The sequence below is a fragment of the Dasypus novemcinctus genome, chromosome 14 (assembly GCF_030445035.2).
Source record: "Dasypus novemcinctus isolate mDasNov1 chromosome 14, mDasNov1.1.hap2, whole genome shotgun sequence".
NCBI lineage: Eukaryota > Metazoa > Chordata > Mammalia > Cingulata > Dasypodidae > Dasypus > Dasypus novemcinctus.
The window spans coordinates 21,130,850-21,258,192 of NC_080686.1; the positions used below are offsets into that span (position 1 = coordinate 21,130,850).

Genomic DNA, 127,343 nt, shown 5'->3' on the forward strand with positions numbered 1-127,343 from the left:
CTCTAGAGAATTTTTATCTCCGTAACTGTGGTCTTCATCTATTTAGGTTCCTTTATATGATTTCTCTCTTTTTACTGAAATTCTAACTTTATTCTTCTATTGTTTACCTGATATTCTTTTACTTTTTAAAAACAATTAAAAACATTTTTTTTCTTTACCTGATATTCTTTAATTCTTTTGTCTATGTTTTCCTTTAATTCCTTGAACATATTTATGACAATTTTTAAAAATTCTTTCAAACTACTCCTGATTGCTCCAATGGGCTTGGTGGGGTGAATTTTATGCTTGGGAAACCTAATCCCAGACCTGAAGGGAAGAGACTTGGGTGCCTTCACATGGAACAAGCTGTTTGGAGAAGTCGGCAGAGCGGCAACGGAGGCTCTGGAGAGCCAACTAGGGGCCTGCTTGTTCCTGGGATGCCAGATCCTTGATGCCAAGGAGCCCAGCCTGATCCACAGGAGAGATTACAGTCCCTCCCCAGGAGTAGGGTCTGCTGCCCAGTCCTTAAATGCTTTTGAAATTTTGGATACGGAAATATTTTTTCGAACCTGAAAATGCAACTGGCAGAATTTCAATGGACGCATAATTCATGTAAAATATACTTTAGTTGATATTTTGTAAAATGAACATTTTGTATGTCGACCCTGGTTTCCCAGATCTGTGTTTCAGAGTTTATGAGGGAGGGAGAATCTTCCCTTACCTTCTGTTTTACAGAGATTACAAGTACTTCTTTAAGAAATAAATAAATTTGAAAAATGGTATTGATTTAGAAAAGGAAAAAAAAGTCTTTGTCCAAAATATGCCCTTCCAATGCTTTATCTGAATTCTTTGCATAGGGCATCATTTTCTTTTTCTTTGTTTGCCTTGTACACTGGAAATTCTGTTATTTGCCTGCCTTGTACACTGGAAATTTGTCACTGAATTCTTAGTTCTTTAAGCTTTTATCCAGTTAGTGTTTTGACAGAGATTTTCTTGAATGTCACAAGCTCAGCGTGTGTACTGACCTGGGCATGTGTGGCAGTCTGAGATTATTTTATGAATCCCCTAAAGACAAGGATTATGTTTGTAAACTAATCTATTCCTCTGGGTATGATACCCTTTGACTGTGTTAAATTCAGGTGAGGTGTCTTTGATTAAATTACCTGGTAAGATTAGGGCTTTTGTGACTCAGGTTGAGTCCCCGCCCCTTTGGCAGGTCTGACATAAATGGACACTCACATGGACAAACAGACACAGGAAGACACACAGAGGACAGAACTTTGTCATTTTTGATCCTGCCATGTGACAGAAAGGAGAAAGCTCAAACAGCTAATGGCCCATTTGTCTCATAGCTTACAGCCAACCAGAAGAGAGCTGAGGCTGATCTAGGAAACCCTGAGAGACAAGCCGTATGCCAGCCTACAGCTGAGATCAGGAAGAGGCCGGGTCTACGAAGCCTCAGAGGGAGCCCATAGGGGAGGCTGAAACCTGGCAGAGATCACCCGCCATCTTGCTTCAACACGTGGCAGCTGACTTTGGTAAGCAAGTACCTCTTATGGTACCTTGAGTTGGACTTTCCATGGCCTTAGTTAGGATTGTAAGCTTTTACCCCAAATAAATACCCTGTGTAAAAGCCAACAGATTTATGATACTTTGCACTGGCACCCTTTTGGTGGACTAGTACTGTATGCTAGCATGGTCTTCAGATTTCTCTCATTTACATGGATTTGAAAGTCCCTAAAAAACAGTCTTTCCTCCCAATTCTGGGTGCAATATTTTTTGTCTTAAAACCCTTAATCTTTTGCCCAAGGGAGCTGAGATTTGATTGTTTTCTTACAAGCCACTTTTACATGCAGGACAAGTTCTGTAATGGTAACAAGTTTACTGGTTCACTCCATCATGCTGTCACCAGACAGACTGAAACTAACATACACGCACCCTGCTATGTACATAAGGTCACTCTGCTCCGTCTAGAGCTGGGACCAGGGACTCGTACTGGGAGCATGGGCCAGCCCCATGCCAAGCCAGGCAGGAGGTGGGGAGAGGACTGGCAAATGTGCCGTGAGATTTGCCAACCTTTTTTTAAGTTGCCTTTTCTTGATTTGGTACTCATCCAATTACTGAAACTCTTTAACCATTTTCCAGAGCTCTGAAATATTAGTTCTGCTAGTTTTTGCTTATTGTTTAAAACTCCTGTCAGAGGACAGGACCCCAGAACATCTCAGTCTGCTGTCATGGTGATGTAACTCCCTGTATAACCTTTCTAAAGATATTTTCAGTGACCATTAGAAATTCAAACTTAAGTTAAAATTTAACTGTATTGAGTGCTATGATACCTTTCGAACATGGTCAAGGGTCACACATGAGCAGGCAAAGAGAATAGTTTCAACTTACTCCTTGGCCAGGCAGCTGAATTCTTTTCATTTTTCTTTTTTTTTTTTTTGGTACTGGGCTGGGGAGTCAACCTGGGACCTCTTATGTAGGAAGCAAGTATTCAACTACTGAGCCACATCATGTCCACTGAGTTGGTTTTTTTGCTTGTTTTTTGTTTGTTTACTTGTTTTGTTTTGTATTTAGGAGGTATCAGGGACCAAACCTAGGACCTCCCATGTGGGAAGCAGGCACTCAATGGTTTGAGCCACATCTGCTCCCCTGAAGTTTTCTTTTGACATGGATTTCTAGAGACATCTTAAGTTCCAAATTGCTAAAGTGTAAAAATGTGGATCTTATAAACAAGAAAATATGGTAATTCTAGAATCAAATTTCTTTTATTCCTTAGGCTTTATACTAGACACCAAAGGTCATTTAAACTACAGCCCCAGTCCTCAGAAATTTTCCAGTCAGAAAAAATAATTAATTCACAAGACACAGTGGGAAGAAAAGTGAAGCAAAGACTACTTTTGAGTACACATAAAATTATATGGTAAGAATTATAACAAGAGCTGAAGGATGAAGATGAGATCCAAAGATCAAATTGATAGTTAATTACTCTGCTATTCACACATAAGAAACTGAGTGAAGGAAAGAAACTGTAATAATTTTCCATATGGATACAGTTCAGAAACTTTGCATTCTCCTGGCTGAATAAATATAACCAGTATGGTTGATTCTGAACATCTGGATCACTTTTGGCCGTGTGCAACTTGGATTAGAGCATTTGGCATCCTTGTTAAGGGTGTGTGCATTCAAAACTTAGGGAGCAATCCCAAACTGAATTCCACAGTTAAAAGCAAAAATAACATTTTAATATACTGAAAAAGTGTCTGTCCTGTATGGTAGAGAAAGCTCGTCCAATAAAGTTACTCAGGGCAGCTGAATTGCTGCTTTGACACATCCCCTGGGATGATGGATATATTCAGAAACTTTGAGGATTTTGGTATCTTAGAACCCAGATGCTCTAAAATATTTCCAATCTTATCAAAAATTAAACTGAATAATACAGATCAAAACTACAATGACACACTGGAGGTTCCCAGGATCGAATCTCGGTGAATCCTAGAAGAGAAAATGAGAAAGGACAAAAACAGAAACAGACACAGAAGATCACACAGCGATGGACACAGACAGCAAAACCAGCGGGGGGGGGGGGGGGGGGGGAGGGGAATAGAAAAAATACTAAAATAAGATACCTTTTTACACTTTATAGAATGGCCATTATAAAAAAAAAATAGAGAACTGCAAGTGCTAGAGAGGATGTGGAGAAATAGGAACACTCCACTGTTCACTGTTGGTAAATGTAGAATGGCGCAGCCTCTGTGGAAGACAGTTTGACAGTACCTCAAATAGCTGAATACAGAACTGCCATATGATCCAGCAATCCTGTTGCTAGGAATATATTCAAAAGAACTGAAAGCAAGGACGTGAATTTACATTTGCACACCAATGTTCATAGTAGCATTATTCACAATTGTTAAGATATGGAACCAGCCCAAGTGTCCATCAACCAGTGAATGGATGAATGGATAAACAAAATATGGCGTATATATATGTATACACACACATATATATAATGAATACTATTTAGCTGTAAGAAGAAATGAAATATGGCATATAAACAAAATATGGTATATAAACAAAATATAGTATATATATAATGAATGCTATTTAGCTGTAAGAAGAAATGAAATCAGAATGCATATGGCAATATGGATGAAAGTTGAGGACATTTATGTTGAGTGACATAAGCCAGACACAACAGGACAAATATGATATGGTCTCACTGATATGAACTGAATACAACGAGTAAACTCATAGAGGTAAACTCAAGAGTACAGGTTATTAGGAGATAGAATGTGGGTTGAGAATGGGAGCTGATGCTCAATGCATGTAGAAATTTTAATAAGCTTTATTTTAAGAGTGTGGAAATGATTTGATGATAACACATTATAGTGAGTATAACTAATAACTCTGCTGATTTGTAAATGAGATTGTGGCTGAAAGGGGTAGTCTGTGGATGTAAATGTCAATTGAAAAGAACCTAGAGAATAATCTAGGGAATGCATAACAGTCATTTCAGTAGTGGATGAAGATTGTGGTTAATGTATAAATAAAAGAATGTTCTTTTAGAGTGTCAAGAATATGGTAATGCATGGGAAAATTACAACTAATGTAACTTATGGATGATTGTTAATAGTAACATGATATTTTTGCAGCAATGGCAAAGAAGATTTATCAATTCTAAGGGACAAGAATAAGGAGGTATAAGGGGGTAGGGGATTTTCCTTTTGAAGAAATGATAATATTCTAAAATTGATTGAGGTGATGACAGCACAACTCTACGATGAACATGAGAGCCACTGAGTGTACACATTGAATGGGTTGCACAAAGCATGGGATTGTATCACACAGGGAATCCTGTGGTGGAAGGTAAACTGTGGTTAACAGAACAAATATTAGAACATTCTCTTATGAGCTTAAAAAAATGTATAATACAGGTATTAATAATTGGGTGTCTTGGGGGAAAATACACCAAATGTAAGATATGGGCTATAGTTAGTAGTAATATTTGGACAATGCTCTTTTATAGTTTGTAAGAAATGTTTCACAAAAATGCAAAGCGTTGGTGGTGGTGGAGTGATGTGTGGGAGCCCTGTATGATAATATGCATGTTTGTTTTGTAAGTTCACAAATTTTACTGTACACTTATTGTTTATGTATGTTCATGTATGAATGATAGACCTCAATAAATTTTTATTTAAAAAATTAAATATAAGTGACCATAAAATGTTTTACTTAATATTCCTATAAAATGATTTTGGACATTAATGTTGAAAGAGGTGAATCCTTTCATTAATATGGTTATTTCAAACCTACTATAATAGTTCTTTCAAAATATCGACAACCTCTTTGTATTTTTCTCTTGAAGAAATCCTGCATCAAGTGGGCTAAAGAATCTTTACATTTCTTACTATATAAGTATTACTCATGATGGCACATCCAAGAATGTAGAAAGAACTCTGAGACAAAGAAAATGACCCACCTGATAAATGAAATTTCTTTTTTTCAGTAACACATCATTTTTCTTTTAAAAATTTTTGGTAGCTACACAATATGTGTTTTTCTGTATGCTAGAGAGGAATTTCTAAATGTATTAATATTTGCTTTATTTTTCAGGAAAGCAAAATTAAACACACATCTTTGAAAAGAGAGCCAAATGCTTTACTATAATTCAATTTAACTTATACTATTAAATTATATTTAGCTTATTTATGTGCCAATCAACATTTGTACCACCTAGAAAAGATGTGTCTCCTAAATGTCAAGAAATCTTTAGTACAGATGATCATTTCACTACAGCAAACTAATCTATGGCAGACAAACTTTAAAAATAGCCTTGTAAAGGGAGGCAGATGTGGCTCAAATGATAGAGCTTCTGCCTACCATATGAGAGGACCCGGGTTCGATCCCTGGGGCTTCCTGGTGAAAAAGAAGAGAAGAAAGCATGCGCACACGGTGAGCCAGTGCCTGCGCAAGTGAGTCGTGCAGCAAGATGATGACACATCAAAAAGAGAGACGAAGAGGAGAGTCAAGGTGAAGCACAACAGAGACCAGGAACTGAGGCGGTACAATTGACAGGGAACCTCTCTCCACATCAGGGGGCTCCAGGACTGAATTCCAGTGAATCTAGAGGAGAGAAAATGAGAAAAGAAGACAACACAGACAGCAAAAACAGTAGGGTGGGAGGAGGGGAAGGGGGAAAATAAATAAATAAAAATCTTAAGAAAAGAAAACAGGTATTTAAAAAAACAGTCTTGTAAAATTATAAATGTCTGGGAAAATGCTTAATTTAGCAACAGAGACTATTTTCATTTGCACAGGAATATTCTATTACACACTAAGCAGCTATACTAAATACAAACTTTAAAGAGGCAATGAATATTTATTCACCATTCACAAGAGTCTAATACTTTACAAAAGAAAATATTTCAGTATTCTTTATAAATCGGGAGCACCCCTTGTGTATTTAAAGGTGAATTGACAAAAATATGATTTACATATTTTTTCAGAAAACTTATCTTTTAAGTGAGATTCACCAGAATGTACATAAACACATTTGTTCCCTGAAAGTCAGATGAGGAGTGTTTCAGGCAAAGGTTTCACTGTTCAACAAAATGGTGTTCATAATCTTGCTGATATAATATAAAACCCCAAGGAAGAAATGTGTTCTGAAAGAAAGACTGACATTGTAAGCAGTGTAGGGAAAGCTGGTTTGTCATGTGGCTGAGATTACAAAAAAGAAGAGGAAGTTACATAATTCAGCAAAGCAAATGACTTGCAAATCATTGACTCTTTTTAGTGCTTTGTGGTGAAAATAAAATCTCTACAAATGATGACAATGCTAAATGATAGTTTTATAATATTAATATTTTGGGTACCTTAAAATATGAAATTCATGATTTTGAAAATTAAATAAAAATTTGTGGTGATCATTCCCATCTTTACTCCTATGCATAAGTAACATTTTAAACCTGGAAGGGATATAATAGGTATCCTTTGAAATGAAAGACCAGAGTACTTCAGACATAGCATGGAATATTAAAGAGAGTTTTATAGGCTGTGATACTTTGGTCCATTTTATCTTGCCATGATAATTGTAAGATAGGATATATATTCATATTTGTGGGTCTATATTTGCATCAGACCACCGTAAGTCTTGAAAAAGTAACACGTTCTAAAAATAATGACATCAATGTCTTATAGCTGACCTATGGTCATAGGTTGGGATTTAATTAATATTATGTTTATCTTATTGTGTCTACGTGAATATATTTCAAAGATGAACCATTTAGAGTGTTATGGTTATAGTCTACTTTGGTTTCCTCCACTGCTTTGTGCTCTAAGTTCTTATCATTAATTCAATCTTTACTCTTTATCAGGGCATATATATCACTCAGTACGTTCAAACCTATTACTTTTCTTGGAGTCATTCCTATGAACACCCTCCACCACCCAAAGCCAACTGTTGCTTTCCAGGCCCCTGGCACAATTGTTGTCTCCCAGTCTCCCTTCATCTTCATCCTAGAATTCTTTTTGCTTCTCTCTTATGCTGAAGCTCTTGTGTTCTGGGAATTCCCCACCTGCGTTTTCTCTTTTCTCCTTGCATTATTTTGGTGGAGCAAATGCTCCATTTGTAAGAAATAAATCTTCTAGAAGAAAATAAGGCTCACCCGACTGTGTAGAAGAAAATAATTTATTCTCAATCTTGCAAGAAGGGGCGCACAACCAGAAAACATGGCTGGTGCCCTGAACAAAGAAAAATGACACAGTTTATACCCCTACGCCTAGCACGCAAGCCCTTCCTCTGTTTCTCCATAGATTGGATACTTCAGAGGTTACAGCCTATCCGAGAAGATCTAACTTTCCTGCGCAAAAGTTTGTGATTAACCGCTTCCCCCATCACATTCCAACCATTTTAGTTTTTACCTGCTCCCCTTTGCCAAATAAGGAATGGAATTTAGTCCTGAATTGGTATTGATGTAGCTCTTTCCTGGGCATCTTTTTTACTGCCTATAGGACTGGCTTAAGCTGGTTTCCTTTGTTCTTGCTTAACCCGGGAGTAGGAAACTGAGGCAGTAGGCTGTCAGGTTACATTAATTAATATTTTCTTCCTTTATGCGAAAACTAATCTTTGTTTCTTACACATTAGACTCCTGAGAAAGGATGCATAAGAAGTCAGTGTATGAGAAGGTCTTCCTTCTGTCTTCAGTTCGGTATAGTTTGGCTCAGTATATATTTCTAGCTTAGAAGGCATCTCTCCACTGTCTTCCAGCATCAAGATTTTCTCAATGGTAAGTAACTTGTTTCTCTATCTAGAAACTTTCAGGTTCCTCATCTGTCATGTTCCAAAATTCACAATGATGTGCTTTGGTGTTAGGTTGTTTGTTTTTATTATTTTATTTTATTAGTTCTTCCGGGCACTCAATGGATTCTCTCAGTCCGGAGACACCAGTTCTCCAATTCCGGAATGTTCTTGCATTATTCATTTGATAATTTCCTCCTCTTAGTTTTTTCTTTCTGGAGCTTCTATTTTTTTGGATGCTAGACCTCCTAGATTGATCCTTGATCTTACTATTTCTCTTCTATTTACCATTTCTTTGATTTTGGCTCTCCTTTCAAGAGGATTTCATTGACTTTATCTTCCAAACTAAATACAGATATTTTAAATTTTGTATAAAATATAAACATGCATAAACGTAATATTTTTAGGTTCCTTAAAAAACTATTCTGTTCCTCTTTGATGAATACAATACAATACTTTATCTCTCTGGAAAAACTTAACATTGGTTTTTTTATATTGATTTTTGCCTCTGTTTCTTCTTTCTTTTTTCTTTTCTTTCTTTTCTGTTTTATTTATTTATTTATTTTTTCATGCTGGAGGCTTCCATTAATTCCTGGGCATCTTTGGACATCTGCTCATTTTTAAGAGGACTAAAGGCAAGGATGGGGCTTGTTAACTGGGCAACTTCATTATAGGGTAAGCCAGTTGTCAGAAGGTTGAAATCTTTTCTCTTTAGTTACTCGGTTTCTCTAGAGAACTGTCTTTCAATCTCCTGCCTGGATGGGGCCAGGGGATGGCTGTATGCCTGATTGCTAGCATTCCTTAAAGCCAATGGATGGATGCATGGGAAAAAAGGAGTCAGGGACTTCACTATTCAATATACAGATTTTCACTTAATCTTCCTCATACACTATGGAGTATAACTTCAGTTTTCTGCAGACACAAGGGTAAGTAGGTTGTCCAGATGTGTTGGGTGAGAAGGAGATGGGGCAAGGTTCTACCCATGTCTTATAGAGACTTTCAGCCCCACTTTCAGAGACATCACGTGCTTCTAGCTCCTGAGTTTTGGGGTGATTCGGGGATGAAAATGGTCTTGCTTTTTGAGCTTCTCTTTTACTGAATTGGGTTTCAGCTTTCTCAAGTCTGCCAGTTCATGTAATTATCACTTGCCAATCTATTTTCCAGTTTCCAAAATTTTTGTTGCTGTTATTATCTCTTCTTGGGGTCTGTTTTTCCCTCCCCCTCTATTACTTTTACAGTCATTTGGTGTTAAATACAAGTGTGCAGTTTGACAGATTAAATTGAAATTTGAACACGGTTATTGAAATAAACATACGTAGCACTGGTGCATTCATTTTCTATTGCTGCTATAACAAATTACCTAACGCAGAACAAATTTATTCTTTTACAGTTCTGGAGGTTGAAGTTCAAAATGAATTTTACAAGGCTTAAGTCAAGTTGTCAAGAGGGCTGGTTTCTTTTGGCGACTCCAGGAGATAATCTGTTCTGTGCCTCTTCCAACTTCTATGGCAGGGGTTCTTAACATTTTTTGTTCCACGGACCCCCTTGCCATTCAGGTGAAAACCATGGACCCCTTATTAAGTCCACACTATACTGTGTATTATTTAATATCACACCCACACTGACATGACCCCACAGGGTCATGTTTTATTTTTATTTCATTTCAAGCTCACAGACCCCTTGTTAAGAACCCCTGTTCTAGAGGCTGTTGGCATCCCTTGGCTCATGGCCACATCACTCCAATCTCTGTTTCCATCCTTACACCTTCTACTACCAACTTTGAGTTGCCTCCTCCCCTCTTGTAAGGGCCAAGTGATTATATTTGGCTCATCTGGATAATCCAGAATAATTTTCCTAGCTCAAGGTGCTTCACTTAATCATGCCTGCAAATGCCATTTATCATGTAAGATAATATATTTACAAGTTATGGGGATTAAGACATGGACATCTTGGGTGGGTAGGTCGGGGCACATAATTTACTGTGGTAAATATGAACTGGTAGCTCATATTTAATAAATTCAAATTCAGTAAATCTAAAACCAGTCTTCTAATCTTCCCTCCTTCTATATCTTCTCCTCTTAGTGTACCTCATCTAACGTGCCACTGTCTGTTGATATGTTCATGCCATAAATCTGGTACTTGTTTTACATACCTCCCTCTATTTAACCCACATTCCATCAAAGACCAAGACTTATTAATCCTTTATTCTAATACTTCCTGAATTCCTCCAATTTTCTCCAATGCCACACTGTCATATCTGGACTACCACGACAATCTCCCAGTGGGACTCCCTATATCCAGATGTCCTCACATCCAATCCATCCTCCAAAAAGTGGCCAGAGTAATCTTTTAAAAATGCAAACCTAATTATGTTATTCTTTTAGTAGCTTCTGTATGGCTCTACTTCTCCAGTTTCATCTTAAGCCTAGTCTCTCCCTTATCCTTATGCTCTGGCCTCAATGGTCTTTTAGCTTCTGGAAGGCTCCAAACTTCATTTCAACCCTGATGCCTTTGCAGGTGCTATTTCCTTTGCCTGAAGCACTTTTTCCCTCCATTTGTCACTTGGCTAATTCTTATTCATCTCCTAAAAAGCCTTATATTGGGAAGTGGACTTGGCCCAATTGATAGAGCATCCGCCTACCACATGGGAGGTCCGTGGTTCAGACCCCGGGCATCCTGACCCTTGAGGAGCTGGCCCATGCGCAGTTCTGATGCACGGGAGTGCCGTGCCACGCAGGGGTGTCCCCACACAGGGGAGCCCCATGCGCAAGAAGCGCGCCCGGTAAGGAGAGCTGTCCTGCGCGAAAGAAAGTGCAGCCTGCCCAGGAATGGCGCCGCACACAGGGAGAGCTGACACAACAAGATGACACAACAAAAAGAAACAGATTCCCAGTGCCGCTGACAAGAATACAGGCAGACGTGGAAGAACACACAGCGAGTGGACACGTAGAACAGACAACTGGGGGGGGGGGGGGGGGTGAAGGGAAGGGGAGAGAAACAAATAAAAATCTTAAAAAAAAAAAGCCATATATTCAAGCCTTCTTTGAACTCCTAGACAAATTTTGGTTTCCTTGTAATCTTTCCACAGTCCCCTGAATTTTTTCCTCAAACACCCCTCTTAACTGTTTGCACACACATTTTTAATGTCCATTACATCAGCTTGATAGTAAGCTCTGTGAGGACAATTCTTTTGGTTTTATTGTAAGCTATTTTAGCCTCAGACTTGTATCACTTTATTGCAGAAGGCAATTCCGGCATTAAATAATTTAAATGGGGGGTAAAAACCCCTGCTTTTAAGTTAAAGCTATTCTGCCAAGTATTCTATTGGATTCTCTCCTAACTATGGTTAGATATGGTTAGATATGGTTAGATGACCTGTGCCTCAGTTTCCTTGCCTATAAAATGGGCTTACATGTTAATATGACTATATACATCAAGTTCTTAGAGCAGTGCCTGACACACCAGCACTCAAGAGGTGACAGTTATGTTTTTGTATTAGGAACCGGCTATTACTTTAATGCAACATACGACGCGTCCTCAACAGCCAACGAACCTTAGCTCTAGTGTTGTCCAGAGTAATAAAGGAGAAAAAAGTAGTAACAGAAAAACAGGGCAGGAGTTTGGGAAGGGCTGTGGGCGGAAGCACGGAGATAACGATGGAAGGCAAGGGGGAGGTCGTGGGCTGAGGGAGGAGGCCGGGGTCCTCCAGACCCTCTTCCTATTGGAGACCACGGGAGGGGGGCGGGAGCACAGCTGCGGGGCCGCCAGAGCCGCCCCCGTTCCCGCCCTCTCCCCAGGCCCGTTGCCAAGCGACCGGGTCTGCTGAGCGCGGCGGCGCGCACGCGCGGGCGGAAGGCGGGGGCGGCGCTATGACGCGCCCGGCGGGCGGCTCCCCCAGCGCCTACGGCTTTCCTGCCCTCAGGCTTTCGAAGTCTGTGCCGGGAGGAGGAGAAGGTGGCGGTCAGCGGTCTCGCGGCCTAGGTGAGCGGCTCTGGGTGAGGAGGACGTCCGTGTCACGTCCCGCGCGCGGAAACGAGGGGACGCCGGGCCGCTTGGCGGGAGCGTCCGGGTCCAGGGGAGTTCGGGGGGCTCTGCGCCCTCCTTGCGCCCCGCGGGGCCCGGGGCGGAAGTTTACGGCGGGTGCCCTCGGCCCTTCGGGTCCTCGCGAGTTCGGGTCTTCGCCCCGCTGGGCGCCTGGTCTGCTGTGGGGCTCTGGGACCGCCACTCCGCTCTTTTTTGTTCCCTCGGGTTGCTCTCCGGAGAGCGAGGCGGAAAGCGCTGGTTGCGGCTGGTCACGGGTTCGCCTTCCCTGGGCTGCGCCTGATCATCTTCCTCCGTGGCGGATGAGCGCGGGCGTCCGGGATTTGGAAGGAGGAAGGAGAGGTGTTTGTTCAGTGGGTGAGGCTTCGACTTGCTGGCTGGGGGCGGGGAAGAGGCCGCTCACTTTGTGCTTCTTTCTGGAGAAGTTGGGGGAAAGGGAAAAACGTCTCCAGCAGGGTGTGTTCAGGAGGAAATATCCCTTGAGAGCTGGTGAGTCAGAGCTTTCGTTTCAGGATTTCATTGGAAAAATGGGAAAATGAAAGTATACGGACGTGGAAAGTTTTCATTTGCATCCAAGTGAGATTATTGAATCATGGAGTATTGTACTGTACCATTTTTTAAAAAAGGAATTTTAGATTTATCTATTCTGTATGTATTAGATGCATGCACATTTACTGTTATTTACTTGTCTTTGCATTATGTAAGTACATTATTTAGAAAGAAAGTACCCCTGGTTTATCAAACTTGCCATCATTCACTTGTTCCAAAGAGAAAACAATTGATTAAAAAGGGAAATTACATGGAAATGCAACCGTGTACATTTGATTTCCTTGAAATATTGGGCTGAGACTTAAATTTGTCCCATTTTAAAATTTCAGGTTCAGGCAAACAGTTTTAAAAAAAAGTCAAATTTTTCTATTACCCTGTTAGTTTTGTGAACGTTTGTGCTGCAAATGTTACATAAATATTATAGATCAAGTGGTTTGTGTCACAAAAATTAAGGAAGTGAATAAAACTAAGGAAATAGTCACCCCATTGTAATCCAAATTTAACTTTGGCAGTGCTAATTTTTACTTACGTGTTGGACATTATGAGAAAGGAAATAAAAATCATGCCCCAAAAGGGAAGAATTACTAATATTTGGCAGTTAAACGTACTGTTTAGTAAAAAACAATTCCTTACAATGAGCGTGAATGACTCAACGTTATTTCCGTCTTTGAGAGACTGAGGTACTCTTTTTGAGTAGTAAATGTCTAGAATTTCTAAAAAGTAAGCAACTCTCCCAAACAACTTGAAAGCATTTTCTTACATCTAGTAATAGTTATATTAGCATTTATTAATTTCTTTCCAAGTCCTAACAATTTTTTGTAACCTTATTTCATTTTTGGTGAGATAATGCATTCAGGTTCAAAATGTAATAAAAAAGTGTACAGTATAAAGTCACGCTCAGTATATGCCTCCAACTGTAGGCAACCATTTGTTAAAAGTGTCTTAGTATTGATTCAGGGATATTTTATACGTATACAAGAAACATAACTATACTTCCTCTTAACACAAATGTTAGCTTATTGCATATACTGCTTTAAATAGTGCTTTTGTTTTTCCAGTTAATGATGATATTTTGGAGCTCTGTCAGTGTCAGTACAGAGAACGTCCTTATTCATTTCCATAGTTTTACTGTTAGTCAATACTGCAGTAAATAAGCTTCCTTATACAGGCACAAGTATATTTATAGACTAACAACCTGAAGAGGTATTGCTGGGTTGGAGGGTATCTGCATTTATAATTTTAGTGGATATTGCAAACTCATGGAGGTTGTACTAGTTTACACTCCCACTTACATGAGAGTGTGTCTCAAGGCCAGACTGTAGAATGTATTGTCAAACTTTGAACTTTTGACAGTTCAGTTTGTGAAAAATGGAATCTTATGGATAAGAAGAAATATTCTACTCAGAATAGATTTATGGCCCTACTTCTCAGTAGCTCATCAGACTTTCCCCATATGTATTAAAAAGACAGATTCCTAAGTCCTCCCATTATTTCTTCATTCAGTAAATCTGTGTTAACCAGGAAACTATCTTTAAGCAGTGCCGCAGGTGATTGTGAGGATTAGCCAAGTTTGAGAAGCATTTTTCTGGGAGACTATTCAGAACTTTTTCAAAAAAATGTTCTTTGGGCAGGGCATATGAACCATCCTGGATGCTTACTATCTCTGTACTTGGAAACGTCATCACCGTTTACCTTCTGGGTCCAGAAGCCATATGTATATGTTATTTTGTGAATAATTTGTGGAAGTGAAAATAAAGGGATAGTGAAAATTGTACTAGAAATTTTAACAAGAATTCGAACATACCCCAGTTTTTATTCCATATTTTCCTAGCTGAAATGGGCAATAGCCTTTGAAATGCAACTAACTGCTTATTAACCTGGAGCATACCCATCTTATAAATACTTACTCCAGATTTCTGGGTTCTAATTTATTACTTATGGTTTTTGTTCTTGTGTAATCAAAACACAACCCTGACTCCAGATTTCAAATATATCTCTAATAGAGCCAGTCACTACTGTCTTAAAATTCCTGCCCTTGTATCATCAAAATGCAGTAATTTTGAGAACTTAAATGGCTCATAATTTTGTTGAAGGGATGACCATCTTTGCTCCATGATTTCAAAAAAAATCATATATGTATATATAAACACCAATTAGAACCAGTGCAATATACTTTTTTCATTTCTCTTGCACTTTTTTCCCCCCTTAAACTTTTTTATTTTGAAATAGTTTCACACTATAGCAGAGTTGCAAAAATAATACAAACCCCCTCCAGAGAATTCTGATTTACCCCACCGCTATACCTAGATCCACCAATTTTAACATTTTGGCACATTTGCTTTATCATTCTATCCATCTCTTTAACTGCCTATTTTTCTATATTTTATCAGATTTCTAAACATTTGGGAGTAGATTGTATAAATCATGCTCCTTGAACACAATACTGCCATGTACATTTCCTAAGAACAAGGATATTCACTTACATCATCATCTTAAGTACAGTTATTAAGTTTAGAATCTTTAACATTTATATAAAGCTTTCTGTATATATTCCAATTTTTTTCACATTCCTCAATAATGTTCTTTTAGGCCTCTTCTCCTCCGTTATTAGAGCCAGCCCAAGATCATGTATTTAATTGTCATTGTGTCTCCTTAGTTCTTTTTTTTTCCGCCTAAATTGTGAGAACATATATACAACATAAATTTTCCTCTTTCAACCACTCCCATGTGTACCATTTAATAGGATTAATCATGTTTATCATGTTGTACTGTCCTCACCACCATCCAATATCAGAACTTTCTTATCATCCCATATAGAAATACTATACCCATTATGCAGTAATTCCCATTCATACCTCTCCACCCCCTAACCTGTACTCTATTTTCTGTCGTTATATGTTTTCATATTCTTGATATGTCACGTAAGTGGAATCATACACTGTAGCTTGGCATCTGACTTCTTTCACTCTACATGATGTCTTCAGGGTTCATCCATGTAGTGGATATATCAGGACTTCATTCCTTTTTGAGGCTAAATAATACTCCATTTTATGTATATAATACATTTTATCCATATGCTACTTTGAATACAGATCTGTCTTCATTAGGCCACTTGCAAACTGTATTGAGTACATTTTGGTGTGCAGATGCAGAAGGCGGTAATGTCCTTTTACTAAAAACAGGATGACTGATAAGGTCCTTCCTGCTGAATGACATAACTGGATGAAAAGGCCATATTTCTTTTCTTTTTACTAGAGATAATATTCTTTACTACTTTCTTAAGTTTGAGAGCTTTCAGTTTGAATATTTTCATTCAGAACTCGTAGTCTGAGATTTTGCTATGATTACTCTTCCCATGATCAGAAGTATCTGGAGTACAGTTGTCTTCTGATTTGTTTAATAAACATCTTCCTTTCTCACATTTTCTGCTATCATGGGTGGAAAATTAAAAATTTCAAAATTTCTACTGCGCTCAGTGAAAGCTAAAAAAAAAAGCTACAAAGATGGTGTCTCCAAACTTCTTTTATATCTTCTTGAAAGTGGATGCATTACTTTGGGCCATGCAGACTTAAGGATAATGTGATGGTGACCTATTTATTTCACTATTGCATCATTACTCTAGATGCTTCTATGTTTTTTTTTGTTTTAGTCTTTTTAATCAGGAATAATATGAATATTGATTAATTTCTAGATTGGTAAAATAGCAAAAAGTTCTAAGAAGTAGGATAAATAAGTTAACTAAGATCCCATTTATATACTTAGGTTTAAAAAGGGTCCATGGGAGAGGGGATGTAGCTTAAGCAGTTGAGCCTCTGGTTTTGGTTGTCTGTGCCTCCTAAAGGAAAAAGCAGATTACAAAGAGACAATGAGCAAAACAGACTGGGAAGCCATCTAAAGGGGGTGGGATGAGGGGGAGGGGTCCAGTGAAGCCTTGTGGTATTTGTAAAATAGGATGAATTTTGTTATATTTTTGAAAAAAAATTCTCTCCTTTTTGAAAGATCTTTAAATAAAAGTCATTAAATAGAGCTACTTAAAAAAGAAACAAAAATTTAAAGTTTGGTCCATTGGTCCCTGGTGGTGTGAAAAGATTAGAGTTCAGATTCCTGGATTCAACTGAGGCTTGTTTTTATAGTTTCTAGGACTAGGATTTGGTAATCTATTTGATTAACAGATTTCCAGATTATTATGAACTTTAAAGTTGAAGAACCACTGGTTTGGAATCGTAAACTGGTTTCTACTTTGTTACTGTATGGCAGTTCTTTAGGCTCTTGCCCTGTTGTGCCTTTCAGCCATTTTGTAACAATAGTTAAAGCTAATTGACTTATGTTTAGATAAGGGAATAGTTTGATACGCTGCATATATATGGAAATGATTATGGGACTATAGTATTTAAGTCCTTTGCTTTTGAATTACGGGAATTTAGCTTGTAGTAGTAGATACCTGAAGAACAAATGTATCAGTATTAGGGTTCTCTAGGAAAACAAAACTGAGAGGATGTATATGTTTGTATGTATATGTATATAAATGTTATGAGATTTATTATAGGATTTGATTTATGCATCTTTGGGAATTGACAAGTCCAGATTCTGTAGGGCAGGTAGCTAGTTGGCACCTCTGATGAAGGTTTTAGTGAGTTCCTCAGGAGAAGCTGTTTGGCTGAAGTAGAGATAAAAATTGTTTCTGACTGCTGAAATTATCAGCCTTTTAGGGCTTTAGCTGATTGGATGAGATTTTAGTCATTGTTTTAGTCTTCTTTGTTGATTGTAGATGTAATCAGCCAGAGATTCCATCAACTGACTAATGATTTAAATTCAGAAAATGCCCTCATGGTAACAGTCAGGCCAATGCTTGCTTGACCAAAGAACTGGACACCTTAGCCTAGCTAAGTTGATACCTGAACATAATTATTACAGTCTACCCCTTATCAACTTGGTAGCCATACACATCTTCTTAAACCATACTTCATCTCTAATAAAAACAATAACAGTAATACTTTCTACTGTCCTCCTCACAACCTGAAGCATACTCTTTCCCCAGAAGAGGATACAAATCCTTGGGTGTTATTCATTCTTAAAATTGATATAACATAATCAAGGTCAAGTGAATAAAAGTTTAACTTGAGTAACAAAAATGGCTAAAGTAGAGATATAAATTCTTCCTGACTGTTGAAATCCTGATTGAATGAGTCTTCTCATTGCTGAAGGCAGTCTCCTGTGCTGATTGTAAATATAATTGGCTATGGATACAATCAACTGACTAATGATTTAAATCCATAAAATACCCTCACAGTAACAGACCAGTGCTTGCTTGACCAAACAACTGGACGCCATAACCTAGCTAAGTTGACACATGACTTAACACTATGTCAAAAGTTTTTTTTTTTGCCTCAGAAAATATTTTTGTTTATTTGTTATTATGTGTTAAGGTGAGACTCTGGAAAGCACCTTTAGGTAGTGAAAAAGTACTAAAACCACTGTATTTAAGATCATTGATTGTATGAATCTGCTCTTTCATCATCACAAGATTTTTTTGTAACAGCTCATATTAAAAAAACAAAGCAAACATTACTTTAACTTAGTCACTTTTAAAAAATAGGGAGACCAATTGTAGAGAGTTGTTTGGAAAAAAAAAAAAGGTTATGTCAAACAACTCAGAAAGTGATAAGATCTGGACAATTTTACCAGTGTGTTTCCTACTTCCTTATTTAGAGTATTAGAGCTAGAAAGCAAGTTAACTAGTTGTTCCAGGATATCACATATAGTATTGGAATTGTGGAGGCCTTTGTTCTGTGTGCTTATTTAATGACTTCAGGGAAATTAGCAGGGACATTGCCCTGACAGGCAGGAAGAGGGTCAAATGGAAAACTTGATACTAAGACAGAATAGTTAGGTATTTTCTACCTTTAGATGGTCTGAAGAAACCCTAAAACTACTCCAAGCACTGAGAAACTTCAATGGAAATTAATGTATTATTTTCTAAGACCAAGGGGATGCACAGAGTTCAGGGACCTTTCATAAGGCATAAAGCAAGTTAAGGAGGTTCCAAGAATGTAGAGTGGAGTCCCCTATATTTGGTAGATGACTTTTCTGTAACCTAAAGCTTCTTTGAGGACAAAATGAAAAAAGTAAGACACCAGGGGAATAAACAGAAGAAAATGTCACTGTACATATAGGAATACAGACCTTAATGATGAAAGGCAAAATGTCAAAAATTTTTTTATTTAAAATTTTTTATACTAACACAGTATAAGGCATCTGTGCTAGTAAAATATTTTAAAAATTTTCTTCTGTATTTTATTTTTAAAACTATCATTCCATTTATTTCATTTTCTTATTGTATTTAACTATTTTACTGACTTCATTTTTAAAGAAGTTTTGGATCACAGAAGTGTTAAAACTGTGGCAAGGGAGGATCCTTAGTGTGTGGTATCAGTGATGGGGGATACATGGGAGGAAGGTCACCTGGGCATACATATAAGGCATATATAAAGGTGTTCAGATGTTTGTGGGGCATTGTCACGGTGGGTGGAGATTCACACAGTAACTGAAGGAATATCAAATACCCATCCTGGGAGCTGTCACATTCTCCAGTGGATCAGCAAGAATTCCCTGAGTCCAGAGGGAATGACTAGTGAAGGACAATGGTCCGTTGACGGGCCCTTGATATTAATGACTGTGCATATGAACTTTTACTCTTGAAATTGAAACTTAGCCTAATATTATAGGGTGCCTAAAAGTTGCCTCCTGGGAGCCTTTTTGTTGCTTAAATGTAGCCTCACTCAGCATATAAATACATTACTTTCCCCCCAGTGTGGGACATTACTCCTGGGGATGAGCCTCCCTGGCACTGAGGGATTACTATCAAGCACCAACTAGCAATGTAACTGGAAAAAGACCTTGAGCAAAAGGGGGGAAAGGTAAAGACAAATGAGTTTATAGTGAGTTGGGAGGTCATTCCAGAGGTTACATTTATGCACATCTCAGCATGATCTCTTTGTCTGCCAAAGTAGATACTACCCCAAATAGCAGGGCTCCTGAGGGCTGTTGAGACACCCAGACACAGTAGTCAGGGCAGATAGCTCAGGAGTTTAGTGCCTTGCCAATGGGCTCTACTTTGGAATTTATGCTCCTCAGGGTGACATAGTTGGACTCTGTTGTGGTTTCCCTATGCATGGCTTTTGTGTCATTCTTTTTGAACCTATAATTAATACTAGCGTTGGTAGGCATAAATCCAAGAGACTTAAATGTTTGGGGTGTCCATGTACCAGCTGGGCCCTGAATCTCAACGGAGTTACAACACCTACTATCCAGTTCATTAGTCTCACCCAGGACAACTAACAAAGGAGGTGATGATGGACAGCTACCATACCAAGAAACTGAGAGACTCTACAACTGCAAGCAAGAATGTCTCATCTATCGGCCCTATGGGATTGCAGCCCCCTCTCAATTAGAGGTGGAGTGGACATCACCATCCCGGAATCCTCAGGGTTGAGAAATGAACTATGGACTAAAGTAGATGTACTGGTATATTACTGTAGACTTATTGTGATTCTGGCAATGGAAGAAATTATGTCATTGATGTGGAGGCAACAGCCACTGGAGGTTCTGAGGGCAGGGAGAGGGAAACACAGGTGTAATACGGGAACATTTTTGGTTCTTGGGAATTGTCCTGAATTACGTTGTAATGACAAATGGAGGCCATTATATATCTTGGCATAACCTACAGAATTGGTTGGGAGAGAATGTAAATTACAATGTAAACTTTAATCCACTCTTAGTGTTGATGCCCCAAAATGTTCATCATTTGCAGTGAATGTGCCTCACTAATGAAGGATGTTGGTAATGTGGGAGGTGGGGGAGCAGAGCATATGGCAATCACCTATATTTTTTATGTGACATTGTGTAATCTAGGTAAGTGGAAAAAAATAAAAACAGTGCAGAGTGTGCCAAACCTGATTTGGGGTAGGTGGAGAGCTCCAGTTCTTTCCTGGGAATTAGACCAGTAAAACTGCTTTTATGGTCAGGGAAGGTTATGCTCAAACTCTGGTAGAATAAATGGCAAGATTTCTTGCCTACTAATCTCAGGAGCATTGGGAGCCCTACTTTCACAGTCCTGGAAACAAAACTACAGAATTGTTTACCATTATCATAATGGCCAAAATATTTAGAAAATACTAGAGTCCTTTCAGTATAAGGCATATCTGTGCTAGTAAAATAAGAAATTGTATGTGGGTCCTGCCCTTGAGTAACAGAGGTAAACATTCCCTAGCTATAACTTGGTGCAGAGTGAAACTGCCAAATTGAGAGGAACAAATTATGTCAAACTGAGGTCATCCAACACGTCCTCTCGGAAGAAGTGGCACTGGAGCTCAGCCTCAAGGCTGAATAGGATTTTGATAGGTAGAGGAAGCAGCTTTAGCAAAGAAAGGGAGACACAGAAGTGCATCACATGGTTGGGAAATGGCCAGTAATTTGTAGCTAGAACATTGTAATGCTTGGAGAGAAATTCGATGAAATAAGGCCAGGTTTGAAGTAAAATGATTGAGAGATTCCATTATGTTTTAGAAGAATAATGAGTCAGTGAAGCTTAACAAACATTGAACAAATCTTAAAAAGGTACTTGTGTAGGAAATAAATTGGGGTGACTTTTTTATTTAAAAATTTAGGAAAGCTCTTTTCAAGGACTGGAGTTGGAGTTGGTAGGTATGGTAGCCGGAAGTATTTTCAGAAAATGTTGTTATCTGCTTAAAGAAAAGGGTTCTATGGGAAAAGTTCAAAAGCCACTGATTGGATATCTCCAGTTCATTTTTCATGAGGAAAATGGGGTCTTGTAGTTGACCAATGGCTGAACTAAAAATAGAAACCAGTACTTAGACTAGAGTTCTTTCCATTGCATTTAAAAAGCTTTTGTTTATAAAAGTCTGATATACACACACAGCTTTTTAAGGAGCATATCATGTTAAGTTCACAGCTTTTTGCATTAATGGAATTTACATATTTTAAAAGGAGCATATTGGATATAAATATACTGGTAGAACGGTTGAAAGTTTAAATTTAAAAAAAATGTGTTTCAGAGGAAGACTGCTAGAACTCATCCTTAAGACACAGAGATGAGACCACTCTTTCTTGGATTAGAATTAAGGCTTGTCTCAGAATTTCCATTGTATTCATAGATTAGGCCTTTACTCCCCCCCCCCCCCCCCAACTGTATCAGGCCAATTTTATTCAGCATTGTGCAGGACATTCTAGCCAGGAAGGAAAAATAAATAAAAGTCATCCAAATTGGCAAGGAAGAAGTAAACTGTATTTGGAAAATATTTAGAAATTATTTGATTTTGTATATAGAAACTCCACATACCAAAATGAGTAGAATTAAAAAAATGAGTTCAGTAGTTTTCAGGATACATGATCAGTATACAAAAATCAGTTGTGCTTTTATATACTAGCAGTGAGCAATCTGAAGATGAAATTAGAAAATTTCATTTAGAATTTGTTCACTGAAAACACAGTATGATTGAAATTTAAAAAGACTTAAATAAATGGAAAAAAATTCCTGTGTTCATGGATTAGATGAGTTAACATTAAGATGGCACAATCCCAAATTGATATAGAGATTCAGCACAATCTCTGTTAAAATCTCAGCTACCTTTTTTGCAGATATTGACAAGCTAGTCAATTCAAGGGAACAAGAGTTGCCAAAAATCTTGAGAAGGAACAAAGTTGGAGGACTCAATTCCTGATTTTAGAACTTACTACAAATGTCAAGACTGGTACTGGCACGAGGATAGTCATTTGATCCATGGATTGGATTGAAAGTCCAGAAATAAACCCTTAGAGTTCTGGTCACTTGATGTTCAAGAAGGGTGCTGAGACAGTTCACTGGGGGAAAGAAGAGTCTTTTCAACAAATGGTGCCCAGACACTTAGATATCCATATGCAAAATAATGAAATTGGAGCCCTACTTCACACCATACACAAAAATTACACAAAATGGATAACAGACCAAAATGTAAGCTCTAAAATGATCAATGCCTTAAAAGAAAACATAGGTGTAAACTTTGTGACCTTGGGTAGGCAGTGGTTTCTTAGATCTGGCATCTAAAACACAAGCAGACAAGAAATGTAGATAAATTGGACTCCATCAAGATATAAAAACTTTTTTCCATCAAGGAACACTGTCAAGAAAGTGAAAACATAACCCACAGAATGGGAGTAAGTATTTGCAAATGATATCTGGTTAAGTGTCTAGTACCCAGAATATATGAAGAACCCTTACATTGCAGCAGTAAAAAGATAAATAACCCTTAAAAATGGGCAATGGATTTGAATAGACATTTCTTCAAATAAGAGAAATGGTGTGGCAGTTTGATTATTATTGAGGAATTCCAATAGGAAATATTATGTTTGTAAACTGGTCTGTTGCTCTGGGCATCAAATCCCTTTGATTGTATTAAATTCAGAGGTTTCACTTTTACTTTATTAAATCAAGATTAAGGCTTTCATTTGATGACATCATTAGAGTGTGCAGGGTTGAGTCCCCACCCCCTTGGAAAGCTGGTAAAAGAGACTCTTACACAGAAGTAGGCACATAGCAGAAGTAGAAATAGAGAAAGATATGGCAGAACTTGATTTTGACACTGGAGCCATGGGGAGAGTTGAGCCATTTGCCTGGTAGTTTATAGTTGGCCTTGAAGAGAACAGAGCAAATGAGCCTGGAAAGAAAGAGTCACAGAAAGAGACACGAGCCTTATGCCAGCCTACAGCTGAGATCTGAAGAAGCTGGACTACCAGAGCCTTAAGGGGAAAGAGGAAGGCTAAACCCTCACAGATGTCACCCACCATCTTGCGTCAACATGTGACAACAGACTTTGGAGAGGGAAGTAACTTACCTCTTTGTGACCTTATGACTAAGCTTCTACCCCAAATAAATACCCTTTATGAAAGCCAACAGATTTCTGGTACTTTGCATCAGCACCCCTTTGGCTGACTAATACAGAATTTGGTACTAGGAGAGTGGGGAGGTGTATCTGCAGTTACCAAATTACTGAAACGGTAAGGGGTATTTTTTGGTGGAATTGTGAGATGCTTGATGGAAAAGGCCAGATTGCTTTGAAGAGACTGTTGGTAGGAATATGGATGCTAAAGAGACTTTTTATGAGGCCTTAGAAGTAATGATGAAACTATTAATGGAAACTGGAGGAAAGGTAATCTGTTGTTTTAAAGTTGCAGAGAATGTAGCAAGATTAACTTTTGGTGTTTTGTGTAAGGCAGAATTTGAAAATGGTGAGCCTGGGCATTTTGCCGAAGAACTTTCTAAAGTAAACTTGGAGAATGTGGCTTGGCTTCTCCTTGCAGCTTATAGTAAAATGCTGGATGAGAGAAGCTGAGAACTGAATTGTTGAGCACAGTGAAACCAAAAACTGATTCCAGAAATTCCAAGCCTCTGAAAATCAAGCTCCCAGATAGTAGTGCCCCAATTGAGGAAATAACTAAATTTGAAACTTGTAAATCAGAATTGAAAATAGTTATCCAGGAAAGACTTGAGGAAAGTTTTACTGTCTGATGGCTTAGACCCCTGCTTCCTAAATACTAAACCAGCAAGCTTTCTGCAAGAGCTTTATGAATAAAACCACTGTCAGCCTGGACTAAAAGGGACATGGAAGCTGAGATCAGGAATTTGGACATCTCTTTGGGCCAAGAGAGGGACCCCACCCATGTGTACAGAGAAGGTGAATTTGTCCCAGCAGTTGAAGAGGGTGGATGTTCAGGAAGAGTTTTGCTGCCCCAGGCTATAGAGAGGGTGGAGCACACTCCCCAAGGGTCAGGGAAGTGTGGCCATCACCCCAAAGGGTCTTGGAGGGTGAGGTCTGGAACTCAGTCCACACCCAGATGCTTGCAAGGGTGGAACCAGGAAGGTGGCCCTTGGGTAAGTAAGCCTGTGGAAAGGGGGCTTCCCCGGGAGGCCCCAGGAAGAAGAAACCAGTGACTTTAAGACTTTGAAATTTAATGAAGTATGTCCTGCAGGTTTTCAGAACTGTTCTGGATATCTGACTCATGTTTCCCTCCCAATTTCTCTTTATAGGTAATGTGCGTGTTTATTCTTTGTCCCTTTGTATATTGGAAGCAGATAAATTGTTTTGTAAGTTTCAGAGGTCTACAGCCAGACAGGACTTTGCCCCAAGACAAACTGTATTTCTTTAGACCAGTTGTGATATGATTTTGTACTTAGCATTGTTACTGATTTAAGATTTTTTTTTAATATTATAAGGTCTTTTTGGAATTCAGAGGGTGGAGCATGGCAGTTTGATATTATTGAATTCTGGTACCTTGCATCAGCACCCCTTTGACTGACAAAAACAAATGGCTAAGTGGAAACAATGCAAAATGTCCGTCTACCGATGAATGGATAAACATAATGTGTTCAATACATGTTATGGAACATTATTTAGCCGAATAAAGACATGAAGTTCTAACATGACAGAATGGTTCAACCTTGAAAACATTATGCTAAGTGAAAGACAACAGACACAAAAGGTGACTTATTGGGAAGTGGATGTGGCTCAAAAGATTGAGCTCCTGCCTATCACATGGGAGGTCCCTGGTTTGGTTACTGGTCCCTCCTAAAGAAGACAGTGAGCTGGTGTGACAGGCCGGTGTGGCAAACTGACACAATAAAAGACTCAAGAAGAAAGACATGATGGGAGACACAACAAAGCAGGGAGCAGAGGTTCCTGGTGCTTCCTAAAGAGGACATGCAAGACAGTGAGCTGGCATGATGGGCAGGTATTACGAGCTCACACAACAATGAGGCACAAGAAGAAAAACACAGTGAGAGACATAACAAAGCACAGAACTGGATTGGAAGTGGCTCAAACGATCGGGCACCTCCCTCGCATATTGGAGGTTCTGGGTTCGGTTCCTGGTGCCTCCTAAAGAAACAAGGAAGACAAACAGACACAGCAAGTACAAACAGTGAGGGGGTGGGGAGAAATAAGTAAATAAAATAAAATCTTAAAAAAAAAAACAACCACCTGTTGTATGATTGCATTTATATGAAATGTCCAGGATAAGGCGCAAAGAGGAACAGAAAGTAGATTAGCATTTGTAGGATTGTAGGGAGGGGGTAATATAGAGTGACTGCTAAGGGGTATGGGATTTCTTTTTGGGGTGTTGAATATGTTCTGGAATTAGATAGTGGTGATGGTTGCACAACTTCGTGAATATAATTTTAAAAATTGAATTGCACACTTTTAAAAAGGGGTGAATTTATGGTATGTGAATTATACCTTAATTTTAAAAAGAGTGCCACCAGTCCATTTAGAAACAGAAACCGCATTGATTTGAACAGTCGGCCTTATTAACTATAACTGAATATACATAATGTATATATAAGAATACATCTATAGCAACATATAACTAAGATGTAACATACACCTGAATATAGAGTGGTGTAACAGGATTGACTGGTAAGAAAGGAACCTTAAAAAACACAGAAATAGCAGATTTCATAAGTATCTACTGCTTCTAGGGCTGAGATAGTGCCTAAGGAGGAGGCTGTCTTCCTCCTGGGGCTGAGATCCAGACCTTGTTTGAGAGAGCACAACCGTGGTTCTGTACATGGTGGTGGAGGCACTACGATGTTGCACTGATGGCTCTTGGGAGAACCATCCATAAGAGCTGCTGTACCTTGCACCTGGGAACTTACTACAAAGGCACATGAAGAGGGTCTTGGGGAAAGCCATTCATGGGAGATGCCTTGCTGGTGGCACTCTTGTAAAGCTGTTCAAGAGTGCTTGGGCGAGCTGCTGGCTTTTGTTGGCTGCTGTGCACTACGGGAGCTGGGTGTTGAGAAGCAGTTCCCTGCAGGAGCTCAGTGCTGGAAAAGCCTGGCGTGCTGCAGAAGCCTAGCTAAAGTAGTACAGTGGAACCAGGAGGAGCAAATGCCTTCCTTCTCCATTGTATTTCCAATGCCCTCTGCTTAATTTCATGACAGCTGGCAAAAGAAACATCCTAAAGGGCCTACCTCCATTTTAGCAGAGCAGGCAATGAAGGTGAGGGTAGGAACTGGGATGCAGAACATTGTTAGCTACCTCAAAAGCCTATGCCACACCCTCTACTAAATTAAGATGTATTCTGTTTTGTTGGATTTAATGAAGGTACTCACCATATGTTCATGTCAAAGTAAACTTTCAAAGTAAGTTTTCAACATATGTCCTTGTAATACATCTAGATAATTTTTTTAAAATTACAAAAAATCATAATCACCGAAGAACGTTGAACTACAGAAGTTTCGTAAGTGAAAATTTCCCTCTGAGGCGTTAGCCCCTTACCCCCGTCATTTCTCCTGGAGATAAAACTCTTGTAAACAGTTGATGTATTAATATATTACTGTTTTTCCATATACATATGTATGTATATGTATGTGTGCATATATCCTTACTGATAGGGGGTTCCTATATAGATATTGCACATGAGCTGTTTTATACTAAGAGTAGTCATATAATCCTGGCAAAGCCTTGTAAAAGCTAGGATAAGACACGACTGTTCACTTTGATGTTCTAAGCTTGTGAAATAAGTAGAGTTTTACTTGAAGTTTAAAATAGATTATTGATGGAGTTCATTAGTAGCAGTAGAGAAGAGAGAGGTAATTTAGTAGCCCTAAAATATCAATTAGCAACTTGGGATTTTTTCATGTGTACTGCAATTTCAGTGGTTCCTACTGTGTTGCTATAGCATACTAAGTAATGTTGCTGGCTACTTATTGTTTAAATTTCAATAATATTTGAATCATAGAATTTATTTCTTTTTTTTTTTCTTTCTTTAGAAAATTCCTGCAAAAATGTCTTTGTATCCATCTCTTGAAGACCTGAAAGTAGACAAAGTAATTCAGGTATGTTTAAGTATATTTATATTGTTGTATAGATACTGTGTCATACATTGTAGATACAGATGAAAAAAAGCCTTTCATTCTGTTTCATTCATTACAGACAAAAAATATTTGTCTATTATTTCTTTAAAACTTGATCTAAGCTCAGAGTTAGCTGATTTTATGACTATTTAATTCATACAACATATTTAAGTTACTGTAATACTTTGTAACCTTTTAACTGTTCTTAGGTGTGTGTAAAATTGGTACATTTTTCTTTTGATTGGTCTTTAAAATTATTCTTTGCCTCATCTTTGAATTAAAGTTTATTACAGAAATATTCCAGTACATGTTGCTTTTAGGAGAGTAGTAGCATAAAAGCACACACAAGTGTTAGTAATTTATTTTCTTTAGCTATAAGGACCAGGCTTTGCACTTATTGCTCTAAATGACTATGCTAGAGATTATAGTATTTCTAATTTCATTTACATAGAAAAAATATTGTAGTTCTTGATGTAAATATTTCCTTTGAAGACAGTTGATTATGCTTAAAAGGTATGTTTGGGTTTGTGATCCAAATTTTTCTGGCTATCTTGGAAATTTCATTAATCTTTTTAATAGGGATCATTTGTTGTATGAACCCATCTGTTTTTAGTTTACTTTCAGCTGGATCTCTTGTAAGCTCAGAATCTTTTCAAGTGTTGTTTATGATAAGGTAAACCAAACACCTTGCTGATCTTATTTTTAAAATAATTTTAAAAATATGATAAATGTGTTCTTTTTGAGTTGTTTTGTACTTTAAAGCTTCTTATCTTAAAGGTCATTTTACTTGAGACCTTGACCTTAGTTTACTGTAAAGTGAGATTTATTACTTCCTAATAAATGATGGAGTAGAAAAAGCTTACTACAAGCTTATAAGAAATCTCAAGCAATTTCAAGAATACAAGTATTTTAGGCAAAATATTGGCCTTATGGGGATGAGAGGAAAAAACCAGAGAAGTAATAGTACATGTGTGGCTAGGTTTACTTTTTTAGCAATTAATGGACACACTTATTTGGAGAGATTGTGAACACAGATTTTTCCATAGTAGAGGCAGTGCAGTACAGATGTTAAAATGTGGTGTGTAAAATATCTGACATCAACTGCCAAGGCTTTGATGCCTTGCAATTTTAAGTGGCCTGTTTAGTCATCTTAAATGTTAAATCACTTCTTTTTTCAGTATTTTGCCAGTATTTTACTCTTGTGATTTTTATTTCCATGGCTCATCTGAACAAGTACACTTTCTTAATAAAACCTTTTATTTAGCTTTTCAGAATAACTGTTAAGCCATTAATATGACATTAGTATATTAAGTGATAGGATTAGTGAAAGAATGAGGATTAGTGAAAGAATGACTAATCTGTTTTCATGCTTTAGTTAACTTTTATGGAATTGTGGTTGAACTCTAAATGAAACATAGTTGGTTTTGAGCAGACTTCTTTTTGAAAATAGGAAAACAATTGTGTTGACAAACGTTGGATTAGAAAATTAAGAGAATGTAATCTACATCAGGCTGACCATTTTAAGGAGAAGCAAATTAAGTTGGTATTTCCATTAGAGTACCGTTTATGTTCAGTGTAAAAAATTGAATGCTAGGAGATACAACAGTGAATATTGAGAAAATATTCCTTTATTCTCACTTATTTTAGCAGGACTTTAAAAAGTTTCCAGTGTAGTTGGGTTGTGTTTTTTTGGTCCCTTTTCTAAGGTGGATAATATTTATGTATTTGTTTTTGAGATGCCCTTGAAAAAGTACTACAGAGAAAAATAGCATTGGTATATTTTTTTCTTTCCTTCTACACCACATCAAAGCTAAATTGTAGCAGTGAACTGGCAGCCCATCTTCCATAACCTGTTTTACAACAGGTGTTAGGCTGTGGCTTTCAGTATTATGTAATCCCTGAACCTCTATCCAGTCCAAATACCAAATAAGCTTTTTAAGAAACAATTATAATAGAGAACCTGTGCTTACCAGTTTCCTTACATGGTGAGCAGAGTTTGACACAAGCAACTGATGCCGCAGGTATAGTTTATACATATATATTTGTAAATGGTGCAAGTAACAGAACCTTGCAGTAACTGTATATTCCTTGTATTTTTATTCCCCTTTATTTTTAATAGTTTCAGATTTCAAAGTAAGTTTGAAATAATTTACTATACTTGTTTACAGTTAATTTGTATAGCTTTGCAGAATTCCTTGCATAAGAACAAAATAGAAAAAAAATAACCAGTGTGTTAAAAAAAAAAGTATTTTTTCCTTGTATTATTCAAAAGTAATCCAACTGGTCACTAGCTTCTTTTAGCTAAGAACTTTAAAAATTCAACATACTTTTAGTTTATGGGTTATTTTTCTGCTGCATTTTGTTTTAATTTAGAATGTGCATCAGATTATTAAACAGTAAATTCTAGAAAAAAAGTTTTGAGGTAGTGAGGCTGGGGATTGAACCCAGGATCTCATAGGTAGGGTGCCAACACTCAACCAGTGAGCCACATCAGCTCCCCTGAGTTGTTTTTTTTCATTTGTTTGCTTGTTTGTTTTGTTTTTTAAGGAGGCATCAGGGGCTGAACCTAGGATCTCCCCTGTGGGAAGCAGGTGCTCAACTGCTTGTGCTGCATCCACTCCCCAAGAATGAGTCCTTTTTTTTTTTTTAAGATTTATTTTATTTATTTCTCTCCCCTTCCCCTGCCGCCACCCCAGTTGTCTGTTCTCTGTGTCCATTTGCTGCGTGTTGTTCTTTTTGTCCTCTTCTGTTGTTAGCGGCATGGGAATCTGTGTTTCTTTTTGTTGTGTCATTTTGCTGCATCAGCTCTCCCGTGTGTGTGGCACCATTCCTGGGCAGGCTGCACTTTCTTTTGCGCTGGGCGGCTCTCCTTACGGGGCGCACTCCTTGCGCGTGGGGCTCCCCTACGCGGGGGACACCCCCCACATGGCACAGCTCTCCTTGCACAGAACTGTGCATGGGCCAGCTCCACACGGGTCAAGGAGGCCCGGGGTTTGAACCGCGGACCTCCCATGTGGTAGTCGGACGCCCTAACCACTGGGCCAAGTCTGCTTCCCAAGAATGAGTCTTAATAACAAGCATATCAGAACATAAGAGTGTAGAACCATTCAGAACTTTCGTAGTACTTCTTTAGATTAAGCTGCTATCTCTCCAAGAATCTTTGGGACTACGCTTGGCATGATTTCAGGGCCTAGTTGAGTTATAGGTATAACCTCATTACTTACTTGACATATTTCCTTTTAAAAAGTAATATTAGAGATTTCATTACCAAACTTGTCTCTGAATCCGTTTGGCTATTTCAGAATATCAGATCTACCCATCAAAGATAACGGATTTCCATTAGAGGCTTAATATGGACCAGGCATGAAGGCAACTCTGAGGAATTCCAGACATATCTAAGCATGAGTAGAACTGATAAATACATTATTTTTCCAATGTGATTTTGGCAAGTTTAACAGTTGTAGATTACTTTATCATCACTTACAACATGCTTGTAGGTCAATGATAAAAATATGCTTTTTTACAGTAATTAATTTTATAATTAATATAGCATAACCTCTTCCTATACGGCTAAAATGATACAGATTATTTTGGTGGTACATACTAAAATGAGAAATAAGTATTAGCAGCTTAACTAGTTTTGAAATTTTTAGTTTTTCTGATGTGACTTTATATGAATCTGGTTGATATTATTTTTACTTGGACTTCTTGGTAAAAGATTGAGAATGTAAAATGTGTAGCCATCCTTTTCAGATGGCACCAGGAAACTGCATCTCTTTTTTGTTATGTCACCTTGGTGGCACTGGGAACCTGCGTCTGTTTTGTTGCATCATCTTGCTGCATCAGCTCTCCGTGTGTGCAGTGCCACTTCTGGGCGGGCTGTGCTTTTTTCACACAAGGTGGCTCTCCTTGCAGGGCACACACCTTGCGCGTGGGGCACTCCCGTACAGGGGCACCCCTTGAGCACGGCAGATCTGAGCATGGGCCAGCTCACCACATGTCAGGAGGCCCTGGGTATCAAACCCTGGACCCTCCCATATGGTAGGCGGACCCTCTATCAGCTGAGCCACATCTGCTTCCCCAGAATGTATTTTAAAAATTTTAATTTATTGATTAGTTTGTGGCAGCATTATGAGGATACTTGGTTATATAATATGTAGAATGATACTTACTGAATTTTTATGATAGTTTCAAAATATTTAGAATGTGGAACATATTTTGATTTGCATGTTTACCTTGAAAAAGGTATTGTTTGAAAGGTAAGTGTTTGAAATTAGACTTTTTTTTTTAGATAAAATTTCAGTGTTTAGTTTCTTTTCTGAAGTACTGAATTTGACTTATAAATAATAATTCAAAGTAAGTGTTTATAGCATAATTGTTAGAATTTTCTTTTCTTTTTCAGGCTCAAGCTGCCTTTTCTGCAAACCCTGCCAACCCAGCAGTTTTTTCAGAAGCTTCTGCTCCCATCTCTCAAGATGGAAGTAGGTTTATATTTAGGTTAATGCTCCTTGAACAGAAATATTTGTTAAGGCTTACTTTTCTGAAATAACGAATTGAATTAGGGAATTCAAGATTGTTTTTGGAATGGATTCAACCTTTTTTTGAATTAGTTGTAGGTTTACAGGAAAATTATGCAGAAAATACAGAGTTCCTATATTCCCCCATTCCACGTTCCCAGTTTTCCCTATCATTTATACTTTGCATTAGTGTGGTACCTTTGTTACAATTGAAATGTTATTATAACTATACAGTAATGATAGCCCATAGTTTACATTAAAGTACACTGTTGGTATTGTACAGTCATGGATATTAAAAACATTTTTTACTGTAGTAATGTACATGTAACCTAAATAGGGAATTCAAGATTTTTTGACATAAGAAAAAAAAATAACTTTTTATCTCATCAAAAGAGTGAATTTAAATATGAAGATGTTTTATGGTTTAATTGAAATTGATTTCAGTCAGACCCTTTGTCCCTCACCTATGACTCAAATAATTTATGAAAAACCTACATGTGGACTGCATTTTCCCCATGCTCCTGTTTCTTGAACTTTGAACCTTCCTCAATCTTTGAAGGAGAGTTTTGAAATTTCCAACCAACCTCCTTTTTTGGGAACTTCTGAAATCTTGGAGTGTCTATATTCCTTATCTTTGGTTTAGAGGTTTAAAGGGATTTAAGATAGAGCCCTACTATTAATGTGACTTAAGATATAGAATGAGAGTTAAAATAGGTTCATTTAAAAAAGAACTTTTGAAAATAGTGCCTTCCTAATTAGAATACTGATAATCAAAAACATACCATTTCCAAGATTTCATTGGAATGTAGTTAACATTCTTAAAATGATGTAACACTAAATAAGCTTATCAGGTATGATTTTTTTTAATTGCTGTTACTATTACTCCAGAAAAGTAATTCCATAGCTGTATTTACTATATGATTTATAAAGAAGTTGGCTTGGCAGTTGATGTTTTGGAGATGTTTTCTGAATTGGAGACTCAGCTATGGTCTTTTAAAAATTTAATCAGTTTGGTTTATTTTAAGAAACAGGAAAGGCAAGATAATTTAATTGGAAAAGTTGTTTCTACCCTTGGGTATTTAGAAATATAAAGTTGTTTCAGTTCAAATATTTTTATTTTTTACAACTTTGTACCTTAAAACTTTTTTGTCTTTTCCATTTCTAGTTGTCATTGCAGGGGTGGAATGTTGCACCTTCCAAATTGCTATTTTAAATTCACTCTAGATTTTACAACTTAAATATGATTTTCAACACAAGTACAAGGGCATAATAACAGTAGGTTTTCATTTTGAGTATGCTGCCAGAACTATTTTCTTCATTCCTTCATTTATTTACCTTAGGTCTCTATCCTAAACTGTATCCGGAGCTCTCACAGTACATGGGCCTGAGTCTAAATGAAGAAGAAATACGTGCAAATATGGCCGTTGTCCCTGGAGAACCAGCACAGGGGGTATGTATAGTATAATTGTAATTCATTTTGAATTATACAAAATCATGCTTTAGACATAGATATACACTCTCCTTTTTGAGACCAACAAGCATATTTGTAACTTTAGCATTGATCTCTTTTCTCAGAAATTTACATTTTTTTCTGAGTATAACTTCTTAAGTCATAGTCTGTGTCCTTTTGTGCTGTACCACTTTCTCTGTTGTTAGGAGTTAAATCTTCAGATGCCCTGGACTAGTCCACTCTTTTTTATCTTCTGCATTTAGTCAGTTAGAAAGTACTAACAGTTCTGTCTGTGCCATGTTTCTTGTTTTCATTTTATCGGTTTTAGTCCTATTAAACCTTCATTCAGGGTTTCTATGATTCTCACCCAAATCATTACAATAGTCTCTTACATTTCCTCTGTTAACTTCTTATTTCAAATATACTAAACTGCTGCTAGATTAATCATTATGAAGTACAGGTCTGTTATATCTTTGCTTAGAAGCTTACATTCTGTCTGCAGTCCAAAGCTTCTCGTAATAAGGCCCCTGATTTTAGGATTAAATATAACTTACTGCTAACTTTATTTTTTTATTTTTAGGAGGTGCAGGAATTGAACCTGGGATTTTGTACATGGGAAGCAGGTGCTCAAACCACTGAGCTACACCTGCTCCCTGATAACTTTAAGATCTCATTGCTGTAAGACTATAGTACTTTCTAGAATTTACTATAATTATAGTGAAATACCTGTGTTATTTCCTATGAAGACAGGATCCATGTCTATCTTGTTGGTACATCCAGTGCTTAATACAGTGAATGGCATTCATTTATTTATTTACCAAATATTCAGAACTGGCTTAATAGCAGTCAAGGTTCATTTGGGAAAATAGATTATTTCAACAGAAAAAATTTAATGTAAGAAATAGATTAAAGAGGTTGGAGAATTAAAAGAGCAAAAACGGCACATTGAGGCAACACAGATGAAATCACAGGAAGAAGTTACCTCCTAGGACTGAGGTAATAGAGAAAAAGGCTGGAGTTATCAGAACTAGACTGGTACAAACAAAGCTGCCAGAGTTCAAGGCCAGGCCTGGGCAGTGCTGACGGAAGTAGGAAGGGCAAGGCCTTGCCCGCTTCATCATTCCAGGCTCCCTCTAGTGACTCAGGTGGGTGGAAGCTAATTGGAAACCAACCAAAGAAGGAAAAATGTAATTTGCAGGGTTCAAGCCCGAACATTACACAGTAAAGTGTCAAAGGTGGATTTGGTGCTGAGAGACAGTATCTAATGTCTAGCACGGGCCCATTCCTTTGACTACTCAGTATATACATATACTTCTACATATATTTGAACCTCATATGACAATAATAACTTTATAATTTCCCCTTGAAAGATGCAGTTCTCCTTTGTATAATTCAGGGCATGGCAGACTTCTGTGAAGGATCAGAAAGTAAATATTTTAGGTTTTGTTGCCACACAGGGTCTCTGTTGCATATTCTTGTTGTTGGTTGTTTATAATCTTTTAAAGATGTAAAAATCGTTCTTATCTCAGAAGTGTCCAAAAACAAGCCAGCCATCCCTGTTGTAATGAAATCACTCTCCCCATAAAAGATAAGACTTACAGGGGAGACCCCAGTTATGTTCATTTGTGGCAGCAGTCATGGGACCAGTTACTGTGTGTCATTCAATTCTCAATAATCCTCTGATTAGCCACATTTCAGTGGAAGAGTCTTTAACATAAAAACAAAATTGTCACGTTAATTAATCGCTATTAACAATTCTTATATAAAAATAAGGTAAGAATAGGAGGGGGAAATGGATTAATTGCTGTATTTAAAGAAAATTTACACATGTACAGGAACACACCAGCAGGGAAGAAGATAGTGGTAGCTGCTGTGAGTCTCTTTTCCGTAACTGGTTTTGAGTCTTTCATTAATATTTATGACCTTTCCTTTTCCTGCTACCATTCTATATTCCCTTTGCCCTGGGCTAGCACTTCAGCTGTTTTTTCTTTTTCCTTTACTTTTTGCATGGTTGTGCGTGTGTGTAAAATACTTAGTGGGGTGATGTTAACCTTCATTTTTGAAGCATTGATTCTTCAGGGTTCTTTGGTACTCTGCCTTTTCTTTCTTTTCTTTCTATTTTGTTTCGTTAGTTGCTAGAGGCTTCTATTCATTCTTCCCATCCAGTGAATTTTCATTTCTCTAGAGGAGAATTTTTCTTCTCTTGATGTTTCACATATTCTGTTTCTCAGCTAATTTGTGGTTTCATATAAATCATTGAGCGTATTGAGCATATTTATAGTAACTATTTAAAAATTATGTCTACTTAATTTCATGATTTCTGTTGTTCTTTAATCATCTTCTCTTGACTGATCTTTCTCCTGGTATTGGTCACATTTTCCCATTCACAGGTTGCTTTTATTTTCAGTTGCATGATTGATAGGAATTTACATTGTTAGGTGCTGGATTTTGTTGTATTTCTTTAAAGTGTTGGTATTTATTCTAGGCAGTTAAGTTACAGGTGGGTCACCTTGAGCCTTTGAGGCTTGTTTTTATGCTTTGTTGGGGCAGATTCTAAGTAGCCTTTACTATAAGGCTAGTGTAGCCTCACTACTAAAGACAGTTCACTGACCTCTTCTCTGCCCTAATTTTGTGACATGTGATGTCCAAAATGGCTAGGTGGCAGTCCTAACTTCCATTTCAGGGTAAACGTTGTATCCCCCAGTGGAAGTACACATCCTTGTAAGACCTCTAAACCACAGAGTGCAAAGTTTGGGGATGGGATGCATAATTTTGTGAGTTGGGTTTTAGGTTTAACAGTGAGAAGAACTATTCCCTCGGCCACACTTTGATTCTTAGACCTTCTCTTCTGACCTTGGAAGAAGCTGTACTGTGTATTGGTTGCCATTTCAAAGTATATATACCTGTAAAATAGAACCCCAACCTTTCCAGGTGGTGTCTCCCACATGGCACCCCAACGGAGTAGATATGAGAGACAAGAGCTTGAGAACCTGCTCACTTCTCTTGCAGGCAGTGCACTAGGCATGGAAGATAGAATAATGAACCACAGTGAGTCCCTGCCCTGAGACGCACATTCCAAACAGTCATGACTGTTTGCACCAGCAGAGCAAAACTGGTGAAACAAATAGAAGAAGACTAAGTAGATGTAGTGCCAGGGTTATATTTAGTGACGTTTGAGCAGAGAACTGAAGGAAATGAGTGAATGAGCCATGTGCTGTCTAGTGGGAGAATGTTCTATATGGCCAAGGCAGCAATCTCAGGCCCTCAGGCGGGAGTAAATTTAGTGGACTTGAGAGACAAGAAGGCCTGTGTGACAAGGAGATGAAAGAAGGTAGAACATGGTCACAGAAGCATTGGAGGCATAGGCCAGGTTGTCTGGCCTTGTAGGCCAGCCAAGGAATTGGGATCTGACTTGTGGGAATGGCACAGTTCAGCTTCTGTTTTCAAAAGATTGCTACATTTGTTGTGTGGAGTGGAGAGTGGATTGTGGAAGGACACACACACATCTAGAGGATTTCTGTGGTAATCTATGCTAAAGATGATTCCTTGCTTGGGCTGGGAGATGAAGGAGGTCATAGGAAAGAATGCATACTACTTAGAAATACTTGATGAAAAAAATAAAGATTTCCAAAAATAAAACCCAGTTTAATCTCCTTTTTGTCCTGTATTTTGCCTAAACTGAATAATTTATTGGTCTTTTTTTTTTTTTAAGTTTTTCTTTTCCTGTCTCTTGACTTGATTTTCCTGTTTCCTAGAACAGTAATTGTTTCTTCTTATGAACACATGCGGTCCTTCATACATAATTTCTTCTGTTGTGTTCTAGTAGTTGTGTGTGTGTGTGTTTACTCCGGTTAAGAGTGTCAGCTTTAGGGAAGTGGATATGGCTCAAGCAGTTGAGCTCCCACCTACCACATGGGAGGTCCAGGTTCAGTTTCCATTGCCTCCTGAAGAAGATGAGCAAGATACTGAGCTGGCGCAACAGGTGGTGTGGCAAGCTGATGCATCAAGATGACACAACAAGGAGACACAGAGGAAACACAGAGGGAACAAAGCAGGGAGGGGAGTGGCTCAAGTGATTGTGCGCCTCTTTCCCCCATGGGAGGTCCCAGGTTTGGTTCCTGGTGCCTCCTAAAGAGATGAGCAGACACAGCACGGAGTGAATGGACACAGCAGAGACAGCAAGTGCACAAAACCCGGGAGGGGGGCGGGGTAGTGGTAGATAGATAAATCTTTAAAAAAAAAGTGTCAGCTTTAGAATATGCTGTTTAAATTGCCATAAATTCTAAACAAGAAAAATTTCAATCTGTTACACACATAGCTGAGATTTGAACCCTATTGTTGCCACTCTGAGCAGCACAATTCTTAGGCAGATCACTGTTCTTTTTGGTCAAGGTAAAATTAAGACTAGATACTAATTTTAGTTAAGAAATTGAAAAAATAGCACAAAATATGTAGAAACATGGTACCTGAGAGAAGTCCCTAGAATAGCTATTCTGGGGTAGTCTGTTTTGTGTAATCAGAGATGTTTATTAAAGAGGAGGAGAAATAATACTTTTGTGCTCTAGGACCTATATCAAATACACTTTTATTTTACACTTCACAGTCACACTGTAAGATAAGAATGTTGCCCTTTATGCGGAAACCCTGAAAGCGAAAATTGATTGCCAAAGATATAAAAGAACCCCTATGGCAAATGTTATGTAAATTTCAAAAATATGGTATAGGTCTTCAAGTTCAAGGGTAATAGACATCTGAGTTCAAGACAAATCAAGTACACATGAAATAAATGCAAGGCAATTCAAAAGGCAACAGATAACAGGGAAAGTCATTGAGTCTGTTGGAGGTAATAAATGTGAGAATAAATTACCTGAAGAATTAGTAAAAACCAGGGTCATTTTTGCAGAAATCAAACTTTTATCTGAAGGAAATAATTTGCTCTTACCATTTGGGCTACCAGAACAGAGTATATTTCTAAGTATTGCTACATTGTATTTTGTCAACAGTTGGTAGTAAGACCTTCCAGTGTGAACTATATGGTGGCTCCTGTAACTGGTAATGATGTTGGAATTCGAAGAGCAGAAATTAAGCAAGGGATTCGTGAAGTTATCTTGTGTAAAGACCAAGATGGAAAAATTGGCCTCAGGCTTAAATCAATAGATAATGTAAGTATTTTTTAAAATCTCTTTTCATTTGTCTAAATAACTTGTAGGATATTAAAAGAATAATGGTGAAATAATTTGAAATGAAAATACTATAGTTATAATGGTATAATTGAAACTATTTAAAATCTGACATGTTGAGGTACCATATTTTGAGGAGGCAGAGTTGGGACTTCCAGCACCATTACTTTGAGTAATTTCTTTTTTTCTCCCTTTTTGAGCACTCTACCTGGAATGAAGTTCATTGGATGTATATGTTATAAATTGTGTAGTAGCATTTTTGCATTTAAATAAGGCATCACTGATCAGCAATATGTATTTTTAAATCAAATGACAATTGTTTAATCTGGAGTAGGTTTGGAGGTTTGTTATTTCCTTCCTTCAAATTTGAAATCATATTCTGAGCAAAAGCAACTTTCTAATTAGGGTAGGCTTTACTTTCCCTTATAACTTTGCCTCTCGCCTTACCAGACTGACAGGGACACTCTCCAAGGAACTGCTAAAGATCATGAAGGAAGTCCTGAGTCTTTACCCCATGTATGGTTGTTACCTTGCTGGATTCATTTTTAATCTTAAGTCTCTTCAGCTCAGTGTGTCCAACCCTTTTCATGTCATGGCCCACACAGAAAATGAACATCAGTATGGCAAACAGTATAAATGGACAAGACTGATCTTCACAGGAAGCCCCCAACCCTGCTTGCATTCCAGAGGGCTGAAGGCTTCTGTGTCTTTGCACACTCATAACTTAACTAGACACTTCTGTGTTTTTGGCTGGGAAGCTCTTATTTACCTGCTCTTTCTCTCTTGCCCTTCAGAGATTAAGCATATACTACTGCCCCTTATGCTAGGTTTCTTTGATTTCCCTGTGTCCTGAAGAGACAAAAATGCTTTTCTTGGGTCCTTCTTAACTGATTGTAGTTATACCTGCAGTGGATTTGTCTATTTGGCCAAGTGGGTAAGCCCACGTCACAGAAAGCTGCCGGAGCCTTCCTAACTGAACTGCAGAACAGAAGTCACGTCTGACCTGCTTTAAGATTGTAGGAGCACTGTAGCCTTTGTGGATACTTTCCTATTTTACCAGCTCTGCTTTTTTATACCTACCTGTTTATTACCCTGCCCCTCCATGACTCCCTTGTCTGTTTTCTTGTTGTTTTGTTTTTGCTCGTCTGGTCATTGTTTTGTTTTTTCTTTAGGAGGCACCGGGAACTGAACCCAGGGCTTCCCATGTGGGAGGCAGGCGCTCAACTGCTTGAGCCATATCTGCTTCCTATATTTTTTGCTTAATATCTGAGATTAAGTTTCCATAATTTAAAAAAGTGTGGATTTAGTTCTTAGCTTAACCATTTAACTTAACCATGAATATTCTATATATCAAAATGTGTTCTTTATAAGAACTAGAGCAGTATTGAACATTTTCATCTCTTTAGGCTGTTAAATAAACCCTGATCTAATTAACCTATGCATAATTTGGCAAATGGATAAAGGGATCCTAGAGCTCTAAAGGCAGTTATGGCCTTAAGCTTTCACTTTCAAGCTGTAAAAGAAATTTCCAAATTTCTAACATTTGATGCACTTTCCCCCTAAATACATATTCCTGTGTAATACTTACTTGGCATTCTGTCAGACTCATAGAAGTTTATATTTATTACTCTTGTCCTCTTTTTATTTTCATTAGTCTTTTTATTCCAGGATGAAAGAGTCATGATTTGAGATAAAAAAGGTCTCACTTTTGCCTTATTTCCTAGGCTTATTTCCTAGATAATGTTTTTCACCTTCTTATTAGGGAGTAATTTGACAGATTGTACTTGTGTAATTAAAAGAAATATTGTAGGGTTGAATTGGCTCCTAATTTTCCAGCATTTTAAAAGCATATCATAATAGGGTAAATGACTAAAATTATTTTATTATCTAGGGTGTATTTGTCCAGCTAGTCCAAGCTAATTCTCCAGCCTCTTTGGTTGGTCTGAGATTTGGGGATCAAGTACTCCAGATTAATGGTGAAAACTGTGCAGGCTGGAGCTCTGATAAAGCACACAAAGTGCTCAAACAGGCTTTTGGAGAGAAGATTACTATGACTATTCGTGACAGGTAAGCTATGATTAAGGACTTAAAAAAAACTAGTTTTCCATTTTCTTGTGCTTTCAGAATTTTGTGCCTATATTATTTTATAGAAAATTATCAATTGTTATTAATTAGCCTTATGGTCTTGCAGTTTCATTTTTTTTAAGTGGCATTTTGGGAGGTATGTGCCTCAAAGCGTGGAGTGCCTGCTTCCCACATGGGAGGACCTGGCTTCAGTCCCTGGTGCCTCTTAAAAAACAAACAACAAGCAAATGAAAAAACTCAGAGGGGCCCAGGTTGCTCAGTGGTTGAGCGCTGGCTTCCCACACATGATCTCCCAGGTTCAATCCCTGGCCTTGGTACCACAAAAAGGAAAAAAAAAATTCTGATACTTCGTGTGTACCTTATCTCAGAGCTTACAGGAATTTGTCCTCTGAGCAGGTTCTTTGCTAATCTGTCTAGAAAATAGAAAAGCATAGCTCTGGCCTCACTCTCCATTTTGCTCTTTACACATCAGGTGAAGGTGGTCACATGGGAGTCAGCATTTCTGGCAGTGAGGTTAGAGCCAGTGCAGAACTCCCAAGAGGCCCAAGAGTTCCAGAAACCAATTCTGGCCTTTCTTGTGGCTAAGAAGCTCAGGGTGTCAAGATTAAGAGCTTAGAACGTTTACTGAGCAGCTTATTTGCTTCTAACTTTAAACATATGTGGCACTTGTATATGCCTCCATTTATTCACTTGCCCTGGTCCCCACCAGTATTCAGGGTGGGCCTGTGGCACTTTGTTATTAATTAGCTTTTTGGGTATCTGTTTCTTTGAAATGAAACTTCTCTTTTACTTATCTTTGATAATGTATAGTATTATCAAAGTTCCTAATGCATGGTATAAATATTTGATAAATGTTTATTTTAGATGGATGTCATTTTTTTACTTTATATCAAAGGAAAATTTCAAAGAGTAATTTTGGACCACCAGAAAGGGCTGTTTTGAATCTTATAATGTAAGCAAAGGTTTAGCACACAACTTATTTCATTACATGGGGGGCAGAGTTACAGGTAAGTGAGCAGAGCAAAACTGGTGGAACAGCATTTAGTTATTGGCTTTTTACAGTAGACCTCCCAGCCATTCTGCTATAGTAGTAGCTACAGGCCAGTCTTTTCAAAAGGGATTTGGGGGAAGTGGATGTGGCTTAAATGACTGGGCTCCTGCCTACCACATGGGATGGCTGTGGTTCGGTTCCCAGTGCTTCCTAAAGAGAGGACGAGTGAAACAGTGCGCTGGTGTGCTGGGCAGTTGCGGCAAGCTGACCCAACAAGACACACAAGAGGAAAAACATAACGAGAGACTCAACAAAGCAGGGAACGGAGGTGGCTTAAGCAATTAGGCACCTCTCTCCCACATCGGAGGTCCTGGGTTCAGTGTCTGGTGCACCCTAAAGAAAAAAAGATGATGAACAGACATAGCAAGTGCAAATGAGGGGGGATAGGGAGAGATAAATCTTAAAAAAAAGAAAAAAGATTAGAGGATCTTGTTTTACTGTTTCTGCAGTTTTTGTTTTAAAATACAGCAAAAAAATCTTAGTTTTTGAAAATCAAGATATGAGAACATATTTAAAGATTTTAAATAAATGAAACTCCTAAGAGCAGTTAAGCTCCAGGCTTAAAGATGATAAAAATAATTAATTTTAATACTGATTTTAGTTCAAAGCCTGTCTTATTCTTAACGCTAAATTCCAGTGAATTCTGAGAGAGAAAGCTGATTGATAAGTTCAATAAAGCATTGTGTTCAGTTAATTCTTTGATGCTCAGAGAAGGAAATCTTCATTAGTAAGCCAATTAGGTGATAATGAAGAGTTTTTTTTTAAATCCTTTTCAGAGATGTTTTGTGAATAGTGTCAGAGTGGTAGTAAGTTGCTCTTACTAGATACACTAAGGGATTATTGTAACAAAGTACCTAATATGATATTATGTATAGAATATGAAATCCATTAAAATGTATGCCTGGGACTTAAATTTTACTTTAATCCCATCATCTTTACAGGCCCTTCGAACGGACCATTACCATGCATAAGGATAGTACTGGGCATGTTGGCTTTATCTTCAAAAATGGAAAAATAACTTCCATCGTGAAAGATAGTTCTGCAGCCAGAAACGGTCTTCTCACAGAGCACAATATTTGTGAAGTCAATGGACAGAATGTCATTGGATTGAAGGTAGTGACAGACTTGTGACTTGTTCTACCATTTTATTTGAATAAATGCCCCCCCCCTTTTTTTTGACCGTAGGCGGTGCTGTTTTTATATTGACCTCCAAAGTGAATGGGAGATGTGGGACCTGGGGCTCTAGGCCTGCCCCTTGCTTGCTGTGTTCTTGGCTAGTCACTGAAATTATCTGTGATGATTCTTTTTAACAGTCAGACATGTTAAACATGTTACCGACATGGTTGTACTAGATGATCTCTGAAGTCCCTTGAGCTAGAATTTAAAATTCTGTGGAAATGTGGGGCAATGAAGATCTAATGACATTCCAAATTTTTTTTTTTTAGGAGGTGTACCGGGGATTGAACCTGGAACCTTATAAGAAATTCTTGCTAGTGGATGTTAGGCACACAACCAACTGAGCTATACCTACTCTGTGATAATAGTTTAATATTTAGTAATTTGTTTTTATAATCCTCTCTCCTCACGCTGCCCCACCCCCATTCCTACACAGTGCTGTCTTAAGGTCTAAAGGTTTAAAATTAAGATCCTCTTATTTCACAAACTTGGTTTAGAATACACAGTTAATTGAGGGAATACTGTGGTATTGTGTCTGGGATAAAGTTATTTAAAGTTAAATAATGAAAAGATTTTTTTTTCTGCTATTATAGTCAATTCAGTTGATTTAGCAATTTGTTTACCAGGTGCAAAATTCACTATTTCTATAGAATTAAACTTGGTAAGGAAAAGTAGAAAAAATTAAAAATGCCATTCAGGACTTTAGACATAGCATATATATGCTATTTCTTTAACAATAACACACCTTTAAGTATATTAAAGAAAGCCTCAGTGGAATTAATTTCCATCGTGTGTTTTCCACAGGACTCTCAAATTGCAGATATACTGTCAACATCTGGGACTGTAGTTACTATTACAATCATGCCTGCTTTTATCTTTGAACATATTATTAAACGGTAAGTAGACATTTCTTTAACTTGATATTTATGGTTGTGTGATGTGAGATAAGCACCGCACTGTGCTCTTTTAATTCCCAAACCTGTCATTCTTTTACTGGTTTATCTAGAAATTTGAATTAAATTATTTAAATCAGAGAAAATTGTTAAGGATGATCCCTCATAATTTTGCAAGTACAGAGTAAAAGACATTATATACTTCCTAGATTTTGACATTTCCTAATAGAAAAATGGCATACAGCTTTTAGTAAAAAGGATGCATTTGTGCCTCTGCTGCTCAGGGTAGAAGTCTAGTTGTGGCAGTTCACACAAGAGAGAAATTATTGCTAGCGGATGCTAGGAGTAATGATTTCTGCTCTTGTGAGCATTTCTGGAGGCAGATAGGGGTATCTGGGTGTGTGGTGCTGCTGTCCTTAGGAACGAAGGCTTGGAAAGCCGGCTGGGGAGAGAAGAAAAAGGGCCCCAAGGGTGATCTTTGGACCTTTTAAAATTCTAGCTTCTTTCATAGTTCTTATAATGCCAGCCTGGAATTCTACTTTCAGAAAACTTACCTAGCATATGGAAATAAGATTACAAAGACTCAAACACAATTCTTGTAATGAAACTTTAAGATAGGTGTTTTTGCTTTGGCTTCTGAGTAGAATGACACATTTTTCTTTTCTTTTAAAGGTTTTGTTGTCAGGACTAATCTTTCTGTACTTCTCTTAAACTATTAATACACCCCTACCCCTAGTTTTTCCTGCAACTCACTACAGCCTTGTCATTTTCTTTTTTTTTTAATCAACACCAGCCATAACAACCAAATGGTCTATTTGTGTCCTCCCTTTTCTAACCAGAAACAGAAGTGTAGGTCTCTGGTATAAGCCTTTCACACTAGGTATTTGCAAGCAATTAGATTACTTGAGTGCCTTCTGTCTGTGCTCATTAAAAAGACATCTCTCAATCTCAGCTGCTAAATCAAATTGGTGTTTTGTTGTACTAACATGACATGGGTGAAAAGAGTCTGTAATAAAAAAATCTCTCTTGTAGGATGGCACCAAGCATTATGAAAAGTCTGATGGATCATACCATTCCTGAGGTTTAGAGGTCAAGTCATAACAGAAACTAAGCTGAACTATTCCAGTTTACTTCTTCAGCAACTTCCGTCTTATGCACATGAAGCTTTCCAGGCGCCAAGGAGCATATGCTGCATGGAAATCTTTCCTCTTACACATGGCTGGGAATCTTACTGTTTGATCTGATCTGTTAAAAAAGAATTCACGGTAGTTGTAGCCTTATCCTCGTTTTACAGATGTGAAACTTTCAAAAGATATATAGACTTTCGTAGAATAGTTTTATCTACTGGAAACTTGATGCTTTCTATAAGCCATTATGATTAAGATGACTGGACAGGCTCTTTGTGTGAGAAAGTCACTTTTATATAGTGAGTATTTTTACTGTGTTGCCACATTACATTTAGAATGATTGTCTTTGATAGCTTTTTTTCCTAGGTCAGTTTATGTGAGTTTGTGTGTAAAATGCCAGTTAAGTAACACTGGTTTCATTCCATTTAAGCATTATATGGTGTGTGTAGGATTGCAAAAGATTGATGATTGTCATTAACTATCTTCACTTAATATGCTTGAACTGTAGCCTTAACCATGTTAATTAAGCATCTAGAATAAAAGCCAAAATATAATTGCTGCCTTTATGAAATACAAAATGTAGTTCTATATTAAACCGAAATGTACACTAACTGCTACCAATTTCGTGGTACTTCTTGAGCTACAGCATAGCTGTTTAGTTGTATTGAGATTTTCTAAGCATTGCATAATGGAAAATTGTTACATCTCACTTTCTGAGAAGTAATCACTATATATTTAATGTAAAAATTCTTATATTAGACTCCCTTTTTTTTCATTTCTATATAATATCTTAACAATATATAAACTAGCTACTTTAGAATGTTTTCCTGGTCATTGTTCTTTTTCTTTTTCCTGACTCCTCTCTGCAAACAAAATGGCAGTGACACTTTATGTATAAATAAAAGTTAAATTTCATTGTCTGTTACTGTATCATTTGGAAATTGTGTCAGTGGCTTTCACCAAATAAATGGTTGACTTTGAAAAGCATCCAGGATTGACAGAATCCAAAGTGCCCTTGGAGCTGGTTCCCATACGTGCAGGTCAGGTTGAACAGCAGGAATAGAATTCTATTGATTCTCTTAATGTTTAATGGCATTTGAAACTATCAGACTCCTACCCTGTTTGATTATACCATACTATCTGTAAGACAAGAGGTTGAGTATAAAATAATGAATGCTATTGCTTTATAGCTTACATTGTTTGAATTATAAACAAAATGCCAGCGTTTCCTAGTTTGCTGTGTGGACTTGGGTCTGAAAATATTAGCCTCATAGGGAATGGCTTTCTAGAAGAGATCAATACTTGTGGTTCTTAAAAGCTACTTGTCTTTGTAGTAAGTCATTTAAACAAGAAAATGAAAACTGCCTTGTTTACAGAAAAATAATTTTAATGTAGAAAAGATGAGCATTAATAGCTATACTGAAATACAAAGTGTTCCTACACCTGGTAAACACTGATTTAAGAACTGCTAATCCTCCCCCAGGCTCTTAGGCTCTTTGACTCTTGATAGAGATGGTGGAGAGTAAACTCGTTGAAAACAAGTGCATATCCAAAAACCCAGTGGCCAGCGTTAGAGTTGGTTAGAAAGACAAAAGAGTGATTCAGAACATTGAACATTTTCTTGGAATTTTCAAGTTATTCAGTATCTCTGTCACTCAAAGCTGTCTTTTGACCATCATCATAGGGGGATGATCCTGTTTTTTTTCCCTAACACTGCCATATCTTTATCTGCCTTACAGATGGCGACTAATAGCTTTCAATGAAGAAACCATGATTTAGAAAGTTTAAAACCATCTCTTTTTTTTCTAGTGGTAAAAAACTTATAATTATCATTGCACATTCACCAGTTCGTTTAAAAGTCTTGTTTAAAAATACATTAGAGTTCAATTTAATTTCTAGGAGAAAAAAAAGGCACTTAATACTGCAATTTCCAGAATATAATTTGTCTGTCTTCCCCTCCTGTGATGATGCTGCTACACTGTTCATTCATCCACATGCATGACACAGCACCTACAAGGAGACATTTGGTTAGATAGTACGTTGACTGGAAGGCCCCTAAAGACATACGGTACATTTACCAAAGATGTGAAATAAGTCCTGCCTTGTCTCATTATAAAATCTTTGTATAAACTAAAAATAACTGCTTGGTACAAAAACCTTGCAAGAAAAATGTAAAGCTAAAACAATTGGGCATTTATTTTATCCCTTAGACAATATGGTATAATAAGACAAAGAGGGAAGGGGGGTGTGTACATATGCTAATTGACTTTCTTTTCAAGGGGTCACATTAAAGCTAGAAAATTGAGAAAAAAAGCATAAAATCATCTAAAATTGTTAACTTAAAACAGGAGATACTGGAAGAATTAAAAACGAAGTCTTCCAAATTATTAGAAAGGAGGCAAATATAAGCAAACATCATGTAGTGATTCTTAGATAATACCAAGTGAAAAAAACAAGAATAATTTTATGTACTACATTATATAACTTTATACGCATACCCTTTCTCCTTCATAAGAGGACACACAGACTAATAAAAGTCCTTTAAGGAGAGGTGGGAGGGAGACTGATTTTAAACTATAATACTTCTCTGTATTTCTGGTTTTTGCTGTTACTATAATCCAAAAAAATTTAGGAACTATGAAAACTTTCAGTGTGATGTTTAATTCTCCATATGAAAGCTAATGTAAAGGCTTTGCAGTCAAATGTCTATCAACATAAAAATTTAAGTCCTGAAAGACCTAAAAGCAAACGACACCTGCTACCCAGGATGTGTGAGGGAAAGATCTACAGCATGGAGGACAAAGGATTTCCTGCCTGAGAAGAGTGTGTTCCCGGACAGGAAGGGAAGATTTGAGGTCAGTGTCTTAGGAAGACAGGTCAAAACATCTGCTCACCTTTATGACCCTGTATTCTCTCACTGATTTTTGCTCCAAGGACATCCCAAACGAGCAGTTCACCAGACTGACTTCCGGATAACACTGTATTTCCGTCCCAGATAAAGCACCTGCAAGTGAGAGGTTCATTTGATCATGAAAGAGGAAGGAGCATTGTGGTTACAGTGGCCAAAATAGCCCTAGTGACGTGATCATGAGCACACATTTATAGTCTTCCCCAGTGGGAATCTTGGGCGTGATACCTCTGTGGCTCCTCGGATGTCAGAGAAGAGATGAGCATCCCCGTCTGCACGTCCATGATGTTCAGACAGCCGTCCGCTCCTGTGCTGAGGACATGGCGGCTGTCTACAACAACGTGACAGAGGTTACCTCTCCAAAGGTGTTCTTAAATATGTGATTTTCCTTCTAAATCCAATGGCTTAGCTCCACTTCCCTTTTCCTTGAGCGCTTTGTTGGACTCCTTTCCCCCTTCTTGAAATGCTTGTTTCTAAACCACTGGGATGAGATGACCCTTGATATGAGTTCATTTACATCTTATGAATTAACTTTTCTAGTGAGCTGAGGAATTAAAAACAATTTCCAATGCTGTTTATCTATTAGGTACAAATGCCAGAAGTAGGCTATATTTTGGCAAAAAGCACCCCTGAGTGACAGACAAAACCTCTTCAGTCAGCAAGTAGTAGTTTTCTTTTTAAACATGTTTGTTTCTTTTTTTAAAATACTAGTTCCAGTTCACCCAGTAGGATCTGTATTAAAAAGGCGACCACATACCTGGGCTAAAAGCAGCATCGCATACAGTCCCTGAATGGCATGCTATCTGGTGCAGTAGGGTAGCAGTAGTAAGGTCCCAGATACTAACTGTACCTTCTTTGGTGCCTGAAACCAGCAGTGTGCTGGCAGTGTTTAAACTGATTGTATCTACCTAAGGAAGAGAACACATTGATAAATATTCCATTTAGAATTACGGCCATTTGCTATGCTTCCCTGGGTCTGACTCAAACATGTGGTATGGTATGCATTAAACCCCAGTGTTCATTACACTGCTGTAGCTAAGGCAGATGTATTTCAGTGTCCTCGTACTGAATGATTTATTTAAAAATGAAATTCATATGCTATTGAATACTAGTAGAAAATGAAATATTGCTAGAATAAATGTAATGCCAACTTAAAATAGCCTAGAACTGACAGGCTCTAAAAAGTAACTCCATGCATAGTAAGTTGCAGGTGGGTGCGAAGCTGCTTAAAGCATGATCTGAGGTTGTTTGGGGTGGGGGGGCAGGCGGAGGGGACTCTCAAGTTTATCCTTGTATACCATCTTAATTACATACTAAATATTTCTCAACCTCAGTTACTCTAGACCATGCATATTAGTTATCAGTTCAGGACCTTAGAAAAGGCAACACCATAAAACCACAAAAAAGCTGCAGCAGTGAAAAACAGTGTAACGATAACTTCATGCCAGTCTCAGTTTTGCCAACAGACTGCATGCACCTGGAAATCCACTAGCCTGTCGGGCACAGCGGCCTTATCTAGCGGTGGGCCTTGTCCTAAACAGACTGTCCCTTCACCTGCCCTGTCAGGAAACATGAAGGATGATGGATCATGGCACAGCTCGCTGGCTCCAAAATGTATGTATGTATGTATTCATTGTTATGTATGTATTCATTGTTGTGCTCAGATGATATTTTTCGAACTCTATTTCGTGGCTAGTTATTAGGGAAATACACAAAGAAACTAGATGGCGGAGATCCAGAGGGTCAACCTGAGGGACTACCATCTTCAGGCCAACAACAAAGAAAAAACACACATAACCAGGAAATCAAACGCCACCCCCACCCTGGATCTTGGTCGGTTTTCCCTGTGGTTTTGTTTGCTGGTACTTACACTGACATCGTGTTCCAGCTCGGCCAGCAAGTCAAAGTGGTGTCTTTTGGTGCCTGGCATGTCTGCAGGAACACCAGACCACACCTGGGATGGAATGCATTGCAGAGGGTATTGCCAAACGGTTAAGATAAAATCATTTCTAACGTGTAGGAAAAACTCTCCTGGCCAACTCCCATTTAACATACTTGGCAATAAAACGAAACTGAATAATGCTCCCGGTGCCTTCTGCACGATGCTCATCTTTTTATCCCCACTAGTTATATGCTGGAGTTAATCTATATCTGTTTACATCAGTTGCACTTGCTATTATGGTTATGTGATTTAAGTAGTCTGTGAACCAAGGAAATATGAGTTCAGAGTTTATAGTGTCTATTAATGTTTTGGGAAGACTCAAGTTACCAGAAAAATTACTGAAATTAGGTGTAGACAAGAAGATTCTAAAGCTTCCAGGGGAACTCTGAAAGTAAACTGGAGTATTCTTAGGATCTTAGGTTCTTTTTTGCATAAAATGCAAATTGGAAACGGAAAGTGATGAATACTGGTATGGTTTATGCAATAGCATTCTTTAGAAAAGGCCCCAAAAGAAAGTGAATGAATGTGCATTTGTATGTTTTAAGTTAAAATATTTGAGATGCCTATAGACCACCTTTTTAAATGATTCCTCACTTTAACTTGAAATTTTCTGACCAACCAACCACTAGTCCTAATCATGTCAGGTGCATGAGGCTTCTACTGTCCATTTCTCTTCAACTCTATTCCAGATAAACTTAGATAATGTACTCACTAGTTGAACACAAAGTACAAAGATTGTGATAACTTCCTAATGTATCAAAAGGTGCATAAATTTTAAAAAAACAGTAACCGTCAGTGCCCATACATATAGTCTGCGAAAAGTAGTAAAATGGTTGACATTGACAACAGGTAATTAAATGGTTTATAGTATTTGTATCATCTAAACATTTTAAGTTAAAAATTATATGTATGTAAACCTTCACTGTAGAGTCCCACGAGGCAGAATATAACCTGTTGTCATGCCAACAGATCTTACTAACAGCATCATCATGTCCCATTAACGTGTCTTGGCGTCTTCCAAATGCTATGGAATAAAAATAGCTAAGATAAAAGATAATGAGAACCATTAAAACAGGATTCCAGTTTAATTGTAGGACTTCTACACACATACTCAAAGAACATTACATTGTTTAATTCTGCTTTTACTAACACCAACTAGAATTACAAGTTACATTTTCTTGTGTTATTACACAAAAATATTCAAATTTGAAACTAGAAATTTCCAGGGGAACAGGTGTAGCCCAGTAGTTGAGCACCTGCTTTGCACATACAAGGTGCCGGGTTCAATCTCTGGTACCTCCTAGAAACCTAGAAATTTCCAGAATGGTTCATCTGTATTTTCACCTCAATTTGAAACAGAGAAATAGATTCCAAATGGAGAAATTCTGAGGTCATATTCAAATCCAGCAGTACACCCCTCATATTTAATAACTGTTTCTGCCAGTGGAAGACTGTCCTGTTCAGCCTCACACCCACAAAAGTAGCTAGCAGTACTTTATACAGAATTACAAAGGAGCAGGTCACAAATACATACACGTTATTATCCCATGAAGAACTTATGACAGTGGTATCTCCTGGTAAAAGTAAACAAGATGATAAAGCCTGAAATACAGATGAGTCAACATTACTCATTTATAGTACTTAGTAAATCCCCAACATGGTAAAACAGCCTTACAGGTTTCCAAAAAAAAGGTCCAAATTCATTTTACACATTTGTCCCCCCACATATTTACCACCCAGGTGTTCTCAACTAGATAATCACAGAAAACCAGTTTCCTCCCAAATGTGAGAGAGGATGCTCTGCATGTCAAGGGTATCCCCCATTTAACCTAGTGATTTTCACAGGCTCTGGGTGGTCCTCACGCCCCTGGGCTGGACAAACTCCTCTTAACTCTGGAATAAATCTTGGGAGGGTCCTGAAGAATGAAAATTACAAACTTATGTGGGGAAGGAAAACTTCCAAAATTCTTCAGGAAATCTCAAAACCTTTCAGAAAATGTACATTAACAGTAAATTGTAGGATTTTTTGTTTTTGTTTTTTTTCCCCCCCAGAATAGGTTTTCTTTTATTAGGGTATACTGTCAACTCAGATATGCTGAGTAGTATATAAACATATAATATGACAGTTCAAAACAGTAAAGTTTTATTAAGTAGACTTCTACTGGATAGCTTTTCAATGTTTTTAGGCTAAAAATGAGACCACAATAGTATGGGAAAGGGGCAAACTGAAGAAATTCTACATTGAATTAGGAAGTAATTTAGCTAAGCTATTCTGTAGATACTACACATAAGTAAACTGAAAATAATTGTTTTGGGTGAAATATCACTATATTTCCATCATAACACAGTGCTGATCAAATTAAAGTGAACCCACCATATTCGAAAATGATATACTTCTTTGTAGCGTTTTGGATTCTTTGGAAAACATCTTCAAAGTAGAATCTAATTAAATAATGAGAAAGCAAACATAAGAAAGAGTTCCTAACCATCAATGATGGCAAATTAACTATAAAACTGAAAGAAAAAAAATTCTTGACAACTCAAGTTTGTATGGTTTTTATATACGGCACAATTATGGTATGAGATCACTGTACAGATGAACTTTTAAAAGACTAGAGTCTAAGCTTTTAATTTCCTTGCCTTTCAGAAACTTTAAAATTGTACCCAAACAACCCTGTAAAAACCATAACTAACAGATTACAATGCTCTAATATGCTCCAAATACCCCATATTTGAAAATCCTAACAACATATTTCTTAACTTGTTAACATACACCATGCCAAATAAAATGTCAGAATGAGCTTTAAATGGTTTCTTGTTTCAGTCTTAATTTTAGCAAAACCATTACACAGAAGTCCTTAGAGTTTATAAACATGAGCCTAATAAGACACTCTCCAGAATTACCTTGAAAACAGAAAGAGAAGACTAACAGTATCTCCAGAGCGTTCCGCTCAAGGTCATCATTAGCTCTGATGTCTGTTCCAGCCTTGCCTTTGATTCTAAAGAAGTCCTTTCCACTAGGCAAGTCTGAGTGTTCACCAGCTAGTCTAGTTAAGCTTATTGATTTGGGGCATCCTAATCATGGTACAGAAAACCATCTGTCAGCCACAGGGATGTAAAGATGCTTTTCCTGAGATCAAAGATTCCTTCCCTGTACTAAAGGTAATAACTCCAAGACTGCTAATCTAATAGATGGTGGGTCTCCGTGAATTCCCACATACCTAGACATATTCTGAAGAAGAAATGTAACTTTGAGGTGACAATCAGAATGTTCAGTAATATGAACATTAAAATTTAAAGTGAGAAGGAGCAAATAGAAAAAGCCACAGCTTTTGCTTAAAAAAAAAATCCCCTCTATTTGGAAAATCCACAAAGAACCAACGTAACTGAATAAGCCTTAGGGTTTTAAAGCCTTGATGCTCCCAAAATTCACAATTTACAAAGTCAAACAAGTGAACTGAAGGATTTAACAGTGTCAGAGAAATCCAGCGAAGAAAACAGGCACTGCTTAAAGATCAAACCTAATGTCTCGTATATACTGTTGGAAACTAAGAAGGTAGAAATCTGGCAGTATAATCTTGTAACACTGCTGTTAGGCTGCCCAGTGTACAGACTGCATGTTAGCTTCCTTTTGGTTTATTGTAGAATAATTTTCTATGATTTGTGGAAGATTCTGTTTTATTAAATCTGAGATAGTATTCAAAAGAGAAAAGAGTGCAGTGTTACAGATAATAAACAATAACAGAATCTTAGATTCTCTTTTACCTAAAAGTTGGATAGCACCCTTTCTTAATATATGAAAAAATATTTCTTATGAGACTGAAGAACAAGTAGCCTCATTAAAATAATTCACAATTTTTTTTTACTAACTTTGTCACAATTATCTTGTAACAGGATAGCTAAGATATTAGCCTTTTCACCTTCATACTCTCCAGGGCATTTTGAATATAGCATGGACAAGATATGTTTTAAATATAAGTTACTATATAATTAATTATATATCAAGTAGTTATATAAACATAGTGACAAATCATATCAATTAGGTACTTCAGGGTTTTTCTTTTTAAAATGTTGATAACATCTAGACACATTAACAATATATGGATGAAATTTTGAGCTAAACCTACAATATCATAACCTGAAAAAATGAAAACATTTCCGCTGTGAAAAGGCGCCGTGCCCGACGCGTGACCTAGCAGCTGTTAGTCCCTTCCGCGTGCCCTGCGCCCTGCAGACCTCGGCAAGCAGAGTGTTCCCCTCCACAGGTGCAGGAAAGGCCCTGCCCACCCAGGAGAGGGGAAACAGGCCTATGCTCTTAGGAAAGCTTATCAGCAACAGAAAGGCAGTTCATTATTGGTTTTAGCAAACTACAATGAAATTTATGTAAGATACCAGAAACTGATTATTTTATGTGGAGGCAGCACCCTCAAGAAGACTTTGGGTAGCTTTGTGCTTCTAGGTCAAGCACTTTTCAATCAGTAGAACTTACCCTGGGATGTTGTAAAGACTGAAGACCCATTGCAAGAGACTGCGATGCCAGTCACCGCCCTGTTTAAAAACAAAGGCTTTTTATAAACTACTACTTACTATCAGCTATGTACCGTGATGCAAGCTGTATTTTAAAGTCTTTGTTTAATTTTACCAGGTCTCCTTAAACATTTTTTCCATCATAGCTTGTCTACTGGATCTGTCCCAGCATATACGCACCATTTCACATCATGTCTTGGCAACTTCTAATTTTGTTTTGGTGATACCCACTCTTAGCTTGTCTAACTGCCAAATATTGGTTAGTTAACATATTTCTGACAACTGAAAAGGTAGCAGTGATTTTCCCTTCAATTCCACCTTATTTGCCCAGCACCAAAATTACTGAAACTTTTTCCATGTCACCTGCTTCACTACTGAATCTAATTTTCCTAGTGATGATACAATTGTCTGGTTCTAGCATGTCCTCTTCAAGGGTCATTCAGGTCTTCACTGCCTTGCACTGGAAGGTCCCTTTCTACATGCCATTTAGAGAAGTTAAGAAAAGCCATTGTTATAACAAACAGGGTGGAATGACATTTCTTTTTTGGAGGCTGGGCTCTGCCTGGGAACCGTCGATCTAGACGAACGCGTCCAGTCCCACCCCAGCCTCATGGCTAGTGCACGTTATCAAGATGGTGGGCCTGCCGTCCGCGGCCACGGGCAGGGGAACAGGCCTGTCTCGGCCTTGGTTTTCTTATCTGGCGGGATGGATCTGGCCAGGTCAGTGCTTCTCACACCTTTCTACCAGAATACATGCATACCCTCAAGGGCAGACACAGGACAGGACCACACACATCCCCTGTGAGTCTAGCAGCAAGAGCCCAATTTCTTTGAAATACAGGTATTATCTTTAGAATTCATGTGAACTCTGCAATCTACTCTCCTGATTTTCTTTCGATCCATTTCCACTAAAATACGAGTAAATCCAACTCTTTGGGAAGATATACTATGTTTTTCCCATCATCCTCAGAGATCTCAAGGGGCCACGTACCCCAGCTTGAGAGGCCCAGAGCTTGGATGTCTGTGGAGCTCATCCCATGTGCTAAACGACAGACTCTAGATTGGATTGCCAGAGCCCCCATCTAGCACGGAGGGTCAAAACAAATCATTCTGTGCCACGCGTTCATTTGCCACATCCACTTCAGGCAGCAGATCACTGTGGACATTCAGCAGGGCTAAAAACGACTGTAGCAACGAGGAAAGGCAACTTCCCCCTTCAGTCAGCTTAAAACAGCTTAACTCCATGCTGAGACCCTAACTTCTGCAAGGAGCTGCCGAGGAGAGGCGCAGGGACATTCTTACTCTTTGTGGATTTTATAGTGCTCCTGTAACTGCAGTTTGGTGATGTTACTCCAGGCGAGGGTTTTGCTTTCTTCTGTCAGGTCTTCAAAAGACTCTTCACCTGGGGAGACTACATTAAATGGTTGCTAAGTGAGTCAACTAAATTAGGAATGGGCAAGCATCAGGTTCACAATATTGTCTATTTAAAAGTAAACAACCAAGATAACAAAATAACCCCAAGATATAATTGCTTTGAAATGCACTTATTGAGTAGCTCTGTATGAATTAAGGAAAAATTCTAAGGTATACAGTTATATAAAAGAAAAACCGTGGGGAGGAAGAAAGTACCTTTGAATAATACAGCTTTTCAAGTCCTTTATTCAATGTTTGTGAAGTTTCACTTGGCCCCTAACTTAGGAACTTTAGGAACTACAAGACTGACTAATAATTTCCTGATCAGCAACCTTTGAAAAAACCTGGCGATTTCCTAAGAAAGCTGCAGTTTTGTTTTGGATTTGAGGGGGAAGAAAGAGAGGTGAAATCAATTATTCTGAGTGCTTTCTGGACTCTTTCTCCCTTGGAATCCCATTCCATGACTTGCTAAGTCCTCCCTTCATTCGTGGAATGGACCTTGGAACAATGACCCTTTTAAAACCAGCACGTGACTGCGGTTATAGCGGTTATAGCCCCGGTGACTAGACCCAGCCAGATTTAAATAGTATCACAAGATACTCCTGTGGTCAGCCTAGCCTTTGGGGGTGTCACTCCAGCAAGCTGTTCCTCCATGCCATGAGTGTGCTCAGTGGCACATGCCTAAGGAATCTGAATGGTTCAATGAAAGTATGTATTACAGGATATAAATGATTTTGCTCTCAAAGTTGCATCTAGTGTCAAACTCCTTCTGGGAACCCGTCGGTTTGAGCCTGTCTTTTGTGGAATGTGAAATGTGGATAACTGAAGTGTTCTTTGGGATGGGAGAGTAGGGTCAAGTTCATTTTAGCACCGACTCCTTGAATTGCCAGAGAAGAAAAGTGATATGATTTCTTTAAAGTGCACAATTGAAAACCACCACCACAACAAATAGGTACTGATCTTCAGGAGACCTGCAATAAGATAGTAAAACACCATCATCTCTAAGCAGCACAGCAGCTCAAGTTTTTTCCCCTCTTCAGAATCTTCAGAAACATTTTGCTCACGAAAGCAAAACAAAAGGCATTCGTGTTTACTCTCTTTATAGAATTTACCTGGGGAATCTGCTATGGAAGCGTTATTACTGGAGGTTTGAGAGACACTTTTAAACTTTGGGGTGATCCTTCGAGGGTGTGGTGTCATGAACAGCTGTTTTGGTGTCTGCCCAAACTCCAAGATTTGGGTCAGCATGGCTACTTTCTCATCAGGATCTTCGATGCTTCAGGAGAGAAAGTACAAATGACATTGCAAGCTGCTCGGTGAACGCTCCTTGAAAGCACACATTTCAAACAACACTGATCACTGAGAGGATGAGCCCGTAACTAGTAACAGCAACCATGTGCCAGGATTGTCTAAAGTTCATCACAGAACTTTAGAGAATTTTCTGAGGCTCAAAAATTTACATAGTGGTGAAGGCAAGATCTAATTCACTGTAAAATTCCCATACCTTGATGCTCTCAAATAACTGCATTAGTCATTGAGATAAAGAAGAATTGGGCAACCCAGAAAAACCCGTTGTAAGCGTACAGCTACCTGTTCAAGTCCACACCTCCTTCGTAGGTCAGGGGATGAAACACTGAAGAGACAGACATAAAACACCATGGAAAGAGGTAGTGTTTTGCTATAATATGCACCCTATTCAGAATTTAAACAACTCAACGGCAATTTTAAATTAGTGTTCCAAGAAACTAATTTTTGCTTTGCAAAATAGAACCTAACATCCAAATCCAGTAAATACTGTGAATTATTAGTTTTTGCTGAACAGGACTCAAATTGGCAGGTCAGATGACCTGTTAGCTTGGTGTATTTCTCAGCATTCTTTTCTCCTTAGGAGACATGAATCATAGCATGAGTTTTACTCTGCATGATCATGTGAGAAATCAGGCCTGAATTTCCAACCCCAGCTTCTTGTTATCCACACTGAGAAACTTGGAGGCAGATAAGAACTGAAAGTGAATTAGGAAAATTTAGAGATAGACTGGTGGCCTCTGGGGATCGTGGTGAGGTAGGTGCTCTCTAGGCAAGAGGATTTCCTTTCCAATACAGTTCCTGATCTAGGGTTCCAGAGCCAGGAGGCAGTTGTCTAAGATGCTTCTCCTGAAGAAAGAAGCTTGATGGCTCTGCCTAGTTTTTTGTTTGTTTGCTTGGTTTTGTTTTCACCAAATGTGAAGTGAGTAGTCAATGAATGCTACATACCATTATGGGCCCCAACAGCCTCACTCCCTTTCTGCTTGTAGCCAAATATGAGATCGATCCACTCGTGAAGATGCTCTGACACATAACTGCTCTCCAGTGCCTCTTTACTCTTCTGGAGAAAATCCCCAGGACCTGTCAGGTTAGACCACAGCAAAACGTCACAGAGTCTCCATTATGTTTACTCCCACCTCTTTTGTCTTTCCATACTTAAAGTTTCTAGGAGAGGCAAGAGGTACAGATTCTTAATGAGGTATTTTTCCCATCATATAAGTTTAAAAAAAATTGGCAAGAATCATTTTCACAATTGATCTCTCAAATACATATCTGTGTTTTTATACCACAGACTCATGAATATTTCTGATTTTTAATAGAACCAGTATCATCTCATTTAGATAGAGAATTATACTGTTATTTGAAAACAATCTAAGCAACAAAATACTACTACTGAATTGCACTGCTCAGGAAAGAACTGACACGATCCACTTCCTCCATGAAAGCACTTACTTGATGCCCAACGGGGAAGTTCTACATCATCCACCATTTTCCCTCCTTGTCTCTTTCCCAAATCCAGTTTCAGACTATTAACTAAAAAGCTGATATCATCGCCATAGAATTCTGGAATCAACTGAAAGGTTTGGGGAAAACAAAACAAAACAAGACAAAATAGCAACAGTTTTTAAAGCAGTTAGAAACCATGAGCCTGATAAAACATTCACTTTAATTGCTTACCTCTTTAAAATCAGTTGCACCATCCAAACAGTTTTTCCAAGTTTCTGCAATACTAAATGTGAGAAAGAAAAAAAAAATCTGTGGATTTTACAATCTAGGCTATGGAAACAATAGCAGCACGGTGTTCTACATTATGCCTCTATTAGCTCAACTGAGTCTCAACTAGTATATGAGCATCCCCCTTGTACAAAAGAGAAAACAGGCCCAGAGAGTTGACGGTACTTCCCTGGGATCACCCAAAATGTGGACCAGGTGGACATCTCCCTGAATCCAGCTCTATTTCCCACTTATTTACACACTGCCTCATCAAATTTCCAAATAAGGGTGTGTTCTTGAACAAAGGAAAATTAGCCCAACTGTTTTAATAGCTCATGCCTAAGTGGAATTAGAAACATTTATATGTAGAACCTGAAAAAGATTGGAAAAACGTAAACCAAAAGATTAACAATGATTGTTAACTCAGTGAACTTGATTGCCTTCTTTATATTTTCTGTTTTTCTTTTGAGGTAAGGAAGTATGACTTGTATGAACAAAAGAGGAAAGCATTTAAGCGCTCACAGATAGTTCTATTCAATTCATAGCAGAAATATTTAGAATAATAAAATGTTGAAAAAATCTATGTCCAACAATAGAGAAAAGTAGTTAAAATAAATTATGGCATATGTTGGAATGTGATATATCCTTTTTTTTTTTTTAAAAAAAAGAACTGTTTTGAAAGACATCTAATAATATGGGGGAAATATTCAAGATATAATATTAGGTCTAAGAGACTTAAATCTTTGGTCCCTCCATGTGCCAGTTGGGTCCTGAATTTCAACAGAGTTGCAACACCTACTCTCCAGTTCATTGGACTCACCCAGGACAACACACAAGGTGATGATGATGGACAGTGTCCATACAAGGAACAGAGAGATTCCACAACTGCAAGCAATAGAGTTCCATCCCTCTGCCCCATGGGGATCTAAGTCCCCTCTCAATTAGAGGCGGAGGGGGCATCACCATCCCGGAATCCTCAGGATTGGGGAATGAACAATGGACTAAAGTAGACTTACTATTATTCTACTATAGAATTATTGTTATTCCAGCAGTAGAAAAATTTGTATCACTGATATAGAGGCTCTGAGGAGAAGGAGAGTGAAAAATAGGTGTAATATGGGGGCATTTTCGGGACATTGGAATTGTCAGATATAGGCCATTATATATTTTGTCATAACTTACAAAATTGCATGGGACTGAGTATAAACTATAATGTAAACTATAATCCATGGTTAGTGGCAGTGCTTCAATATATGTTCATCAATTGTAATAAATGTACCACACTAATGAAGGATGTTGTTAATGTGGGAAAGTGTGGAAGGGGGAGGGAGTGGGGCATATGGGAATCCCCTGTATTTCTTATGTAACATTTACGTAATCTAAAGTTTCTTTAAAATAAATAATTAAAATAATAAAATGGCAGAAACAAAACAGTTATTCCAAGATATGATTGTGTATATGTTGTATGTCAAAAGGGATCATAAACTTTTGAAATTAATAAGCATATTTACCAATACTGCTATATTATTCTAGTAACATTTATATAAAGACAGTGGTCACCAGAGGTTCTGAGAGGCAGGAGAGGTAAGAACAGGTGTTAACACAGGATATTTTTTGGACCTTGGAATTGTTCTGTATGATATTGCAATGATATACAGGCCATTAAACATTTTGTTAAAATGTATAATGCGATGCAAAGTGTAAACCATAATGAAATCTACAGACCATGGTTAGTAGCATTGCTTCAATATTTGTTAGTCAATTGTAACAACTATACCATGCTAATGCAGGATGTTGTTAATGGGAGAAAGTGGGAGGGGGAAGGGGTATGGAATAGCCTATATTTTCAATGGAACATTTATGTAATCTAAAGCTTCTTTAAAAATAAAGAAAAAAATAAAAAATTAAAAAGAAAGATATAACATCAGGCTACAAAAAGCAGGACACAAAATTGTATATTAAATACATTCCCAAATTCACACATACACATGCACATAAATATGGCCAGGGAAGCCTGAAAGGAAATAGATGTAACAATTAGTGATTTTTAAAATATTTTTTAACGTTTTTTATATTTTGTTTTTTGAAGCAAATGTTATATAATTAGAAAAAGTTTTTTAAATTGTAAATGAAGAATTTATAGCAAACCTATTGAACATCCTATCTGCATTATCAAATCTTCCATTCTGAAGGCACAGCATATACTCAGGTGCTAGAGGGGAAAAAAATACCAGAGCTGGTCAGATCATAGAATCTCTTAAGAATCCAGGTGAAATCACATTTAATTGGGGGTAATGATGAGGAGTCTTACCAATCCTAACAAGATAGAACAGCACATAACCTGGGGAAGAATAGTGACTTCCATACATGAATTTCGGCTCTGGCATTTCCCGGTAGCGTGTCTACAATACATGAAACAAAAAGTCCTGCTCAGCGTTGGCTATAAAAATAATAGCTGACTCAACTAGTGAAAGCCAAAAAGAAATGAAAGCTGGATATATATTCCTTAATTTCTCTATCGGTAATGGAAAGTAAAAGGGGGTGAAGTCTGCATTCCTGTGATAAGTACTTGGCTTTTTCTTGGCTTAATGATAAAGATGTGGGGCTGGAATGAATAGAACGGATCTTACACATCTCTTGTGTAATTTAGCTCAGAGAAGCTTCCTGAAAATAAGTCAGTAAGCTAGTAAGTAAATCAGGTCACCCCCCTACTTCCTGAACCGGAGACAAAGAAACCAAATGGTCATCAGTTAAACTCATGGGGGCGGGGAGCCCTTATGCAGGTCCTCAGTCACCCCAACACGTTTCAGTCACTAGGGAAGTGCAGGATCTGGCTCGGGGGCTACTTACAGGCAGGGTTCCTACGTCCACCTACCAGGAGTCTCTCCAGCCTTTCCTGGTTTAGGGCCCCGACTGGTTTACTAAGATCACGGAAGGTTCCTGGATTTGACAAATCTGTAAAAGTAAATGAACAAGGAACTTCCTGAAATGATTCACATGCTGGCTTGTATTTTATTTATTTCTACAAAATACAGTTTTAAAAAAAATTGTGACAGAGCCATAAGGTTTATAGTATTTCCATTAATTATTTATATGGCTGAAAAGAAAAAATCAGAACTCTGAGTTTTTGATTGGCAACATCCACTGAAGAGTAATACCTCTAATATCTCTAATTCAGTGCCCTGAATATTGATTTTAAAAAAAGGTTTCTGATAAATAACTAAATTCCAAGTAAAATAGCACCAAAAAAGAATCAAGGTAAAAGCTATTATTCTTCTATTAAGATTTATTAAGTATGACTTATACAGCATATTCTATGATAATCTAGAGACCTGAAAAATAGGTCAGAAAAAAAATTCTATTCCTATTATGTCTTTCAAGTACAAAGGTTAAGTTTAGTGAACTATCAAACAGACTTTATTGTCCACAATATTTAATTTTGAAGTCACACAAAATTAAATTATAATCACATTTTGGGTAAAATAATTAGAGGGAGAGAAATATATATACCACAAAGTTACAATGGTTCTCTCTCAGTATTGTGATTATGGATAATTTTTATTTCCTTCTTTTGATTATTTTCAGTACTTTCCAAATGCCATATAATGAATAGCTATTACATTTTGGTAATCATGTTTTTAAATCTGATTTTGAAGATATGATAAACTGAGTACAATTTGTGCAAGTAACAAACGAATGCTTCAAAACATAATATTTAAAATGTTTAAGGTAATAATGAAAACACTAGATTAAATCCATGTGCATAATTTCTGTGTGTGTCCTTAAAGTAGGAAAGTCTTTTTTTTTTTATTAATTTTAAAAAAGGAGATGGCAGAAAACGTATGTAACATACAACACTTACATAACTTCACATCATGCTTGTCCAGTATGGTGGAATGGAAATTGCCAATTTTTTATAATAAAATCCACCTGGGTTTGAATTTATTCACACATCACATCAGGATTCTAAAAAAAAAAAAAAACCTATTCTTTCCTTTAAAAACAATATAGACCACTGCAAACTGAGCTTTGTCGGAGCACGTGCATGGCGCTTACCTAATTCTGCACTGTAATAATCGTTGATTATCCACGGAAACACGGGGTACTGGGAGAGGTCGTTGCAGCTGCGGTCAGCCAGGTTGTTGAGGTGCAGGAGGTACTGGTAGTTGGAGAGCAGCCCCCGCTGCCACTGGAGCATGTAGCTCTCGGCCGTGTGCTCGGCCACGTGGTGCTCTGGAAAAGAAGCCACCACGCATGCCACTCAACCGAGCGAACATATGGCTGCTTTTTAAATTAGTATGTAAAACTGAATTTATGTGTCGACCACTCAATGCATTTTTGAAAAATAAACTCTAAGGAAAAGAAAAGTAGGCTGTTGATTTGTTTTCACAAATGTTTTTCCACTAAATATGAAAATCTCTTAAGATCCAGGAAGGAATATATTTCACTGTTATGCAACCCCAATATAACCTCAACATACATCGAAGTATGGAACAAGTAAATAAATATTTCCATGGTAATGTATAATACAGACTGCATTACATACAATCCACAGTATACAACTAACAAGGAATCCTTCCAAATGTGCTTGAATTTTCAATGCCTTTTTAAGAAACCCATGGCCATTTGTGAAAGCTTACCACTTTTTATAAAATCAAAACAAAATAACCTTTTTGTTTCTTTTAGACCTGATGAGATATACTACTGCTAATTTTTCAATGACTCATGTTATTTAGGCATGAGAAGAATAAATAAGAGGAAAAAGAAGTTAAATGACAAAAGGGCTTTAATATTTATCACATTTCATTTCCCACTCTTGGAATATAGTAAAGTATAAGCAACCTTAAGTATAAACGTAAAGAAAATTGAACCTTTTTAGCCAACAGACATTTTAGATCATGTTGAGTTTTTGGACTTGAGATTTTAGGACTCACCATGAATGCTGAGATTTTTGTTGTAATCTTGGTGCAGTTAGAAAAATAAAATAAATTAAATCAGAAGGCAGGAGATAGGAGTAAACTTGTACCAAAGCTATATTTATGCATTGTCAACCTGAATAGCTTATAGAAGAAAAAACATGTTAATTCTCAACCTACTGTAAAATAAAGTATTTTCCTTATTGGAAGTTAATTATTCCTTCTTGAGAGAAAATCTCATCTCTAAGTGGTTTCACTGTCCACTAGAATAGCAAAGTTAAGATCATATTACTAAAATCCTGACATACATTTTTGAAAAAATCATTTCCATTCTAGTCATCTGGCAACTTTACAATAAGAATAATTTAGTCATGCAGCTTAATATTATGCTTATGCTTGAATAGAAAAAAGTGTTCTCTCTGATAAAGGTAAGACAAGTCACATTATCCACAGAAGATTAAAAAAAGATCATTAATTAAAAGCAAATTCCAGTCCCAGGGAATTATATTGAGCAAAGAAAGGTCATGTATTCTTTTAGCTTTGTTTTTCAGCTTTGTCATTAAAATGCTATCAATTATCACAAACCTATGACTGGGTAACTCACTGTCTCACATTAAGAAATTGATTGGGTTTTCAGAAAGTAATTTAAAATAAGATTGGGCATAAACATAATTGGATGGATTCTCCTAATCCATTCACTTTGGAGGGTCCTGGGATATAAAAAACATTTAAATATATTTATCAAGAGTTTTTTTAAAACACAGAACTGTAATATACTCTTAACAAAACTTATATTTCTCTTAGTTTTTAAAATCTCAGTTTGGCCACACTATGGTTACTGATGAGAGGAAATAACCTGAGAGGTGATTCTAGATACAGCGTTTTTCTTCTTTTGTTTCCTATTGCAGTTACTTAGGACTTATACTACCTTCACACGAATAGATACAAGGAAGGGTGAACATCAAACCTAGATACGTGGCAATATAAAAATAGAGATCATCTCTATCTTGACGTTCATAGAACTTCAGGTAGATGTCAGAACACAGATCATCTTCTGTGCAAAATACTTCCAAGCCCTATAAATTCAGAAAAAAAAAAAAGATAGCATTTATCTTGCAATCCTAATATAAGCCACATCATTACAAAAGACTTTCAACTAAACATTTATATTTTTTAATTTTAGATATTGTTTTCTTATTTTTTAGCTACAGACTGGATTCAGTGATACATATATTTTTAAATTCCTAAGAACAAGGCATGCCTCTCAGCTGAAACTGGAAAAAAATCCCCTTGAGTGCTGAATATTTTTACTGATAATAGCTTTTGTGAACATATTATTGAAATTCCAAATTAATGGATGCATGTCTTCACATCTCTTCTTCAAACATAAATGATTTGCTTTCTTTCATAAAGTAAATGACCATTATGTAGACTTAACAAATAGATCTTGAATAACCCATTTAACTCATAAATCTCAATAATTTTTAAGAAAACTATGAACTTTGTGAATATTGTGCTGGGAAGGCCGAGATAGGGCAGGAATGGACGAAGAAAGAATGAAGAGTTGTCTCAATTAAATATAGGCTTCCACCTTTTAGCTAGGGAACTTATGAACGTTAACTCTTTTGAGTCTCAATTTGTTTATAGGTAAAACAAGGTATCTACTCACAGGGGTTGTGATAATAAATGAAATATTGTGTATAAACTGCCTAGTAATATAAGGCATTTAATGTTAATTTATTTTTTTCTGACTGAATCTCTGTATCAAAAGGAAGAATTGCTATTATTTCTGTTTCTATGGTGCTCTATTAGCATTGGAAATGGACAGTAGAGTCACCTTTTAAGTATAACAGGAATAAGACAGTTAATTTTCACAAATTTAAAATGCAAAAATGAGATACTTAAAATTCCACAATGGGGAAGCAGATGTGGCTTGAGCGGTTGGGCTTCCGCCTACCACATGGGAGGTCCTGGGATCAGTGTGTGCTGCCTCCCGGAGAAGGCAAGCTGGCACAGCAGGTAAGCGCGGCGAGTGGATGCAACAAGATGATGCAACGAAAGAGACACAAAGAGGACAGACAATGAGAGAGATAACAAACTAGGGAGCTGAGGTGGCTCAAGTGATTAAGTGCCTTTTTTCCACATGGAGGTCCTGGGTTCGGTTCCCACTGCCTCCTAAAGAGAAGATGAGCAGACACAGAGAGCACACAGCAAATGGACACAGACAGCAGACAGTGCTGCAAACAACTGGAGGGTGGGATAAGGAAATAAATCTTTAAAAATAAATAAACAAAATTCCACAATGTTTTTGTAATGCCACTAAGGTATTGGTTTAATCTTCAAAGGAGAATGAATAAACTCAAATTGATGTTAAATTAAAACACAGTAGGGAAGCAGATGTGGCTCAAGCAGCTGGGCTCCTGCCTACCACACGGGAGGCCCCAGGATCAGTTCCTGGTGCCTCCTTAAAAAGATGAGCAAGACAGCAAAATAACATGACTGGCCAGCACAGCAAGCTGACACGGCAAGCTGATGCAACCAAGAGACACAGTGAGGAAACATAATGAGAGACACAATGACAAATAGGGAGCAGATGTGGCTCAGGCACTTAGGCACCTCCCTCCCACATGGGAGGCCCCAGGCTGGGTTCCCAGTGCCTCCTAAAAAAGAAGACGAGCAGGCAGCAAGTGCAAACAACGAGGGGTGGGAGGGATTAAAAAAAAAAAAACTTTAAAAACAACAAAAAAACCCATGGTAGAATCACACCTTATGTGGGAGTGGGTTTCCAAAGTAAGCCCGCAGACAAACACAAACATGGACTTAGGTTGTTCATTCCAGGGAATGTGGGTAAGAACTGTCTGTATGATTGAAATGGCTATTTTATCCATTTCTCTCACCAAGCCCGGAGGTTGAATGAATGTAAGTCACCTGTAAATAAACTACAGTTTCCCTGAAGAGTTAAATTTGTAGTGTCTTCCAAATTTTGCGATGGAAACGCCATGAGCCGGACGGCGACAACTGTCGTGGACTGGCTCTGAGTGGACTGTTCTAGCAGAAGCCCAGAAATGCTGAGACTGTGGGCACACGAGGCTCAAAGGACTTGACGCTGCCAGCTCTCCAAGTGGAAACCGTTTTCCCAGCAGCCTTCCCACCTACGAAAGGAGCTGTTCCTTTCTCACTTTCTACCTCATGCAGGAGGAAAGGCAGCGAGCAGCAGAGTCCCTTTGCGCTGGGTGCAGCTGCTTGCACTTCTGAGGGACAAGCTGGGTGCCAAGTCAACACGCCAGTGACTAAACCAGAAGGCTGACAATCCACCTAGAGAACCTGAACTCACCAAGGGCATGAGGCCGTGTCGCCTTTTGTAAATGCGACGGACGTCCTGGAGCGTTATGTGGACAACAGGTTTCTTTCAAAACAGAAAGGCAGAGTCAGACATCGATCATCTCTTCCAGTGGGCTACAAGAGAACCACTGGGCAGGCAGCGCTTGGAACAAGGCAGGCTGGTTCTGCAAGCAGCTGGCCCGGCCCTGGGGCATGTGCGCCACCCCCCAGCCTCCCCCCAGGGACAGGGCAGCGTCTATCCGGTGACTGCCAGGTTTTTAAGTGATAAGGGATATCAAATGCTTGCCCTAACCTCTCAGTTTTTTGCTTAGTACTGTACACAGGACATTTTGAGAATCCTGTCTTTTATAACCTTTAGAATTAGTGAGCTGAGGCTCATAAATAACTATAAATAACTATAGTATAAACTTCTGTTTATGAGGAAGAAAAATGTCTTGCTTCTCCAGGGCCTTAAAACACGAGTAAGAGAGCACCTAAGTTGGAAGAAGCCCTGGCCTGCGCCTACTCCGTGGGAGCACGAGTGGGCGAGCAGCTGGCAGCGCCGGGGCGCGCGGCGGGGGCTGCCCGGAAGACTCCAGGCAAGCTCTCCAACTGGCCCGGGCTCCTGGCCCCCTGGTTTTGGGAAAGGGCTAACGCACTCCTACCGTGGATCCTGGAGCTGCTCTCAGACGTTTTCTAAAAGTTTTGGACCCAAGCCACAGTGCTGGGGTGGCCAAACCAATTCCCCTGCCACTAGAGAACGCCCGCCCGGCGGCGCGCGGCTCAGGCGGCGCAGGGCTTGGCGCATCCGCCCCAGCACCGGGCGGGCAGCGTCTGCAGCCTGAGCTCTCGCCGAGGAAAGTCCATGTTTCAGGGACATACCCGCCAGCCTGGGGAACTTCCAGGGTGTAGCTTTCTACGGCAGAAAACCCTGCTGGTTCTTTAAGCTGCTCGGCCAAACAACCCGAGTGCGCGATCTGAGGGTGTTAGGGTTTCTTTTCTTTCAACGAATCCCTCTGAAAAGGGGCTAGGTCTGGGTAAGCTACGCCTCTTCACGCGCTTTGGCGGGGACATCTGAGGTACCCTGACCTCCTGGCGCGGGACTTGGGAAGCCGCTGCGAAGAGAAGGCCGCCCCTGCAGCCGTATTAGCGCCTCCTCACACCCTCTCTCTACGCTCTCGGGGCTGAGCGAGGAACGCGCTTGGTCCTTCTTGACAGAGTCAGATCTCCCGTTCCTGGTTGTAGTTAGGGCGAAACTGGAACTAGCCACGTATATGCACATTTAAACAGGCATGCAGGCAGCCCATTCCTGTCTTAGCACATGTCACTGGTCTCTTCCCGGGGCGCCTCTCCTAAGTCAGAGGCGCGGAGTCTCCACAACCCCGGGAGCCAGTGCCCCCAGCAAGGCAGAACGCAGACCGGGGCGCCCAGGCTCGGCTGGGTGCGCCCGGGGTGCCACAGGAGCTGGGGGTGGGCAGGGGATTTTGATCCTCACCAAACTGTGAGGCCAAGGTAACTGAAACCAAGCTCCCGAAAAGCGCGTGGAACCGTGACCACAAAGCGCGTGGAACAGTGACGACGCGCGGCTGGGGGCTCCGCGCGCTCCGCCTCCAGCAGGGGTAACGCACCGGGTACCCGTTGAGAGGCTGGAAATAGAGGTTTGTGTCGGTGATGCACACGTGCCCGGGATTGGTCACCAGCGGCGTCACCATTTCCGCCTTACATTCCATGTGCAGCTTTTCAGAAATGCTTTGGAATCTGTGAGAAAATATTTTTCAGCAAAAGCAAGATATCAGTGCACTTTCTAGGTTGAAATGTATCGAAAGAACTGTGACTTTGTATAACAGTGTCTAAACACGAAATTTCCTAAAAGCAAAAACGGTGACACAGGTTGCTAGCATAAAGAAAACGGAATTCTTTTGAATGGCATAACGAAAACCTTGTTTTATTTTTCTCAGTAAAGATGAGTGTAAGAAACGTAGATTAGTTTAGTTTTTAAGTAAAGAAAACTGCCTCAGTCTCCCACTCCCGAGTTAAACAGGAACAAAGGAAACCAGCTTCAGCCAGTCCTATAGCCAGTAAAACAAACACACACAAGAAAGAGCTAAGTCAATACCAATTCAGCACTAAATGCCATTCCTTATTTGGCAAAAGGAGCAGGTAAAAGCTAAAATGATCGGAATGTGATGGGGCAAGCAGTTAATCAAAAACTTTTGCATAGGAAAGTTAGACTTCTCAGGTAGGCTGCAACCTCTGAAGGATCCAGTCTATGGAGAAACAGAGGAAGGGCTTGAGTGCTAGGCTTAGGGGTATAAATTGTGCCATTTTTCTTTGTTTGGGGGACCAGCCATGTTTTCTGGTTGTGCGCCCCTTCTTGCAAGATTGAGAATTCTTTTCTTCTCCACAATCGGGTGAGCCTTATTTTCTTCCAGAAGATTTCTTTCTTACATGAGGTTATATATCACAGAATGTAGACAGATATATAATACTAAATAATATTTTATCTTAACTCTTATTCCTTGCAAAATAAATTGGCCTTAAAACTATTCTTACATTAACATAATTTTCTACTTTTATGTCATAAGCCCTATTTTTATAGTCAGATAAACCATTTTGGTGCTTCACACTGTATTTTTTAAGGCTATAAAGCTATGACTACATAATTACAATTACTTGGACGTCAGCTCCAAAGTATATATTTTGTGGATTTACTGAAATAAAAACAGTCAAAAACTATCTCTCCAATTTTCCACTGCTGAATTATTTAACTACAAAAACAGTCCATCCTCTTTCTGCTTTACTAATGGGGAAAAAAAAAATTAGAAGGGAAGCAACCAAATCCTCAATGTTTTAAGGCAATTGCTTAGTCAAATTACTGGGTTAAAAAAGAAATCCCCCTATAAGTAATTGGGCAAAAACATATAAGCACAGATTTCCATTTCGAGTAGAATGTGAAAATAGCTCTAACTATCATAGCTCTAACCTTTACGATGACAACCAGCTGGATAAGCTACGTCATCCTCATTATTTCTTTAACCCCTTCAGAAAACTGTGACCACAAAGAAACCAAAATGAACTTAACTGCAAAAAGGAAAGAGACTGAAGGTGAGTGACAGGAGCAGCCCCGCACAGAAGTGGACTATGCGAAGTGTGGCCTCACGGGGCAGATTAGAATTCTAAGGGGATCAACCATAGAGTGAGTCAACTTTTACCCATGGGTTTTCAGCAAGACCACAGGTACACTGTCACAGACAGGGCGGAGCAGGAGATCGGTGATCAGCCTAGTCAGGCACTACCTCCTCCCACTCACCCCAACCCCAACCCCAAGTACGAGGCAGCCCCCTTCTGAAGGTAGAGGTAGACAGGCAGGATAGCTGAGAAAAATCAGTCCAAGGCATTAGAGCTTGAGGCATTGATGGTGGGAGCTGGAGCAGGAGAGCTAGAAGAAACCCATCTGAGCCATTCAAGTTCTCAGCTACCAGAGACTGGGGTTGTGGCAGAAAAGCTAAGAGTCTCACCGAGTAGAACATCTGAGACTTCACAGAAAATGGGGCAGAAGAAATACTGAAGGAGAGAATAACTGAGAACTGATGAAAAACATCAATTCACACTCATGTACCTCAGAAAACCTGAAGCAGGATAAGCACAAAGACATACCTTACATGTAGGTAAAAACAACACGAATCATGCAACTTGTCAGAACAAACAATGGATTTCCAGAATACAATGGGACAAAAATCTTTGAAGTGGTAAAAGAAAAAAACTGTCAACCTAAAATAAGCAACAAAAAACTCTTCAAAAATGAAGGTGTCATTTCAGACAGACAAAGCTGAGAGAATCTCCAGATGTGCACTATAAAATAGCTTAAGGAAAGTTCTTCAGGCTGAAGAGAAATGATACCAGATGAAGCAATGGATCAGCAGAAAGAAAAAATGAGTAGATATTTAAATATCTGAGTAAATATAAAAGAACTCTTTAGTATTTTTAGTTATACACACATATGTACTTATTCAAAATTTCTTTAAAAAAGTCACTGACTTTTTAAAGCAAATATAAGAACACTATTGTGGAGTTTACAGTATAGGTAGAAATTAAATATAAGACAACAAAATCACAATGGGAGGGGGATAAATGTAAATACACGATTATAAGATTCTTGTATCGCAGGTAAAGTGTATAATATTACTTGAAGTTACAAAATGGCACACGACATATATTGTAATCTCTAGAACAACTACTAAAAGATAGTACAAACTGATACAGCTAAAAAGTCTATAAAATAAAGTAGAAGACCAAAAAAATATACTGAGATAAGACATGAGAGGAAGAACGGAGAAGCAAAGAACAGTGCTAAGAAACACATACTAAGATAGTAGGTTTAAAACCATTGAGATCTATGATTACATTAAATATAAATGTTTAAACACTCAAATTAAAAAGCAGAGATTGTCAGACTAGATAAAAAAGCAACACTTAACTAGCTATTTAAAATGTGTTTTTAAAATATAAAATTAAAGTAAAATGATAGAAAAAGACATACCATCTAATCACTACACACAAGAAAACTAGTGTGGCTATTTTAACAGCAGACAAAGCAGACTTCAAGACAAAAGTATTTATTACAGATAAAGAAGGACATTTCATAATGATAAAAGGATTGATTCATTAATGATATATTACACATCTAAACATATATGAACTTAGTAAGAGAACTCTGCAATATATTAGGCATAAACTAACGAAAGGGGAGAAATAAACAATTCTGACATTCACCATTGACAGCTTAAATATCTTTCTCAGTCCTAAATATAAGAGCCAAGACCATAAAAACCTTAGAAAGCAGTGTAGGGAAACATCTACAGGACCTTGTAATAGGTAATGGATTTATGAATATCTCACCAAAAGCACGAGCAGCAAAAGAACTAATAGATAAATGGGACTTCCTCAAAATTAAAGCCTTCTGCACCTCAAAGGAGTTTGTCAAGAAAGTAAAAAGGGAGCCCACACAGTGGGAGAAAATATTTGGCAATCATATATCTGATAAGAAACTTATAACTTGCATATATAAAGAACTCCTATATCTTGAAAATAAAAAGATAAACAACCCATTTAAAAAATGGGAAAAAGACTTAAACAGACACTTCTCCGAAGAAGAAATACAAATGGCAAGAAAGCACATGAAAAAATGTTCCAAATCTCTAGCTATCAGGGAAATGCAAATCAAAACCACAATGAGATACCATCTTACACCCATAAGATTGGCAGCTATGAAAAAAACAGAAGAATACAAGTGCTGGAGAGGATGTGAAGGAAGGGGAACACTCATCCACTGCTGGTGGGAATGCAGAAGGATCCAACCATTCTGGAGAACAGTATGGCGGTTTCTCAAAAAACTAGCCATAGATTTGCCATATGACCCAGCAATACCACTGCTGGGAATATACCCAGCAGAACTGAAAACAAGAACACAAACCAATATATGTACACCAATGTTCATAGCAGCATTGTTCACTATTGCCAAAAGTTGGAATCAACCCAAATGCCCATCAACAGATGAGTGGATCAATAAAATGTGGTATATACACACAATGGAATACTACTTGGCTGTAAGAGCAAACACACTACAAACACATGTGATAACATGGATGAATCTTGAGAACCTTTTGTTGAGTGAAGCAACCCAGACATTGAAGGACAAATACTACATGACCTCAATGATATGAAATAAACAAGCTGCCCTAGATAGCAAGAGACTGAACGATAGGCTTGCAGGAAATCGGAGGGTGGAGGAAGGATATGAGCCGATGTCTGCAGGGGTGGAATTTAAGACGAGATGGTGGTAAGTATGAACACAAAGAAGAGATAAAAGGGGGGCAAGGGGTTGCCTTTGCTTGGGGCTTTGCGGGTTTGAGGGTGGCTGGGGAGGGACGGATGGGTAACGTTGCCCAAAAGTGGGGGGAGGGAGGGGTAGCATACGAACCAGGAGAGGGTCAGGTGTTGGCGGAGAGTAAAATGCCGAGAAAATCATATCAAAATATAATAAAGAGGGTTACCTGTTTAGAATGCTCGGAGGGGAGGGTCTGATGCAGGACGGGCTCCTGGGGAATGTCTAAATGCTCATTCTGCCAGAGTGGGTGACACCATGGGGTAGAAACCCAAGTAGTGAGAGTGGGGGTGGACCCACATCCTGGGGAGGACTAATGCCATCCAATAGAGGGAACTGTATCCCTCGAGAGAAAGGGTGGCTCCCAGGGCATTGGGGCAGTTGAGCAAGTTAGGCCCTGAACACTATTCCATCTATCTCTGGAAGTGGCTCCTCAGGAAACGGAGGTTGGCTATCACTGAGGGCACCAAGGTGGAAGGGAAAATGGACGTTAAATGTGTGGAACCAAAGTAAATGGGGGGTAAGAGAGGAGTTTCTTGAGAGTACACAAGGATGGATATAAAACATGTAATATTACACCATAACATATAGGAGATGACAGACTGATAATGTAAACCATAATGTAAAACATAGGATAACTAAAAATGTAAAGAACTGTGTATCCTAAAGTATGCACCATAATGTAAGCACAGATGTCACCTTGTTAGAAAGCTAATGTCTCAGACTCTGTACATCACTTTAAGTAAATATGATATGAATAGGGCGTAAGAGTATCACTGTGGAAGGGAAAAGGTTTTCTGGTGGATGTGTGGGAGTGCTGTATATTATATATATACATTGCTGTGGTCTAGGACTCCTGTGAAGAAAAGCTGAATAATTGGGGGGGGGGGGGGGGGGGGGGAAAAAAAAAAGAAAAAAATAGGATGTGGAATTTTTTCAAGTCAACATTCTTTATCTAAGTTCTTTATCTAACTTTATCCAAGTTCTTTATCTATCCTTTAAACTCATCGCTATATGCCATTCCCTAGTAAGGGACCATGACATTATATTGGGCTTCAAATTTCGGGGAGTTCTGGATCACAGAGTGTTTCAACAATGGCAATGGAGGGATACTGGTATGGGATACCAATGACAGGTGATATATGACTGACAGGGAGCTGTACAGAACATATGTCCAGGGTGCATGGTAATGTTTGGATATACTCATAGTGGCAACAATTAAAAACCACAGTAGGGGGGGTACTGGGTTCCTGGCCAGTGGTGCTCTGTCGTGGTCCCTAGGGGAGCAGCGACAGTCTCCCAGGTACAGTGGTGGGGACCGGGAGGGAGTGAGGGTTCAACAGTGAGCCCCTGATGCTAATGACTATGCTTGTGAGCTGATAAACCCAAAATAAGAACAAGGCCTAGAGCAACTTTGTGCCTGGGAATTTCCTTCTGTCAGCCTTCATGTTACTCAAATGTGGCCAGTCTCGAAGCCAAACTCAGCATGTAAATGCAATGCCTTCCCCCCAGCGTGGGACATGACACCCGGGGATGAGCCTCCCTGGCAACGAGGGACCACTATCAACTACCAACTGATGATGCAACTGGAAAATGACCTTATATGGAAGGTTCAATGAGGATCAGCAGAATATCCATGTCTACATAAAATACCATGACTTTAAAATGCTGTTTGACCTAAAGTAAGGGGGAAATGGAAAGGAGAAATGAGTTTATATGGCTACAAGTTTCTAAAAAAGAGTCTGGAGGCTGGCAGAAGGTTTGCCCTCATGCACAACTGAGCAGAGTCAGAGAGACAGATAAAGCAGATACAACCCCCAGATATTGGTTCCTTTGAGGGCTAAAGAGACCCATGGGAGTTATGGTCATGGCCGATGGGGTTAACTACCAGGGCAGATGGCCCCTCTTTGGAAATGGTGTTTATGTGTGATGAATCTGGACTCAGATGGGATCTCCCTTCATAAGACTTTCATGCTAATGTGCTGGAGGTGCAGTTAATGTTGGGGTTTAAGATATATTTAGGGGATTTGAATCTCTGGACTGACAATGTGATAGCCAGATCCTGAGCCTCAACAGACTCCAGCACCTACAATCTGATTTATTGGACTTACCACACTCAGCTAAGATGGAGTTGAAGAAGGACAACCACCACACCATGGAGCCTAGAGTGATTACAACTGAAAATGGGAGGATTGCATCCAGCATCCAGGTGGAATCTGAGCCTCCTCTTGACATAGAGGTGCAATGGACACAACCAATCCAATGTCCACATAGAAGAGGTGGCATTGGATTGGGAAAAGTGGACATAATGGACAAAGGGTATGGGGAAAGGCAGGAAGAGATGAGAGGTGGAGGCATCTTCGGGACATGGAGCTGCCCTGGATGGTGCTTCAGAGGTAATCACCGGACACTGTAAATCCTCACAGGGCCCACTTGATGGAATAGAGGAGAGTATGGGCCATGATGTGAACCAATGTATATGAGGTGCAGAGGTGCCCAAAGATGTACTTACCAAATCCAATGGATGTGTCATGATGATGGGAACGAGTGTTGTTGGGGGGGGGGAGAGGGGGGGTGGGGGGGTGGGGTTGAATGGGACCTCACATATATATTTTTAATGTAATATTATTACAAAGTCAATAAAAAATAAAAAAATTAAAAAAATAAAAAAAAATAAAATAAAATGTTTAAAACAAAACAAAACAAAAAAATATCTTTCTCAGTAACTGATAGAACAAGCTAACAACAACAACAAAAGTCATAAAGTACAATCTGAACAACCAACTGGACCTAACTGATATTTAACTCAACAACTGGAAAGAACACATTCCTTTCATGAAGATAGACCAGATAATTAGAAATCAATAATTTTAAGATACCCATCAGACCTCCAAATATGTGAAAGCTAAATAACATACTTCTAAATCACCTATGGGTCAAAGGAAAACATCATAAGAAAATTACAAAATATTTTGAAATCAATGATAATGAAAATAGAACATCAAAATGTGTTGAATGCAACTGAAACAATGTCAAGAAGGAAATGTCAACAGGCACAGATGATTATATTACAAAAGAAAATCTAAAATCAGTGATGGAATCTTTACTCTTAAGAAGCAAAAAAAAAAAAAGAATAAATTATGCCCAAAGGAAGCAGAAGGAAGGAAATAATTGAAGAAGAAATTCATTTTATATTAAATGGAAAAAACAGAGGGGAAAAAATATATTAGGCTTCACGTCTAAAGACGTTTTGGATCACAGAGGGGCTCAACTGTGGCAGGGGAGGAGCATTGGTGTGGGGTGTCATTGATGGGGGATGCATGGGTGGGAATTCTCCAGGGCATGCATATAGGGTAGATAGATATGTTTGGATGTTTACTGAGTATTGACACAGTGGGTAGAAAGTCATACGACAACTGAGGGAGTGTTGGGTTCCCATCCTGAGGAGCTCTGTCATGTTCGCCAATGGAACAGCAACAATCCCCCAAGTGCAAGGGCAATGACCAGTGAAGAAGGATGGTCCAATGATGGGCTCTTGATACTGATGACTATGCTTGTGAGCCTGTTGCACTTGAAATTTCAACTTGGCATAGTGTTGTAGTGTGCCTAAGTGTTACCTCCTGAGAACCTCCATGTTGCTGAAATGTGGCCACACTCTAAGCCAAGCTCAGTATGTAAATGCTTTACCTTCCCCAGCATGGGGCATGACTCCCAGGGATAACCTCTCTGATGCCGAGGGATTACTACCAAGCACCAACTGGTGAGGCAACTAGAAAAAGACTTTGAATAAAAGGGGAAAATGGTAAAGACAAATGAGTTTATATGGCTAAGAGACACTGAAATGAGTCAGGAGATCATCAGAGGGGTCATGCTTACACATATCTCAGCAGGATCTCAGAGAGAGCCAAAGTAGATACAACCCCAGGTAGTGGTAATCCTGAGGGCTATGGAGACACCCAGGTCCTATGGTCCTGACAAATGGCTCTGGAGATCAGTGCCTTGCCAGTAGGCCCTACTTTGGAATTTGTGCTCCTGAGTGTGATGGAGTTGGACTCAGATATGACTTCTCTACACATGCCTCTTCTTTCTTTGAACCTGTGTTTGGTGATGGAGGTGGTATATGCCCAGGGAGCGCAAATCTCTGGGCAGCCCATGTGCCAGCTGGGCCCTGAGTCTCAGCAGTGTTGCAACACCTACTCTCCAGTTCATAGGACTTACCTAGGTCAGCTGACAGGGAGGTAAGGATGGACAACCACTACACCAAGGAACTGAGAGAGTCTACAGGTGCAGGCATGAGAGTCCCATCCACCAGCCATGTGGGATCAAAGTCCCCTCTCAATTGAGAGATAGAGTGGGCATTGTCATCCCAGGGTCCTTAGGATGGAGGAATAAAATATGGATTAGATTAGACTTACTGGTATTATACTATAGAATTATTGTGACTCTAGCAATGGAAGAAATTATATCACTGATGTGGAGAGAGTGGCCACAGAAGTTGCTGAAGGCAGGGAGAGAAAAAAGAGATGTGATATTGGGGCGTTTTTGGGACTTGGTATTTGTCTTGAATGATATTGCAGGGACAGATGCAGGACATTACATATCCTGCCGCAGACCACTGGGAGAGAGTATAAACTACAATGTAAACTATAATCCATGCTGTGTAGCAGTGCTTCAAAATGTATTCCTCAAATGCAATGAATGTACCACACTAATGAAAGAAGTTGTTGATGTGGGAAAAGTGAGGGGTGTGGGGAGTGGGGCACATGAGAATCTCATATTTTTTAATGTAACATTTTGTATGATCTAAGTGTATTTTTAAAATAAACAAAAAGTGTATTTTAAAAAAAGTTATTCTTTGAAAGTTTAATTAAACTGCTAAGCCCCTGGCAATACTGATAAAGAAAAAAAGAGATAAAACAAAAATTGTCAATATAAGGAACCACAGAGAGGCCATCGCTATAGCTCTTACTACTATTAAAGTTCATTAAAAACAACTTCAGGGAAGCAGACTTGGCCCAGTAGTTAGGGCGTCCGTCTACCACATGGGAGGTCCGCAGTTCAAACCCCCAGCCTCCTTGACCCGTGTGGAGCTGGCCCATGCACAGTGCTGATGCGTGCAAGGAGTGCCGTGCCACACAGGGGTGTCCCCCGCGTAGGGGAGCCCCACGCGCAAGGAGTGTGCCCCATAAGGAGAGCCGCCCAGCGTGAAAGAAAGTTCAGCCTGCCCAGGAATGGTGCTGCACACATGGAGAGCTGACACAGCAAGATGATACAACCAAAAGAAACACAGATTCCCGTGCCTCTGACAACAACAGAAGCTGACAAAAGAAGAACAGCAAATAGAGAACAGACAACGGCAGGGGGAGGGGGAAGAGAAGGGGAGAGAAATAAATAAAATAAAATAAAATAAAATTAAATTAAATTAAAAAAAAAACTTCAATAAATCTGATGTCTTAGACAATATGCATAAATTTCTTAAAAATTGCAACTTACCAAACTCACACAAGAAATGGATCCTCTAAAACCCCCCCTGTCAAATAAATAAATAGAATTCCAAACACCTCAGGACTAGATGGCTTCTATTAAAATTTTAAGAAATAAACACCTTCCAAAAACACAGGATAAGGGGGCACCCCCACTCTCCTTTTATAAGGCCAATATAACCGTGATACTAAAACATGACAAATACATTCCAAGAGAATTACAGAGCAATATCCCTCCATGAACAAAGGCACAAACATTCTTAATACTAGCAAAGCAAATCAAGCATTATATAGAAAAAAGATCACTATGTCATGATCAAGTAGGGTTTATACTACAAATACAACGTTGATTTAACATTGGAAAATCACTGTCATTCACAATATTAATGAACTCAAAAAATAAACATCGGGGAAGCAGATGTGGCTCAAGTGGATGAGCTTCCACCTCCCACATGGGAGGTCCCAGGTTCGGTTCCTGGTGCCTCCTAAAAAGCAAAAACAAGAAGTAAACAAAAGGAAGAACCAACTCAGAGAAGCCAGTGAGGCTCAGTTGTTGAGTGCCAGCTTCCAACATACAAGGGCCAGGGTTCAATTCGCGGCCTCAGTACTTTAAAAAATAATAATAAAAAACATACGTTCTTCCCAATAAAGGTAGAAAAATATCTGAAAAAAATTCAAAACTCATTCTTGAAAATACTCTCAGCAAACTAAGACTGAAACTTTCTCCTTCTAATAAAAGGCATCTATAAAATGTCTATAGTAGCATCACACTTCAATGGCAAAACAATAAACTTTTTTCCCATAGGATCAAAAATAAGCCAAGGGCCTCTGTTCCCACCACATGAAACATGGTGCAATAAAGAAATAGAAATAAAAGCCATAAGGATTGGAAAGAAAAACGTGAAACTGTCATTATTCACAGATTGATTATGTACACAGAAACTCTGTGAAATCTAAAAAGACAACACAAGAACTACTGAGCAAATCTGGAAAGGTCACAGGATCCAAGGTCAATACACAAAATGAATATATTTCTATATACCGGTAACAAATAATTGAAACTATGATTTTGAATAGCATCAAAATAAATCACACACCTAAAAATGCATCCAACGAAAGATGGAGGCAATTATATACTAAACATATGACAGCAGGAGAAACGGGGTAAGGGGTTAATGGGAACTCTTTGTACTACTTGGCAACTTTTCTGTAAATTTCAAATTATTCCAAAATTCAAAGTTTATTTTAAAGAAGATACTTGGTGGATTAAATGCAGAAAACTGAATATGGGGCTTTAGAGTAAATGTTGTTATGGTGGGATTACTGCTGAGTATGATAATGGTATGGTGGAAATAGGAGAATATCCTTTTAAGAGATGCATGTGGAAGTACTTAAGAGTGTCAGGTACCTTGTCACTTACTTTTTTTTTTTTTAAAGATTTATTTATTTATTTCTCTCCCCTTCCCTGCCGCCCCCTGCCCCCAGCTATCTGTTCTCTGTGTCCATTCACTGTGTGTTCTTCTGTGTCCGCTTGTATTCTTGTCAGCGGCACGGGGACTCTGTGTCTCTTTTAGCTGCATCATCTTGTTGTGTCAGCTAGCCATGTGTGCAGCCCCACTCCTGGGCAGGCTGCACTTTTTTCACACTGGGTGGCTCTCCTTATGGGGCGCACTCTTCGTGCGTGGGGCTCCCCTATGCGGGGGACACCCCTGCGTGGCACAGCAGTTCTTGTGCACATCAGCAATGCACGTGGGCCAGCTCATCACACGGGTCAGGAGGCCCCAGGTTTGAACCCTGGACCTCGCATGTGGTAGGTGGACGCTCATCCGTTGAGCCAAATCCGCTTCCCTTACTTTCAAATAGTTCAGGAAAAAGTTATATACTTATGTAGAATACACACACATTATATATACATATATTCACAGGCATATAGTATACACATACACACCCAGAGTGAGCATGTGAGCAAGAGGATGAACATGTAAAGAGCTAAAGAAAATTTGACAAAATGTTCACAAATTAACAGCCTGGTGAATTAGTGTATATGTGTTCATTATTTTTTCAACTCGTATAGATGTGACAATCTTTAAAAAAAAGTTATTCTATATTCCTTCAAGAAAAAAGTATTTCCTTTGAAATATGATGACTTATTTTTTGTTTTTTTTAAAGATTTTTTCCTCTCCCCTTCCCCTCACCCCACCCCCGTTGTCTGCTCTCTGTGTCCATTCGCTGTGTGTTCTTCTGTGTTCACTTGAATTCTGTTTTTTTTAAAATTTCTCTCACCTTCCCCCTTCCCCCATTTGTCTGCTCTGTGTGTCTATTCACTGTGTGTTCTTCTGTGACTACTTCTATCCTTATCAGCGGCACCGGGAATCTGTGTTTCTTTTTATTGCATCATCTTGTTGTGTCAGCTCTCCGTGTGGGCGGCGCCATTCCTGGGCAGGCTGCACTTTCTTTCGCGCTGGGCAGCTCTCCTTACAGGGCGCACTCCTTGAGCGTGGGGCTCCCCTATGCTGGGGACACCCTTGTGTGGCACGGCACTCCTTGCGCGCATCAGCACTGCACATGGGCCAGCTCCACACAGATCAAGGAGGCCCCAGGTTTGAACCTTGGATCTCCCATGTGGTAGGCAGATGCCCTATCCATTGGGCCAAGTCCGCTTCCCTCCACTTGAATTCTTGAAAAGTGGCACTGGGTATCTGTGTCTCTTTTGTTGCATCATCTTGCTGCATCAGCAATCCGTGTGTATGGCACCACTCCTGGGCAGGCTGCACTTCTTTCATGCAGGGCGGCTCTCCTTGCAGAGCGCACTCCTTGCGCGTGGGGCCCCTCTATGCGGGGGACACCCCTGCGTGGCACGGCACTCCTTGTGCGCAGCAGCACTGTGCATGGGCCAGCTCCACACAGGTCAGGAGGTCCTGGGTTCAAACCCTGGACCTCCTATATGGTAGGTGGACGCTCTATCAGTTGAGCCACGTCTGCTTCCCTGAAGTTTTGTCTTAACAAAAATTTACTACTGTATTTTAGAAAAAGTACATAAGACCAGAATATCTAATTTCATACTGCAACAACAACAAAAATTCTCCCCCAGATTCTTCAGCTTAAGGTTTTAGAGAGTGAAAAAATTAAAACTTGCACAGTAAACCACTTTTTAAATTAACATTATGCTGAAGCCCAGAATTGAAGCCTAAATCACTATTTAGGAAAAGGATGCATTTTAAGTAGGTCAAAAGAAGGTAATTCTTTTTTCCTTCCTAAGATGGAAGCTATTCTTCTTCCAAGGGTCCACTTACCTACTGCACCCGTCCGTACAAAAATGGAAAGAAATTAATGCTATATAGTGAAATGGAAACTGAAACAAACATAAATGCAAAAAATACATTACTGAACCGATGGCTTTGCTGACAAGTTCTTCAACACCTTAAAATGTAGGGTAAGGGTCAGGGTTACCCTGAGTCCCACATCTTACAAAGACAGCAAGAAAATAAAAACTAATTTCATTTATAAACATAAAAGTAGAGCCATGGCCTAGCAATATAATAATCCCTAAATAGGTGAATGTCTTCAACCAATACTTTCTACTTTGCCCTAAGTATGAAATATTATAAATGCAAAAATCTAAAATAAAAACTCTAGTGTAGAGATGCAATTATTCATAGATAAGGTTATGTATATATAAAGCTAATGGAATTGATCACAGAGTTAGCAAGGTTGCTGAAAATAAAATTAATCTACTAAAACCTATTGCATTCCACACATCAACAATAAATAGAAAATGAAATTTTTAACAGGACACCATTTACAAGACTTCCAAATACGTGATGTCCTAAGAATACATCTAACACAAAACAAGAAAAACCTTTACGGAGAAAATTATAAGGAAGATTCAAGAAGACCTAAATAAATGGAAAGAAGCCCTCAGTAAATGGAAAGAAGACTCAATCTTATAAAGACATCAATTCTCCTCAAATTGATCTATAGATTGAATGCAATTGGAATCAAAACCCCAGTAGGCTTTTTTTTTTTAATGGAACTTGGCAAGCTGATCCTAAATTTAAGAGGAAGTACCTGAAGGCAAAAATAGAGAAGACATAATTTAAAAAGAAAAATAAGGTATGGGACACCAATGTCCAGAGTTATCATAAAGCTAGAGTAATTAATATAGTGGTTTAATGTAGGAATAGAAATCTACTTAATATAAGAAAATCTACTTACTAATAAGGTGAGAAACAAAACAGGATAATATGAAAGTAACATTACTTTGTAGAAAAAAATATTGTAGGCTTAGACATTCTAAGAAAAGCAAAGAAAAACCAATAGAGTAGTAAGAGTTTAGTCTATAGGTCCCTACAGGATGTCATAGGAAGGTACCTACCGCCGCCAGAAGTATCAGGAAAAGTTTTCCAGAAGAACTGGCACCCAAGCTGAGATCTGAAGGTCAGGTGATAGTTAGCCAGGTGCAAAAGAGGAAGGAGGGGAGAACTCCAAGCAGAAGCTCCGAGGTCGGAGACCACACGGCTCGATAGGGTAATGCACGTGGCAAGAGCACAGAATTTGAGATGCACAATCACAGACTAGAAGCAGGAAACGAGGGCTAGAACTCCAGGAGGTGAGCCGTCTGGACCTGATCCTGAGGTCGGCGGGAGTGCTGAAGGGCTTTTAACTCCAGCAGTAGGCCTGAAAAGTTCCTTAGGAAGATCACGGTAGGCGGGAAAACAGAATGCAGAAGGGCAGGCTGCAGTGGGATGGACCAGCAAAGGGGCTGAGACGGCTGTGGGGTGAAGAGGCAGGGGCGGACGGCACTGACGATCCCAGGGGCAGCTGCCCGACCAACCAGGCAGAGGGGAGCTGAGATTTCTAGGTGCGGCCGTGGTGTGCTCCCTAAGACACAGGAGGCCTCAGAGATGAAGAGCCGCCTGTCTTTTTTTTTTTTTTAAGATTCTTTTAATAAAAATTACTCATAAAAATCCTAAGAAATTTCAAAGAGCGAGATATTCCTTAGTACATTTATAAAAGGACATTTGGTCCTTTTACAAAAAGCTCCCCTTTAATTTAAATACATTTCGAATTTACAGATTAAATATAAAATACCATCTGTGGTTGCAAAGCATATTGGACATTAAAGAGAGAGAGGCATTTGTGTATAGCTTTTCCAAGAGTTCCCAACTCTAGATTTTTTTTATAAAAAGATTTACCTTTCTTGTGCGTATAAATAAAAATGCAGCTTGGGTTTTGCTATTTAAAATGAAACAAAATACCTTGAAAAATATTATTTCTCCGTCTCTCAGAAAGAGGGACAAGGAGTAATAAATGAAGAAGTTCCACAGGTAGTTGACATTTTTGCCAAATTCACATTCAAATTCCAGGCCCTGCAAGCCCTGGGGACAGGCAGCCGGGCCTGCCCCACTTTTCACTCTCCCAAGTGTCCCTGCTTTTATAATCGGGGGAAAAAAATCACTAAAAAAAAACTTACCTGTTTTTGTCAAATGATGTCCTAGCCAAACGTGACTGCAAAATTGCAGTTATCTATAATATTAAGACAGAACAATTTACAAAGTATAAAGCAAGTATTGATAAAGAAAATGTCAGTACAAGTTAACTCAACAACCACAGACACAGCTCTTTAGAGTCTCTTACCATGGCAGTTTGGTCCCCCAGTTTGTCAAGGCAGGATGCTCTGTGAAGCTAAAACATTATAAATATAAATGAATTTTTTTTCTCAGAAAATCAGAATACATTTCCTCAGAAGCAATGAGCAACAGTTGTCATTCTGTTACTTAGTAACAGTTGAGCTTGCTTCTGATATACCTATGGCTTCTTCCCAAAATGTAGTTTTTCAAATTCAACATACTTATATTCTAAATACGCTTCACATTTTGAAGAGATTAAGGTTTGGGTTAAATGTACAAATACAAAAAAATTTTTTTACGCTCCTGCCTCAGTTTGCTTTGAATAATCTACCCAGTAATACCTGGGTAAGGCACTGGCTTACCTGAAGCAACGTCTCCACAACATCTTCTACTTTGCCTGAAATGTCCAATTCAAAGACATACTCCATTTTGCCCTAACAGAAAGGGGAAAAAAAATCAAAACAAAGGAAGAGGGGAAGCATACCAGACCCCCTCACTGCCAAGAACAAGTGCAAACTACCTGATGGATCCCGCTGGCCTCTGCCTGGCTGTCTCCTCCACAGGGACAGAGTGCTGGAGGCCTCAGTGGGACCATTAACTTCTGGACGGGCCTGCCCAGTGCGTGGCACTTAGCAGGAACGCGATAAACATCTACCGAACGAAAACTCAGCCTGGAAAAGGGGACACCTGTCAAACCGCAAGTGTCTAATTGCAGACACTTAAAAGAGTCTGAAGATTTTACTCTTCTTTCTTCATTTCAATTCACAGAGAGAGAACGACAAAGTTCTAAAAAATTGGAAAGTCAGATATCCTTCCAATAAATGCCTTCACATTTGTAAAATGACTTTAAGTTAGCAGTGATTGGTACTAAAACAGTTCCCTACATAATATTTCTGGGTATGAGATTTTCTCTTCTTGGGGAATGTAATTTTGTGTGGGTGGTGGGTGTGTGGGTGGTGTTTTTTTGTTTGTTTTTTTTAGGAGGCACCAGGGATTGAACCCAGGGCCTCACACATGGGAAGCAGGCGCTCAACCACTGAGCTACACCTGCGCTCCTGTTACTATTGCCAGACTGTTCTAGTGACAGTGTGAGGCCTGTTATCCTCAGTCACCCCAGGCAGTGGCTCTCAACTGGGGTGCCCCATGCACCCCAGGGAACTCTCCGGGCTGGTAACCGCAGCTGCAGGGGACAGGGTAAGGGGCAGCCCCACACAACAAAGAGCTGTCCTTCCCCAAATGCCAACACCACCCTGCTGAGACGCACGGATTAAAAAGAACTATAGACTTGGAGACTGATGGGAAATAATAAATGATGGTTCTAAGCCACTATGTGTTGGGGTGGTTTATTCTGCAGCAATAGGGACTGCTTGGTTAGGGTGATTTGCAGGTGTTCTGAGGAATATACTCATGAGGGACACAGATCGGTTCCCCACTGCTGCCAGCTGAACACAGCCGATTCCCGGGCTAATGAAAACTGTGGCGGACTGAATTACGTACCCCAGCATGTTCTGATTTTCAACCCACATTCCTGGGGCTGTGAATGCATTGTAAATAGGACCTTTTGAAGATGTTACTTTTAGTTAAAGTGTGGCCAACTGAATCAGGGTAGGTTTTAATCCAGATTACCGGAAGCCATATACAGAGAAGAAACCAGAAGCCCAATTCAGAGAAGGTAAAAAAAAAAAAAAAACTCAACAGGGAAGTGGACTTGGCCAGTGGTTAGGGCGTCCGCCTACCACATGGGAGGTCCAGGGTTCAAACCCAGGGCCTCCTGACCTGTGTGGAGCTGGCCCATGCGCAGTGCTGATGTGCGCATGGAGTGCCCTGCCACGCAGGGGTGTCCCCCACGTAGGGGAGCCCCACGCGCAAGGAGTGCGCCCCGTAAGGAGAGCCGCCCAGTGCGAAAAAAGCACAGCCTGCCCAGGAATGGTGCCGCACACACGGAGAGCTGATGCAGCAAGATGACGCAACAGACACAGATTTCCGTGCCACTAACAAGAATGTAAACGGACACAGAGGAACACACAGCAAATGGACACAGAGAGCAGACAACTGGGGAGGGAGGGTGAGAGCAGGGAAGGGGAGAGAAATAAATAAATAATAAATCTTAAAAAAAGAACTCAACAAACAAAACCTTCAGGGGTCATTTACCCTCCCTGACTATCAGCACAGGCACGTGCATGCAGCTGGGGGCTCCGTACACCTGCAGGCTGAGCAGTGCCAGCTGGTCTGTGCTGGGGACTGAGAGGCAGCCCGTGGGGCGGTGTTTGTGCTAGAGGGGTGTTTGTGCTAGAGGGCGGCGGTCCCCAGTTCCCCGCCCTGCCCCCAGGCCCTTCGCCAGCTCTCTTCAGGTAGGAGTTACCCCGTTACTATATCTTACGCTGAAGCAGGAAAAAATTAATAAAGCACAGAATGGTTGAGATCTATGATTGCTTGACAAGTTCTGGGAAACATGTTGTATTTAAGTCAACTCATAGCATCTATCAATTGAGAGTATTTAGAAATTATCAATGAGTTCACAAATAAGGATATTTTGTAACTATACCTATTTCTCAAATATTTAGAAAATTTTCAGGAATTTACTGACAAATTCTCTGTGATATCTGGTAAATAATCTTACAAATGACACATATTCTGACTTCAATTTTCTATTTTAATCATTAAAAAAAATTTTTTTTTGATTAGGTCCTTTCTCTTTAAGCCATAAAGTGAAAACTGAATTCTTTGGACCAAAGTCTGTGGCTCTCTTGGGTAATTTTGTTGTAACTGCTAGGTAACAAGGTTTTAAATACCTGTTATTGCAATATTTGATTAAAGAGGTTAATAAAGTCACAAAATCTTATTGCACAAAATCACTATATAAATTACAGGGAAAAAAATGAAAAGTTTTGCTTACCCTTTCTATTTTATATGGTGCAACAATGTTATGTTCTTTAATGAAATATACCTGAGAAAGACAAAGCAATACTTGTAAAATAATCACAAAATTCTTTGCTTGTAAGGAATAATATCTATAATTAGGATATTAAGAAGGGATTATTTAAAACCATCGTTACATAATCTCTACTTTCAAAAATAATTGCATTAATATTAATATGGTTTTTTAACAGAAGAGCAGCTATGTATGGCAGGGGAAGCACAGAAAGACTGAGAGTTGCTTATTAAGAGGCAGAGCTTCTTTTGGTTTTGTTTATTATTATTGGAATAATGAAAATGCTCTAATAATGATTGAAGTGATGAATGCACAACTATGTGATTATACCAAATATCACTGATCGTATACTTTGGATTAAATGTACCCTTTATTAATATGTATCAATCAAATTGATTTTAAAAATTAAAAAAATATTAATATGGATTTAAAGCTCTGATGTTTGTTAATGACAAATACTAAATTAAAAAGAATCAAGGTAATAAGACAGCAACTATTTCTCCATGAATAAAATAGCTGTGAAGTTTTATGAATGTCATCACTTGCACCAAAACTAATCTATAAGTTCTGGTTTTCTAAGAAATTGGGTATACCAAAGTCACGATGGTACGAAATACATTCATTAACACAAAGAAATCTCTCCTCCCTAGAGACGATCTGGGCACATGGTGTTTTCTGCATGCCCCAGCCACCTGTTGTATATTGAGTAATTGCATCTAATGAGTGCCCCACCCACCAGATTGACAGCCTCCTCTCACCTGCACCACCCGCTTCGCCCTCCCGCCTGTTCAAACGGCAGGTGTTCGCAAAGACCACTGCTCTGCGCACAGAATGCAGTCTCCCACCCTGTTCAGCTCTTCCCAGGCTTTGCTCCTGTCATCAAATCCTGTCTCCCGTCCCGTTTGAAACGGATCCAAATTCTCCCTGATCTCACATCCTTCTTTTGCCAGCCTCTCTTCCTTTTTGTGGCAAAACTCTTGGCAAGAGTTGCTTGTACCGAATACCTCGAGCCCCCAACAGGTTTTCATGTACCACGCTCCTGAAATGACCCCTGTGGAGGCCACTGAAGACGCCCAGGACCCCCACAGCCATCTGCGGAGGGCGTCTCACCTCGGCCTCTACCCTTGCCGTTCTCTCTACCTGGAAGGTCGCTCCTCATGATCGCTGCATGGCTCACCCCCCACCCTTTCACAGCTCTTCTCTAACGTCCCTCTCGGCAAGGCCGTCCCTGACTACTCCAAGGCAGCACACATCCCTGTCTATGCTGCGCTGCTTCAGCGTCCTTCAAAGCACTGCTCTCCCCCGGCCATGGCGGCCCATGTTCACGGTCTGCGTCCCTCACAGCAGGAGAAAGCCAGCAGGGAGAGGGGCTTTGGGTGTTCTGTTCTCCCCTGTATCGCCAGATCAATGACTATAATACTTACTGAAAGAATTAATTAAGTGATTATTTCTCTTTATTCTAGTAGCATTAAAAGTTTGGAAGTAAAACCTAAGGCATTATATTTCTGAGACCTTTCAACCTAAACACAAAAGTTGCCTGGTGATATGTTTGACCCAGAAAACTTAAAACAATACTTGAAGGGGTAGTTTGCATCCAGCTATCCATTGGCATCAAGCTGACTGCGAGTATTGTTTAATCCGAGACCTCTTTTATAAACTATTAAAAGTGGGTGGGGTGGTTTTTTTAAATCTCCATTTCTCAGCTTAAAGTTATTGATGTTTAATAAAGGACAGCAATCATACTTCTTCCTTTTAGGATATGGACTTTCCAGAATAAGGCCATGATGCAGAACAATAATATAGAAATAATGAGTGTGCAGCACAGCCAGAATTATTAATAATGGTGTCCTGGAGGATTGTGGGAAGATGGCAACAGACAAACAGATAGAGCCAAATACTCTCACAAAAATAACAGAGAAAGAACCAAAAGCTGTCTGAGGTACCTGCTTTGGGCGTCAGCAGACCAGGACAGTACTACACAACACCCTGGAAGGTGAGGGGCAGACAGATGAAGAAGCTGAAATGACAAACCTGAGTAACAAAGCCCCTGTGGCAACCGGGAAGGGCTCCCCTTCCCCACCCCCTGGACATGAAGCAGAGGTAAAACCCCTAGCTGGCTGCAGCCAACTGAGGCGAACAGATATCTTCCTTCCAGTCAGCCGTTTCAAGGGATAAGGGAGGTGAGGTCAGGGTGCTTTTCTTCAGTGAATTCAGCCAGCAGAGCCCGCTCTGGAGATTCAACACAGGAACACAGGAAAACGGAGACTGAAACACCTTAGGGGAAAGGTGTGCTAACTAGCACCATCTGCTGGTCAGTCTGGAAATTACATGGACAAAAACTTCACACTCTCTGTATCCAACCCCTGGGAGAAAATCTGCGCCCCACTAGTGAGTCCCTGGCCTGACTTCGAAAACTTAAGCTGAGCAATTTTCTCATTTTGTCATAGTGGATTATATCATTGGATAGAGACCCATATAATGAGAGTGAAGGTATACCCACATCCTGGGGAGGACTGATGCTCTCAAATAGAGGGAATTGTATCTCTTGAGAGAATGGTGGCTCCCAGTGCATTACAGCAGTTGAACATGTCAAGCCCTCAACACTGTTGCAAGTATCTCTGAACATGGCCCTTCAAGCAATGAAGATTGACTGTCACTGTGGGCCCTAAGGGGAGGGGGAAAGAGGTATTGAATAGATGGAACCAAAGTAACTGTGTGGGCAATAGAAGTGTTCCACAAGATTACACAAGAATGGATATAAGACAAGTAAAATTACACCAAAAATATATAGGGGCTGATAGGCTAAAATGTAAATCATAATGTAAAACATAAGATAAAAATTTAGAAAACTGTATAGTCTAAAATATAAACCACAATGTAAACACAAATGTTACCTTGTTTGAAAGCTATTGTCTCAATATCTGCACATCAGGTTCAGTAAATATACTATTAATATATAAAAAGATTATTGCTGTGGAAGGGAAAAGGTTTTATGTTGGATATGTGGGAGTACTGTATATTGTATATATGAATTACTGTGATCTGAAACTTTGTGAGGATAAGCTTAATAATTAGAAAAAAGAAAAGGATAGGACATAGACACTGAGGAAAAGATGGAAGTAGTTGCCTTGCCAATTTGCATACAAGGCAACACTTATTGCAGTGATGGAAGGCAAAATATCAAAAACAAAGCTTTGCATTTTAAAATTTTTTGATACCCCAATTTATTTTTACCTTAATTTTTCTAAATTAACATGTATTCTATATCTAACCTTTCAACTCATCACTATATTCCTTTTTACTATTAATGGAACCTGGCAATATATTGGGCTTCACTTTTCAAGAAGTTTTGGATCATAGAGAGGTTCAACAATGGCAGGGGAGGAATACTGGTGTGGGATGTTATTGACAGGGGACACATGGTTGGCAGGGAGTTCTCCAGGGCATACATCCAGGGTACATAAAAATGTTTGGATATTTTCATAGTGGATACAATTAAAAACAACAACCGAGGGAGTGCTGAGTTCCTAGCCAGGGGAGCTCTATCACAGTCCCTAAAGGAACAGCAATATTCCCCAAAGTGCAACGGCAAAGACCAAAAAAGAAGAAAGGTCCAACAATGAGCCCTTGATACTAATGACTATGCTTATGAGCCTGTGCACCTGAAATAAGAACAAGGCCTAGAACTGCAGGGTGCCTAAGAGTTACCTCCTGAGAGCCTCCGTGTTGCTCAAATGTGGCCAGTCTTGAAGCCAAACTCAGCATGTAAATGCGTTGCCTTCCCCCCAGCATGGGCCATGACTCCTGGGGATGAGCCTCCCTGGTGCCAAGGGATTACTACCAAGTACCAGCTGATGATGTAACTAGAAAATGACCTTGAATAAAAAGGTCAACTTGGACCAACAGAATATCTCAATCTACATATAATACCAGGAGTTAAAAATGCTTTTTGACCTGAATCAAAGGGGGAAATGGAAAGGACAAATGAGTTTATATGGCTATGAGTCTCCAAAAAGAGCCAGGAGGTTATCAGAGGGGTTGCCCTTATGCACACCTCAGCAGAGTCCCAGAGACAGATAAAGTAGATACAACCCCAGGTATTGGTTCTGCTGAGGGCTACAGAGACCCACAGGTTCTATGGTCATGGCAGATGGAGTTCAGTGCCATGTCAGTGGGCCCTATTTTGGAGTTTGTGTTTCTGTGTGATGGAGCTGGACTCAGATGTGATCTTTGTCCACAAGCCTTTCCTGTTACTTTTAATGGATCTGTAGTTGGTGCTGGGGTTTAATATAGACCGAGGGGACCTGAATCCCTGGACTGACCATGTGATAGCCAGGCCCTGAGCCTCAACAGACTTCAGCTCCTACACTCTGATTTATTGGACTTACCCCACTCAGCTAACATGGAGGTGAAGAAGGTCAACCACCACACCAGGGAGCCAAGAGTACCTACAACTGAAAGCAGGAGGATTGCATCCAGCATCCATCTGGAATCTAAGCCCCCTCTTGAAATAGATGTGGAGTGGACACAACCATTCCAAGGATCACAGGATGGAGGAATAGAGTATGAATTAGAGTGGACTTACTGATATTCTATTCATGAACTACTGTGATTAGTAATCAAAGAAAATGTGGCATTGGTGTGGAGAAAGTGGCCATGGTGGCTGCTGGGGGTAGGGAGTGGGAGGAAGAGATGAGATGTGGGGGCGTTTTCGGGACTTGGAGTTGTCCTGGGTGGTGCTGCAGAGACAGTTACTGGACATTGTATGTCCTCCCATGGCCCACTGGGTGGAATGTGGGAGAGTGTGGACTATGATGTGGACCATTGACCATGAGGTGCAGCGGTGCTCAGAGATGTATTCACAAAATGCAATGAATGTCTCATGATGATGGAGGAGGTTGTTGTTATGGGGGGAGGAGTGGGGTGAGGGGGGTGGGGGAGTATATGGGGACCTCATATTTTTTTAATGTAATATTAACTAAATAAATAAAGACAAAAAATTAAATTAAATTAGAAAAAAAAAAGAAAACTTAAGCTGAGCAATTTTAAAGACTAAGTTGAGCCAAATATCAAAGAAAAGTTGTGGGGGAAAAACAACAATAGGCGAGAGAGAGAAATTAGTCATCAGAGTAAATTCACCAACATATTCAGAAGCCTAGATATTAGCAAAAAATTACAAGCTATATTAGGAAACAGAAAGAGATGGCCCAGTCAAAAGAACAAACCAAATATCCTGAAGAGATATAGGATTTAAGACAAATCAGTGATAATCACACAATTCTCCTAAATTACTTCAAAGAATTTATACAAAATATGACTATAGAAATAAAGGATATTAAGAAGACACTAGGAGAGCACAAAGAACAATCTGAGGGAAGTGGATGTGGCTCAAGCAGTTGGGTGCCTACCTACCACATGCGAGGTCCCAGGTTCAGTTCTCAGTGCCTCCAAAAGAAGACAAGCAAGAAAGCGAGTGGATGTGACCGGCTGGTGTGGTGAGCTGATACAATGATATGATGCAACAAGGAGACACAATGAAAGACACAACCAGCAGGAAGCAAAGGTGACTCAAGCAACTGGGTTCGGTTCCCAGTGCCTCCTAAAATGAAGATGAGCAGACACAGGGGGCACACAACAGACACAGAGAATAGACAGCAAGCACAATGAGGTGTGGGGGGGAATAAATAAAATAAATCTTTTAAAAAATAAGAACAATTTGAAAGCCTGCAAAGAAAAATAACTGACCTTATGGGAATGAAAGACATGATGGATGAGATTAAAAATACATGAGATGGGGAAGCAGATGTGGTTTAACCGATTGGGCTCCCATCTACCATATGGGAGGCCCTGGGTTTGCTTCCCAAGGCCTCCTTGTGGGGACAAGCTGGCCTGCACCCATGGAGAGGTGACAGCCCATGCCCACAGAGAGCTGATGCAGCAAGATGACACAAAAAGGGAGACAAGCAGACACAGAAGAACATGCAGCAAATGGACACAGAGAGTAGACAGCAAGCAAGCCACAAGGGGCGGGGGGCGGATAAAATAAATCTTAAAAAAAAAAACAAACATGAAAGGCACATAACAGCAGATATAAATTACTTGAAGACAGATTTAGTAACTTCAAAAGCAGAACATCTGAGCTGGAAAAGACAGAACAGAAAAAGAATGGAAAAAATGGAACAGAGTCTTAGGGAATTGAATAACAATGCAAAACATGCAAACATTTGCATTATTGGTGTCCCAGAAGAAGAGAATGGAAAAGGGGTGTAGCAGTTTGATATTGATGAATTCAAAAAAGAAATATTGGATTATGTTTGTAAACTGATCTTTTCCTCTGGGCATATTAGAATATATTGGATTCAGGGAAGTGGACATGGCTCAACTGATAGAACATCCGCCTACCATATGGAGGGTCCTGGTTTCGATACTCAGGGCTTTCTAACCTGCCACGCGCAAGGAGTGCCCTGCCACAAGGGATGCCCCCGTGTAGGGGTGCCCCACATGCAAAGAGTGTGCCCCGCAAGGAGAGCTGCCCCGTGTGAAAAAAGTGCAACCCACCCAGGAGTGGCACCACACACACACAGAGCTGATACAGCAAGATGACACAACGAGAGAGTTTCCCAGTGCCACCTGACAATACAAGCAGATGCAGAAGAACACACAGCAAATGGACACAGAGAACAGACAATGGGGGGGAAGGGGAAAGAAATAAATTAAATAAATCTTAAAAAAAAAAGATTATACTGGATTCAGACATTTGCTTGATTAAGTAATCATATAAACCTCTTGTGCCAGTTTATCTGTGGCCAGTACCATACCACAGATAAAAGGCACGGCAAAGGACAGAGTTGAGGGCTTTTAATGTTGGAGTTTTGATGTTGGAGTTTGATGCCAACTAACACAAGTGGCAAAAAGAATATTTGAGGAAATAATGACTGAAAACTTCCCAACCCTTATGAAGGACATGACTATCAATATCCAAAAAGGACAACACATCCAAACAGAATAAATCTGAATAGACCTACCCCAAGACATCTACTATTCAGAATGACAAATATCAGTGATTGAGGATTCTGAAAGCAGCAAGAGAAAAGCGAAGCATCCTATATAAGGGAGACTCAATAAGATTAAATGCCGACCTCTCATCAGAACCTATGGAGGAGAGAAGAAAGTGGTATGATATATTTAAGGTCATTAAAGAGAAAAACTGCCAGCCAAGAATTCTGTACTCAGGAAAGCTGTCCTTCAAAAATGAGGGTGAGGATTAGGAAGAAGGAACCAGCAAGATGGTGGCAGAGTGAGGAGCTCCTAGAGTCAGCTCCTGCTACAGAGCAGTTAGCAAACACTCAGAGCTATCTGAGCTAGCTGAAGCACCTGTTTGGGGGCTCCAAGAGACCAGAAGAGCATCCTGCAATGTCGTTGGGGGAGTGGAAGGAGGAGAATGCCCGTCTGCAGAGAAGACTCATAAGTAGAGCACTCCATGCTGCAGAGACCAGTGTCCATCCTCCACTGGAGGCACAAGCCGCCTAGGGAGCTGTTCAGTGGCTGGAAATGAAACGGTTGGGCACCAATTTCAGCTACTGATGAGTAAATTCAGTGGGCTACAGTATAATCCTGAGAACAGCTAAAGTTTGAGTCTGTCCAAGTCAGAAAGAGGCCGGGAACTGCCATCTTAACTCCGTGCCTGGCATGAGGGGAAGTGGAGCAGAATGAGAATCCCAGTGCTGGTGGGGACAGGCTTCTTTCTACCCAGATCAGATTGCAGGTCTAGATTAGGCCCCAGTGCCACCTCCAGCAGGAAGGAACTGCGGGGACCTGCACCAGCCTCTCTGGGAAGTTACCGGCCAAGCCATGGAGGCCGGTGATCATCCTACTCTGGTGGCACAAGCCACCCCAGGAGCTATTCTGTGGCTGGAATTGGAGGCTTCATTTCCCAGAAAAAGGGGAGGAGGAGATGGTTGGCTGCTGATTTCAGCTACTGATTGGTAGACTTGACTGGCTAAGAGATAACCCTGGGAACAGGGGGATGTGAACCAGCCCAAGTCAGAAAGAGGCCAGTAGCTGCCATTCTGACTCCGCCCCCAGCCTGAGGGGAAGCCGGGCTGACTGACACTCTCCGTGTCAGCAGGAACCAGTTTCTTTCATGCATATTAACCAGCAGCCTGCCTAGGCTTCAGCCCCACCTCTGGTGGGGAGGAGGCTGAGGAGCCCTGCACCAGCCTATACAGGTAACTGCAGGGAACTTTGGCTGACATGGATGAAAATCAATAGTCTACCAGGGCAACTGTGGTTGTCTTGGACCCATATTGCATAGATTCCTGCCCACACCTGGAGCTCCATCCCTGCCCCAGGCAGGGGAGAAAGGGATGTGAATCTTCATTAGTCTCTCTGGGCAACTGCAGTCTAGGTCTGCACTTGGATTATTCCACACAGCTATGACTCTGTTCCTATCCCTAGCAAAGGAGAAAGCCAGAAGAACCTTCATTGGTCCCTGGCACAATGAGGGCAGCATGAACCTCCGCAGCTTACAGCACTAACTACATACTTGGCTCCTACTGCACAACCAGCAAGGGAGAAAGAATAGTAAGCCCTAAACTAAAGAGAAAAACTGCACCCAGAAAAAATACTCTAGTAAGCCAGATGTGAAGACACCAACAAAAAATTACAATCCACACCAAGAAGCTGTGGCCCAGTTAAAGGAATAACAGGAAGCTGTGGCCCAGTTAAAGGAATAAGATAAGCCTCCAGATGACATAAAGGAGTTGAGACAACTAATCATAGATGTTCAAACAAATCTCCTTAATAAATTCAATGACATGGCTAAAGAGATGAAGGATATTAAGACATTGGATGAGTATAAAGAAGAATTTGAAAGCATACATAGAAAAATAGCAGATCTTATGGGAATGAAAGGTGTAATAATTTTTAAAAAGTTGAAATCATATAATAGCAGATTTGGGGAGGTAGAAGAAAGGATTGGTGAGCTTGAAGACATGGTCTCTGAAAGTGAACATTCAAAAGAACAGATGAAAGAAAGAATGGAAACAATTGAACAAGGTCTCAGGGAAGTAAATGACAGCAAAGGCTTGTAAACATATGTGTCCTGGGTGTCCCAGAAGGAGAAGAAAAGGGAAAAGGGGAAGAAGGAATATTTGAAGAAATAATGGTAGAAAATTTCCCAACCCTATTGAAGGACATAGATATCCCTGTCCAAGCAGCATAGCATACTCCCATCTGAAAAAATCCTACTAGACCAACTCCAAGACACATATTCATCAAAATGTCAAATGCCAAAAACAAAGAGAGAATTCTGAGAACAGTAAGAGAAAAGCAAAGTATAACATATAAGGGATATCCAATAAGATTAAGTGCTGATTTCTCACCAGAAACCATGGAGGCAAGAAGACAGTGGTATGATATATTTAAGATACTACAAGAGAAAAACTTCCAGCCAAGAATCTTATATCCAGCAAGAATATCTTTTAAAAATGAGGGTGAGTTTAGAATTTTCACAGATAAACAGAAACTGAGAGAATTTCTAAGCAAGAGACCAATATTTCAGGAAACACTAAAGGGTGTGCTAGAGCCTGAAAAGAAAAGACAGGAGAGAGGGGCCTGGAAGAGAGTCTAGAAATGAAGATTATATCAATAAAAGTAACTAAAAGTGTCAAAAGAGTGGTGAAAATAAATATGACAGATAAAACTCAAATAGTCATGGATAATCTTAACCAACGATATAAAGCATTTGTATTCAGAAAACTGCAACTCAATGTTAAAAGAAATTTAAAAAGGCCTAACTAACTGGAAGAACATTAAATGCTCATGGATTAGAAGACTAAATATCATTAAGATGTCAATTCTACTCAAATTGATAAACAGACTTAATGCAATCCCAATAAATTCCACCAACTTTAAAGAAAAAATTGAAAACATGATCATTAAATTTATGTGGAAGGGTAAGAAGTCCTGAATAGCCAGAAACATCATAAAAAGGAGAAATGAACTCCCATCTCTAGACTTTAAATCATAATACCTACCTATAGTGGTAAAAACAACATGGTACTGGCCTAAAGACAGACACAATAGACCAATGAAACCAAATTTATGGTTCAGAAACAGACCCTCACAGGTATGGTGAAGTGATTTTTGACTAGCCTGTCAAACTCACACAGCTCAGGCAGAACAATCCATTCAACAAATGGTGCTGAAAGAATAGGATATCCATAGCAGAAAAAAAGAAAGAGGACCCCTATCTCACACCTTATCTAAAAATTAAATCAAAATGGATCAACAAACTAAAAATAAAAGCAAGAATCATAAAACCTCCAGAAGAAATTACTGGAAAATATCTTTAAGACCTGGTGGTAGGTGGTGGATTCTTAAAGGAGGTAAGAGGAGAACTGAGTGGACTACTGATGTTTAATGTATGTAGAGTTTTAATTAGCTTTACTGTAAAAGTGTGGAAATGTATAGAGTGGATGGTAACACACAGTGAGTAATAGCTAGTTTATAAATGGGGATGTGACTGAAAATGGTAGTCTAGTTATCTAAATGCCAGAGAATACGCTAGAGAATAATCTAGGAACTGGATAGCATAGTAAACCAAGAGGTGGATGAGAATTGTGGTTGATGGTACAGATGCAGGAGTGCCCTTTGTTAGCTAGAGCAAATGTATATCACTACTGCAGGGTGTCGGAAATGTGGAAAAGCATGGGAAAAATACAGCTGGAGTGACCTATGGACTGTGGTTAGTAGTAACAATATTCTTGCATCTATGTGATCTTGTGTTGATGAGGCAGTATGGAAAATGTGAGCCAAGTGTACACTATGGACATGTTAACAATCAGATGATATTATTTTATCTGTAGCAAATGACACACCACGTTTTGGTATGTTGATAGAGGGGTGTTGTTTGGGAATTTTGTACATGTGCATGATTGTTTTATAAGCTCCCAACTTCTGTCATAAAAAATATATTTAAAAAATAATAATAGGGTGGGTTGAGGAAAAAACACACCAAATGTAAGATAAGGACTATGATTAGTAGTAAGATTTTGGCAATATTCTTTCATATTTTGTCACAAATGTCTCATGACAATGCAAGGTGTTGGTGGAGGGTTGATGTATGGGACCCTTGTTTGATGCTATGCATTTTTGCTTTGTAAGTTCACAACTTTTACTATACACTTAATTTTTTATGTATGTTCATATACAAATGATATAAAAATAATAATAATAGGATTTTGGGGGGAAAATACTTTGTTTAATAATATTTTGACAATGCTCTTTAATCATTATAAAAAGGTTTAACAATAATGCAAGTTATTGGTGGTAGAGAGTCTTGTATGATGTTATATATGTTTGTTTTGTAAGTTCACAAGTTATTGTTTATGAGCAATATACTTCAATAAATTTTTAAAAAAAGATTAGGTAGAAGGCAGATGCAGATTGTGGGGGAAATAAAAGATGGTGAGTTCAAAGTCTTCACAGACAAACAAAAACTGATAGACTATGTCACACAAGACCAGAATTACAAGAGATACTAAAGGGGTGTTGCTGCCTGAAAGGAAAAAACAAGAGCAAGAGACCTCGAGAAAAGTGTTGAAATGAAGATTATTACGAAGGGTAAACTAAAGGATAAGACAGATAGTGGAATGGTATGACAACAGAGAACTGAAGAACAAAATGGATGAAGTAAGTAATGCCTTTACAGTAATAACACTGAATGTTAATCGTCTCCAATCAAAAGACATAGACTGATGGAATGGATAAAAAAGTATGAGCCATCTATATGTTGTCTATAAGACCCACCTCAGACATAAGGACACAACCAGGTTAAAAGTGAAAGGTTGGGAAAAGGTATTCCAAACGGTAACCGAAAAAAAAGAGCTGGGCTAGAAACAGGTAAATGTAAAATAACAACATTATAGTACAACAATGTTTACTCTGTGCAACTAGCAAACTGTTCCTGTGATCAGTATTCTATAAATTCTTTCATATAAAATAAACACTTGCTTTTAATTGAGGAGGGCTGGAGAAGAGATATATTTTTGGATACTTCATTTTTCTTTAACACTTTCTTATGCATACTCGTTAATTAAAACTATCCATCTAGATCAATAATGAGTTAGCATGACTACTGTTGAAAGATATTTTTTTTCTGCCTCATAAAATTATGAATTGGCATGTTGTTATCTGCAGTAATTCACCCCACTAAGATGTGAAGAATTCCCAAATAGGAATTTGATTATCCAGAAAGAATTATGGTATAAATGGAAATTAAATAACTAAACCAATAATCAGTTTCATTCTTGGAGATTATTATGCCCAATAGTTAGAGCTGTAATATAAAAATTAGAATTATGTTATAATTAATTTCTATATTAGAATTATTTATTTATAAATGTTTGTTGCTATACTATTTTTTATAATTGATTATATTAAGTCTAACTTGGCCTTACACTCTCTTTCAAAATTTGTCATTTCTTTCTATTTTTCTATTTTATTTTAAAATTTTACAATAAAGGTTTTTTTAACAGAAAAAAAAAGGTGATAAAATTCTTCCTGGTCCTCCTGAAGCACTGACACTTGGGACCATGTAAATTGCCACATATAGGTGTTCCCACCAACAGCTCCAGCTGAGGTCCCAGCCTCCGGGAATGAAGACGCCTCCAAGATGCCTCCAGCCCCAGTAACTGTGACTTTAATCACGTGTGAGACCCCAAGTGAGACCCCCCTGGGTGACCACAGTTAACCCTTGCAACCATGAGATAATAATATGATCATTAATGCCTTATAAAAATCAGAGCACACTTCTCATTAATCAGTCCAATGTATTGCGCATACCAAGAGCCCAGTAAATGGCTGGTGGGTGAAATTATGGCCAGTTTCTTCAGGTATCAGACATATATTCACAACCCCCTCCAAAAATAATGGTGTCCCTTTTACAAATTAATTACTTATTGTCATATATGCTGATGAAAAGAAACCGAAGTCAAAGATAGCCTGTGAAATGTTTTCTTCTGTAAAATTAGAACTACAAAAGTGGAAATCATTTTTTCATTTGAAAATCATCTAATCAGAGATCTCTCCGCTTTCATGAAATAATTTTTATTATATATGTGCCATGAACAAAAAGGTCCAGGGATCCAAAAAGCACTGCAAACTCTGCTGCTCCTAACCATTCTCCTTTTTTGAGCCTCACAGTACATGCTAGGATGCTAAGTGCTTTGAGTCAAGTCATGAAGTAAAAAAAAAAAAATGTGCTTACACAGATTTCCCTAAACTTAAGAGGTCACTGACGATTCTTCTCTCAAGGACCAGGGCTCTGCAGGCTGTTCGGGCAACACTGATCTCTCCTAACCCTTCATTTTCAAGATGAACTGAAGCCCAGAGCCAAAAGAAAGTGGGAGGCGATCTCTTTTCCTTTCTTGTTTACAATGTTTTAAAAAGAATCTACAGACTATATAAATGTATGTAGAATAAATTTGGAGTGAACAAAAGGTTTTGACCCTGAGGGTCACAATTATTTGCGAGCCACACCCTGAGTTGTTGATGTGGTTGTCACCGCGGGTAGACCTGAGGCCCATCCAGGGAGCCAGGCGGGCCTCACGCCTTCTAGGGACTGGGGGCTACAGGAGGAACGGCCCTCCCTTCCTCTCAAAGTCTCTGCCTTGTCTGGAAAAGGTACCCTCAAAACATTCTCGGGGCTCCTTCGGGACATAATTGTAAGCCTGCATGTATCACACAGTACAAATTCTTTGATTATCAATACTCATGCCCAGTAGGGATCACATCTTTTAAAAATATATTTGCCAATGATTAAATTTTAAAAGCACTTAAGAATCTATTCCATTGATCTTCATTTGCTATTTCTACAAATAATTTTATCACGTGAAAAGGGAAAAAATAAATGCATACGTGTTCATTCATGTTAGGGAAAGTATTTACTGTTTGCTTCTTACCTGGCTGAATATGAGAGAAATCTTCCCAGATTTTGCCCTAAAATGCAGATAAGAGTGATTAAATATATATATGTATTATTTTTTTGGCTGATGTAGAATTAAACATTTAGTGACAGTGACATACTTTTCAAACGGTCTACTGGCTCCATTTTCTCCATGTTTTCCTATTTTTATACAATCTCTCAATGGAATCTGGATAAAATTGAGAAAGATTATAGAAATAAGTAAAGGTGAAATATACACAAAAAATAAGAATGCTCCTGCTAACATTTGAAGTGTGTTTACCTTAATTATAGGTTGGGATATTGCATCTGGTTCAAAAATCACTGACTTTGAACATATTTTCAGGGAGCCTCTGATTTTCCTAGGGATCAATGTACAAAGAACAAAGGATTATTTAATGAACATAACAAAAGTCATAAAAGAATCCTAATACATTTAGGAAGTAGGTCACTAAAGTGTCAACTAATAAAAGATCAACAACACAAGTAAAAAGAAGGGTGTGAAAGGTTTAACATTTTAAAACATAGTAAAACATTTTCCCTTATCTCTACCTCATAGAGGTTAGCAAAAGCTGTAGGTACTGTAATTATGATTTAATCCATGGAGCCTTGTGCCATGTATTTCATTTTTATTACCTCATTTGATCTTTACAACTACTCTGAAAAGGCAACTAAGGATCAGAAGGGTTAAGAAACACTGAATTTACTGTTTCCAGTAAATTCTGTTGGCTTTTAATTCCTTATATCCAAAAGAACTATTCAGAAGGCAATACTACCTATTAACAATTGATCAGGAAATGGGATTTTTCTTATACACAATCATGGAAAAATTACAGTTTGAATTTAGTCCATGCTTTTTTTCTCATTTTATTTTTCAAAATTTAATAATAAACATTAGGGTCAGGCTTTTTCCTAAGGAGGCAACCACATATACAAGTTTAGCTACAGAAATGTTTGCAAATCAAACTTCATGTAATCTAAAAGGACCATGCCTTGGAAGGTCCAGGGTTCAAACCCCAGGCCTCCTTGACCCGTGTGGAGCTGGCCCATGCGCAGTGCTGATGCGCGCAAGGAGTGCCCTGCCACACAGGGGTGTCCCATGTAGGGGAGCCCCACGCGCAAAGAGTGTGTCCCGTAAGGAAAGCCGCCCCACGTGAAAAAAGCGCAGCCTGCCCAGGAGTGGTGTCGCACACACGGAGGGCTGACGCACCAAGATGACACAACAAAAAGAAACACAGATTCTGAGTGCCGCTGACAAGAATATAAGTGGACACAGAAGAACACACAGTGAATGGACACAGAGAGCAGACAACTGGGGCGGGGTGGGTGGGGAAAGGGCAGGGAAGGGGAGAGATAAAAAATAAATCTTAAAAAATAAAAGGACCATGCTTAACATCAAAAATGGACACATGTACATTTAGATCATTCTTTTTTTCTCTCCCCCTCCCCGTTCCCCACCCTGCTGTTTTGCTGTCTGTGTCCATTCGTTGTGTGATCTTCTGATACTATTTCTTTTGTTGTCCTCTCTTCTCGTCTTTCTCCTCTAGGATTCATGGGGATTTGATCCGGGGACCTCTGATGTGGACAGAGGTTCCCCGTCAATTGCGCCACCTCAGTTCCTGGTCTCTGCTGTGCTTCACCTTGACTCTCCCCAGTTTGTCTCTCTTTTGTTGCGTCCTCATCTTGCTGCATGACTCACTTGCATGGGCACTGGCTCACTGCGCCATCAGTCAGCTTGGCTGCGTAGGCCCTCAGCTCGCCATGCGGACATTCATGTGGGCACTCGACTCACCGCATGGGCACTTGTCTCACCGCACGGGCACCCACGTGGGCACTGGCTCGCCGCGCTGGCATGCTTTCTCTTCTTTTTCCCAAGGAGAATCCAGGTCCTCCCGTAAGGCAGAGGCCTTATCACTTGAGCCACATCTGCTTTCCTTAGATCATTCTTAAGTTATACTTATATCTGGGGCCAATTGTGTCTAATTTTCTTTCAAAAAAAAAAAATTTTTCTTTATAAAAGTGATGTATTGACCATGTGGAGCTGGCCATGCGCAGCGCTCATGCGCGCAAGGAGTGCCTTGCCATGCAAGGGTGTCCCCCGCGTGGGGGAGCCCCACGCGCAAGGAGTGCGCCCGTGAGGAAAGCCGCCCAGCGTGAAAAGAAAGAGCAGCCTGCCCAGGAATGGCGCCGCCCACACTTCCCGTGCCGCTGACGACAACAGAAGCGGACAAAGAAACAAGACGCAGCAAATAGACACCAAGGACAGACGACCAGGGGAGGGGGGGAAATTAAATAAATAAATAAATCTTTAAAAAAAAAAAAAAAAAAAAAGTGATGTATTGAGATAATTTTAAAAAGTATCTAACAACTATGAATGGCCCCCAATTTTATGAAATGTTATTTCTGGGGAATGAAACTGAAAAACAGTCATCTCTTCAGAGAGTGTTTTATATTATACAAACAACTCCATAAAATGCTTTATCCCCCCCACCCCCCCTCACAAATTTATTTCAAGTGAAAAAAAAAAAATAACAGAAAAAAGCAGCTCAACAAGTTATGGAAGCATTACTCCTAAAAAATTCTGTCCAGGTACTTTTATCTCATCTAATTCCAACAACTAATTCAATTGTTCCTTAGATGATACACAGATGAACACAGATTAGTGAAATGAATAATCAAGGTCTCCTTATTAATGAAAAAAAAATGAAGAGGGAAAAAAAATGCTTAGTCATATTCATATCTCAAAACCAAACCCTATATTGGTTTTTTTTTCACCTTTAGCATTAATACAGTACCAACTTTGCTTTTGTTATAAAAACATTACAATTTTATTGTTAACTATCGTCTATAAATTACATGAATTATATTTTCCCCATGTATCACCACATTCCCCAATTAAGAAAGAAGGAAAAAAGAATCTATATGCTCACACACTGAATTGTTTAAAGTGTTAGCATCAGAAAGGTCTGCTAAGTCCAGAGATCCAGAAGTCTTCCTTACCTTTCGCTCTTACTGCCTTTGGGTTGAATATGACTAGCTGTATGCTGTTCAAAGTAATACTCCTCCAAGTTAAGCAGCAGCAAGGAAAATCTAAATTGGGGGAGAAAAAAACAACTTAAAAATTTTTTTTTTTTAGAAAGTATAGGACAGCAATCTATTTTAAACATTTGACTCCAGAATAATTTTCCATTCATCAATTCAATAAATACTTACCAAGCACATATTATATACCAGGCACTTTTCTATCTGATGGGTGGAAAAAAGAGGTAGACAGGATAGGTTTGCTTTGTGGGTCTAATAACTATGGTGCCAAAGATGACATCATGATATGGTTTCCCCTAACTGCCAAACAAGGCTTCCCCGCCTGCACTGGGCCACCTCGCCCCCTGCAATATCACGTGTTTTACCTTGCTTTTCCACAAGACCTTTTAGCGGCTGATCTTTAGATATTCCCTTGTAATAATCAACCTAATGCTTTGTACAAAATAGATGCTTAATAAACAAGCAAACCAAATAGAATGGAATGGAAACATACCTCTTCAAAGTTTTAAGTGTTTTAAACTTTAAAAAAAAGAAGATTAGGTAATAACAAAAAGTATAAATTTAGTTGTATGGCCATAGAAGAAAATACATGGCAAAGGACTGAAAACAAGTGCCTTGTTTAAAAACCAGGAAATATCAATGACATCAAGAGTTATGGGGGAACGCTCCATGATAAGACTGGGACTTGAGATAGATCTGAATGTTCTTGGTGTGTTGGGGGAATATATTTAGATTAAACATGGCAGATTAAACACATATATTTATTTCTGTTCCATCTTGAAATCTCTCTAAAATGTGCATAAAAGACATTTTAAAAGGTAAACCCCACAAAACCAAAAACAAACTGGGGAGATGTACAAGCAGATAGCTCTACCAACAAATATATAAAAGATGGAAACAGAGGGGGAAGAACTGACAGTGATCAGAAATCACAGTATCAGATACCTGCAGAGAAGACCTCCAGCAGGAGAAAAACAACTCAAGTCATGGGACTTCAAAAAGTTTCAGAAATTATAGGTATCAAGTATCAAGTACCAAGGAAGGCAGAGATGCAGCAAGGCGGGATGGTTCAAAGTCTCAATGGGGAGCGGTAGCCCCAGATTCCTTCCCTGATGGTTATCCATCTCTCTCCTACTCTGGCAGGTAGTTTTTCTACAGAAAAATTGAATGAGAGGCTCTACAGCAGACATGGGATGCAGTAGAGAGCAAGGAACAGGCTGTGAAAAGAGGGAGATTAAGCAAAAAACTAAACACATGCTCAGTAGCATGAAGACATACACCACTCCAGGTAGGAGTCTGGTAGAAAAACCAAACAGCCCTAGAGAAAAGACTTAGAGCCGAGTCTTTATAACATCATCCCAGAGTGAAGCCCGAGAGACAAGTTCCGCCCCTAGCAATCCAGAACTTGCATGCAGCCTTTCAGTGCTTCACCTTTAAATATGAATGGGCAGCCAGAGAGCACCGGACTCTAACATGAAAAAACAAAGCCAAAACTGGAACAAACAAGAGAGCAACTGGAAGGACTAGAGAACTGCAGGGAACACAAGGTCAAAAAAACATAATTAAGATTCTTATAGGGGGAAGCAGATTTGACTCACCTGATAGAGTGTCCGCCTACCACATGGGAGGTCCAGGGTTCAAACCCTGGGCCTCCTGACCCGTGTGGTGAGTTGGCCCACACGCAGTGCTGATGTGCGCAAGGAGTGCCCTGCCACGCAGGGGTGCCCCCCACGTAGGAGAGCCCCACGTGCAAGGAGTGTGCCCCGCAAGGACAGCCGCCCCACACTGAAAGAAGTGCAGCCTGCCCAGGAGTGGCGCTGCACACACAGAGGGCTGATGTAGCAAGATGACACAACAAAAAGAGACACAGATTCCCAGTGCCGCTGAGAAGAATACAAGCAGGCACAGAAGAACACACAGTGACTGGACACAGAGAGCAGATAACTGGGGGAAAGGGGAAGGGGAGAAAAAGAAATTAAAAAAAATATTTTTCAAAAAAAGATTCTTATAGGGAAGCAGATGTGACTTAATTGAGCTCCCGCCTACCACAAGGAAGGTCCTGGGTTTGGTTCCCAGTGCCTCTTAAAGATGATGAGCAAGACAGTGGGCTGGTATGATGGGCTGGTGCAGCAAGCTAATGCAACAAGATGATGCAACAAGAGACATGAAGAGGATAACCTAATGGGAGACACAACGAAGTGGGGAGTGTAGGTGGGTCCAGTGATTGGGTGCCTCCCTCCCACATGGGAGGTCCCGGGTTCAGTTCCTGGTGCCACCTAAAAAGACCAGCACACAATGAACAGATACAGCAAGTGCAACAACAAGGGCGGGGGAGAAATAACTAAAAGATTCTTATAAAACATGATGATTCTGGTGGTAGATGAAGATTGTGGTTAACAGTATAAATGTAAGAATGTTCTTCTTTTACAAGGTGTTAAGAATATGGTGATAAACAGGAAATTACAACTAATGCAAATTATGGGTGATAGTTAACAGTGATAATATTTTTGCAGAAATGACAAAGAAGATACATCAATTCTAAGAGACTACTATAGGGGCTTATCTAAGGAGGTATGGAATTTTTCCTTTTGAGTAATGAAAATGTTCTAAAATTGAGTTAATGACCGCACAACTCTGTGATGAAAATGAGAGCCACTGACTGGACACTTTGAATGGATTGTACAAAGCTTAGGACTGTATGACATAGGGGATCCAGTGGTGGAAAATGGACTGTGGTTAACAGAACATGAGAACATTCTCTCATGAACTCTAACAAATATATAATACTATTACATGGTGTCAATAATTGGGTGGTTGGGGGGGAAATACACCAAATATAAGATATTGGCTATAGTTAGTAATATTTTGATGATGCTCTTTCATAGTTTGCAACAAATGTTTCACATCAATGCAAGCTGTTGGTTTTGGGGTGTTGTATGGGAACACTGTATGATGACAGGCATGTTTGTTTTGTAAGTTCACAACTTTTACTATACACTTATTGTTTATGTCTGTTCATGTATGAATGCTATTCTTCAATAAAATTTTATTTAAAAAATGAAAAAGAAAACACTCAAAAAAATGAAGATCCTTATAAAGATGAAACAGTATCTATGAAACAAGAAGAGAAGGTTCAATAAAAAATAATAATCTGAACAAAAAAGAACTCTTAAAATTAAAATAATGGTAGATGAAATGAGCTTTACCATCCTAATTAGGAACTTTTATTTATCTACCGCCGTTATAAAACCAATTTGCAAGAAAAAATCATAAGCTGGGAGCGGATGTGGCTCGAGCAGTTGGGTACCTGCCTCCCACATGGGAGGTCCCGGGTTTGGTTCCCAGTGTCTCTTAAAAGAATAAAAAGACAACAAGCAAAAACAAACAAATAAGAAAACAACAAGCAAAAGCCAATGAACAAAACTAATGAGCAAAGAGACAAGGGAGCCATCTGGGGGAGGGGGTTGGGAGAAAAGAATTACTCATAAGCTAAATTGCCAGAGCTCAATTTAAAAGGCTCATTATGAATACTTATCCTGGATTTCAATATAATCACAAGAGTTAGGATTGCTAGGAACTGTCTTTTTATGAATCAGGTAATTTCCAGGAAGGTATAAATCAGGGAGGTACTAATTGCCTTGCCTCTTATTTTTAGCTTTTATCTTAATGACCCAGAGCCCTTTATTGTCTGGAGCTACACAACCTTATTTTTTCCTCCTGCTTTCTCTGCTCTTCCTCTTACAGAGAGTGAAAAATAAAAGAAGTATTCTGCCATAAGAAGATGACATGTTTTTATTGCCATGAACCATTAGTAGGCATCACCGACAGCTGGTTCTTCTATATAATTATTAAATTCTAATCATACCAGCTATTTTAGAATTAAAGCCATCATTTTAGTAAATAGTATACTGCTCGCTTAGCCTACTGATATGTACATTTTACAAGAAATGCAAAATGCATGCAAGCTGTAAGCACATTCTATTGTTCAAAGCTAAAGGACTGAGGAACTTATATGATTTTATTACAACTGAGTTTCATGGCATTTAGAACAATGGTCTTCAAACTACATTCTGGGAAGTGAAAAAGTTCCAAGATCATTTTTAAAAATTAAAGTCACTGGTTTACCATTTTATGAGCTCACCTAGTTAGACGGCTGCATTTAAAACTATCAGGGAACAACAAAACAGTGTCAACATGGTTCCTGAAATCATTTTTGCTTTCACTGGAAAATCAATATTGTATAATAGAGCAATGAAAGAACAGGTTATCAACCAAGAGCATTTGGGTTGCTCTTCTTCAAGCGGAGGGCTTAGCTCTAAGTTGGATCCTTATCAACCTTCCTCCACTCAGGCCCAAGGTAATGAGAGAGAGCATCAGAAAAAAGATAGGAGAAAATTGTTCTATGGTGGCTGCTTGTACTTTATGTGTATATACTGCATGTTGTGATACATCAAATAAAATCCACAGAAATTCAATGAAAAAATTAGTATATTATATATTATTTTTGGGGGGAGAATTGTGATCCTGTTCCTGCAATCCTTAGTTTATCCACCTGTACAGAGGTGGAATGGTATTCTCTTTAGATAAATTTTCTCATGCAGGAACCCTACTTTCCTAAAAAAAAAAAAAAAAAAAGGTGTCATCCTAGCTCACCTGAATTTTTTTTCTTAATAATAATAAACTTTATTTTTAGAGAAGTTTAGACTTTATAGCAAAATTGCACCGAAAGTATAGGGAGTTCCCATATAACTGCCCCCACCCCCATGAACACACAGTTTCCCCATTAAAGGGCATCTTATATTAATGATGTCACCTAAATTTTAAAGCAAATATTCAACACTTAGCCAATAACATAAACTAGCTCCACCCTGGCAGCTCTTACATTCACGACCACTCAGTAACTCAACACTGTGGATGAACAGCATTTACGGTAGATCTGGAAGGCTTTGCTAGTAACCATTTCTCTGGTCCAGAGATGTAAAACAGACTTCGCCGTGCTGACTGAGGCTGTGATGTGGGCTCAACGGGAGAAGGTACCATGGTGCCCTTGTGATGAGTCACGGGCATGGGAGAGGGCACCAGTGTTCTGTGGTTGCCATCTCAAGTCTGACTACCCAACCCATTGTGGATAAGCTAGACCATGCTGCTGTGCTCCCACCACCTGGGAGAACTGGCTTAACTAAGTGAGGCATTGGCTGTGTTTCTGTAAGCTTCCTAAAATGGTTTTTGAAACAAGAAAGAAATTAAGAAAAAGGTTAGACAAAGGCCAAAGTGGCAGTTCCCTCAAGCATACGGTAGACAGCAATCTTTCCGTAGAGTTGTTCAAAGAAATGCTTTTTCACTGAAAAATACTAACATTTCTTTCCCCTTTCTCAATTTTGCTAATAAAGCAACATGAAACAACCTTATCCTCTGCCGAAGTTCAGATGAACTAAACCTACTGCATCTTCCTGGCCAGAATTCTGTCAAAAGGGATCAGATTAGCATGACATTACTTACAGTGAATTCATGTTGGAGACGGCGATGGCAACTGGCTCTTCTAGTTGTTTATTAATAATCCATCTGATCTAGAATTAGCATTAACCTGTTTATGTACATATGTTTTTTCAGCACCTTTCACATTCCTGGATCACTGAAACAACTCTGGATCCGAATTCAAATGCTTCCCGGGCCTTATGTCAGGAGATGTAAGCACGTGGCTGCCTTTTGTGTCTTCACCCCTCTTAGGAAAGTTGGTCCTGTCTCCTCCAGTCTGATGGTCAGTATCATTAACTGAGAACAAAATAGGGCACTTTCTTTGTCATAGATCAATGTTGTACCACCTGGCTGGCCCTTGTGGGAAAAACCTAGAACTTTTTCCTTCCAAACAGAACTTTGGAAGACTTTTAAAAATTTAACCTCCAGCATTTTTTAAAAAGCCTCCATTCATCTGTGGCTTGAACCTTGGTGCTAATTGTGCAGGTCTGTGCCATCATCAATTTGTCCTTGGCTATTGCCCCTGCTCTCTATATTTTAAAGATTTCTAAGTTCAGAGGAACACTATCTGTAGAACCATTCTGTTGTTTATTTGCTTCCTGATTTTCTGTAACTTTTTACCAAAGACCATTTGGGTCGGCTATTCTGAATTCCAATTTTGACAGTGTCACAAACTTCCTGGGTCAGTAGCTCTTCCAGTAAGTGGCCCAGTAACAGTACCTTTTCTTCCCCTTGAGACTTTTGATATTTGCCTTCTTGAAATCGAGCTTCTATGTATGATATAGGATCCGTCTTGATCCCCCTGGGCCTCATCTGTAACTTAATATGATTGCGTTATCTGAAAGTTCCAGTCATTGTTATTTGGTAATTTCTCCTTTAAGTTCAGAATTAAGTAAACTTCTCATGCTCCCTGCCTTCGGATGAAGTAAAACTTCAACAAAGGAAGCTAAGAGACTGTGACTATATCTCACCAAGCATTTCAGTAGATATCTGGCTAAGTAAGTTCTCCTATCATTTTTACGCACCACCACTTCTTGTTTTCTGATCTGCATCAGGTACATAATCAGTTATTTTTTCCACCCAGTTGGGTGGCCTGTAACAAATGAGCACAATTAGGCAATCTCTGTTCCTCTTTCTTTTCAAAGATTTTATTTATTTCTCATCCCTGTATTAGTCAGCCAAAGGAGTGCTAATGTAAAATTGGTTGGCTTTTATAAAGGGTATTTACGTGGGGTAGGAGCTTACAGATACCAGGCCATAAAATTTAAGTACTACTTCCCTCACCAAAGTCTATTTTCACCTATTGGAGCAAGACGGCTGCCGATGCCTGTGAGGGTTCAGGCTTCCTGGGTTCCTCTGGGCTCCACCTGTTTCCTCCACAAGGTCAGCTGTGGACTATGAGGCTCTCTAGGCTTTGCCTCTCTCCACAAAGTCAGCTGTAAACTATAAGGTGAACAGCTCTGTCTCGCTCCCTGGGGCTCCAGCTTCAGCATCAAACTCCAACATTAAAAGCCCTCCGCTCTGTCCTTTGCCATGCCTTTTATCTGTTGAGTCCCAGTGGGGACTCAACGCCCTAATGACGCAATCCAGTCAAAGCCCCAGTCATAACTCAATCATGCCCAGGTATACACCAGATTACAAACACAATCCAGTATCTATTTTTGGAATTCATAACCATATCACACTGCTACACTCCCCCACCCCTGGTTAGCATTTGCTGTCTGCTCTCTGTATCTGTTCGTTGTGTGCTCACTGTGTCTGCTTGTCTTTTTAGGAGGCACTGGGAACCAAACCAGTACCTCCCACATGGGAGGGAGGTGCCTAGTCACTTGAGCCACCTTTGCTCTCTGCTTGATGTATCTCTCATTGTGTTTCCTCATTGTGTCTTCTTCTTGAGTCAGCTTGCTCTCTTGCTCATCTTCTTTAGGAGGCACCAGGAGCTAAACCTGGGACCTCCCATGTGGTAGGTGGGCACCCAACTGCTTGAGCCACATCTGCATTTCCAGAGCTCTTTTATATACTGGTCCCTGATCACTCCATGGGGTCTGAAGTCTGGCCCTTCCAGATAGCTAAATGCTGTGCCGGGGTGGGGTGGGGGGATAGCACACCTGCTACTGACCTTTCTGAGTTTTCCTCACTGAACACTGCTCCATAAGCCTGGTGCATGTTCCCCAGCTATTTGCCTTATTTGCACAATAATTATCAAAATGTTGAGATAGTTTTACATCTAGCCAAACTGCTTTTCACAAGGACAAAAAGGACCTTCCCAGACAAACAAAAACGAAGACGGTTTACTACCATCAGATCCTCAAAATAATTTCTAAGGGATATCTTTAGGAAGAAGTAAATATTTCCATAAAGAGATGACATACAAGATGGAAAGCTGAGCAAAGAAAATAGTAAATATGTATGTAAAACTATGTAAGCATTAACTATATGATTATAATGTATAATTTGTGGGTTTAAAATATAGGCAAAAAAATATTAGACAATAATAGACTGTAATTTAGAATGAAATGACATGAGTTAAGCATTCCAAGGAACTTTCATTGTTATGGGGGGGGGCGGTAAAGAGAATGATTAATTTTAGACCTTAAGTTAAATGTAAATGTTAATATTTCAAGGAAAAGCATTAGAAAAATAAAAGCAGAATATATAATTTCCATACCTAAAACGGTGACAAATGAAAAGGGGAATGGAAGACCTTTGCTAATCCAAATGAAGGGGTGAAAAAAAGACAAAATGAAAGCACAAAATGAGATGGCAGAAATGAAGCCAAATATATCTATAATCAGAGTAAATGTAAATGGGCTAATATGTGGAAACAAAAATATTCAGACTCAGTTATTAAAAAGTCCAACTATTTGCTGTTTACAAGTAGCACACCTAATTTAAGGACACAGAAAAACTAAAAGTAAAAGGATGGAAAATGCTTCATTATGCAAATAACCTAAAGAAAACTGGTATAGCTGTATTAATATTGGACAAAATAGACTAAAAAAATACTAAGAGTAAAGAGGTCTTTATATATTGATAAAAGATTCAGTTTGCCAAAAAAGTAGCATTTCTAAGCTTGTATATACTAACTGGCATAGTTTCAAAATAAATACAGTAAAATTTGATAGAAATACAAAGCAAAGTTTACAAATTCACCACTATTGAAGCATCTCTAATTGACAGACAGGTCAATCACAAAAAATAAAAATTCATTAAGGAAATAGAAAATCAGAGCACAATTAAATAAAAAGCTTAATGTAAAAAAAAATCAACAACCATCAATATACATTTATTTTTAACCTAACAGAACATTTGTGCAGACTGAACACATATTAAACCATAAAATATAATTTCAAAGAATCAGTATTATAAAGACCATATTCAATGAACACAAGTTAAAAAAAAATAAAAGAAAAAATTTTAAATCTGAGTTGAAGATAGATGGCTGAATGGATAAATGAATGGATAGAATGATACAGCAAATATGGTGAAATGTTAAAAGTTGGTGGATCCAGGTATCTGTGAGGGAGTCATGCTGGAGTTCTCTGAAAAGGATTTTGTATTATTTTTACAACTGTCTTGTTAGTTTGATATTAATTCAAAATAAACAATGTTTTAAAAAATCTGAGTTGGAAATGTTAAGACATAATTCTAAATACCTGATGGGTAAAAGATGAGCTGACAATGGTATTCAGAATAACCCAAATGTATGAGTCGGCCAAAGGGGTGCTGATGCAAAATGCCAGAAATTGGTTGGTTTTTATAAAGAGTGTTTATTTGGGGTAGGAGCTTACAGATACCAGGCCATAAAGCATAAGTTACTTCCCTCACCAAATCTATTTGGAGCAAGATGGCTGCTGACATGTGCAAGGGTTCAGGCTTCCTGGGTTCCTATATTCCTGGGGCTTGCTTTTCTCTGGGTTCAAGTTTCCTTCCTTCATGGGGCTGCTTCTCTTTCCTCTGTGTGCTGACTTCTGGGGCTCCAGCTTAAGTCTTCAGCATCAAACTCCAACATCAGAAACCCCCAACTCCTCTGTTCTTTGCCATACCTTTTATCTGAGTCCCAACCACCAAGGGATGGGGACTCAACACCCTAATCATAACTCAATCATGCCCAGTTACAGATCAGATTAGAAGCATAATCCAGTATTTCTTTTTAGAATTCATCAATAATATTAAACTGCAACACCCAACCAATCAATTCCTTAAATAGACTCTACTATTTTAAATCACACTTTTAAAATTTTTTAATGAAAATCATATAGCATTTTATAATATAAAATACATAAAAGAAAATATAAATATATAAAGTCATACTCTGTTTACCCATAGATTCTGTGCTCTCTCAAAGGCAGCCACTTTGGAAGAAATTACTTTGAGGCAGCAATTAAGAGGATAGGCTGGTAATGCATTTTGGATGAGGCCAAATTTGAACTCTAAGTTAATTAGAAAAATGTGCAACATAAGAAAAATACAATTAATGTAATCTACAGACTACAGTTAACAGCAAAACTATAATATTCTTGCATCAACGTCAAAGATGTATGGAAAGTAGGGAAAAATATGCCAAATGTACTCTATGGACCATAGTTAGTAGTAATAGTTTAATGATGTTATCTTATAATCTGTAACAAACGTTCCACAATGGTGTGGTGTATTGGTGAAGGGGTGTTGTATGGGAATTCTGCACATGTGCATGACTGTCTTGTAAGTTCACAACTTCTGTAATAAAAAAATATATTAAAAATATGTGCAATATTATTTCCTCTCCCACTGCTTTATTGTTACATGAGAAAAGTACATTCTTTATGTCATGGTTAGCTGGATTATCCATTTTTCATTTCTTACAAATCAAAGAACTGCCAGGTGATTCTGCAGTTTGCCTCCATTTTCAACACCTGGCATATTCCATAACGGGATGTTAAAAGATTGAAATGATCAGCCTTAGAAATAAAAAATTAAGCAGCAGGAGAAAAAATCCTTTTATTCTCTCAACAAAGTGTTTTTAGTGAATACAGAATCAGTTGATTAAACAAATATTTTGAGTAAAGGAATTTTTAATATCAGTATAACCAAAAGAACTATACACACAAAGAATGTCTGAACTGTTTATAAAACAATTAATGTAATATGTAGATACCCAACATAGAATTCAGGGTCACTAATGTTCGATCTTGGATGACAGCTTAAAAGTAACAATTATCAATTTCTATATTATCCAAGGTGAAAATAACTGTATCAAACTACTCCTGGAAAGTGAAGAGCAAAATATATAGCCAGTCCTAAATCTTAAAGTATCTTAAATAACAGCAGTTAGTATAATATGCTTATCCACTAATCCACTGTATATATCTGCCATTTCCAAAGAGCCCAAGGAAGCTATGTGATTATTGTCTTTTTTAGTCTATTTTTTTTCCCATTTATTTTCATCAACATCTGTATGGCACTTTTAAAAACTAAAATCAATATGGTTTCTGCCATCTAAATCTTACCTAGGATACTAGTGTACTTAATTTGAATGTTCAAGATTTTCTGTTTTCTAATCTAGAAAATCATCAAAGTAATTCTATATAAATGTCACCAGTAAATGGTACAACTGTACAGTTGTTCAAGCCAGAAACCTGAAGGCAGGATTGCCATATTTACTAAATAAAAATACAGGATGCCCAGTTACATTGGAAGCATCTCCAGTAACTGATAGGTCAAATACGGAAAAAAAAAGTTAAGGAAACAGATGTAAGCACATTTAACAAACTTATGTAATGGATATTGTCACAGTTTGATATGGTTATGAATTCCAAAAATAGATACTGGATTATGTGTGTAATCTGGTCTGTACCTGGGTGTGATCAAGTTATGATTAGGGCTTTGACTGGGCCACATCATTAGGGCGTTTAGTCCCCACCCCTTGGTGTGTGGGGACTCACAGATGAAAGGCTTGACAAAGGACAGAGTTGAGGGTTTCTGATGTTGGAGTTTGATGCTGAAGTCGTAAGCTGGAGCCCCAGTAAGTCAGCACGCCGAGGAAAGAGAGGCAAGCCCTGGGAAGAGAGGACCTGAGCCAGGAGAGGAACAAGGAAGAATAGAGGTGGCTCTGTAGAAACGGTAGAAAACCCAGGGAGAGAGAGAGCCATTCACCTGATAGTCTACAGCTGACCTTGTGGAGAAAACAGAGGCGCTGAGCCCCGAAGAACCCAGGAAGCCTGAACCCTGGCAGCCACTGGCAGCCATCTTGCTCCAACACGTGAAAATAGACTTTGGTGAGGGAAGTAGTACTTAAACTTTATGGCCTGGTATCTGTAAGCTCCTACCCCAAATAAATACCCTTTATAAAACCAACCAATTTCTGGTATTTTACATCAGCACCCCTTTGGCTAACACAGATACAGAGAATAACTTTTTAGTATAAGTATGTTCCAAATACTGCAGAGGATATACTTATAATGCAAAAATCATTCAACGTTTGTTTGCAAATTTAACTTGGCATCCAGTAAAGTATCTGACACCACCACCTAGGAATCATCCCTGACTCTTCCTCTATCACCTCCTCTGTGTTAGTCACCACACCTAAAAATATTTAGAATCCATCCATTTCTCTCCATTTCCCCTGCCCACCTTGGTCTAAGCCACCAATGTAAAATATCCCCAACCAATCTCTGCTTCTACTTTTGTAAAACTATTTCACTTATGCTAAACCCAGCAGCACCAATTTAACACTATGAGAAATAAATGCTAACATCAAGCTTCTCCTTTTCTGGGACCAATATATGGTACCATAGAAATCTAAAATCCTTAAATCAGCATTGTTCGAAAAAAAGCTGTACCTGTAAGAAAACAAACGCTGACCCGATTGTGGACGAGAAAAGAATTTTATTAACAATCTTGCAAGAATGGGCACATGACCTGGATAAAATGGCCCATGCACCAAACAGCAAGAAACACTGACATTTATAACCTAGACCTAACATGCAGGTCCCTCCCTTGTTCCCTGTTGATTGGTTACTTCAGGGGTTACAGCCTATCCCAGGAGTCTAACTAAGTTCCTGGGTTCCACCCAGTTGCCCCTCCCTCGCTCTCTAAATTCCGGGGGCTGGGTGGGCTTGGCACCCTTTTCACTCCTGCAGGCTTTTCAAATTTTGTGCCGCTTTCACTATTGGCCCCACCCCCACTTCTCACCACTGGTCCTTCTCACTTTGGCCCCGCCCCCACTTCTCACCACTGGCCCTTCTCACTTTGGCCCCACCCCGACTTCTCACCATTGGCCCTTCTCTCTTTGGCCCCACCCCCACTTCTCACCATTGGCCCTTCTCACTTTGGCCCCGCCCCCACTTCTCACCACTGGCCCTTCTCACTTTGGCCCCACCCCCACTTCTCACCACTGGCCCTTCTCACTTTGGCCCCACCCCGACTTCTCACCATTGGCCCTTCTCTCTTTGGCCCCACCCCCACTTCTCACCACTGGCCCTTCTCACTTTGGCCCCACCCCCACTTCTCACCATTGGCCCTTCTCACTTTGGCCCCGCCCCCACTTCTCACCACTGGCCCTTCTCTCTTTGGCCCCACCCCCACTTCTCACCATTGGCCCTTCTCATTTTGGTGCCACTTTTCAAATTCCTGGCACGCCAAAGCCCCTTCCCCTTGTGAAAACTAGACTTAACCCTTTCCTACAGCATCAAAGGAGCCAACGAATTCACAACTTTGAAGAAAGGGAGACCTTTCCTGGATAACCTCTCTAATAGTCCCACTTCAACTTACCCAAGAAAAACAGTTCTATTGTGTACCCAGCCTCGTGACCTATACCAACCGTTTTGCTAATCTCTGTTTCTTGCCAGAGAGGGATGAGCCAGGTAAAAATCTATGAAGGAATGATAAAGTTGAGAATGAAGTTGGCTTAAAGTATTCTCGTCTTTCAGAATAAAGTGGAAGATTTATAAGGCAACAGCCTCTGATTCTAGTCCACATCTGATTGGGAGACAGATTTCTGCTATTCAAATCGGTATTCAATGGCACGACATCCTAGTTAGGGTATCACCCATCAGTCCAAGGTTGCCAAGCCATGAGGCAGAGTTTTAAAGAAACTGCGCAGCCAGCAAGTGGGATTCCAATAAATATACAACACGTGATGCCAACTTTTTTCAGGTTACTGATGCTCAGTAACAGCTGATGCCTCTGATTGATGAATAAATAAGAGAGGGGCTGGTAAGAGTTTTTGCAGGTTGAATCGCCTTCCTTTACCGAGAAGACCAGCTGTGCTCAAGTCTCCTGACCTATTATGGGCAGAAGTATACAAGCTAACCAAATTCAACCCAAATTACAAGCAGCTCTAAAGAAAACAGGTTTTCTTGTATATCAAAAAAAGCCAAAGAATTGTTACAAATACCTCTTAGATCACAGAACCTCGTGGCAATGTCAAGTATTTGAAACTTTTTACAATGTAAATCTAAACATCTATTTAATTCACAATACCAACAGGACAGTGTTGTTGGTACTGAACAAAGAAACTCTATTCAAGGTCTTCCCACATGAAAAAGGAATTACAAGTGCAGTAGAAGCCCCTCCTCAAGTGAGTTATTTAGTTTCAGCCCCATGATTATTTAATAAACAGGTCTATCTGTAGCTCGAGCCTAATTATACTACCAAAAACTTTTTTGGAAGCAATATGGAAGATGTGTTCTCTATACAATCCCTCTGTGGTGCGGGGAATGAACTTTCAGGCTCCGGATATCCTGGCCAGACCAATCGTGCAGATTAGAGAAGGATATGCATGTCTGCATGAAAGAGATCAGCCCTGATCAAACGAGTGCAGACGCTGCAAAATCACTCACACTTCCAAAGTTCGCATCTGTGTGTCCATGTGTATGTAACCTGCTTTGACGGTAGCCGGTGACCAGACAACAGCGTGACAGGCTAGAAGCGCTGCGAGAACACTGTAGCTCTCACAAGCAAAATAAACGTTCCCCAGATTATTTCCCGTGCCTTTTGATACCTGGGCCCCGAGGCATCAGCCAGTTGTCTCGGTTATTAGGAATGCATTGGGAAGTACACTTAAAGCAAAAGTGAGACTGAAGAGACTTCCCTCGGAGCGGAAGACGAGGGGGATCAGGGACTCCGAGACCACGCCGCCTGGACGCGGTTTTAGCTTCTGCCCGGAGCCTGGGACGATGACTGTTCGGCCCCACAGCACGTTCGAAAGCACAGCCTTCAAAGGCACTAAAAAGGCCCGTCGTTCGGGGGCGAGGACCCTGCTTCTTCCCAGGCCAAGGCCTTCCTTGCGGCGCCCCCGCCAAGCCCACGCAGGCACGGGGGGCCAGTCGTGGATTTGTTTCAGTTGGGAAGGAGCAGGCAGGAAAAAGGGGCACCTCGCTCCCCACGGAACAACCCTGCGGCGGGGCAGCCGAGGGCTCGGGCCCCACGCCGGCTTCCGGGGTGGGCCGGGGGCCCGGGAGGTGTCCCCCGAGCCGCGTCTCCTCCGGCGCCCCCTCCGGGCCCGGCGCCCAAGGGAGGGCTCGCCGCCCGGCTCCGCTGGGCCCGCTTCCGGGGGGGCTGGGCCGGCCGGGCTCGGCCTGCCCCCGGCCCCGCGCGCGTTCGTTCCGGCCCCGGGCCCCGGGCCCCGGCGGGCCCCGGCCCCCAGGCGGGCTCACGGCCTCCGCCTCTGCCCCCGACCCCGCCCGCCTGCCCGGGCCCGGCGCCGGGCGCTCACCTCTCCTTGGAGTAGAGCTGCAGCTGCCGCTCCCGCTGCTGCTTCCGGATAAACGCCATGGAGGGGCGGGCGAGCCCGGCTGCCGGGGGTGCGGCGCTCGGCGGCCGAGAGCCCGACGCTGCCCGCCCGGCCGGCTCGGCGTGGGGACTCCGCGGCGCCGTGACTCAGGCGCGGAGGGCGGCCCCGGCGGCGCGGTGACCCGGGGCGCCCCGAAATCAGGCCGCCCCCAGGTGCTCGTGAGGACCCGGAGGTCAGACCGAGGAGCTGCGCGGCCCAGGCTCGCTTCCACGCTAGACGTTCGACCGGCTTGACTTTACCAACCACTGCATTGCTGCATTTCAGATCCTTTACGCGTGGCCACGGATGCTTGCCTCTGAACACTCTCACTGTTTTGGTTCTAGGGACTTGAAATAACAACGTTTGGGGCCCTCGAGCGCTTGGTTGCTGAAAGAATTGGTCACGTGGCTTTTTAAAAATAGCTTTATGGAGATATAATTCATATATCCTACAATTCACCCAGTGTTTTTTTGTGGGTCCACAGATATGTGTGATCATCACCACAGTCAATTTTAAAACACTCTCATCACAGCAAAAATAAATTCCCTTTGTTGTCACCCCCTAGCCTTTCACCTCCTTCCATTCCCATCTCTAAGCAATCACTAATCTGCTTTAGATTTTCTGTCTCTAAAGATATGCCTGTTCTGGGCTTTTCATAGAAATTGAATTATATAATATGTGGTCTTTTGCCAAATATAAAAGCCAAGCCCTAAAACTACTAGAAGAAAATATAGGGAAACATCTTAAAGATCTTGTGGTAGGTGGTGGTTTCTTGGACCTTACACCCAAAGCACGAGTAATAAAAGAAAAAAATAGATAAATGGGACCTCAAAATTAAACATTTATGCACCTCAAAAGACTTCCTGAAGAGGGTAAAAAGCAGCCTATTCAATAGGAGGAAATATTTGAAAATCACATATCCGGTAAGGGTTTAATAGTCTTGGTATATAAAGAGATGCTGCAACTCAACAATAAATTGACAACTGACCCAATTAAATAACGGGCAAAAGACTTACATAGACATTTGTCCAAAGAAGAAATACAAATGGCAAACAAATCACAAGAAAAAATGTTCAAAATCACTGGAGTTTAGTGAAATGCAGATCAAAGCTACGATGAGATATCTTTTCATGCCTATTAGAATGGCCACTATTAAAAAAACACACACAGAAAACTGAAGTGTTGGAGAGAAAGGAGCACTTATTCTCTGTTGATACGAATGTAGACTGGTACAGCCACTGTGGAGGACTGTTTGGCAGTTTCTAAGGAAGTTGAGTATAGATTTGCCATGTGACTTGGCAATACTATTTACTGGGTATATACCCAGAAGAACTGAGAGCAGTGGCATGAACAATGTCTGCACACTGATATTCATAGCAACATTATTCACAATTGCCACAAGTTGGAAACAACCCAGGCGTTCAACTGACAAATGGATAAACTGTGGTGTATTCCCACCATGGAATATCACGCAACTGTAAGAATAAATGAAGTCGCAAAACATATGACAACATGGATGAAACTGGAGGACATTATGTTAAGTGAAGCAAACCAGACACAAAGGACAAATGTGGTATGGTTGTGCTATCATGAACTAAATATATTGTGCAATCTCATGGAGTTAACAACTTGAATGTGGGACATGAGAAAATAGAGTGAAGTTAGAGAATGGAAAGCTGAGGGTGAATTTGGCAACCCAGCCCCTTCCCCCAAGTCTTCAGCATGTAGCTGCCCATGTGACCAAGGCATAAGTTAAAGGTTAACAACCATATTCAGAAAGGAGAGAATGTATAGATATTTTTGTAAACTATAATCTTCCCAAAGCAGTAAACATCCTTAGTAAATGTCCTTCCTATGAACTTAGTGAAAACATCACCACATTCCATGGTACACTTCATGTGTTCCTGGCAGGAACTCTGTTTTCATACCCTATGGAATGTCCTTGTTCTGAAACCCCTCATATATCACCCCTCATTTTCTTATCTTTTTGCTGAGTGCTATCCTCATTCCCTGAACCTCCACTGTCAAAAGATTCTCTCTTACGCATATGTCCCAATAAAGCTTATGCCTGACTAAATGCCAGGTGTGTTCTTTGGTCTGTAGCTTCACCAACTCAAGCCCTTCAGGAGTTGGCTTGTACTGTTCACTTGTGCAGAATTGGTAAAAAGCATGTGTGTTAGTCTTTGGAAATGAATAGAAAAGGTGAAAGCACAACATAATGTTTGTAACTAGCAATGCTATTTTATCGGTATGACAGTGGTTGATAGGGAAAGTCCAAGGTCATATATGTGACTAAAAGGAGAGCTAAAAAATGTAACATGGGACTCTATAGCATAGTAAAAGCTCATGAGAAATGTGAATATGGGTAATGTTTCATATATAAAACTTTTTTCTTTGAAAGTTAACAAATGTATGTTGATGTTGCAAGATGTTAATATCAGGCACAAAAACACATTATGCTAAGTGAAAGAAACCTGACACAAAGTACAGTGTATAATACCATTTATATAAAATGTAAATATAAATCAATTTATAAAGATGAAATTAGTGGTTATGTAGGGCTGGGGAAGGATAGAGGGATTGAGAGGTGACTGCTAAGAGGTGTGGAGTTTTTATAGTACTGAAATTGTTCTAAAATTTTTTGTGGTGATGAATGCACAACATTGTGATTATACTAAAAGCCATTGATCACACACAAAAAAATGTGGTCTTTTGTGACTGGCTTCTTTCATTTAGCATAATGTTTTCAGGGTTCATCTAGGTTGTAGCATGTACCAATACTTCATCTTTTAATTACTGCAATATTCCATTGCATGGATGTACCACACTTTGTTTATTCATTCATTAGTTGGGAACATCATTTGGTTTCCACCTCTTGACTATTGCGAATAGTGATTCTATGAAGAATGGTATACGAGTTTTAATATGTTTTAATTTCTCTTGGAGAGATGCCTATGCTTGGAATTTCTATGACATATGGTAGCACTATGTCTAACTGTTTGAGGAACTGCGGAATTGTTATCCAGAGTGGTGGAACCATATTACATTCCTACCAGCAATGTGTGAGGGTTTCAATTTCTCACCAGCATTTTTTACTGGCTCTCTTTTTTATTATAGCCATTCTTGCAGGTGTGAAGTGGTTATCTTATTGTGGTTATGACTTCCTGAGAATGAGCCTGTGACTGTTTAGATTAAACGATTCCTAATGAACAAACTTCTGAATTGTATATATGCTGAAATACATCATAAAGTCTCTTACTGCAGGGTTCGATTTTAAAATGCTTCAAGGTAAATGCCTATCTTGGTACTCTCTATTATATGGCAAGATATGGCGGGGGAGGGGAACTCAAGGATAAAAGCTGGGTTTGGGTCCTTTTGAAGTTGATCCCCAGGAACACTGGACAAAATGCTATGCATAAAATGGGGAAATGAATGAAGAGTCATGAGTGCCCTGAAGCCATAACTGGTAAAAAAGAGTTAGAAACATTAGCTGCAACATACCTGCAGGAAATTTTGATCTAGTCTGGTAGCCAAGATATAAATACATGAGTTGATACATAATGAAATAAGATCATTTAATTTGCAGAGTCATGACATGATAAATTTTTAAATGAGAAGAAGTACAATAAATGCTATGAGCTCAGAAGAGAGAAATCCCTTTGTCTGGAATGAGACCAGAAAACAGAAAGCAAGTCAAGTTTTCTTCCATAAAGAAAATTCAAAGCATTAAACTGTAAAAAATGACATGATCCTGGTAGGTGGAGAGGAGTGGAAGAAACACATTTAAAAGGATTTTCTTTAATAATGGTTCAGAAGAGAGAGCTTCTACTGTGGTAGAGGTTGTGGAGAATTAAAAGAGAACAGATACACAGAAAACTACAAAATATTGCTAAAAGAAATCAAAGACCATCTAAATAAATGGAAGGGTATTCCATGCTCATGAATTGGAAGACTAAATATTGTTGTCAGTCCTACACAAAGCAATGTATAATTCAATGCAATCTCAATCAAAATTCCAACTTCTTTGCAGAAATTGAAGAGCCAATTATCAAATTTATATGGAAGGGTAAGAGGCCCCATATAGCTAAAGTCATCTTGAAACAGAAGAAGGAATTTGGAGGATTCACACTTCCCAATCTTAAAACTTATTACAAAGCCACAGTAATCAAAACGGCATGATATTGGCATAAGGACAGACATTTAGACCAATGGAATTGAAATGAGAGCTCAGAAAACCACCCTCATATTCATGGCCAAATGATATTTGACAAGGGGGCAAAGACCACTCAATTGGGAAGGAATCGCCTCTTCAACAAATGGTGCTGGGAAAACTGGATCTCTATTTGCCAAAAAAAGAGGAGAGCCCTTACCTTGCACTGAAGGAAACTCTGCAGGGTTCCCTCTGGGTTCTTACCCAGAGCAGATGAATTGGAGTTCACACAGGGATTGTTTGAGAGAAAGCCATTTTATTAATGTTGGTGGAAGGACAGGAGTGAGGATATCTCAAATCTGCCTTCCCCAAACTAGGGGAGGAGTTTTTATGGATTCGAACAGGGAAGAGTAGAGTGATTACCATCACAATGGCCCAGGAATGACCCTAGTTCTGAAATAACCATAAACAAATGTAAGTTCAGTTTACAAAAGCCATCACAAGTGTAAGTACACCAATGAAAAAATGCTCAACATCACCAATGATTAGAGAAATGCAAGTCAAAACTACAATGAGATATCATTTCACACCTATCAGAAAGGCGACTATTAAAAAGACAGAACTACAAGTGTTGGAGAGACTGTGGAGAGACAGGAACACTTATTCATTGTTGGTGGGAATACAGCCACTATGGAGGACTGTTTGGCAGTTCCTAAGGAGGTTGAATATACATTTGCCACATGACCTGGAAATTTCATTTATAGATGAATACCCAGAAGAACTGAGAGCAGTGACATGAATAGACATATGCACACCAATGTTCATAGCAGCATTATTCACAATCGCCAAAAATTGGAAACAACCCAGGTGTCCATCAACTGAGGAATGGCTAAACAAACCGTGGTATGTACACAGAATGGAATATTATGAGCTGTAAGAAGAGATGAAGTGGTAAAGCATATGACAACATGGATGAACCGGAAGGACATTATGTTGAGCGAAGCAAGCCAGAACAAAAAGACAAGTGTTGTATGATTTCATTACTATGAACCACATATATTGTGTAACATATTGTATGATCCAGAAAAAATTTATATGTATCCAGTGAAAAAAAAAAAGAGGAATATACAAGGGCGAGGCCAAGTCTTGCGTAATCATAGACAAGGGATGAGACCTGTTTAGAATGACCATCACAATAGTAGGTCTAGGCTAAACCAGCCACTTTCAGCAATTTCAGATATTAATCTTTTGCTATTTTATAACATAAAGACATCTATATAATGATTTTGTAATCATTATACAAAATTAGGACTGTAGTTTCAGGCTTCATTTTCACTTCAAAACAAACTGGGTGCTTTTAATTATCAACTAAGCAACTAAAACTATGCTAATATTAGGTTATGGACTCAGTGAAGAGCCTGGGATTCACAGAAACCCAGGGAGCGCTGGGTTTAAATTGCTGTGGTCCAACACCTCATAAAAAAAACAACTTAAAATGGACCAAAGACTAGATGTAGAGCCAGAACTATCAAACACCTATAACAAAAAGGAGGGGAGCATCTTCAGGCCCTTGTGATAGGAAATGGTTTCTTAGACTTCACACCAAAGCAACAAAAGAAAAAAAATACATAAATGGGACCTCCTCAAAATTTAAAACGTTGATGCTTTAAAAGACAAATGACAACCTACACAATGGGAGAAAATATGTGGAAACCACATATCAGATAAAGGTTTAATATCCAGAATATAGAGAGAAATTCTTCAACTTAACAACAAAAAGACAACCCAATTCAAAAATAGGCAAAAGATTTGAATAGACATTTCTCCAAGGAGGTCAGCTGCTAGCGGGCCTGGACTCCTGCCGCGGGGCAGGGCACATGGCACTCTGCTGGCCTCTGTCTTCTCCTCCAGGCTTACTTTCTTCCCGAGCTCAGCGGTGGGTGATAGGCCCACAGTAGGGTCAAGTCATCCCTCCCTTCTCCTCAGGCTTCATTGCTTCACCTTTGGGCTGCTTCATCTGTGCCTTCTCTCTCTCTTGGGTTTGTCAACATGTGAAGGCTTTTCTCTGTCACTGCAGCCTTTTCCTTGTGTCTGTGGCTCTTTAGTCCTCCATTTATAAAGGACTCCAGTAAGAGGATTATGACCTTCCCTGGCTCCCACAATCTAATCAAAGGCCCTTAACTGAAGTGATCTAATCAAAAGGCCCTTAACCAAATCTAATCAAAAGGTCCCATCAAAAATGGGTTTACAGGCACGGGAATAGGTGCCTGTGGACCTGCCATCACTGCTCCATCACCATGATTACAACTAGGTTTTGAGCAGAAGTAAGAAGGAAGGACAGCGTCAATCTTGTTTTCCCCTTTAACAGGAAATCAAAAAGCCTTCCTGGCAACCGACCCAGACATCCATTTACATCTCTTTGGCCAGAACTGCTATAGGCACACAGAGCGGCAGTGAAATCTGGTGTACAAGTCCTTTACTCTTTCAGTCTTGATCGTGGAAAGCAGTCAGATAGAAGGAAGCTGGGAATCCATTCTTGAGTCCCCCAAACAGAAGTGTGCATCTCATTATTAAAATCTTTTTTGGTGATGAATGCACAACATTGAGATTATACTAAATATACTTTGGATAGATCATATGGTATGTGACTATATCACAACAAAACTGTTTAAAAATAAATAAATAAATGTGCAAGAATAGCCAGAAATAGCAGCTATGTACAGCAGGGGCAGCATGGAGAGATTGAGAGTTGAAGAATTTTCTTGTTTGCTTTTTTATTAGTTTTGTTTATTTCTGTTGTTGAAATAATGAAGACACTCTGATAATGACTGAAGTGATGAAGGCACAACTATGTGATTATAACAAATGCCATTGATTGTACATTTTGAATGAATTGTATGCTTTATATGTATCAATAAAATTGATTTGTTTTAAAAAGGATCTAAATGTCTACTAAAAGGTGAATGGTTAAATAAATGGTTGGTTATCTACTCAATAAAATATGCAGTCATTTAAAATCCTCTTTCTAAAGAAAATTTAAGTACCTAGGGAAATGACTACAATATGTTAGTGAAAAGGTAGAAAATAATATATTTTATATAATCACAATATACCTTAAACATATTAGAAAAAGTATCTCAAGCATTCATAGTAATTATCTGGAGAGATTATGGATGACTTTTTCTTCTTCATGCTTGAAAGTCTTTTCCAAAGAAGGTATGTTACTCTTATATTTAGAAAGAAAATAGCATTTATTACTCATTTTTTTAATGCAGAAAGAATATATAAACAGTATTTGGGGAGTATATTCTGATGCATGTTCTTTTCCATTTTTTTCCTCCGGTTGCTTTCTGCCCAGGAAAATATTGAATGTATGTTTCTTTAAATGTTGTTTTCTCTTCAACATTCCAGGTAAACCACAGTCAAAGAACCACACTTGGCCTTTGCAGGGCTCATACCAAATGCCATTTCTCCAGCCCAGGCCTGCGTCTTAGCTCTCCAATTTCTCTTTTGCTATGGTCTTGGATATTACGCTTGGTTTCCTTTCATTCTTTCTTTTTCTCTTAAAGCTTGGTCACATTAGACAGCTAAGCTTTCAGCTCTCTTCTTTCATTATTTTCCCCAGAGGCATTGACATTTTTTTTTTCCTTTCAAAGTAGTGATTTTTCTTACAATTCTATACCTAGGATTCTACTGCTAATGGCTACCACAGCTACTGGCTGTCATT

At 39.4% G+C, this 127,343-nt stretch overlaps 2 protein-coding genes and 1 long non-coding RNA gene across 5 annotated transcripts; 2 read left to right on the forward strand and 1 right to left on the reverse strand.

Annotated features, from left to right (window-relative positions):
* Window positions 1-1,256: 1,256 nt before the first annotated feature.
* LOC131273352 (uncharacterized) lies at window positions 1,257-3,579 on the forward strand. The gene is made up of 2 exons (XR_009180561.2): window positions 1,257-1,517; window positions 2,759-3,579. It is a non-coding gene; the product is annotated as an uncharacterized lncRNA (long non-coding RNA).
* Window positions 3,580-12,114: 8,535 nt separating this feature from the next.
* On the forward strand, window positions 12,115-46,185 carry SDCBP (syndecan binding protein). Its single transcript, XM_004484337.5, has 9 exons — window positions 12,115-12,259; window positions 27,693-27,758; window positions 32,179-32,257; window positions 33,634-33,743; window positions 38,747-38,905; window positions 40,815-40,990; window positions 43,001-43,172; window positions 44,040-44,131; window positions 45,161-46,185. The coding sequence occupies exons 2-9, from the start codon at window positions 27,708-27,710 to the stop codon at window positions 45,213-45,215; spliced, it is 894 nt and encodes a 297-aa protein (XP_004484394.1). The 5' UTR covers window positions 12,115-12,259; window positions 27,693-27,707; the 3' UTR covers window positions 45,216-46,185.
* A 436-nt stretch (window positions 46,186-46,621) lies between these two features.
* NSMAF (neutral sphingomyelinase activation associated factor) lies at window positions 46,622-119,856 on the reverse strand. Of its 3 annotated transcripts, XM_058275554.1 has the most exons (32): window positions 119,410-119,856; window positions 104,196-104,285; window positions 101,479-101,557; window positions 101,318-101,385; window positions 101,194-101,230; window positions 87,194-87,244; window positions 84,660-84,731; window positions 84,305-84,352; window positions 84,141-84,193; window positions 68,929-69,058; window positions 67,314-67,385; window positions 64,947-65,055; window positions 63,998-64,024; window positions 63,120-63,296; window positions 61,939-62,018; window positions 61,375-61,465; window positions 61,212-61,275; window positions 59,028-59,079; window positions 58,803-58,923; window positions 58,299-58,430; window positions 57,636-57,678; window positions 57,158-57,321; window positions 55,935-56,043; window positions 54,595-54,653; window positions 52,480-52,547; window positions 51,640-51,707; window positions 51,023-51,146; window positions 50,034-50,117; window positions 48,921-49,071; window positions 48,392-48,494; window positions 48,150-48,259; window positions 46,622-47,265 (listed from the first exon to the last, which is right to left on the reverse strand). In XM_058275554.1, the coding sequence occupies exons 1-32, from the start codon at window positions 119,466-119,468 to the stop codon at window positions 47,171-47,173; spliced, it is 2,790 nt and encodes a 929-aa protein (XP_058131537.1). In that variant the 5' UTR covers window positions 119,469-119,856; the 3' UTR covers window positions 46,622-47,170. The 3 variants fall into 3 exon arrangements, with proteins under 3 accessions (XP_058131537.1, XP_058131538.1, XP_071063924.1); XM_058275555.1 differs by lacking the exon at window positions 63,998-64,024; XM_071207823.1 differs by lacking the exons at window positions 63,998-64,024; window positions 119,410-119,856 and adding an exon at window positions 118,696-119,122.
* Between the last annotated feature and the right edge of the window lie 7,487 nt (window positions 119,857-127,343).

Excerpts from the sequence above, each read along its gene's own strand:
- SDCBP (XM_004484337.5), top strand. The coding sequence starts at position 27,708 with ATGTCTTTGTATCCATCTCTTGAAGACCTGAAAGTAGACAAAGTAATT. Across the intron at positions 38,906-40,814 it reads GGCTTAAATCAATAGATAAT|GGTGTATTTGTCCAGCTAGT; the intron begins GTAAGTATTTTT and ends TTTATTATCTAG. Across the intron at positions 44,132-45,160 it reads TTTGAACATATTATTAAACG|GATGGCACCAAGCATTATGA; the intron begins GTAAGTAGACAT and ends TCTCTCTTGTAG.
- NSMAF (XM_058275554.1), bottom strand. The coding sequence starts at position 119,468 with ATGGCGTTTATCCGGAAGCAGCAGCGGGAGCGGCAGCTGCAGCTCTAC. Across the intron at positions 104,286-119,409 it reads CAGCTCTACTCCAAGGAGAG|ATTTTCCTTGCTGCTGCTTA; the intron begins GTGAGCGCCCGG and ends CCCCCAATTTAG. Across the intron at positions 101,386-101,478 it reads TATCCCAACCTATAATTAAG|ATTCCATTGAGAGATTGTAT; the intron begins GTAAACACACTT and ends AATTTTATCCAG.